At 42.2% G+C, this 144179-nt stretch overlaps 2 protein-coding genes and 1 long non-coding RNA gene across 4 annotated transcripts in view; 2 read left to right on the forward strand and 1 right to left on the reverse strand.

The window, feature by feature from the left end:
- Positions 1–18199: 18199 nt before the first annotated feature.
- On the forward strand, positions 18200–89224 carry RAB3B (RAB3B, member RAS oncogene family). Its single transcript, XM_061411984.1, has 5 exons — positions 18200–18418; positions 30658–30885; positions 64953–65071; positions 67899–68023; positions 85677–89224. The coding sequence occupies exons 2-5, from the start codon at positions 30658–30660 to the stop codon at positions 85862–85864; spliced, it is 660 nt and encodes a 219-aa protein (XP_061267968.1). The 5' UTR covers positions 18200–18418; the 3' UTR covers positions 85865–89224.
- A 16608-nt stretch (positions 89225–105832) lies between these two features.
- LOC133244603 (uncharacterized) lies at positions 105833–121500 on the reverse strand. The gene is made up of 2 exons (XR_009735451.1): positions 121399–121500; positions 105833–106108 (listed from the first exon to the last, which is right to left on the reverse strand). It is a non-coding gene; the product is annotated as an uncharacterized LOC133244603 (long non-coding RNA).
- A 69-nt stretch (positions 121501–121569) lies between these two features.
- NRDC (nardilysin convertase) overlaps positions 121570–144179 on the forward strand; it is a 99337-nt gene continuing 76727 nt past the window's right edge. Inside the window, exons 1-2 of one of the 2 annotated variants that reach the window (XM_061411987.1) lie at positions 121570–122255; positions 142512–142833. In XM_061411987.1, the coding sequence (XP_061267971.1) occupies positions 121915–122255; positions 142512–142833 (663 nt within the window). In that variant the 5' untranslated portion in view covers positions 121570–121914. The remainder of the gene's footprint in view (positions 122256–142511; positions 142834–144179) is intronic. The other variant, XM_061411986.1, reaches the window with a different exon arrangement.

The following is a 144179-nucleotide window of genomic DNA, read 5'->3' on the forward strand; positions in this document are numbered from 1 at the left end:
AACTTCAGGATTTCTTTTTCCTCTTCTCCTGGATGGCATTAAGTCTCAGAGAATTACATGATGTCATGACCTCAGATATGAGACACTGCCCAGGCTTGTATCTTCTGAGGTATAATGTGCGGCTACCTGATCTTGGTACATCTTTCCATGAAGGCATCTGCTGGGATGTCTATTTTATCAGCCTCCACTATTCAGTCCATACACTTGGCCCCTTTATCTTGCCAGTAGGGCCTTCTAGGTGGTCCTTCCAGCTCCTCAGCACCACTTCTATTCCCTTCATTGGGTAGCTCTCCTGTGCCATCCTAGGCCATGAGCATCAGGGCCACTGATCACAGTTATACAACCTCTCCAAGGATAACATATTCAAAAGCAGAGACATTACTTTGCCAACAAAGGTTCATCTAGTCAAGGCTATAGTTTTTCCTGTTGTCATGTATGGATGTGAGAGTTGGACTGTGAAGAAGGCTGAGTGCCGAAGAATTGATGCTTTTGAACTGTGGTGTTGGAGAAGACTCTTGAGAGTCCCTTGGACTGCAAAGAGATCCAACCAGTCCATTCTGAAGGAGATCAGCCCTGGGATTTCTTTGGAAGGAATGATGCTGAAGCTGAAACTCCAGTACTTTGGCCACCTCATGCGAAGAGTTGATTCATTGGAAAAGACTCTGATGTTGGGAGGGATTGGGGGCAGGAGGAGAAGGGGACGACAGAGGATGAGATGGCTGGATGGCATCACTGACTCGATGGACGTGAGTCTGAGTGAACTCCGGGAGTTGGTGATGGACAGGGAGGCCTGGCTTGCTGCGATTCATGGGATCGCAAAGAGTCGGACACGACTGAATGACTGAACTGAACTGAGCAACTAAACTGAACTGAATCTGAAATTCCCTTCCACCAAGTTTCTGCTTTGGTACCACCATCTGTACCACTTGCTAACCGCTCTACTTGCCATCATGCTGTCTCACTCAGTATTTTCTGAGCAGTGAACACACTTTACAATGATGCTTGCATGTGAGATATGAAGATGGAACTGCTGGGGAAGAGTTGCAGGGTGTGAGGCCTCCATTTTGCTGGTGTGACTTTGCAGGTGTGACGTGGCCCAAGAGTCAACTATCTGGCAGCAGCTTCCTGATCTCAGGCTGTATTAATAGCTATCACAGTGTGTTCCAGGAGGACAATGGCTTCCTTAATTCCAGATGATGGCTAAGATTACGTGATGGCCACGATGGTGTGATTCCAGAACCAGAACCTTGGAGAGCAGATTCCTGATTCTCTACCTTCCAGATTGATGTCAAGTTTCATTTCCCATGTCAGGACAGATAAGGATTTTCTTGGAGTCCTTCCTTGGGGACCAGGCTAATGTGTGTTCCTCTGATGATTTCAGTACCTAATTCCCTGTATTAAATGCTTTCTGATTAAAATAGCTAGCATGGTTCCTATTATCTACAACAGGACCTTGCTTATTATAGTGGTAAACTTCCTAATTAAGATATTGTATATACAGGGAACTTCCCTTGTGGTCCAGTAGCTAAGACTCTGCATTCCCAATGCGAGAGCCTGAGGTTGATCCCTGGTCAGGAAACTAGACCCCACGTGTGACAACTAAGAGTTCACATGCTGCAGCTAAAGATCCCACTTGATGCAAGTGAGACCCAGCGCGGCCAAATATGTACATACATGCATGCATACATACACACGTATTTTAGAAAAGATGTCATATCTAAATCGTATTCCAAAAATGTCACTTAGAAGTTCTACATTTGTAATTGGATGTAGTAAATGATGAGACTTTGGGTTGTACTGCTTTTGGTGAGTGGGTAATTATATTTTGAGTTGCATTATATTGAGGTTTTTTTAAGTTTAGATATGACTAGGTGGGGGGATATGACTAGGTTTTTTTAAGTTTAGATATGACTAGGTGGGAAATAATATAGTTCAGGTTGGGCAAATAAATTAGTATATTATATAGATATTTAAAAATTATTTTTAGCTATTGCATTAAATTATCTTTCTTAGGTTCTAAAAATCCTTTACCTTTTAAGTTTTGGAGGGAGGTGGGACCCTCTTTCCATTTTAGAAGTTGGAAATACCAGATAATTGCTTTCCCAGCCCCCTTTGCAGCTAGTCTATAGGCAAATGACCCCAGCTCACCCAATGTGGCACACTTTCATGCAGCACAAGATAACACCATTTGCAGGAAGACTGAGTTCTTGGGGCAGTGGTGGTTATAGTGCCCACAGAGGTGTCCAGTGTTGGAGGCTAGTGGTGTCAGCAGTACAAACTTAGTGCTTGGTGGTGAAGCAATTGTGTCTTCCCCAGCAAGTCTTCAGTACCAAGCCTGGTACTCCAGCATCCCCGGGTAGTTTGTGATCTAGTCAGTGTTGCTTAACAAATTCTTTTTTTTTCTTACATAAACCAGAGTATAAGATTCTGTGGCTAGCCACTGTAGGAGTCAATAACTGTTGCTTAACCAGGTTATAGCAGCATTTCCCAAAGTATATTCCATGCAACACTAGTGCCCCTAGAAAGACTTTCCATGATTAAATAAGTTTGGATAACAATTTATCTCTTGGAATGATTTATAACTCAAATTAATATTTTAGAAATTCTGAGAGGTCTCACAGGATATTCTTACTTGCTACTAGATGGAATGTGAAACCAACACATGAAGGGGATGAAATACTGAAAAAATTGAAGTGAAACATGGTTGGAGCAATGGATTAAGTCAACCTTGAATCCCCCTTTGTGCACTTCAAGATGTATGAGCTGATATTCCAATAAGTTAAGTCAATTGAAGTTTGGTTTTCCATTTTCATGAAAATCCATGAAAAACCATCATCTATTACCTTGGCCTTTTGTTTATTTGACCTCCTTATCGTCAATAACCTCCACTCTATTTCAGCCACCCACCCACTCCAATGGTCTCATCGTGTTATCACTCAAAACTCTTTTACCTTTGAAACCCTGAATTCAGAAATATTCTCTGATTACAATCAACTGTTTATCCTTTCAACCTAACTGATCAGTATCTTCCATTACACTTTAACCTTATCCAGATCTTCTACTATAACTCCCTCAACTTTTTGCTGGTAAATCTACACACCTTCCCTGCATCTGTCTCATCCTTTTATCCTACCCTTTTATTCCAGTGAAAGAGATATTTTCTACTTCTGTCCTGTGCTCAGTTGCTCAGTAGTGTCCGACTCTTTACAACCCCATGGACTAAAGTGCAAAAGACTCCTCTGCCCATGGAATTTTCCAAGCAAGAACACTGGAGTGGGTGGGGTGCCACTGCCTACTTCAGGGGATCCTCCCAATACAGGGATTGAACCTGGGTCTCTTGCTTCTCCTGCATTGGTAGGTGGATTCTTTACCACTAGCGCCACCTGGGAAGCCCAATTTCTACTTTTCAGAGGCTAATTGAGTTCTGGAGTCATCCCCTCCCTGTCTTCAGACTTTTTTTATTTTCCTGTAAATGTTCCCTTTTATCTCTTATATAATTAATCACTCTATCTCTACTGGGTTATTCCTGTGCAAAAATAAATAAGCATTGGCATTTCTTATCTAAAAACAAACCATCTGTGGACTTATGTGCTATTTGCCTGATCCACTTCCCAGGGGGTGCTAGTGGTAAAGAACCCACCTGACAGTGTAGGAGACATAAGAGATCTGGGTTCCATCCTTGGGTCGGGAAGATCCCCTAGAGAAAGAAATGGCAACCCACTCCAGTATTCTTGCTTGGAGAATCCCACGGACAAAAGGAGCCTGACGGGCTACAGTCCATAGTGTTGCAAAGAGTCAGACATGACTGAAGAGACTTAGCACACACATGGTCAAGCTTTCCTCACCTCATTCTCTCTTTAACACTCTACGTGTTACACTTTGGCTTTGGCAACTCCACCTAAATGATTCCTGCTAAGATAACGGTAGGAGATATGAGATTGGAAGTGAATGAGGAAAGTTTGTCTGATAAAGTCATTTTTGAAAGCTCTTTCTCATTCAGACTTGCATGGATGATCCAATCCCTCCTCCATGTATTTGATATCATGTGCCAATAAACATTGTGATATGCTGCTGGCCAAACTATATATTTTTGTACATTGCTTCAGGACTCCAAGAGAACCACAACTACTGAAAAACAGGAAATGGATCCTGGTGAACAGTGAACTTTCATTGTTCCTTATCAAATAAGTCAATAGCATCACCCTATTATTTTACATGCTAGAAACCTGAGAAGGAAATGGCAAGCCACTCCAGTATTCTTGCCTGAAGAATCTCATGGACAGAGGAGCCTGGCGGGCTACAGTCCATGCAGGTCACAAGAGTCTGACATGACTTAGGGACTGAGCACACATGCAGCCTGAGACCCATCCTTGACATCTCCTTCTATCTTACTCCTTAATCATCAATTATTGTTCATTTGTTTTCCTAGATATTTTTTAAATCCTTGTTATAGGCTGAATCATAGCTACTTCCAAATTAATATGTTGAAGCCCTAACCCCCAACCTCTGAATGTGACTGTATTTGGAGATACGACCTTTAGAGAAGTAATTAAGTTAAAATGAGGTCATATGGGTAGGTGCTAATCCAATAGGACTGATATTCTCAGAGGAAGAGATTAGGACATAGACACACACAGGGAAGAGCAAGTGAGGACCAAGAAGAAGACGGTTCTCTGTAAGTTAAGCAGAGAGGCCTTAAGAAATCAATCCTGACTTCTAGCCTTCAGAACTGTGAGAAAACAAATCTGTTGTTAACCCACATAGTCTGTGGTACTGGATTATGGCAGCCCAAGCTGACTAACACACTCTTCTTCATCTCTATCATCACCACCATTGTCTAGACCACGAGCATTTGTCACCTAGACTTTTACAGTGTACTATCCATCAGGTAGGGCTTTTATCCATCTTGTTAATTGCTGTATCCTCAAGGTGTAGTATCGGAGAAGGCAATGGCACCCCACTCCAGTACTCTTGCCTGGGAAATCCCATGGGCGGAGGAGCCTGGTAGACTATAGTCCATGGGGTCACTAAGAGTCGGACACAACTGAATGACTTTACTTTCACTTTTCACTTTCATGCATTGGGGAATGAAATGGCAACCCACTCCAGTGTTCTTGCCTGGAGAATCCCAGGGACAGAGGAGCCTGGTGGTCTGCCGTCTATGGGGTCGCACAGAGTCAGACACGACTAATGCAACTTAGCAGCAGCAGCATCGGCAAGGCGTAGTATAGAATCTGGCATGTGGTAGGCATTCAATAAATATTAATGAGATGGCTAAATAAATGAATAGCTATTTAGGTGATTTCCTTGCATCCATCCTTGCCCCTCTCTCCAGATGTTCTCCACAGGGACTGCTCTCTTTGTAACAGAGTCTGATTGTTTCATTTTTCATGCTTGATACTCTTTGCTGACTCTCCTCCATTAGTTCCAGGACAAAGTCCAAAATCAATAATGTTGTTTAAAAGAGTGGTATAATTTGGCTCCCAAGTCTCTCTCCAGCTGCACTGCATGTCATTCTCTCATTCTATTACAAATTCCAGCCACATTGGTTTTCTTTCCATTTTTCCAAGTTACTCAATGGTCTTTACACATGCTTTTCCCTTTATTTGGAGTGTCCTTCCCCATATATTTGCCCAACTCATTCTTCAGAAATCCCACCTAAATGTTGCTTTGTGAAATATTCCATGATCATAGCACCAGTACAGCTCTTTCTTTTATATCTCCCATCACTTTCCCTTCAAAACAATGATCACAATGGTAATTACTGATGTGATTAGTTGGGAATGTTTGCCTTCCTTACCAGAGTGTAAGTTTTGTGAGACTGGGGACTGTATCTGACTTGCTTATTATTGTATTTCTAGTGCTCAGTATCTTTGTTTTATTTTTATTTGGCTGCACTGGGTTTTAGTTGTGGCGCACAGGATCTGGGCTTCCCAGGAGGTGCTAGTGCTAAAGAACCCCTGCCAAAGCAGGTAGACCTAAGAGTCATGGATTCGATCCCTGGGTCGGGAAGATCCCCTGGAGGAGGGCATGGCAGCCTACTCCAGTATCCTTGCCTAGAGAATCTCATTGACAGAGGAGTCTGGCAGACTACAGTCCATAGGGTTGCAAAGAGTCGGAAAGGACTGAAGTGATTTAGCACGCACGCACAGGATCTAGTCCCCTGACCAGGGATCGAACCCTGGGTCCCTGCACTGGGAGCATGGAGTTTTAACCACTGTACCACTAAGGAAGTCCCAGTGCTCAGAACCTTTAGCTATGCCTGTGCATGTGTGCTCAGTAGCTAAGTGGTGTCTGACTCTTCTGCAACTCCCATGGGCTGCAGCCTGCCCGGCTCCTTAATCCATGAGTATACCGTAAATGAATACTTGTATTAAAGCATGGGCCCAATTTCCTAGGGCTGAACATTTTACTTTAGCTATCATGTACCAACTGCAATCCTAAGGTCCAGAAGTAGTACAAAGGTGGGAGTGATTAAATTCCCTCCAAGTAAGAATGAGATAGATACAAGGATGAGTAGGGAGGAGTCTTCTTTATAAAGGAGGAGTATTCAGGAAGGCACTTTGTAGAAACAAAGGCCTATGCAAAATGCTGAGTTGTAAAGTAGGTTCTAGGAGTTGTAAGTCATTCTGTATATCCAGAGAACAAGGATCAAGGGGGTTGGTGGTGGGAGATAAACGCAGAGAGAAAAGGACTTGGTTGAATTTGTTAATGAGGTTGCATTTATCCTATCATGCAATAAACATCACTGATTTTTTCAGTTCTTTCCTTTGTTTAGGTCTATCCATGGAAGAAGCTAGGCCTGGAGAATTGTGAGCATTACTTTGCTAGCATGTGAAATGAGTGCAATTGTGTGGTAGTTTGAACATTCTTTAGCATTGCCCTACTTTCGGACTGGAATGAAAACTGATCTTTTCCAGTCCTGTGGCCACTGATGAGTTTTCCAAAGTTGCTGGCACATTGAGTGCAGCATTTTAAAGCATCGTCTTTTAGGGTTTGAAATAGCTCAGCTGGAATTCTATCACCTCCACTAGCTTTGTTCATAGTGATGCTTCCTAAGGTCCACTTGACTTCGTACTCCAGGATGTCTGGCTCTAGGTGAGTGATCAAACCATCATGGTTATCTGGGTCATTAAGATCTTTTTTGTATAGTTCTGTGTATTCTTGCCACCTCTTTTTAATATCTTCTGCTTCTGTTAGGTCCATACTGCTTCTGTCCTTTATTGTGCCCATCTTTGCATGAAATGTTCCCTTGGAATCTCTAATTTTCTTGAAGAGATCTCTAGTCTTTCCCATTCTATTGTTTTCCTCTATTTCCTTCCATTGTACACTGAGGAAGGCTTTCTTATCGCTCCTTATTATTCTTTGGAACTCTGCATTCAGATGAGTATATCTTTCCTTAAGTGCTTAAGTTTCCTTAAGTTAAGTGCTTACCCCTTCCTTTCAGCCCCTATATTCAGGCTGGACTGAAGACTGATCAGTCCAGAGAGAATGCATTTCCCTTTTAAAGCACAAGGGGGAATATGAGACTGAACTTTTGCAAATGGTCACAAGGCAGCCTGAGCAGTATCCTTCAGCAAGCCCTCTGAGAAAGAGGACATAGATATTTTCCCAAGATTAGAGAGGCAACCTGACACTTTATAGCTTCTAAGAAAGCGGCAACTGTTCTTAAGTTCCCTAGACATGTATTTGATGAGAGAAGTCATTGGCAAGCATGATATACCTAGTTGTAAGAGTTGTCAGATCCCTAAAAGTATCTGATGTTACTGAATATCCTATTGAGCATCCCCTAAATTACATACACTATCATTTTTTGATTGAACTCTTTTAAGGAAATCATTCTGACCCCCATTTTACAGATCAGCAACCTGTATGATCAACAGTACTTCAATCACATATTAGCAAATGGTGAAAGTTGGATTTGAACTACAGTCCATGGTGTTGCAAAAGAGTCAGACATGACTTAGCAACTAAACAATATTAACAACAAACTCCCTGATTCCAAAGTGTATGTCCTTTTGATTATCCCACACTGGTCATCTTAGAAAGCCTTTGAGTTCATTTTAATTAAATCCCCCTATTTAACAGAAATGGTTCAGAAAGAGGACTGGTCAGTTGTGAGTAATAACTGATGAGACTGAGGGGGATTTTGTCCCTAGTTTGGGCTTGTGGACACAAGAACCACCAGCCACTGACCATAACTGAGCTAATGCCATTGCCATGTAAACACTCTGCAAGAGGGGGAGGCTTTGGTGAGACCAGTTAGTCATGGTCTCACACTCAGAGAATCTTCTGTCCTCTCTGCCCCTTAAGTGCCTCATCCTTAAAACAGGCTGACTCCTCTTCTATCAGGTCTCAACTCAAATGTCACTTCCTTAGAGAGACTTTCTTTCTACAATAGCCCCTCCTCTAGTCACTTTTGGGCTTTCTTGGTGGCTCAGCAATAGAGAATTCGCCTGCCAATACAGGAGATGCAGGTTCAATCCCTGGGTCAGGAATATCCCTTGGAGAAGGAAATGGCAACCCAGTTCAGTATTCTTGCCTAGGAAATCCCATGAGCAGAGGAGCTGAGCAAGCTACAGTCCATGGGGTCACAAGAATCGGGCCTGACTCAGAGACTAAACCACCCCCAGCCAGTCATTTTCTATCCCATCACCTTGTTGGACTATTTCCTTAAATGTGCTCATCACTAACTGAATTATGTTAGATTTTATTTCCTTATTTACTGTTTGTCTGTCCTTCTAGGATTCATAACCTTCATATGAGCAAGGGTTCTCTCTGTTTAGTTCACATTTGTGTACTCTGTGCCAGAAACACTAAGTGTTAGCACATACAAACAAATCTTTATAGAAAGAATGAATGAATGACATAATGATGAAGGACTAGTTGCAGAGGATGAACGATATGAACAGGCAGATGTCAGTAAAGAAGAGGATTTTCATGACAACAAGAGTTGTCCAAAGACAAAGCAATCTGCCTTGGAGGAGATTGTCTCCGCATCCTTGGAAGCGAGCATCCCAAGGCTACAGAGGGAGTGCCCATGTTGGATGGTGGGGGAGGGATGATCTGAGGTTCATTTAGCTTCCCAGTAAAATCTTAATTAAATTTTGAGCCAAAACCCTGGTAGCAGGATGCTGTCTAGTCATTGTCTGTGTCAAATTATGGACTAAGTATTCTCTAACAGCTAGGGAAAAAGAGGCCCAGAGGGCAGGGGAGGCAGAGATGAGGGAGTTGATAGTGCTAGATTCTGCTTCTGGGCTTCATGGGAAAGGCCTGACTGAGATGCTGATTGTTGTTATTCAGTCCCTAAGTCACGTCCGACTCTTTGTGACCCCATGGACTGCAGCACATCAGGCTTCCCTGTCCTTCACTATTTCCTAGAGTTTGCTCAAACTCATGTTCATTGAGTCGGTGATGCCATCCAACCATCTGATCCTCTGGTTGGCATGCTTACAGCTAAATAAAATTAATGAAGACGTTTATGAATAATCATTTCCAGTTCAGTTGCTGCTCTTACCACTGGGCTCTTGTTCCCCTTCTTCTGGGCCCCACTTCATATGTCTGTCACTTCTCTTCCATTCTCATAGGGAATAGCACCACCCAAGTCACAGAACTCCCCTAGTTGCCTCCATATCTTTTTCCCCCATCTATATCCAAGTAGTTGCCAGATCTTATCTTTTTCATCCTTTTATGTCCCACTGCATCTCCCAGCTCAAGCTCATTCTCTTTCTCTCTTTTTTTGGTCACACTGCATGGCCTGTAGGATCTTAGCTCCCCAGCCATGAATGGAGTCTGTGCCGCCTGCAGTGGAAGCGTGGAGTCTTAACCACTGGATTGTCAGGGAAGTCCACTCATAATTTCTTTTGACATCACTGTACCAGCTTTCTCTCTGGTCTCTTTGTCCTCTGTATCTTGGAACCTCTGATCCATTTCCACTGTATAAACTGAGTTCTTTCTAAAAACCATCACAGTATTATAAAGTAATTATCCTCCAAGCTGAGTTCTTTCGAAAGTATAAAGTGGACCAAGTGTTCCCTCTGGAGAAAGCAATGTAACAGCTCCACATTGCCCTGATCTTTGAGTCCATCATCCTCAGTGTGGCTCCCCAGGCCCTGGCTGACCTCTGGCTCTGACTTACCCTCCTACCTCATTCATCACAAGTACTTTGCTCATCCTGTCTGTGATTCCAGAGACTTACAATCCCTGAAGTTCCCTGAAGCCTTTGTATAATTGCATACCTTTGGGGTTTGGCTCATGCTAGCCCTTCTGCCTCGTTTCTTTCTCCTTGAGTTTAACTCCTACTTATCCATGAAGATTCAGCTTAAGTCTCAACGCTGCATCCCAGCATGGCGCCTAACACTTAGGCTCCTCCCCATTGATGTGTTTCACAGTGAGAAAATAGCCACGTCTTGCCAAATGTGGCTGATTTTAATCTCGGCTTTCCCTATTTTCAGTAGCTAAGAAACCATCGGCTACTTAGTTCTTCCTCTCATCCAGGATGGCATGAATCAATCCCCGCTTCATAGGTTTACTGTGAAAGTTGAATGAGATGGTAGATGTGAGAAATCTTTTGTGAATATCTATATGCCTATCTATTCAGCAATTATAAGAATGATCTAGGAGATCATGTTGGGTTGCAGTTTGGCCTATGCTTTTGTGAACTCAGATCAGTGGGTCTTAAAACCTGCTATCTTGGATGGACCCTGAGCATCTTGGATCAGGGACTATTTGCTGTGTGGGTGAGGGAGTGAATGAATGAGTGAATTCAAGGTAGTGGGAGAAACTGAGACAAATTCAAGGCAATGTTATGGAACAGGTCACACTCTGGGAACTAAAAGTAATTTAATGTTGCTGGAGCTTCGGGCGAGATGGGGGAGTGTCCACTAATGAGACCAGAGGGTCATAGGGACCAGACCACAAGAGGCCATATGTGCATATTAAACAGATTTAATCTGGGTTAGGAAGAGTCCTCTGCTGCAGTGTTGGAGTGTGGTTACATGAGAAGTTTGGAGGCTACTGTGGGTCTAAGACAGTGAGAAGGCTGTGGCCATGCAGCGGCAAGGAAGGGATGGAATGGAGCACTCTCAGGAAGTAGTACAGGTGGGTTTTGGTGAAGGACTGGTACGATGGGCAAGAGAGAGGGGTGGTGGGTGGGGCTGGGTTCTGACTGTTCACATGCTGAATGTTGTGTGTGTGTGTGTGTGTGTGTGTGTGTGTGTGTGTGTGTATGATTCCACCCATGGGGACAGCAGTGTGCCCTGGTGATGCACATTTTCATTTATTTTACAAATGAAAAAGCTGAGGCACAGAGAAGAAAGAAGGGCTGATTAGTGCAAGAAGTGGTGTTTGAAATACTTAACCATTTTTTCTCATTATCCAAATCTGTTCCCATCCCTGTGGTAGATTGGTTAAAGGCCACAGATTCCTCCCATCTCTCTATTCATGCCTCTTTGTAAAGTGACTTTGCTCTTCTCAGTCAAAGCCCTTTGAATCTGGGCCAGGCTTGTGACTTGATTTGGCCAATAGAATGCAGCATATGGGATGTTTTGCAGTTGCTGAGGCTAGGCCTCAATAGATTGTGTCTTCTGCCTTGCTGTCTTGGAACACCGCCCCGAGACCACCATGTGAACTGGTCTGGCCTGCCAGTGGATTAGAAGCCTCCTGGGAAAAAACTATGGCACTCAGCCCTTGGCCAGCACCAACTGCCAGACCTAGGGGTGACCTTCCAGCTGAATGCTGTTCAAAAATGATCTGAGATATTAATAAAATCTGAAAATGAACCCATCCAGCCACCCACAGAATTGTGAGAAATAATAAATTATTGCTGTTTAACCCACTGAACTTTGGGGAGTGATTGTCATGCAGAAAAGCATAACTTGAAGGAACTTCTCCATTCCCATTACCAGTGACTGGCTCCACTGTCTACCTGGTTGTTTCTGCAGAGTCCCTTTCCCCAACATCTTACATTTAATCTGCCACCAGGTCCTAAATACACACTGGATCCCTCTACCTCCCACTTTCCCCATGCCTTGACATGAGTTCTGGTCCTCTTCATCTCTCATCTGGATTATTACAGCAATCTCTAACTGGGTTCCCTCTCTCCTTTCTCCCTGCTCCCTACCCTTCCCACTCCACCTATCACACCCACCACAGTCAGAGCTATCTTTCTTTTCTTTCTTTTTTTCTAATGTAATTTGCAGCCTGTGCGAGTATGTGTATGTGTTCAGTCATGTCTGACTCTTTGAGACCCCATGGACTATTGCCTGCCAGGCTCTTCTGCCCATGGGATTCTCCAGGTAAGCATAGTGGAGTGGGTTGCCATTTCCTCCTCTAGGGGATCTTCCTGACCCAGGGATTAAACCTGCATCTCTTACTTTGGTAGGCAGATTCTTTACCCCTGAGCAACCCACAAAGCCCCAGAGCTGTCTTTTGTGCATGCATATATAACCAGGTTACTCCATTGCTTCAAACCTTTTGCTTGTAAAGTAAATTCCCAATAATGTGATTTCCAAGGCCTTAGACCAGCCAGCCTCTGTTTCTCTTTCCATCCCTGTCTTCCACCACTCCTCTCATGAGCCTTATGTTTCTAGAGCTGCTTTAGACATTCTGGTGACTTCCAGGCACCTGCACCAGTTTCTCTGTTATATGAGGCAACCCGCTGAAGAGGTCAGAGAAAAACACTCGACTTGCCAACAGATCTACATTCCTAGGCTGACTATGAGGGACTCACACTGGGATACAGATCTGAACCTTGTAAAGATTTGAACATTCCAAGTGACATCCACACTTAAGCAATTACCTTTTTCTGTTCAGTTCAGCCGCTCAGTCGTGTCCAAATCTTTGCAACCCCATGAACCGCAGCACACCAGGCCTCCCTGTCCATCACCAACTCCCAGAGTCTACCCAAACCCATGTCCATTGAGTCGGTGATGCCATCCAACCATCTCATCCTCTGTCATCCCCTTCTCCTCCTGCCCTCAATCATTCCCAGTATCAGAGTCTTTTCAAATGAGTCAGCTTTTCACATCAGGTGGCCAAAGTATTGGAGTTTCAGCCTCAACATCAGTCCTTCCAATGAACACCCAGGACTAATCTCCTTTAGGATGGACTGGTTGGATCTCCTTGCAGTCCAAGGGACTCCCAAGAGTCTTCTCCAACACCACAGTTCAAAAGCATCAATTCTTCGGCACTCAGCTTTCTTTATAGTCCAACTCTCACATCCATACATGACTACTGGAAAAACCATAGCCTTGACTAGATGGACCTTTGTTGACAAAGTAATGTCTCTGCTTTTTAATGTGCTGTCTAGGTTGGTCGTAACTTTCCTTCCAAGGAGTAAGCGTCTTTTAATTTCATGGCTGCAGTCACCATCTGCAGTGATTTTGGAGCCCAGAAAAATAAAGTCAGCCACTGTTTCCACTGTTTCCCCATCTATTTGCCATAAAGTGATGGGACCGGATGCCATGATCTTAGTTTTCTGAATGTTGAGCTTTAAGCCAACTTTTTCACTCTCCTCTTTCACTTTCATCAAGAGGCTCTTTAGTTCTTCTTACCTTTCTGCCATAAGGGTGGTGTCATCTGCATATCTGAGGTTATTGGTATTTCTCCCGGCAATCTTGATTCCAGCTTGTGCTTCCTCCAGCCCAGTGTTTCTTATGATGTACTCTGCATATAAGTTAATAAGCAGAGAGACAATATACAGGCTTGACGTACTCCTTTTTCTATTTGGAACCAGTCTGTTGTTCCATGTCCAGTTTGAACTGTTGCTTCATGACCTGCATACAGGTTTCTCAAGTGGCAGGTCAGGTAGTCTGGAATTTCCATCTCTTTCAGAATTTTCCACAGTTTATTGTGATCCACACAGTCAAAAGCTTTGGCATAATCAATAAAACAGAAATAGATGTTTTTCTGGAATGCTTTTGCTTTTTCGATGACCCATTGGATGTTGGCAATTTGATCACTGGTTCCTCTGCCTTTTCTAAATCCAACTTGAACATCTGGAAGTTCACTACCTTCTTGCCTTTTCTTTTTTCCTTTCTTTCTTTTTGAAATTGAAGTATAGTTGATGTAAAATGTGGGTAAGTGATTGATTCTCATTCAATAAAAAGCATCACTTTATATGTCATGTGCAAACTAGGAGCTAGAGAAGGCTGACTACTCGGACAACTACAGAAGATACAAGGAAATTTTGTTCGTAGGACTTTAACCCCAGTGGTGTTCACCAAGCAACCATGATTCTGTAATCTAGTAGGAATAGCTCTTGACTTGGAGTCAGACAGACCTGATTCAAATCTGGTTCTTCCATTTACATTTGTGTGACCCTGGAAAGTCATTTCAGTTTTCTGACTTCTATTTCCTCATTTATAGAAAGAGGATGGCAATCCATACCTTGCATGATTGCACTGAAGACTAAATGAGACAAAGATATGAGTTAATCCAGTATATTTTAAGGTCTTAATGATTATGATTGTTAGCCAGTCTGTTCCCAGGTCAAAGGTAGAATTTGTCTTTCTTCTTATTCTTACTTGGCATTTAGACAGCCCAATATATGATTTGTTCTGTATTCTCTCTGGTAATCACCTGCTAATCAATAGAGAGGCACAAATGATGCAGCCCAAATGTCAGATATGACCTTCTTGCCCCTTTAAGATCTAAATGCAATGAGTCTGAACCTCAGTTTTTGCATTTTATTGCCCTTGTCAGTTGGAAGACATCCTGAAGTTTTCTGCAAATTCCACAAAGACTTAATGCTCCCATAGTCTCTGCGTCTACTCTCCTTTTTCAACTCAGAAAAACAAAGCCCATTGCTCAATTTTCCTATTCACTCATTCATACAACTCTTCTCTCTCAGGAAGCATTCCTGAGTGTAATGGCCTTTACTGAAGTGTTGAGAGTCACAGAAGATGATTACATTATATGTGTGACAAACAACTTCTCCCACTTAATGCATTCCAGTGCTTAAACACCCTCTGTTTACCTACCATGGGAAGGTTACTTCTGACCCTTTATCCATGCAGCACCTACCCTTACACTGATTTTCTTACTCATTTTTTTCCTTTCCCCTTCCCAGCTCTCTTTATTACTTCCCCCACCATTTTGCTAAGTAAATTCCAAATTCCTTTCCTTTTTTGCACTGAGCAAGTGAGTGTCTCCTTTCTCCTCTCACACTTACATATCCACACTTCTCAAGGCCCTAAACAGGACAAAAGGACCTCTCTACGTTAGAGTTTATCCTTCTTGGAAGGCAGTTGTTAAAAAAGAGTGTTTTTGGTTCTGTTACAACCACAATGTTTCCTACTTATTGAGGGCTTACTATGTGCCTGGCACTCAGTCAAGTGCTTTCCAGTAGCTATCCCATTTTCTTATTTGATCTTCACAACATTATTACTATTTCTACAAATAACAATGAGGTGCATGTGTCAGAAAAATCAGATAATATACCTAAGGTCACACAGCAAGTAACTGTGTAGAACAAGGATTAAAAACTACATCTGTCTGGGAAGAAAGAGAAAGTGATGAGAAGACCTGAGGCGATGTAAACCAATACCATCTGCTCTTCTATTGTCTCCCAACCCCAAAAGGGTGGGTTTTTTGTGTTATCTCATTATTCCTGTGAAGAATGAATAGTTATTATCATGACACCCATTTTGAAAATGAGAAAACTCAAGTAAGACAGTGAAGGAGCAGGCAGCATAGGATATTTGATTTTAAGATCACAGAGGCATTAGTTCTGGGTAATCACCCAGAAGAAATTCAAGGTATGACCATGGGAGGGAAAGTGAAGAGGAGACCAAGGACTGAAGAATCAGGCAACCACATGGCTACCAAAGGCACCAGGAGGGTGGCAGGACAGGGCTAATGCGAATGACCATGAGCCAGAGATTGGAATCTTCAATGCAGTGGAGCAATTGGGGGTCAGTGATGTCCTTAATAAGAGGGACGGGAAGCGGTGTGTCTGGAGACCAAAGGAGAAGCAATTTTGGTACAAGGGTGGAAGTGGCAATGCTAACCCCACCTCTTGGTTCTGTGATGTGTGGAGAGTAGAGAAGTGAGAAGTTTTCCTGCAGAAGGTGGCAGGAGAAGTCCTGGAGGACTGTCAAGCATTAATAAAGGCAAAGAAGTAACCTGAGTATGCTCTGACGAAGCAGAGGGTGTAGGAAAGTTTGTTGGCGAAAGAACAGGATTCTAGAGGGCACATTGGGAAGGGCTGTCAGGACGTGGATGGTGGGAAGGTGAGTGAAAGGGAGGGAGTGGAAAAGCTCAGAAGAGCTCAAAGATGAGTGAGAAGTCAGACAACCAGAGGGGCTGTCTTTTGGGTGGCTCCTTGGGCCAGAGAGACAAATTGTAGATAAAGTCATAATGGAATGTAGGGAAAAAATGTTTTGATATCTGACTCTGTTGTCTAAGATTTTTTTCTTAAATTGATATATAGTTAATTTATAACTTAGTGTTAGTTTCAAGTGTACAGCAAAGTGATTCAGTTACATAAACATATAAATCACTTTGCTGACAAAGGTCTGATTAGTCAAAGCTATGGTTTCCAGTAGTCCTGTACAGATGTGAGAGTTGGACCATAAAGATGGCCAGGTGCCAAAGGATCAGTGCTTTCGAACTGTGGTGCTGGAGAAGACTCTTGGGAGTCCCTTGGACAGTAAGGAGATCAAACAAGTCAGACCTAAAGGAAATCAATCCTGAATATTCATTGGAAGGACTGATGCTGAAGCTGAAACTCCAACACTTTGGCCACCTGATGTGTAGAACTGATTAACTGGAAAAGACCCTGTTGCTGGGAAAGATGGAGGGCACCAGGAGAAGGGGACAACAGAGGATGAGATGGTTGGATGACATCACCAACTCAATAGACATGAGTGTGAGCAAGCCTCGGGAGATAGTGAAGACAGGGAAGCCTGGCAAGCTGCTGTTAATGGGATCGCAGAAAGTTGGACATGACTGAGTGAGTGAACAACAATAGACCTCTAAGATTTGAGAAGGGGGATGACTATGGGGAGGGATTATAATTCTAAACCAAACGTGGCAGCTGGTTCCTGTGACTTCAGGAAGATTGAAATGAAGTCGAAGGATGGGATGCTATTTACTTGTTATACCTGCCGTCTCTGGCAGAGCTGGGACTTTCTAATGACAAGGAAAGAACATTTTCTCACTCCAGGCTACTGCTGGTAATGGAGAGCCATTGGAAATGTTTTGTTTGTTTCATCAGGGTGGAAGTAACATGGTGACATTTAGAACAATCACTCAAACTGCTGATGTAGATGGTAGATTAAGAATGGAGGCAGGGAGACCCACTGGGAGGCCGTTGCTTTAGTTCAAGCAAGAAGTGATGAGGTCTGAACCAGGGTGAGAGCTGTGGAGATGGAGAGGAAGGGAAGGGATAGGATACCTTGAAGTGAAGTGAAGTGAAAGTCGATCAGGAGTGTCCGATTCTTTGTGACCCCAGGGACTGTAGCCTGCCAGGCTCCTCTGTCCATGGGATTTTCCAGGCAAGAATACTGGAGTAGGTTGCCATTCCCTTCTCCATAGGATACCTTGCTGCTGCTGCTAAGTCGCTTCAGTCGTGTCCAACTCTGTGCGACCCCATAGACGTCAGCCCACCAGGCTCTCCTGTCCCTGGGATTCTCCAGGCAAGAACACTGGAGTGGGTTGCCATTTCCTTCTCCAATGCATGAAAGTGAAAGTGAAGTCGCTCAGTCGTGTCCGACTCTTAGCGACCCCATGGACTGCAGCCCACTAGGCTCCTCCGTCCATGGGATTTTCCAGGCAAGAGTACTGGAGTTGGGTGCCATTGCCTTCTCCTTATGGAGGCGTTATTACCAGGCTGATGGGATGTAGGGTGTGAAGGAGTGCATAGGGTATACAACAATGCCCAGGTTTCTGGCTTTGCTTCCACGTAAACAGCCATCCAGATCTTGCCTCTCTCCGTGGGCTTCTTTGAGTACGAAGTGATAAATACACAGGCAAGAGCTTCAGAAATGGCAGAGCTACAAACCCATCATCATCTACTTTATCATCAAAGCCCTTTGATTACCCTACTAAGTTCAGTCTATGGAACGAGGCGTGAGAATTAAGATAAATCACGATAGTCAAGCAGGTATTGGGGATCTTCGGGTCCCCAAGAAACCTCGTATTCCCTACACCTGCCGGGAGCCGAGGGCCCCGAGATAGCGGGCTCTGCCCCTGGGCGGGGCATGGGTGGGGCCTGGAAGCGGCCGTAACCCAGCCCAGCTGCAGCCCGAGCCTCTGCCCGAAGTCGCCGCGGAGGGGACCGGACCCGCCCCGCCCCGCCCCGCCCCCCACCTCCCTGCTCCGCGAACCCGCTGCGCCTTCTGCCTCCCGCCGCCAGGTCCAGCGGTTCCGCCGCGCTGCCAGGGAGCGAGCCGCTCGTCCTCACCCGGAGTCCCAGGTAAGGGGCGCGGCCCGGCAGCCCGCCTGGGGCGGATCTGGGACCGATCCCCGGAGCGGGGCGCGGGGCACAGTGAGCGGGCATTGAGAAGGAGCACAGGGCAGCGGAAGGGGCACCTAGAAGGGGCCAGGGGAGGCCACTAAGGAAGGGTACCGCGGCAGTGAAGGGGCACGTAGCGCGGGGAGGGGCCCTGGGGAGCATCTACCCGGGCTTTGAGGGCCGCGAGGGGAGCCCCAGAGGCAGGGGCAGCGGGATCGGAGGAACAAGAAAGAGGGCGCCGGGGCTGGGGAGAAGGCTGAGCGGCAACTGGAGCGCAGCGAAGGCTGGTTGAGGGGGAAACTGGGGGGAGGGGGATGGAGGCGGGGGAGATGTAAGAAGGGAGCTGAGAGGGGCCGTGCGGGCAGAGGGTACCGAGCAGCCGAGGGGCTGGGAAAGGGGTGTTGAAGCGAAGAGATTAAGGAGAGCGAGGGAGGGGAGGTGTGGAAGTGAAGAGCTAAGGGGAGGGGACTGGGTGGTGGGGGTCGTTTTGAGATGGAGGAGTGAGACGAGGAGGGGAAGGCGAGCTGGGCGGGAGAGGGGTGCTGGGCGGGGAGAGGGTAATCTGAGTGTGGTGTGGAGCGGAGCCCAGCTGGGTATGGGCAAGGTGGGTAATTGGAGTGGGGGCTTGGAGGTGGGAAGCTAGGAAGAATGAGAAGGTGGGAGACAAGGCTAGGTCTATCCAGGCTGCAGAGAAAGCGGGTGGGGAGCTGATGAAGGGAGAGTCCTGGCCTTGGATATGGGCTGTGGGAGCCTGAGTTCTGGCTAGAGGTGGGCTGTGGAGAGGCACTGCAGTTTAGCAGGGGGTTGGGGGAACTGTCCTGGAACTTGGAGAGTTTAGGGTGGTGGATGGGCTGGGTCATGGTGCAGAGAAAGCCAGGTGTGGGTTGTGGTGTGAGAGTGGGAAGATGATGGGGGCCCAGAGTGGAGTCCAACAGCATCCGGATGCTAGTCCTGTCTTAGCTCCTCACAAGCTGAGGAGGTGGTGCAAGCACTGGAGCCTATTACACTGCTACCTGGAATCAGAGACAAGAAGAGAATCATTGACAGGGAAATTCATCTACAGGCGGACTCTTGTTCTAGAGTCCAAGTGTAGGAAGAGATTTTTAGGGAGGGCAAGGTGGCAGCCTCCGGCAGCTAGTAGAGGTGAGGAGGGGAGTGAGAGAGGGACAGGGACATCCATCTCAACTGCATGGAATCCAGATGGAAAAGGGTACGGGATAGTAAAAAGAGCTGGATGTGTTTGTGTGCACAGGTGTGTGCCCACCTGTTCTACTCATATAAACGGAGGAAGACAATGGAAGTCTGGGAAAAGCCGCCTATGGTATAAGGAAGCCCTGGTGCTGTGTTGTTGTTGTTTAGTTGCTCACTTGGGTCGGATTCTTTGTGACCCTGTGAACTGCAGCCTGCCAAGTTCCTCTGTCCATGAGATTTCCCATGCAAGAATACTGGAGTGGGTTGCCATTTCCTCCTCCAGGGGATCTTCCCAACCCAGGGATGGAACCCATGTCTCTGCATTGGCAGGTGGATTCTTTACCACTGAGCCACCGGGGAAGCCCCTGGTGCTTGTTTGCGGGAGCAAAGACATTCTGCTGGAGGATGGTGGGTCAGGGAAGACTTTGAGGTCATGAAGGATTTAGCTAGCAGGAGGAAAGTATGTTCCAATCAGAGGAAACAGTATGGAAGAAGGCAAAAATCAAAAATGATCTCCAACCCAAGAAATAAATCTCCAATTTCTTATGGATTATGATGTGAAGGGAGGCACCAGTAACCTGTAGAGGATGTTTGAAAAGGTTTTCCCTTTAAGCTGGAATTCCTATGGTTTCTCTTCATCTCCCCAGAGCACAGCGGAGATGGCACACAGTAGGTGCTCAATGAATGTTGACTGAATGAATAACTGAGCTGTGATTTTGCTCTTGCCTCTATTTCCTCACCTACTCCCAAGAATTGTTGTGAGAATCAAATATAATTTGGGTGAAAGAGCTTCACAAACTGTAAAGTACTGTATAGAAGAGAGAGGGCACTGACGTTATTATGCAGGTTTGCCTACATTATCGGAGAAGGCAATGGCACCCCATTCCAGTACTCTTGCCAGGAAAATCCCATGGATGGAGGAGCCTGGTAGGCTGCAGTCCATGGGGTCATGAAGAGTCGGACACGACTGAGTGACTTCAATTTCACTTTTCACTTTCATGCATTGGAGAAGGAAATGGCAACCCACTCCAGCGTTCTTGCCTGGAGAATCCCAGGGACAGGGGAGCCCGGTGGGCTGCCGTCTATGGGGTCGCACAGAGTCGGACACAACTGAAGTGACTTAGCAGCAGTAGCGGCAGCCTACATTATGATAGTGGTCATATCAACCGCTCTTTCCAGCCTGGAGAAGGAAGTGAACATTTATCAAACATCTATTGTATGCAAGGCGGAATACAATGAAAACGCTTGGTAGAGTGCCTAGCATTTAGGTGCTCACTAAATGATAGCTATTACAATATTGTTTCTGTGGCTCTAAGAGATGAAGGGAAACAATGAGGAGGTGGGCTGGGCTGGGCTGGCGGTGGGGAATGGTTTCAAGAAAGGTTGAATCAGATAAGTGAGTGGAGTATGGCTTTAGGGAGGAGATTGTGTATAGCAGGGTGATGTTCAATTGTCTAACTCCCAGTAGGAAGACAGAATTACATTTACTGAGCACCCGCTATGTGTCAAATGGCAGCATATCTGTATGCCTTACCAACATTGTGAGTGAACTGAAAGTATTAGTTGCTCAGTCGTGTTGGACTCTTTGCAACCTATGGACTGTAGCCTGCCAGGCTCCTCTGTCCATGGAATTCTCCAGGAAAGAGTACTGAACTGGGTAGCCATTCCCTTCTCCAGGAGATCTTCCCAACCCAGGGATTGAACCTGGGTCTCCCCCATTGCAGGCAGATTCTTTGCCGTCTGAGCCACCAAGATTGACTGTAATCCTCCCAACAATGGTTATTTTACAAATGAGGAAACTGTCTTACTCATGCAAAGTTTCTTGCCAAGGTCTCATAGCTAATAAATGCTGGGCCTGGAAACTGAATCTAACCTGTTTGTTTGGAATCCCAAGCAATTTCCACTACCCAGGATGACTTGGTAGAAGAAAACATGAAGCATACAGACAAAAAATTTTTTGGAAAGGAGTTATAAAGCACTGTCATATACTAGTTTTAATTCTTCCGGTAGTTTGCCCAGAAGTCATTTTATTAACTCATTTTATAGATAAGGAAACTGAGACCCAGGGTGTGATCTGCCTGAGGTTACACAATTGCTTAGAGAGCCAGGGCTCAGTCCAGGTGTCTCTGACTTAATCCTGTGCTCTTTCCATCAAAGGGAATTTCCTTTGTGTACCTCTCCATTATATGTATTCAGTTGATCTCTTGCTGCATTTTAGGGCTGTCTCCTCTCCTTCCCCCTTTCATGGCTGAAGTTGGCCTCTTCCTTAGTTGATCAGACTCCAAGTGTTATTTTTCACACCAGTTCTCCTAGGAGCCATTTCCTTCTTCCCCCCAGCCTGGAACCAGAGATGACTTCCTGGATGGTCCCTGGGCCTTCATCTGTATTGCTTGTCACGAAGAGCAAGAGCTCTATCATTTATGTGACTGTCACAAAAGAGAGGGAAGATCTGATTGATGCTTATCTGACAAATGCAGTCTGCATTGACCTGTCTGCTCAGATCTGCCTCTGGCAGCTGCCTGCTGGGGTGGTTTTTACCTCTCTTTTGAATGTCTGTGTAGCCCCTGCCTTCCTTTTGAAAAGATCTCCTTGGGGGCTCCCATCTGAATCTATCTTCCAATTGAACTCAGCTCTCTGCCTCTCCCTGTTCTCACACCATCTTCTGGGAAAGCTGCACTGAGTGCGCATGAGCAGAGGTTGACAGTAGAGTATGGCAAATGCTAGGAAAGAGATCTCAGGTGCTGGGGATGTTCTTCTTTTCTTTTTAAATTATGTCTGTTTATTTTTAATTGATTGATGATGGCTTTACAAGACTGGTTTTGATTTCTGCCACACTGGGGATGCTTTTCTATTCACCCTAAAATTGTTGTGGGCTTTCCCAGTGGCTCAGTGATAAAGAATCCGCCTGCAATGCAGGAGTCACAGGAGACACAGGTTCAATCCATGGGTCAGGAAGATCCCCTGGAGGAGGGCATGGCAACCCATTCCAGTATTCTTGCCAGGAAAAAAACCTCATGGACAGAGGAGCCTGGCAGGCTACAGTTCATGAGGTCACAAAGAGTCGGACACAACTGAGCATGTATGCACTAAAATTGATGTGGTTTTTATTTTCTTTAAGCCCAGTCCAATCTGAAAGTCATCAGATGACAGAAGTTCTAGTAATGATGCTCCAACTGACTTGCTGGGTGACCTTTGACAAATCAGTTCTCTTTGTGGAGCCTTGATTATTTTTTCCCCTGAAAATGAGGGGAGTGTGTCAGACCAGGAACTGAAACTGTTTTTTTACTCTTGGCTCACACCTATGGCAGACATAGCTTAATAAAGGCAAGCACTTTACCTACTAATTCTATACAAGGCCAGTATAGTTTTTTCCGTACACTGTACGTATGAAGCACCCTTATACACGTTTTCTTATTGAAAAACATAGCAGCCTTCTGCAGTAGGTAATGTGATCACATCATAGATGAGGACACTGAAGCTCAGAGTTTAGGTTACTTGTCCAATTTCATACACTGAGTTACTGCAAAAGCTTGGGACCAAGATCCAGACTTTTTTGTTATGATAAAGCTGCCACTCTAAAATCTCTTCTAATTCCAGAAATCTAAGAGTGCAAGCAGCTGCACTTGCAAAAAATGAAGACCAATAATACAACATTTACATCAAAGTTTGGCACACGGCAAATGCTCAATAAACGTTTACAGAAAAGAGTAACATGCCCAAGGATTTAATCTAGGTTCAGTGTTGACAGGGTGTAAGGATAAATAAAACTCAGATGAATCCAGAAGGAGGGATAGACAGTTAATTGTCAAATAAGCTCAAATTATGGAGCCCAGATCAGGGAGGGGGCACTTGACTACAGAAGTGAATTAAAGAAACCAGTGAATTAATATTTATTGAGTACCTCCCATAGGTCAAGAAACCACACCAGCTTATTTACATATGATAAATGTTCACTCTGTTGGTACCATCACTTAGTGAAGTAGGTGGTATTTTCTTGGTTTCAAGGTAAAAATACTGTGGCTTAGAAAGCTGATATAACTCACCCAAGAATTCAGCCAAGGAATAGAGCAGGGATTTTTACTTTTCCCTTATTACAGCATAAAGTGAAGTTGCTCAGTCGTGTCTGACTCTTTGTGACCCCATGGACTGTAGCCTACCAGGTTCCTTCATCCATGGGATTTTCCAGGCAAGAATACTGGAGTGGGTTGCCATTTCCATCTCCAGGAGATCTTCCCGACCCAGGGATTGAACCAAGGTCTCCCACATTGTAGGCAGGCACTTTACCATCTGAGCCACCAGGGAAGTCCTTATTATAGCATGGTACTAAGTTAATCTCAGCTGTTAGCTATGAGTCCTGGGCAGATCCTCGTAACTTCTGGCTCTTAGTTCCTTTCTTGCTCCAATGGGAATAGTAATCACTGCCCTTCCAATTGAATCTTCCAGGTCTATTTATAGGGTAAAATAAGATCAAGGAAATGGGTAAGGATTAAATCTGTGTTTTAGTAAAGTTATTTTTTGACCAGGAGATCTCTCTCTTCTCACTTCTGGAGATCTCTCCTAAGGAAATAAATTGTTGTGTTGTTCAGTTGCTAAGTCATGTCTGACTCTCTGCTGCCTCGTGGACTGCAGCACACCAGGCTCCTCTGTCCCCTACTATCTCCCAGAGTTTGCTTAAATTCATGTCTGTTGAGTTGGTGGTACTATCTAACCATTTCATCCTCTGTCATCCCCTTCTGCTTTTGCCTTAAATCTTTCCCAGCATCAGAATCTTTTCCGGTGAGTCAGCTCTTCCCATTAGGAGGCCAAAGTATCAGAGCTTCAGCTTCAGCATCAGTCCTTCCAGTGAATATTCAGGCTTGATTTCCTTTAGGATCGACTGGCTTGATCTCCTTGCTGTCCAAGTGACTCTCAAGAGTCTTTTCCAGCACAACAGTTCAAAAGCATCAATTCTTTGGTGCTAAGCCTTCTTTTGGAGAAGGCAATGGCACCCTACTCCAGTACTTTTGCCTAGAAAATCCCATGGACAGAGGAGCCTGGTAGGCTGCAGTCCATGGGGTCACTAAGAGTCGGACACAACTGAGCGACTTCACTTCACTTTTCACTTTCATGCATTGGAGAAGGAAATGGCAACCCACTCCAGTGTTCTTGCCTGGAGAATCCCAGGGACGAGAAGCCTGGTGGGCTGCCGTCTATGGGGTCGCACAGAGTCAGACACGACTGAAGCAACTTAGCAGCAGCAGTAGCAGCAGCAAGCCTTCTTTATGGTCTAATTCTCACATCTGTACATGACTAATGAAAAAATCATAACTTTGACTATACAGACCTTTGTTGATAAAGTGATGTCTCTGCTTTTTAATATACTATCTAGTTTTATTGTAGCTTTCTTTCCAAGGAGCAAGCATCTCTTAATTTCATCCTGTAATCACTGTCTGCAGTGATTTTGGAGTCCAAAAAAATAAAATCTGTCACTGCTTCTACTTTTCCCCCTTCCATTTGCCATGAAGTGTTGGAACTGGATAGTTTTTTGAATGTTGAGTTTTAAGACAGCTTTTTCACTTTCTTCTTTCACCCGCATCAAAAGGCTCTTTAGTTCCTTTTCACTTTCTGCCATTAGAGTGGTATCATGTGCATATATGAGGTTGTTGCTGTTTCTCCTGGCAATCTTGATTCTAGCTTGTGATTCATCCAACCCAGCATTTTGCATGACGTACTCTGTATATAAGTTAAATAAGCAGGGTAACAATATATAGCCTTACTGTACTCCTTTCTCAATTTTGAACAAGTCAGTATTTCCATGTCTGGTTTGAACTGTTTCTTGACCCACACACAAGTTTCTCAGGAGGCAGATAAGGTGGTCTGGTATTCCCATCTCTAAGAATTTTCCATAGTTTGTTGTGATCCACACAGTCAAAGGCTTTAGCACAGTCTTAATGAAGCAGAAGTAGATGTTTTTCTGGAATTCCTGTGCTTTCTCCATGATGCAACGAATGTTGGGAATTTGATCTCTGGTTCCTCTGCCTCTTTGAAACCCAACTTGTACATCTGGAAGTTCTCCATGCATGTAGTGCTGAAGCCTATCTTGAAGGATTTTGAGCATAACCTTGCTAGCATGTGAAATGAGAGTAATTATATGGTAGTTTAAACATTCTTTGGCATTGCCTTTCTTTGGGGTTGGAATGAAAACTGACTTTTTCCAGTACTGGGGCCACTGCTGAGTTTTCCAAATTTGCTGACATATTGAGTACAGCACTGTAACAGCATCATCATTTAGGACTTTAAAAAGCTCAGCTTGAATTCCAGTACCTCCACTAACTTTGTTCATAGTAATGCTTCTTAAGACACACTTCACTTCACATTTCAGGATATCTGGATCTAAGTGAGTGATAACCACACCATCATGGTTATCTGGGTCATTAAGACCTTTCTTGTATAGTTCTTCCGTGTACTCTTGCCACCTCTTCTTGTAACAGTGACCAAAACCATCTCAAAGAAAAAGAAATGCAAATAGGCACAGTGGTTGTCTGAAGATGCTTTACTAATAGCTGAGGAAAGAAGAGAAGTGGAAGGCAAAGGAGAAAAGGAAAGATATGCCCAACTGAGTGCAGAGTTCCAGAGTATAACTTTTCAATAAACATTGCTGAGAAATAAGAGGAGAATGATACAATGGGAAATACTAGAGATCTCCTCAAGAAAATTCAAGATATCAAGGGAACATTTCATGCAAGGATGGGCATAATAAAGAAGTAAATAGGAAAGAGAACAAATATTTATGTAAAGAAATGGTCACTCTAACTTAATTTATAATAATCGAGAACAGAAAAATAAATATACAACTTTAAAGAATTGGTCATGTGATACAACCATAGGGCTAAATAAGGTGTAGTCAATTGAAATGATATTTACAAGAATTTTTAAAGTCTCAGTAAGATGTTTATGATATAATGTTAAGTGAAAAGGAGTAGGATACAAAACTAAAGATCTCAGCTACTAAAATACACATGGAAGATATAGACTCGAGAGTATGGTATGCTGTCATTTATATATATATATATATAAAGTATGAATAGACTTCTATGCTTATATATGCAAAGACTATCTTTGAAGGATACATAAATTGTTAACATGTTTGCCTCTGGGGAGAGGAACTAGAGATTGGGAATCAGGGGTGGAAGCAAGACTTACTTTTCACTGTAAACCTTTAGGTTCCATATTACTTACTTTTTATGCTGAAAGTTAAGAAAATAATGCAAATGACAAATGGTGATAAAATAATAGTAATTTTACTATATGATAACTTGCAAATTGTAAAGTTTGAATTACTTTTAGTGTAATATAAATGTTTTCAATATATATTATTTATATATATATATAAAGAGTAATGCATACGCTGGTTTATTACAAAAGTGTAAAAGGATACGACTTAGGAACAGCCAGGTGGAAGAGATGCATAGGGCAGGGTATGGGGAAAGGGAGGTCTTGGAGCTTCCATGGCCTCTCCAGGTGTGCCACCCTTCCAACACATCAATGTCATCACCAGCCTGGAAGATGTCCACCCCATTTGGATAGGGTTGTTTACGAAGACTTCGTTCCTGCAGGCATGATTGATTAAGTCATTGGCCTTTAGTCATCAGCTTGATCTCCATCCCTTCTACCCTCGCCAGAGGTTAGCAGGTGATGCTGAAAGTTCCAATCTAACTGTGTGGTTGGTTCCTCTGGCAACAAGCCCCTACTCTGAGGTTGTCCTGGAGTCCCAGTCACCAGTCATCTCATTAGCATACAACAAGACACTTAATCACTTGCACTTCCAGAGATTCCAAAGGCTTTAGGAGCTCTGCCTGGAACCAGGTACCCAGACCAAATACGTATCTTTTATTATATCACAGTACTCAATAAATCAGAGAAGGTGATGGCACCCAACTCCAGTACTCTTGCCTGGAAAATCCTATGGATGAAGAAGCCTGGTGGGCTGCAGTCCATGGGGTCACTAAGAGTCGGACACAACTGAGCGACTTCACTTTCACTTTTCACTTTCATGCATTGGAGAAGGAAATGGCAACCCACTCCAATGTTCTTGCCTGGAGAATCCCAGGGACGGGGGAGCCTGGTGGGCTGCTGTCTCTGGGGTCACACAGAGTTGGACACGACTGAAGTGACTTAGCAGCAGCAGCAGCAGCACTCAATAAATGGTAACTGTTACATGGTTATTGTCACCACCATGTCCCTCATGGAAAATAACGAGTACTTAACAAGTATTTACTGATATTAAGGCCAGGTATACCACAATATATATACTGTTTAAGTTAAATAATAGGATATAATTTCAAAATAGATGATACTCTGGTGTGTGAAAAAATAAAGGAGGAAATGTACTTCAAATATTAACGATGGCAGTTTCTGAGTGGATGGGGTATCTAGTAATTTAAAATTTTTCTTTTTTATAGTCTTGTGTTTTTCCCTAACATTTAATAATGGATATATACTTTCAAAGGTGAAATTTTCTCTTGTAAACAAAGATGACCGGTAGCAGAGCGGAGGATGGTGTGAGGTCGTGATTGCTTCCCTTGTCTTGGATAGAAAAAAAGCATAATTCCTTTGACTTGCCAGTTCTAGAAATGAGCTCTGCATCTTGTGCAATGAAAAACTGAAAAGTTCGGGCTATGAGACAGTTGCTGCTAAGTCGCTTCAGTCCCTATCCGACTCTGCAACCCCATAGACGGCAGCCCACCAGGCTCCCCCGTCCCTGGGATTCTCCAGGCAAGAACACTGGAGTGGGTTGCCATTTCCTTCTCCAGTTGGATCAGGCCAATTGTTCCCCTCCAGTCTCACCTTTTTCTTTCGTGTAAATGCTATGTCTGAGTCTCCAAGTGTCCTGGGCATGTTCCACACCTGCCTAGTGAGCCTTGCCAAGGGGCAGACTGATACAGTGGTGGGCGTGTAGGTCCCAATAAAGCCTTGAGAGCTGGGAGAAAAAGAGAAGGAAGAGAAGAGGCCACTGAAGGTTTGTGGTGGCCTATTTAAGGAAGTATTATTAAGGGCTGCTAATAATCATACATATTCATCTGGCTTTTCTTCAAGAGAGCTTTTCACCTTCTGCATTTGTCAGCTTCTTATCTTTATAGCTCAACTGAGAGGCCCAGAGAGATAAATCCATCTCTCTTTCTTTTCTTTTGAGGAAAAGGCAGGAATTCCTAAAGAGGATGACACTCTGGACATCTTATGTCAGGGCTGTCCTTCCGCCCTCCTCTTGACTACACACCCCACCCTCCTGAGTACCCAGTGTTAAGCAGAAGGAGTGATGGCAGGTGAAGAAGTAGGGTCCCTGCAGAAAAAGAAATAAAAAAGCAAGTAAGACTATGGGACCAAGTGCTCGATTATGGATGGCTTTCAGACTCAAATCATTCTAGAAAAGGAGAGGATAGTGGCGGGACTGTGAGTGCTGAGGTCTCAGGGAAGGTCTGGCATGTAATAAATACTTGCCAGAGGAATGAATGAACAAATGAACAGGTAAATAAATGAAGGAACTAGGCTTTGAAGGATTTGGAATAATAATAACTTATATTCACACCTGTTGGGATTTACCAGCTTATGAAGATCTTACTCCTTGTTTTCTCATTTGAGTCCTGTAATAGCCCTGTGAGAAAAGCAGGGCAGAAATTGTTCTCCCCATTTTCCAGATTATGAGATTGGGCCCCAGAGTGGTGATGTGACTTTTATTAATTCAGTATACATTTACTGAGTGCTGATTACATACTAGGACTTGTGCTGAAACTAGAGAAATACATTAAGAAATGAAATACATTAGGTCCAAGATGCTTGGTCTAAAGGAGAAGCTGGAATAGTAAACAGTTCTGAAATGATACAAGTGCTATTGGAGCGCACTGGGAGCCTAGGGCCAGGAGTGCATCCTCTGCCCTGCCCAGGGGAGGTGAACCTTCACATGGATCTGCGAGGTTGAACAGGAGTTTATTTGAAGCAGAAGAGTATTGTGGGCAGAAAGAATACAGAGCTAAAGGGACAGAAGCAAGAAATAACAGCGTATTTGGAGTGGAGTATAATTTGGTATGGGCTTCCCTGGTGGCTCAGTGATAAAGAATCCACCTGCTAATGCAGGAAACACAGGTTTGATCTCTGGGTTGGGAAGATCCCCTGGAGAAGTAAATGACAATCCACTCCAGTATTCTTGCCTGGGAAATCCCATGGACAGAGGAGCCTGGTGGGCTACAGTCTGTGGGGTTGCAAAAGAGTTAGACATGATTTAGCAACTAAACCACCACAACAACAGCATAATTCTATAAAAAGTAGCACAGGTTGGTAGGGAGAAGCCTTAGGGGAAGGTAAAATTTAGAGAATTTATTCTTTGGTTGGTTGGTTCTTTGTCAAGTTGAAAAGTTTGGGCTTGATCTTTAGAACTATAGGGAGCCATAAATGTTTTTGAAACAGGAGAATGAGAGCCCTGTGTTGGCTTTTCCTGGAATGTTCAAACATTTGCTGTCTTGACCTTCCTCCCTCTAGCCACTCCAAAACTCAGCTTAGGAGCTGTCTCCTACAGGAACCTCTCCTTGACCACCATGTCTTCAGAAGGTTAGGTGCTTCTGATGAGCTTCCTCAGCCAAGGCTTCCCTCTGTCTTATCACTTATCCTCTGCTTTGTTACTTTGTGTTTGAGTTTTTACTCTAATCTGCGGCCACTCAGAGGTCAGACACCATGTCTGATTCATATTTGTATTCTTTGTGCCCAGCACAGTACTTGACTCAGAACAGTGTGCTCAGTAAATATTTGCTGAAGGAATATTTGGGAGGAGCTGGTTCCACCCCAATCCTGGGTTCCACCCCAATCCTGAGATAACATTTGGGGCAGGTTCAGTGCGGGGGTGATTCTGAGTAGTGTATTTCCTCAGTGATCCTGGGGTGGGGAGTGAGTGTGTGAATGGGTGTGTGACCATTAAAAGTTAGGTGACTCAGAGTGACACTGGAAATGTGTTCCTGAGTGACCACAGGTCTCTCCTGCAGATGGCTTCAGTGACCGATGGTAAAGCCGGAGTCAAAGATGCTTCTGACCAGAATTTTGACTACATGTTCAAACTGCTCATCATTGGCAACAGCAGTGTCGGCAAAACTTCCTTCCTCTTCCGCTATGCCGATGACACCTTCACCCCAGCCTTCGTCAGCACCGTGGGCATCGACTTTAAGGTGAAGACAGTCTACCGCCACGAGAAGCGAGTGAAGCTGCAGATTTGGGTGAGTCCTGGGCATCTTGGGCAGAAGTGTCCCGAGAGCTGACTCGCTTGCTAGTACAACGGCTGGGCAGTGGGGCCAGTTTAGAACTTTGCTGGGGTTTATGACGTTAGGCCCCAGTGCTATTGCATGTCTGGCCCCTGGACTGTCCCTTGCTGATTTTATACGTTTGCTCTCATCTGGGGACTCAGTTGCTTCTGCTGCTTAACTGTCCAAGAGGTTTTATCCTGGATTATACAGATAAGCGACCAAGAGACTGGGCTTTGGAGTTATAGGCCTGGATTCAGATTTAAGTTTTGCCAATTACTAGTCATGGAACCTGGACTAAGTTACTTAACCTCTCTAGGCCAGGCTTTCCTCTTCGGGGATTATAATGACATCTATATCATAGGGTTGGTGAGTGCTTAGCATAGTTCCTGGAACATAATAAATGTACAGTAAATGTTAGTTACTGTGTCCATAATCTATCACTGTGTAATCACCTTAAAACTTGATGGCTTAAAACAATAATTCATTAACACACAGTTCTATGGATTGAATATTTGGGAGTGGCTTGGTTTCTGGCTTGCAATCTATTATGAGGTTGCTGGCAGATGTTGGTTTGGGTTGCAGTCATCTGAAGGCTTGAGTGGACCTGGAAGATTCCTTTCCAAGGTGGCTTACTCATGTGTCTGGCACTGGGCTTTAGTAGGAGACCTTTGTTCCTTCCTACATGGCTCTCTTCATACAATGTCTTAATGACATGGAGCTAGCTTGTCCTAGGGGGAGAGATCCAAGAAACCAAATCGAAAGTGGTGATGTCTCTAATTAGAGTATGCTATTGGTCACTAATTCAGTGTAGAAGGAACCTATACAAAAGTATGAATCCTGGGAGGTGAGGATTATTGGGGACCATCTTGGAAACTGGCTACCACAGCTACTATTATTGGTATTTACCAGTGTACTAATAAAATATATACATATTTGAGATGATAATAGCAGCATGTACATCATATACTTTTTGATAATGAATTAGCATTGAGATTGGAAATTTAAAAAATCTGTGATTTAAAGTATTCAAAATGTATTATTTATTATCAGTCCACTCAACATTAATACATTGTACATATATGTTATTAGTATAATCCGTATAGTGCTTTTTGTTTTACAATTTTTCCCATGTATTAATAGTATCTCACAACCCCATGGGACAGATATTCAGAGCATAATTAATTTACTTTAAGTTGACCACACAGCTACAAAGTGAGATTCCAACGCAGATCTTCTGATTCTAAAGTATGAGTTTTTTTTCTCTACACTGTGTCCATTAAGTATTATAGAGCCCATGTTTCCACTTGTGGTCATATTAAGTATTAATTTATATACAGATAAAAGTTTATTTTGTTTATTTATTCTCTATTAAAAGCATCAAGGAATCATAAACCATTGGAAATGGGAGAAACTATGCAGGCCATTTAGTTCATTGGTTCTAGAAGTGTGGTGTCCAGATCAACAGCATCAGCACCATTAGGAATTTGTTAGAGATGCAGAATCTCAGGTCCCTCCTCACAGCCAGAAAATCAGGAACTCTGGGGTATAGCCGAATAATGTGCTATAACAAACCATCCGGGTGTTTTGAGGTAGGCTAAAATTGAAGAACCACTGATCTAGTTTAACTACCTCATGGTGAGGATCAATCAGCATTTATTAAGTGCCTATTATGTGCCGGTGCTTCCATTTGTGTAGCCTGACGTCCTCCCTGCAGCCGGTGCACAGAGGGGGCTGAAAGCACAGGATATTTGGGGCATGGCGAGCAATCCAGTGAAAATGGAGCAAGGCCGAGAAAGTGCCAGGAGGGGATGCCAAGAGAAATTTGCTGGAGAGGCTGTCGGGTGGCAGTTTGGGGGTTAGAGAGATCTTAATGCTGCTGCTGCTAAGTTGCTCCAGTTGTGTCTGACTCTGTGTGACCCCACAGACGGCAGCCCACCAGGCTCCCCCGTCCCTGGGATTCTCCAGGCAAGAACACTGGAGTGGGTTGTCATTTCCTTCTCCAATGCATGAAAGTGAAAAGTGAAAGTGAAGTCACACAGTCGTGTCTGACTCTTTTCGACCCCATGGACTGCAGCCTACCAGGCTCCTCCGTCCATGGGATTTTCCAGGCAAGAGTACTGGAGTGGGGTGCCATTGCTTCTCTGTAGAGAGACCTTAGACAACAAATAAAAGGTTCTTGACATGGGTCGGAGGCTACATGCCTGATTATTCCTTAGGGAGCTGAAGAAACTTACTGGAGTTTATTATCTTTGAATACAAAATCAGTGTATACTAATATTTGCTATATGGATTGACACAGATGTCTTCATTTGATCTCCACATTAGACGATCGTATATCCTACACTCAAATACTCTTCAGGTAGAAGGAGACAGTCTATATTCTACACTCAAACACTCATCAGGTGGAAGGAGACAAGTCTGTCCTTCTAAGGGATTGGCAGTGGTGGCTCCCTCACTCTTTTATTCATTTTCAGCCCATTATGAGCTTTTGCAGTTTTCCTGTGCCTCATTAAGTGGGTTTATTGATTGTACTATCTATTTTTAACGAAATGAACCCCCATGATATATATGTAGCTTTAAAAGAAACCCACAAAGAAGCTTCTGATTGAGGACTATACTAATTATAGTGAGCCTAAGTGAGCACTTTTCACTTTCATGCATTGGAGAGGGAAATGGCAACCCACTCCAGTGTTCTTGCCTGGAGAATCCCAGGGACAGGGAAGACTGGTGGGGTGCCATCTATGGGGTCGCACAGAGTCGGACACGACTGAAGCGACTTAGCAGCAGCAGCAGCAGCAAGTGAGCACAGAAAATGGCTAGACATGTTTCCCCAACACCTAGCACAAGTTCAATGTTAGCCACGTTTTGAGGTAAAATCAATGACAATCTAATATGATCTGACATAAGCACATTGCTTTTGCTAAAAAAAAATTAGCAAAGATTTTTTTGTGTGTGTATGTTTGTATGCATATGTACTTTCTGTAGCAGAAAATAAACATTTCTGTACTGTTCATAAATGCATTAAAATGTAAGCATTTGAATATTGCCTTTGTCATTGTAATGTATTTTAATATCTTTTGTGTATTGAAGCAGGCAGATATATAGGCTTTGGCAAGTCACTCCACTTCTATGAGTAGATAATAATCCTCAACTGTAAAGGTCTCACAGGTTTGTTGAGGGGAAGCTATACGTGATAACATAGTATTGTGCCTGGCACATACTAGAATACAGTAAAAGTTAGGTTCTGTCCTCTCTCTGCTCCTGCCGCTCATGCAGACAATGACTGACTTCCCTCCCAAGGTTTCCCACCTGTGGTTCCAGAAGTGCTGGAACGGCATCCAGGGATTCATTAGCACTGTATGAAGCGTTCAATTAAATTTCTCAAGCTCATTCAGTCTCTCCCAGGGGATTTCAAAAAGCCATTGTCAGGGTGGAAGGTGGAGAGGGAAGAAGAGGAGGTTAATATTGCTGAGCAGGACCATTCACAAAAGGAGTTTCTACCATCTCTGGGGGATCGTGAGGGTACTGGTGGTGCCTTGTTTCCCAGCGTCCCTTACCATATAAGTCCTTGAGAGCCTCTTCTGTGTCCGGAAAGGTTAATTATTGCGGACTAGAGAAGATAATCTGACTGAGGAGGTAAGGGTAGGGGAGAAATCTCATTAATAGAGAGTGAGAGCATGCACAGGTGTGGAGGGAGGAGGGAGAATTGGTAACTGCACAGCAACAGACCCGACTAGAGGCCACTTACTGCTCAGGTGCTAGTTGCCAAGCAACCCCTGGGGACCTGTGGGAAGAGAAGGGTGGAAGTTGGCCTTCCACTGCCTCCATGTAGAGCCCATTGTGAGGGCTATTGGGTCTGAGGGAAGGGAAGAATCTGGGGGTCTGTGACATGATGGAGCCAACCCAGGAATCCTGGGTTTTAGTCCTGGCTCTGCCCTGCAGTGTGGTCATTGTGTGATCTGGAGTAACTCTTCCCCTCCATGGGCCTGTGTCCCCAAAGATCAAAAGGAGAAAATAATCCTCTCTCTTCTTGCCTCATGGGATGTTGTGAAGTTCAAGGGAAGACATAGAAAGTAAAGTCCAAGGAGAATTGTGACGCTTTGAGTAGATTGGGATTATGGATATTGTCAGCCATGTGAATTCTCCCTGTATGTGCTTTGAATCATTCTTTGTGTCTTCACATCTTCCCTCTGACCCAAGGAGGTAGTTATCTCCTTAAAGAATGGGTGGTTGGGCTTTTCTGGTGGCTCAGTGATAAAGAATCCACCTGCCAGGGCAGGAAGATATGGGTTTGATCTCTGATCCGGGAAGATCTCACAAGCTACAGGGTAACTAAGCCTGTGCACCACCACTACTGAACCTATGCTCGAGAGCCTGCGAGCCGCAAATGCTGAAGCCCACACGCCCTACAGCCTCTGCTCTGCCACAAAAGAAGCCGCTGCAGTGAGGAGCCCATGCACCACAACTAGAGTAGCCCCTGTTCATCACAACAGCCCATGCAGCAATAAAGACCCAGCACAGCCAAAAAGAAATCAAATTATATGTATCTGTGCTTAGTTGCTCAGTCTTGTCTGACTCTTGGCGATCCCATGAACTTTAGCCGGCCAGGCTCCTCTGTCCATGGGATTCTCCAGGCAAGAATACTGAAGTGGCTTGCCATGCCCTCTGCCAGGGGATCTTCCCAACCCAGGGATCGAACCCAGGTCTCCTGCATTGCAGGCAGATTCTTTACTGTCTGAGCCACCAGGGATGTATATATATATACCCCACCAATATAGGTGGTTGAGCCCAGAGATGTCAAATTACTTGTGCAGAGCCAAACAGTAAACTCCATTCTTTTATTCATTCAGTAGACATTTATCTGGTACTCCCTCTGTGCTAGGCACTGTGCTAGCTGTGGGGAAATACTCTTTCTACTCTCTTGGAGTTTTCATTGAAGTAGGGGAGGTAGACACTAAGTATCATTGTTCAGTCGCTCAGTCCTGTCTGACTCTTTGCAACCCCGTGGATTTCAGCATGTCAGGCTTCTGTGTACATCACCAACTCCCGGAGCTTGCTCAAACTCATGTCCATAGAGTCGGTGATGCCATCCAACCATCTCATCCTTTATCGTCCCCTTCTCCTCCTACCTTCAATCTTTCCCAGCATCAGGGTCTTTTCCAGTGAGTCAACTCTGCATCAGGTGGCCAAAGTAGACTCTAAGTATATGAATGAAAAATATCTAATTTCATCTGTGATAAGGGCCATGAGGAAAAAAAAAAATCAACTTATTTCAAACTCCAGCACTGAGGTGCTGAGCTCAGGAATCACTAAACTGTGACTTGGGTCTCGTCCCCACCTTGCAACTGGGGCTCAGGCTCAATTCTACTCACAATTTAAAAGGCTCACTCCAGGCCTGGTCTCTGTCAGGGGATGCAATGGAAGGGTCCTCCACTGTGGAAGGCCAGGATGTCCTCTTTCTCACTCCCACTAGCGAGGCTTTTTTTTTTTTGGTGACCTTCTTGTCAGGAAGACTTAAAAATAGGTGTGTCTCTTGTGTCTGGGATTACTTGTTTAGAGACTGAGAAATGGACTGGCTGGCCCAGCATTTTTCTGTCGAGAGTTCAAGAATTCTGTGTCTTGTGAAGGATTTAAAGATCACTGTCCTCACTCCCGGGCTTGTCCTGGAATTGCTGTTCTCCACCCTCTTTTGCTTTCTCTGACCTCCCGCCTCTGAAATCCGCAGTCACTGTGGTGCTTGTGTATACCTCCGTTATTCAAGTTGTTTTGTTGTGTTGGTGGTGACTTTGGGGGAAGGGGCACTGCGCCACACAATCCCTTCCTCCGTCTTTTAGCCAGCTGTGTAAATTTTGTCAACCTCTGTCTCTCTCTCTGACTTCCTGCCTTTCTCTTATAATGACCCATATGATTACCTTGGGCTCACCTGAATGATTGAGATAATCTTTCCCATTTTAGAACCTTAATCACATTTTCTAAGTCCCTTTTCCCACGCAAGGTAATATATTCACAGGTTCTGGGGATTAAGACATGGATATCTTTCGGGGACCATTATTCTGACTACTACAGCATCTATTAATAACATGGAAAAGACATATTATAAATCCTCCCCTTTTTTCAGGGCTCTGACTCGGGTTCCCTCGTCTCTAATGAGAGCCCCCTCTGCTAACTCCCTGAAACAGGTCCTGTCTGTGGCTTAGGCTCAGACTTCCTGCTGAGAACGCCTGCCATCTTGTTTGGTGCCGACAAGCCTGTGAGCTCGGAGCTTATCACATCTCAGTCTCAGTTTAGACACGAGGAGGCTGAGATCCAGAGAGAGAGGACTTTACTAAGGGCCCATTGCAGGGTCCTTAATGCCACCTTCAGGAAGTTGAAATCTGGCCACCAGAACATAATGCAGACCCATAGAGAGACCGATGGGCAGCACAGAAGAGGCTGGAGGCTGAGTAGGAACATGAGGGCTGTGACAGGTCCCTGTGGCTTCAGGAATATGGAGACATTGCTGAGTACAACATTCCCTACTTAGCTCTTATGATATTCAGAATCGACTTTTCTAGGCAGCAAATTTCCTGGTGTGGCTGCAGAGACATGTTGACACTTTCATCTTCCCAAAGCCGGTAGGAACCAGCTGCTAGGGAAGTTTAATCTGATTTTTAAAATCACAACAAAGACTATGGGAGGTCAAATCAGAATTGCAAGCATAGTCTGCTTTTGTAATTTGCAAAAGAGTGAACCAGCAATCCTGATCAGCTCTTCTAGGGGCCTGCACATTTTGGGCCCACCACGGCCTTCCTGCCACCCAAATTGGCGTGGGAGGAAAAGAAGTAACCCATAAGCCATTTGCACATTCACTCACTCAATAAACATGTGTGCCTATTATGTGCCAGGCACTGTCATAACAGGGCAAATAAATAGCTACAATACAAAATAAATGATATAAAGGGATGAAGAAAGTGCTGCGGGAACACAGGAAAGGAGCTACTACCTCTGCCTGGGAAAGCTATTTTAGGCTTCACAAAAAGGGGCCATTTGTACTGGGTGTTGGCAATTGAGTTAAGAGGTTTTCAGGTTAGTGTTGGGGAAGATCTTTACAAGCGAAAGATGTGTGCAAAATCACGATTGCTTTCAAGGACCCATATTGTGTGTCTGGCTCTGGTAGGCTCTGCAGGGATTGGTGAGACAGTATCCCTCCTTCGAAGGAGAGGGTGGTGCTCGGGTGTGAAGAGAGGTATAACGTACACAAATAGCGATGATGCTGCAAATATTAATGATGCCTTGAGAGAGGTACAGAAAGTTTTGAGAGTTCAGAGAGGGAGTGCTCCTTCTAAACTTGAGAACATCAGAGAGGGCTCCATGGAAGAGGTGGCTTTATGGTAATGAAAGTTGGCTCTAGCATATAATAACATCCTCAGAGGCAGGGCTCTCCGTCTCTTTCATTCCCTCTGTGGTCCAGGCTAACCTCAGTTTTTGACTCTGCGGCTGCATGCTGAGATCCCTGCATTGATTTACTTGTTCAAGAAGCAGCCCAGCATGTGATCAGGGGCACAGCCTTTGGATGGAGCAACCTGTGCTCCAAAACCACTTCTGCTGCCGTCACCTAGTTCAAGTCCCATTATTTCCCTGTACTCCACTTTCCTCTTTCTAAAATACGGATAATTTTAGTAACAACTGCTTTGTGTTGTTGAGAGAATAATATGAGATAATGCTTAGCCTAGTGGCTGGTACATAGTAAATGATCCTTAGTTGGTAGCCTTGTTCTTATTAACTCTGTTACTCTCAAGGATTGATTTGTGGCAACTGAAAGTCTGAATGTGATCTGAGCTGATTCTGCATCCTTTTTAGGAGTTGAGGAACATCTACCTGAATGCTTTCTCTGACTCTCAAGCTGAGTGGTGGTGATGGCTGACTGCTTTGTCAGAGCCCTGCCCTAATGGCACATGCAGTTTAGTTGGGAAGAGAAAACAATTCAGAAGACCATTAAGCGCTAAAATGTGTGTTGCTGATAATTTTTCCTCAGGACTTTTCTTTATTTAATGAGCACAATACTATTTTGGTTTTCCTCCCCTAACCACACAGTTCCTTGTATAATTTTTAATTGTATAGCTGTAGGAAAGAAGTAGCCAAGACATTTGCTGCACAGGCTTGAACTTTTGGGTCAGCAGCTTTGTGTTACTGCCCTAACTCGGGGAGAAGTTATTTGTGTCTTACAGGGATATGTAGCTATATATTTTGTTTGTTTTTATTTGTTTTAGTCACTGAGTCATGTCTGACTGTTTGCAACCCCATGGACCTCCTGCCAGTCTTCTCTGTCTGTGGGGTTTTTCAGGCAAGAATACTGGAGTGGGTTGCCATTTCCTTCTCCAGGGGATCTTCCCAACCCAGGGATCAAACCTGCATTGGCGGCAGATTCTTTACCACTGAGCCGCTGCTATGTATTTTACAAATTGTGAAATACTGGGAATTAGTGATGTGGACAGCTTGATGTGGTCTTTAAACAACTCTCTGCAGTATTCTTTTCTGTTACCATAAATCGTATTTAAGTGCTTGCTCTCTTTTGCTTTTCAGTTGTATCAATACAATTGGTAACCCTCAACATTTTAATATTAATAAAATAAACTGTGGTGCTGAGTGTATGCAGTGGCATGCAGGAAAGGGAGAGTTCAGTACATAAAGTGGGTAAGAAAGACCTCTGGGAGGAAGGTGGGGGGCATTGCAGGGTACGGCAAGAGGAGAGGGTGTAATAGAGATAGTCCAAGCAAGAGGCGGCTCTCATAAGCTGAAATGAGGGCAGATATTAAGAGATAGGGTCAGTTGCCATGTGCTTTGTAGGATGTTCTTTCTGTGAGGTGACTGAAATCCTCCCACATCTCCCAGTCACAGCTCTTGCCTCTGCTCCGCCTCCCACTTGCTGTAGCCTTTCCAGCCACAACAAACTTCTATACGTTTGTTCGTTTATTTACTCATTCATTCATTCAGCAATATTTACATTGTGTGCACCAAGCATTGTTTCAGGTGCTACAGACACAGCAGTGAAAGTAAGAAATGGAATCCCCTTTCCCACATTCCCCTAGATTTAAGGAGGGAGACTGGCAATAAATAAATATGCAGTATGTCCTGTGATGGTAAGTACTCCAGAGGAATATGAAGCAGGTAAGGGGGATAGGCTAGGATAGGTGGGCTGTTTATAAATTTAATCAAGGTGGTCAGGGTGAACTTCACTGAACAGGGCACTTTTCAGTAAAATTCTAAAGGAGGTATAGGGTATTTGGAGGAAGAGGATCCCAGGCAGAAGGGAAGGCAAGTGCAGAAACCCCGAGGCAGGGGTATGCTTGGCACATTCCAGGGATAGTAGAAGGCCAGTGGGACTGAGCGGGAGAGTGGTCAGAGATGAAGCTGGAGTTAGTGGGAGGGCTAGATTGTGTTGGGCCTTGGAGGCCTTATAAGTCTTTGGGTTTTTTTTTTAACCCAAAAGATGTAATTGTTATACAAAAACCTGTACATATTTAATGTCTATAATTCGATGGGTTTGGACACATGCAAATACCTCTGAAACCATCAGCACAATCAAGATGGTAGACTTATTCAACTCCAAAGTTTCCTTGTGCACTCTTACCCCCTCCCTTTTTTTCAATAGTAAGAGCAGTTAACATAAGGTTTGCCCTCTTAAAAATTTTAAGTAAATACTACAGTTCTGCTCACTTACAGGTATTATGTTTTACAGCAGATCTCTAGAACTTGCACCTTGTATAACTGAAACATTATAGCAAATTCATCAAGTCCTCCTTTCCTCTCCCCTCAGCCCCTGGAAACCACTGTTGTATTTTCTGCTTTTATTTGACTATTTTAGATATCTCATATAAATAGAATTGTGCAGTAATGTTATTGGCTTATTTCACTTAGGATAATGTCTTCCAGATTCATCATCCCATGTTGTTACAAATGGCAAAATCCCCTTTTTTAAGGCTGAATAATATTCCACTACATGTTTATACCACTTTCTCTTCATCTGTCTAAATCAATGGAGATTTGGGTTGTTTCCATATCTTGGTTGATGTGAATAATGCTGCAGTAAACATGGGATTCAGATATTAGTTGCTCAGTTGTATCTGACTCTTTTCGACCCCATGGACTGTAGCCTGGCCCAGCTCCTCTGTCCATGCAATTCTCCAGGCAAGAATACTGGAGTGGGTAGCCATTCCCTTCTCCAGGGGGTCTTCCCAACTTAGGGATCAAACTGGGGTCTCCCGCATTGCAGGCAGGTTCTTTATTGTCTGAGCCACCAGAGAAGCTGAGAAGATTCTCGAGAGTCCCTTGGACAGTAAGGAGATCAAACCAGTCAGTCGTAGAGGAAATCAACACTGAATACTCGTTGGAAGGACTGATGCTGAAGCTGAAGCTCCAATACTTTGATCACCTGATGCAAACAGCTGACTCATTGGAAATGACCTTAATGCTGGGAAAGAATGAGGGCAGAAGGAGAAGAGGGAAACAGAGGATGAGATAGTTGAATAGTATCACTGATTCAATGGACATGAACTTGGGCAAACTCCAGGAGATAGTGAGGGACAGGGAGTCCTGGCATGCTGCAGTCCATGAGGTCGCAGAGAGTCAGACATGACTTAGCAACTGAACAACAACAAAAAACATGGAATTGCAGATATCTCTTTGAGGTTCTTATTTCAGTTCTTTTGGGTACATACCCAGAAGTAGAATTTCTGGATCATATGGTAGCTCTGTCAAAGGACTTGAATAGACATTTTTCCAAAGACACATACGAAAGGTCCAAAAAGTATATGAAAAAAAATGCTCAGCAGCACTAGGAAATGCAAATCAATACCAGGAAATATATTCTCATTCATGTTAGGGTGGCTAGTATAAAGTTAAAAAGATATTAAGTGTTGCCAAATACTAGGAGCCCTTGTACACAAGGAGCCCTTGTTGGAGCAGCAATGGAAAGCAATATGAAGTTTCCTCAGAAAAATCTTTGAAGACTTTGGGTTTTACTCTGGATGAGACGGGAGAATTTTGGGCAGTGGAATTATATGATCTGACTTATATTTTTTAAAATAAACTTTAGTTTTTGATAACTTTAGATTTATAGAAAATTTCAAGCGATAGAACAGAGTTCCCATATATCCTTTACCCAGTTTCCCTATACAACCATGGTGCATTTGCCAAAACTAAATTAAAATTGATACAGTATTAGTAGCTAAATAGACTTTAATTGAATTTCACTAGTTTTTCAACTAATGTTCTTTTACTACTTCGGGATCCAATCCATGCTGCACTTAATAACTTTTAAGAATTGAGATATAATTCTTATATCATAAAATTCACCTTTTTAAGTTTTACAGTTCAGTGATTTTTAGTATTCACAAAATTGTTCAACCATCACTACTAATTCCAGAATATTTAAGTGGCTTGCACTTTAATATTTAACAGGATTGCTCTGAGGCAGGGTATGTCTGTTTCAAGAATAAATTATAAACCAACAACAGGCAGAAGTGGGAAGATTGGTTAGGAGTTGTAATAATCCAGGCTGGGAATGACTGTGGTTTGAAGTAGAGGGGTAGGAGTAGTGGTAGTAAAAGTGGTCAGTGATGGTAGTCAGAGTGTGTACAGTTTGAAAATATTGTTGACAGGGTCTCTTGTTAAATTGGATGTGGGAGAGAAGGAAGGAGAGGAGTCAGGGATGATCCCAAGTGTTTGGACTGAGCAGCTGGAAGGTTAATGATGCCTCTAACTCAGATCTGGAAGACTTCGGGGACATCAGGATTTGGGGAGACAATTGGGTACTGAGTTTTGGTTATGTTAAATTTGAGATGCCTGTTAGATAACCAAGTGGAGATATAGAATAGGCTGTTGGATAAATGAATCTGCTGGTCAGGCCAGAGGCCCTGCCTGGAGATATAAATTAGCAAGTCATTAGCATAGAGAAGGTATTTAAAACCAAGAAGCCAAACAAGATAAAAAGGAAAGGTGTGAAGATAGAAGAATAGGAACATTCTAAGGAGTAAAGACCAGAGATATTCCAACATGAAGATGTTGGGAAGATAAGAATCACAAAGGATACTGAAAAAGAACAACTGAAAAGGGAAAATGTGGGGTCTTTGAAGCCAAACAGAGAATTTTTTGAGGGAGAAGAGAGAAGCTGTGTCCAGTGCTGCTGCTCAGTCTGTATGAGGACTGAGGATTGACCACTGGATCTAGCAGCAGGAATTTTATTGGTAACCTTGACGCTAGCTGTTTTGGTGGAGTAGTGGCGATGAGAGCCTGCTAAGAGTGAGAGAAGAGAAACTAGAGAGACCAGGCGTACATAACACTTCTAAGGATTTCGGGTAGCTGAAGATGAAGGGGAATGTTAGTCGGAAAATGTTTCTGATTTTTGTTTTCTAAGATGAGAGAAGTGGCATCATGTTCGTGTGCCGGTGGAACAATTCAATAGAGATCAACAAATCAAGCAACCAACAAAGAAAGAAAACAAAACTGACATCGTGGGAGGCAGAGGAGAGCTTTTAGGACAGTGTCCTTGAGTTGATGAGAGAGAATGGGATGACACACACAGCGAGTCCTTGCTAGGAGCACAGACTGTGCGTCCATATTAACATGGCAGAGCGGGAAGGAATGGGCACAGGTGCAGCCAGGGGCTGGGTTCCCAGGTGGCGCTAGTGGTAGAGTACCCACCTGCCGATACAGGAGACATAAAGTGATGCAGATTCGATCAGGATCCTCCCTAAGTCAGAAAGATCCCCTGGAGGAGGGTATGACAATTCACTCCAGATTGCCTGGAGAATCTCATGGACAGAGGAGCCTGGCAGGCTACAGACATAGCATCGCAGAGTCAGACACGACTGAAGTGACTTCACACACACACACACAGCTAGGGGCTACATGTGCTGGTGGGAATTCTCTTGGATACTTTTTTGGTGGAGTAGGAAGCAAGGTCGTCAGCTGAGAGTTTCAAGAACAGAGATTCTTGGCAGAGATTCAAGAACAGAGGAGAAAGTCGTCTCAGAAGGTGGGAGAGGGAATAGACTAGGGAAATGTAATTTGATTGCTGATTACCATTAGGGCTCCACTTGAAATTAGTGATCATAAATTTAAATTCATGAATTCAGAGCATAGTTGTGTGTTTTCTCCGACCATGTTATTTACCCTGTGGATGCAGTCATAGAAGAGGCAGAGAGCTGGCTCTAATGAAAGTGTTGTTTTGCTGAATGGGTATGACGAAGGAATAGAGGACCAGCGGAGTCTGAGGTGTGTGTGAGAAGCCAGAGTCATAACAGGCCCTAGAATTCAAGCTGGACAGAGAAGGAGGTGATGATGTAAAGGCAGTGAAAAGATGGTAGAGGTTGAAGACTTGCAGCTGGGAATCTAGAAGGAATGAGCTAGAAAGATCATAGCTATCTGAGAATAGGAGGTTGAAATTCCTATTGTTACCAACAAGGTGCAGGGCATAATTGTGAGTGGCTGAGGTAGGGATGGAGATCAGCATGACGGGAGAAGAGGAACTTGAGGGAAGATGTGGGAAGGCTCACTTCTGTGGCTATGAAATCACCAAGAATTATGGAGAGAGTAACATGAAGCAAGAACTGCTCACTGGTCAGCAGAGGGATGAGTGGGTGGCATAATCTCATAATGTGAGACCCAAAGCTGGAGGGCATATTGTTTTTTGAAGGAGGGAAAGAGAATGATCTGCAGGCAGGGGTGGAAAGCAATAACATGTGTCCTACTTTCTGGCCCAGAGATTCAGAGGTGGAGAGAGAGGAGCAGCCATCAATTTGGGAGAAGCCATGCCCTCAAGGAGAATCAGCTTTCAATCACAGCAGGAAGGTGAGGAAAACATCCAGACCAGAGGTGGAGGAAAATGAAATTTTTCTGATGACCAACTGTGGGTTTCAGAAGGCCCAGGGAAAGCCTTCAAGGGGGAGAGGAGAAAATAGGGTTAGAAAAGATGATATACACAGCTGTATGGGAATCAAAGCCCAGTAATTAGGAATGGCCTGGAAGACTGGGGCTTCTTGCCATGACTGACATGAATAGAGGAATAAAGGCTACAGACAGTGGTTGTGTGGGGGCCACAGGGGAGGGATATGGGTCTTGCTTCCTCTTGATCCCTGGTTTTAGAGGCCCGGAGGCTGGAGGATTTTGCTTTCTTACTCAGAAGGCCTCCCTCTCCATTTCACACATCAATAGTTATTGTGGCAATAAACAGCAACCACCATTTATGTAAAATATCTTCACCTGCAAAATGGGGCTAATAATACCTCTGGCAGAGTTGATGTGAGCTGACAATGGCACTGCCTAACGGCCAGCACTGTGCTCAGTGCTTTCAGCAACTCATGTTGTTCTCACAGCAATCCTGTGACTAGCTAGGTATTGTTATTATCCCTATTTTATAGATAAGTAAACTGAGGTCCAGATTTCCCCGGTGGCTCAGCAGTAAAGAATCCACCTGCAATGAAAGAGACACAGGTTCGATTCCTGGGTTGGGAAGATCCCCTGAAGAAGGAAATGGCAACTCATTCCAGTATTCCTGCATGGGAAATACCATGGATAGAGGAGCCTGACAGGCTATAGTCCATGGGGTCTTTAAGAGTCGGACATGACTTAGTAACTAAACAAGAACAACAAAACTGAGGTCCAGAGAAGTTAGGTAGCTTGCTTAAGTTCACTAAAATAGTAAGTGGTAGAGTCCAGATTATTTTTTTTAAGATTTTTATTTTGATGTGGAGCATTTTTAAAGTCTTTATTGACTTTGCTACAATATTGTTTCTGTTTTATGTTTTGGTTTTTTGGCCCCAAAGCATGTGGGATCTTAGCTCCCCCATCAGGGATCGAACCCACACCTCCTGCATTGGAAAGCGAAGTCCCAACCACTGGAACCAGGAAGTCTCTAGACTCCAGATTTTAATCCAGGTTTTTCTGACTTTAGGGGCTTCCCGGGTGGTGATAATGGTGAAGAACCTGCCTGCCAGTGTAGGATACGTAAGAGATCAGGGTTCGATCCCTGGATCGGGACGATCCCCTGGAGGCAGGCATGGCAATCCACTCCAGTATTCTTTCCTGGAGATCCCACAGACAGAGGAGCCTGGCAGGCTACAGTGCATAGGGTTGCACAGAGTTGGACATGACTGAAGCGACTTAGCACGCATGTACACTGGGCTTCAAAACCCATGTATGATGCCCTGTACCCCACCCTCCTTGTTATATCATTACATATGTAACAACTTGGGTGCTCAGAAAGCACTCGATAGATGGTGAAAATATTGTTGAGTTATAATTTATTGAGCAACAACTATAGATTGTACAGGTACTTTACATGCCTTTAAAAGAAAATCATCACAATGATGGAGCACAGAACAGATGACAAAACTACCAGACTCAGAAGTTAAGAGACTTGAACAAATATCATCAAAGTTAGTAAATGGCACAATAGGGGTTCAGAACTTGTGCTCTTTTTACAGCCAACTGCCTTCACCACTCTTCCTGTTGCCCTGTGATACCCCAAGAACTCACAGGTGGTTGAGAGTCAGTGTCATAGCTGAAAATTGGAGCTGCGTCTCCAAGGAAACACTCTCAGAAAGGGATGGGTTATCTGTTTCAAACTATCCCCCGTTAGCTTTCCAGCTTCTCTCCCTTTCTACCAGCCCTGTCTCTCTCCACCCTCTACAGCTTCACAGGTGATTCTAATGGGCATCACTGATAAACAGGTATGTAATTAAGTGGTTCAGCACTTAATGCAGTGCCCGGTGAGGAGCACATTCTGGCAGTATGAGAGGATGGGTGGGGGCTTCGTTAGTTGTGGTAGAGGTAGAGTGAAAACATGGCCCCAGCAGTGTGACAAATAACGATGTCTCTGAACCTGTTTCCTCAGCTGTAAAATGGGGATAACATTAACGGCTACTTTAGTAGCGCAGCAAACCAGAGAAAAAAAGGAAAGGACTTAGCATGGTGCCTGTAACATATTAGGTGGTCAGTAAATTTGCCCACAGTCACTCAGAGAATGGTGGAGCAGGATAAGTTCATGAGTGCTCTATTGTGCTGTACTGTGTGACTAGTCTTGGTTGCTGCCATTTTTAAGATTGGAGCCATGGTGTGTACAGGGTGGAGTTCATCAGCAGAGAAATCAGATGTGAGCTGTGGACCTTTTACTCCCGTTTTCAATGGGGGCTGGAGAGAGCAGCAGTGCTCTGCCCCTGAAGATGCCTGGATGCCTTCAAATGCAGGACATTCTCCTCGCTTCCTGGGGTCTTGCCTGATGGGTTGCTAAGGGCAGGGGGAGGTGTCAGGGAGGCCACTCAACTAAGGATTTATCATTCCTTCCTTCTGCAGGCTCCCCCTTCCCCCACATCATGGCCCAACACCACTGCCCCACACCTTGGGTTGCCAGGTGACAGCTGGAAACTCTTATCCTCTCTCTACGCCTGTGCTTCTCACCTTCCTCTGTGAAGTCTGTCGACTCTGTGTTAATGACGCAGAGACTTTGAGCTCAGGCCCAGGGGGTGATGGGGAGGGAGATGATGGGGGGGTCAAGTCCAAGGGGGTGTCTATGCTCCCTCTCTTGAGCACCCCAACCACTGCCCCCAGCTTAAAACTGAGGGTCCCCCTTTATTCTCAGTTCTGGTCCTACTCATCCAGTTGTTCATAAAAACTATCAGTTCTACCCTCCAAATTTCTCTTGTATGCATCCCCTCCTCAGTTCTGTCCCCTAAATATTAACCAGGGCAATCTGAGCCTGCCTGTCCCTCTGCCCCTTTCCTGTCTCAGATTCTTGTTCTCTTCTCCTTGGACTGTATCTGGAGCTGAATGGATCTCCCTGCCCTCAGCCTTGCTTCCTTCACATGCTCTCTGATCACTGTCACTGCACGGCTTTAAACCAGGGAGGGCTGCCCATCCATACCCAGGAAACTGCTTTGCCTGGCATTCCAGGCCCTTCCTTACCTTCCCAGGTCCATCTTCAGTCACTCAGCCTTCAGTCAGTCCACACTGCACCCTTGTGTTCTCCAAACTGCCGATCCAAACATAGGATGTGCTTTAAAAAAAAACCCAAAGTTTATTTTTTAGGATAGTTTTAGATTTGCAGAAAATCTGCAAACAGTATTGCAGAGAGTTCCCATTTACCCCATCCCCAGTTTCTCCTTTTACCTTATTACACTAGTATGGTACATTTGTGCTAATTAACCAATATTGATATCTTATTATGAACTGACATCCACAATTTATTCATATTTCCTTAATTTTTTATCTAATATCCCCTTTCTGTTCCAGGATCCCATCCAGGATGCCATATTACACTTAATTGTCATGTCTACTTAGGCGCCTCTTGGCTGTGAGAGTTAGGATACAAGTTTTTGCTACTTCCTTCCCCTTCTCCAGAGAAGGCAATGGCACCCCACTCCAGTACTCTTGCCTGGAAAATCCCATGGATGGAGGAGCCTGGTAGGCTGCAGTCCATGGGGTCGCTAAGAGTCGGACACGACTGAGCGACTTCACTTTCACTTTTCACTTTCATGCATTGGAGAGGGAAATGGCAACCCACTCCAGTATTCTTGCCTGGAGAATCCCAGGGACGGGGGAGCCTGACCTCTCCTCCCCATTTCCCACCAGCAAACTTCCATTTGACTTAAAGACTCAGTTCAAGTCTAAGTTTCTCTGGGTCTCTTTTCCTGACCCACCTCTCCCTGAGCCTGGGTTTAGGGCTCCTCCTTTAGTTCTCATACTTACCAGCTACATTGCATGTATCTAGAACTTGTCTGTCTTCCTCTCAGGTTGCAAGCTCCCTGAGGGCAAGGGCCAAGTCTGATACAGATCCACAGTTCCATCACACAGCACAGGGCCTGGCAAGGAGTAGGCATTCAGTAGAAGTTGTCAAAATGAAATTGAGTTCTCAGGTTGTACTTTGTACCTCTCAAAGTCAAGGCCAGCATTCTCTGTGCAGCTCACATGCCCAACCCTTCCCTTGGCCCTAGATTAAGTTTTACCTCCCCGCAGGGAACTTCCTCTGGACAGTTCTGCCCATCAGTGGCTGGGAGGCCTGGGCTTTCTCTCGGGTTGGCCTGTCCGGAATGGACATGCTGCTTTCTTACTTGCTGTCCTCTCGTTGCCCTCTGGACACTAGTCTGGTCAGATCATCTGGTATATCTGATCTCATTTGATTCTGAGAGGTCTTGTCATCCTCATTATATACATGAGGACACTGAGGCCCAGAGAAGTAAAGCATCTGTGCTTTATCAGAGGTCACATAGCTGGATTACGTGAGACTCGAACCCCAGCTTTCATGACTCACCTCCAAGCCAGGGCTCTTCCCACTGGACCACACGATTTCTGCATATAAATATTGAGACCTAACCACAGCAACAGTTAAGTGCTGCCATGAGCCATTCCAGGACACCCCAGCCTTTTCTGCAGGGATGGTACTAATAGGACTCCAGGTTGAACCCACAGTGCCATAAACTGGCTGAAGCTTTCAGTTTTCTCTGCTGGGACCTGGGGAGGAAGAGATAAGGGAAATAAGAAGAGAAAGAGTGATTGGAGAAAATCAGAGGTGATTCTAAGGTTGGACTTTATGTCCAGGCTCCCATGAGATGCCATTTTGTGGGGAGAGAAAATGTTCTCTCTGGCTACTGTCCTCCCCCACTGCTGTGTTGCTGTGTTAACTGATTGAGCCCAAGGCTGGCCTGGAAATTCACCACCAGCAGAGGCATAATTAGACCTTTAATTTCCTTCCAGGGAAGTTTGCTCAGGCAGTTAGCATCCCTGCTTTCTTGGATTCCTCGCTCTTCACACTTTCCTACAGCTCCAGCTCTCCGGGAATCCAAGGCCTGTCCTGCATATGACACCAGGGCAAGAACCACAGATTATAAGAGCAAACTGTCAATTAAATGATTGTGACTAATGTTTATTCAGAACTTTACAGCTGCCCAAGCACTATCACAACATTCATCTCATTTTATCTTCCCAACACCACCAAAGAAAGGATATTCGCTTTGCAGCTAACTAGTTGGCTCTGAGTTAGATCTGGTTCAAGGTCAGGTGCCAGAAAGTGGCAGAACTGGAATTTGAACTCAGGTGTCCTTAACCCCCAAATCTAGACTCTTAACCACCGCCCCTCACAGAACCCACTCATTAATACTTACTGTGTTTAATTAAATGAAGTATAAATGCTGAAGGACACTAAAATTAATGGGATGATGAGAATGAGGATTTGAAGTGGCTTCTTGGAGGAGGTGGTTCACCCACACTCCTGAGATGGAAACTAAAATGGTGCCAAGGTATATAATTAAATATATATACTTACTCCCAAAGGGATTTTTAAAAACTATTTTTATTTATTTATTTGGCCTTGTTGGGTCTTAGTTGAGGCATGTGGGATCTCCAGTCTTCATTGAAGCATGCAGATATTTGGGATCTTTAGTTGTGGCAGGCGAACTTTTAGTTGCAGCAAATGGGATCTAGTTCCCTGACGAGAGACCAAACCCAGTCCCCCTACACTGGGAGCATGAATTCTTAGCTACTGGACCACCAGGGAAGCCCCTCCCAAAGGGATTTAAATGGCAGAGAAAGATCAGACAGAATGAAGAACTTAGTCTTTCATCTTTTCTATGCTGCTCCAAATTACTTTCCAGCAATTCAGTTAATCCTATAAAACAAAAAGCAAAGCAAAAAAAAAAAAAAAGGGAAGAAGAACTAGAAGAGTTTGTAGTCTGGTGGAGGAGACAGTCACCTTGGCAATTCATACGTGATTTCATTAGAGAGAGGGCGGAGAAGGGCTTAGGAAGGCTGTGAGGTCAGATTGTCTGATTCAGATTTTTATCTAGCTATATGACCTAAGGCAAGTATTTAACCTCAGGAACTTCATCTGTAAAATGGTTGTGATAATAGAACCTCTCTTAAAACGTTGTAAGAATTAGCATAGTACCTGGCATACTCTTATTCTCAACAAATGGCAATCAGTCATCACTTCTGCCAGTGGGTATTGGAGAAAATGAATTGGGAAGGAAGCATTTGAACTGAATTCTGATTGGTAAGTGGTGACAAGTTCAGCAGGGCAGGGGATCAGGCTGTTCCAGTCAGAAGGACCAGCGTGAGAAAAGCAAGGAGACTTTGAAGAACACAATGTTTGGGACCTGGGGAACAGCCTAGGGTGGTTAGAACCTGAAGAGAAAGAATGTAAGAGATGGCATGAGCTTAAGGCTGTGAAACTGTTAGATTAAAAAAATCAGGAATAAGTGTAACATTTTAGTATTCTGGAAGTCACTCTAGCACAGGGGTTAAACTCCTACCTCCAATATTCGTTAGTTTGGGCAAGTACTAACACATGTTGTGCCTCAGTTTCTGTCCTACCTGCCTCAAAGAGCTGATTGTGAGGGTTGATGAATAATGCAAGAAAAAAAAATGCTTGTCACACTGCCTAACACTTAGTAGGTATTCAATTCATGCTAGCAATTATTATTACTCTTGCTATTGTTATTACTACTACTCTTGTTATTTACAGAGCTAGAAGGGGCCCTAAAAATCATCTAAAGATGGAAAACCCAAGGCCCAGAGTGTGGGGGGTGGGGTGGGGAAGATGGTATTCATAAACCCACAAAGCAAGTTAGTGGTAGAATTGAATCATACCCAGGCCTCCTGACTCCCAGCCTGCACCATGTGGTTCCCTTATTGTCAGGCTGCCTCTGACAGGTCCCTCCTCCCTCTTTACATGATTGTCTCCCCTCCCTTGTAAATAAATTTCAAGGCATTTGCTTTGTGGAGCTGAGTGTTTATTCTATTTTTAGAACACTGTGGCACCTGTATGCAAATGATCCTCAGGGGACTTGTCTGCTATGGTGACTCGAGCCAACTCCCAAGAGAAAGTAGCTATGGGACCAAAGGGAAAGCCCAGCCCAGGGCAGGATGGAGATCCTGGACTGTCTTTCTAAGTTAAGTCCCAGAAGTGCTAGGGAGTTCACTCTAGCCTATTAGCTGCCCTCTATATATTAACTCCCTATGTCTCTGTTTAGAAATGAGTTCATAAGTGGGTCCCTGGGCCAGGCTTTAGCCCAAGGTTTTGTTTTTGGCTAAAAAGGTTTTAGAATGTCATGTCAGAATGTACCATGGAACCCAGGCTTGTGGACATTTACATTTGTTTAGCTTTTGTTGGCTCAGGTTCTGGGAAAATACTTCTTACTATCAGGAAAATGGAAGTAATTGAGGATTTGGAGAGAGAAAGCCTTTATCAAGACAACCTGATGGTTTTACCCTGCCGAGCTGGAGAGAAATGGGACTCATGAGATGATGAGGAGGAGACAGCAAGGCCTCAAATTCATCTCCTATAAAAGTCAGTGTCCCGGTGTCCCCTGGCCCTTGGCATGAGCAGCAGTTTCCCCATCCTCAAAAGCCTCACCATTTAGCACACACTTAATGAATGTCCCCTACACAACAGGTTGGGTGCGTACCTGTTAAGTCACTTCAGTTGTGTCTGACTCTTGCAACCCTATGGACTGTAGCCCACCAGACTCCTCTGTCCATGGGATTCTCCAGGCAAGAATACTGGAGTGGGTTGCCATGCCCTCCTGTAGGCAATCTTCCCAACCCAGGGATAGAACCTTATATCTTAGATGTAAGATGTGTCTCTTCCATCTCCTACATTGGCAAGTGGGTTCTTTACCACTAGCGCCACCTAGCAGCCCCCTGTGTTGGGTGGGTACCACTAAATCCCTCAGTGGTTCCCTGTTCTCTTCTGGACGGTGTCCAAGTACCTGGCATTCAAGACCTCCACGATCTAGTTCCAGCCTCACTTCCTATCTTAAGTACTGTGTTTCAAAAATTGAAAACGCTATCAATTGTAAGGTATATCCTTATTTCAGAGATGTTAAAATGTGAAACAAAAAAGGGCATCTTAGAATCCATATAATATTGTACTTTACACTTCAGTGAAAATGGAACTGCTTATACTTTCCCCAGATGCCATGCTGTTTTGGGCCTTACTATTTTTTTTCTTTTTAGCTGTTTATAATGGAAAATTTCAAACATACACTCAAGTAGGAAGACTAAGGAGTACTTGAGTACCATCATCCATCTACAACAATGATCAACTTATGATTTGTCTTCCTTATTTTTTCCCATGTTTCCTTCTCCCTGGACTATTCATAATAATAGCAACTGCCAGTGTTCATTATGAGTTTAGTTTTTCTTAATTATAAAAGTAATATACACTCATTAAAAAACACTTAGAGATTATATACAAACATAAAGAAGAAAATTTTACTGACACTGTGGTTGGTTTCTTTTCTATGAATTTTCAACATAATTGAGATCATGATGTATATTCAATTTTCTATCTTGTCTTTTTTAATGTAAAGCTATGACATGAATACAGCTAAAGTTGTTAGAAAATCTTTTAAAATATGTTAATGACTTCATAGCATTTTACAAGGAAAATGTACCATATCTATTCATTAATTTATTCACTAACAGTATTTGTTGCATTTACCATATTTTGGTCACTCTGAACAGCGGCAAAACAATGAGGTACAAGTTCTGGCCTCTCGAAGTTTAGTTGTTCTCCATTGTTTGAACATTTAACTACTTTCCAACTTGGGGCTGTTATGGATCACATTGCAGTGATCAGTGATCATCTTTGTATATAAAACTCTTCCTCAGTTTCAGATTATATCCTTTGCATAGACTTCACTAGTGAGATTCCCATTATACTCTACCTTTGCCAGCATCGAATATTATCTTAGTTTAAGTTTAGCTAATTTAATAGCGTAAAATGGTATCTCATTATTTCAAATGGCATTTCTCTGATTACTTATTGAACAATCATCTATACATTTATTAACCATTTGTTTTCTTCAAATTGTCTGACAAGGGTCCTATTTTTATCACCAGCCATTTCTTAATATAAAATCTAACAATCATTTCCTTTTGCTCGCTGTTACCTGGGGATATATTAAGTATAATCTTGTTTCAAGCTTCTCTTTTTTCTCCTGGCCCTCTCCCACATCACTTCTTCTCCCATTTCTTCCTGTCTTGAAGGGGAGTTGGGTGAGTCACTGAAAGGATACAGCAGGTGGCAAATTAAGCAGATTCCCTAGGGAGACTCCTCAGACTGCTCTGAATAGTGCTGATGTCAATTGGGAGGCAAAAAGACTGAAGAGGAAATGGATTGGCAACTCTGATGCTAAATTTGTCCATGCAAAAGCACTGGGGTGTCAGGGATGATTGTTCTTTCAGCAGGCATCTTTAAAACACCTGCTATGTGCCCAGATCTGTCCTGGGTACTGATGAGGGCTTAGTAACTGGAGAAGACACAAATGAAGTAGGTCTTACTTAATAGTCAACTATGTACATGTCTAAGGCATTCAGACTAAATGGAGACGTCTGGCAGACAGTTGGAAATTTGCATCTGAAACTTGGAAGTAAAGGGCCCAGCGGATAAAGAGCCAGTTTAGGAGACAGGAGCAGGAGGAGGTGCAGGGGAAGCGCTGGTAAAGTAAGGTTTCATAGAAACTGAGGTAAGGAGGGGTTTTGAGAAGAGGAACAAGTATGGGGCATGTCATCTTTGTTATTTGAGGCAACAGAGAGATAATATTACCCAGCTTTCTCTCATTTATTCGTTCCTTTGTTCATTTAGTATTTTTGGAATACCTGCCAGGTGCCATGCCTTGCTCTAGGTTGTTGCTGAGGCTATAGAAATGAAAGGCACGGCCCTGAGTCCACAGCCTAGATGAGATGTAGATGGGAGTTGAAACAAATCCCTGATGTAGAATCTATGATCCATTCATTCAAGAATAGTTATTGAAGGGACTGCCCTGATGGTTCAGCAGTTACGAATCCACCTGCCAGTGCAGAAGACACCATTCAATTGCTGGTCCAGGAAGATCCCACACGCAGTGGAGCAACTAAGCCCATGCGCCACAACTACCGAGGCCGCCTCGTACTAGAGCTCCTGCTCCACAGCAGGAGAAATCTCCACAACGAGAAGCCTGTGTACGGCAGCTAGAGAGTAGTTCCCACTCACTGCAACTAGAGAAAGCCAGCCCAGCACTGCCAAAAATAAATAAATAAATAAATATTGAAAACCTAAGCTGTGCCAGGTTCACTGAGGAACAATGAAAGGAACCACTCTATCTTTAGTTTATCTGTGTGAAGTAAAATGTAGTGCCTGTATCTTAGTGGAAATCATTCGTATCTGTGAGAGGCTTTGCGGGTTTTGTGTGAGATCAATGCCAAAAATAAGAATGCAGGGTATTCACCTCTCTGGAGCTGGACTTCTCACCTGTAAAATGAGGGAGACCCTATAGGTATCATATGTATCATCCTATAACTTCTCAAAGGATTTGCCACATGTGAGGTAGTTTCCCTGCTAGACTGAGAATTCTGAGGGCAGAAATCATGTGGGTCTTATTCACTGGCACAGTGTAGGCTCAGTAAATGTTTGTGGAATTGATTACTCTCACATATGTAATCAATTCCACAAGGGCTTTCTAACTTGAAGGTTCTGTGTTCTGCTATCACTAAAATAAGGCTCAGGTATATTCTGTGACGGTCCAAAAAAATGAATTTTGATATTGGATCCCCAAGAATTTCCCAGAATAGGTGCCCTTTGACCTGGACCTCAAAGGTTAGATAGGAGTTGCGTGGGCAGGGAAGTGCTTTCCAATACCCAATCCTGGGTTCCAGTGACCTCTTTTCCTGCCCGCTGTCCTCAAGGATCACTACCTGTGACTGAACTCCTTAGACTCCAATCTTCTTATCTGTAAATCAGTAGTGACAGCAATTCATGGTGTGCTGAAAGAATACTGGAGGTGGAGTCAGAATATTTGCATTTGAGTCCCAGCCTAGTCAAAAATATAAGTAGCTGTAACATCTTAGGAAAGTTACTTTACCTCTGAGTCCCAATTTCGCTACATGCAAAATAAAGCAATCAAGACTGCTGCTGCTGCTGCTGCTGCTAAGTCACTTCAGTCGTGTCCGACTCTGTGCGACCCCATAGACAGCAGCCCACCAGGCTCCCCCATCCCTGAGATTCTCCAGGCAAGAACACTGGAGTGGGTTGCCATTTCCTTCTCCAATGCAGGAAAGTGAAAAGTGAAAGTGAAGTCGCTCAGTCGTGTCCAACTCTTCGAGACCCCATGGACTGCAGCCTACCAGGCTCCTCCATCCATGGGATTTTCTAGGCAAGAGTACTGGAGTGGGGTGAGCTCAAAGACTGATTTTCCTTCTGACTCTCAAAAGTTTGTATCACAAGGTCATTGTTAGAATCCAATGAGATGATGCAACAAAAATGCTTATAAACTGTAGGGTGCTCCGAGTGTGGTCTATACTACTGAGGACAGAGGGTATAACACCAAGCCAGCTTTAAGGGGACACTCTTTCCTTTCCTCAATCCCTTGCTTCTCCTTGGCTCCACTGAATGTCCCTGAAAAGCTCTCTCCTGCTTTCCTCCCATTTCTATGGGACACGATGCCTCAGCTCCCAGGTGCTACAGAATACAAAGGGCTTGGAGTTTGGCAGCTGCAGGTCAAGGTGTAGGATGAGGGGAGAACCAGCTCAGCTCTTATTACCTGTCTTCCTGGTGCTCATCATCCCCCCACCCCCACCCCGGCAACCTTGCCTGGAGGGAATGAGCTAAAGAGGGGCAGGGAGAAGTTTGACTGGCAAGCATGTATATAATAGGGCAGGAATCCAAGCAAGGACAGAGGCCCCAGATATAACCTCTTCCTAGTTGTGTGACTTCTTAAGTCTGTCACTGCTCTGGGTCTTCCTCTTTTGTCTAATAACTTGGAAAGGAATCAGAAAGAAGAGGGGACCCTTTTCTCACAGGTGATTTTCCTACCAATCCTGAGTTTCTAAATGAGTTTTCTGTCCTTAGCACAGAATCAGCCTTTGAGTTTCATTCACCAGCATTCTTATTAAGTGCCTACTATGTGCTGGGTGCTATAATTGAGGACCTGGGATTTAATTTAGCTAAATAAATATTGGGTCTCAGAGGAGACAGATGAATAACCCAGTAACTCTAATAAGCGTGATACATGCAGTGATCTAATGCCAAACTAAAGAGGATGGAGAAAGAAGTTACTTTGTCAGGGGAGAGGAGGTCAAGGACAGTTCAGAGGATGTGACCTTGAATAAAGTTGTGAATCATAAAGGAGAAAGGGGATTTCAGGCAAAGATCAGCGTATCAGATTAAGGTCCAGGGGTGTGAAGGAGCAGTGTTTGGAAAACCACAAGTAGTTAGGCAAATCTGAAACTCACTGGTTCAGTGGAGGAATGGGAGGGAAGGAACTGGAAGGGAAGCCTGAATCAATCCTGAAGAGTCTGCTTTCTACTGAGATGCTTGTAGCCTATGAGGTGGCCAGTGGGAAGTAAAGGGAGGGATTTAGACCAAAAGAGATGAGATTTAGGAGACGAGATTTAGAAAAGACCCATCTGACATTCATTGTGCTCTATCAGAAATGTTGCAGTCACTCCCAAAGTTCACCCTTTCAGTCCTTTTCAAATATTTATTGGAAATCTCCCTGCCCCCTGTGCCAGTGCTATGCCAGGCACTGAAGACCAAAGAATAAGCAAAACCAGACACCTTGTTCTTATGGCCCTTGCAGTTTGGCAGGGGAGACAGTCTTTAATCAAATAATTACACAAATAAATGCAAAATTATAGTGCTACAAAGGAGAAGTACGTGGTGCCAGCAGAGGATGTAATTGTAGCATTCGACATTGCCAGGATGGTCAGGGCAGCTTCTCTGCTGAGTTGAGTCGAGCTCCAGAGGAAGAGTGTTGCCTCAGGGAAAGGTGCTAGAAGGCTCTGTGGGAATGGCCTCTCCTGCTTTAAAGTCCCCATTCAATACATGTTTCTCTTTACAGTAAACAGACACTATAGAGTTTAAGCAGGTATGTATAATATTCAACCTTATATCCTCAGGATCTAACCAACACTTACCACATAATCAGTGCCCAGTGAAGATTCGGAAAAAAAAGAAAGGAAAAGAATGAAAATCCTTTAGGCACTTTAGATATTTGGAGATGGCAGTACCCTTCCTCAGAGCTTCTTTCTTGCTTCAGCTGCTCTTCCCATGACACTGTTTCAGGTTCCTGTCACTGTTCTTTCTGGTCATTCCATTTGATTGTGGCTCCTGTGACAGGTGATTTGAAACAGCAGGGATGGGGTCCAGTGCCAAGAACATTTGTCTCTTGGAGCCAGAAGACCTGGTTTTATTTAAGCCTCTTTTCATCATTCATCTCTACAAGTCTCAGGTTTGTTTTTTTTTAAATATGGAATGGATATATTGGTTCTTCTCTCATAGGATTTCTCTGGGAACCATCTGAGATAATAAGAAAAAAATACTTTGTAAACTCTAAGAGCTAAACAAACATAGGACTTAAATATTTGGAGGGCTGCCACATGAGTGAAAAATTAGATTTATTCTTTGGGTCTCCAGAGAACAGAATTAAATCAATGGATAGAAATTACCACATGCAGCTTTCAGTTCAACAGAAGGAAGCAATGTTGTAATACTCAGAACTGTCCATCAGTGGAGTGGCTGCCTTTTGAGGTGGTAGGCATCTAACACTGGGAACACTTAATGCAAGTATGCTATAGAAGGAATTCGTTTTTTAAGTGAGTGGGTGGATTGAGTAACTTCTAAGATTTACTTTTAATTTTAGAATTCAACAGTCTGATAGTTAAGACACGTGGAGGAGCTGGGAGAGGGCATATGTGGCCAAGAGAGTACATGAAGAGACATATGGAGCAGAAATGAGTATTGCATGTGTGGGTGACAATATGGAAATTTCAGAAATGATGGATCTGTGTTGGGTCAATGATTCAGTGGAAGATAAAGAAGATAACTAATATTGGTTGAACACCTGTGTGCCAGACACATGACTCCATTTAAGCTTTGTGGGTGATTTCCAGCCCTTTTCTATGGTGGCAGAGCGACGTTGGCCTTAGGGAAACTTAGAAATGGTTGGAGGTTCTCCTGTCTGGAAGTGGGCTGGGTCCTATCCTGAGGAGCGGAGAAGAATTCAGAATATACAGTCTGGTTGGGCTATAAGCTGTGTAGACAATACACAAACTTTTGTCAAAACACAGAATTTGAATCCTGACTCTACTTCCTTGTAGTTTGTGACTCTAGCAAGTTACTTAAACTCTGTGACCCTCAGTTAATTCATATATAAAATGGGGACTCAAACTTGTCCTGCTTCAGGCTGATGTAATAGTTAAGAGGAATAACCTACAGCAAAGGCCTTCTGGGAAGAGCACAGGCTTTGGAATAAGACCTAGGTTTGAATCTCAGTCTGCCATGAACTGGTTATAAGATCTTAGGCAAGTTATTTAAATTTTCCTTATCTGTAAGTACAGATAACAGTATTTCAAGGCTGTTTTGAAAATTAAGTAAAATAGGAAAAGTGCTTAGCATAGTGCCTGGCACTTAGCAGGTTTTATTTGGTTAGTACAAATAATAAGATCCCATATATGAAGCAATTTTTGTTTTGAAGCACTTATTGAAGTGCCTGGCACATAGTAGGTGTTCAGTTGATGTTATCTCCCTTCTCCCTGGCCCCCGTGTCTGTCAGGCCAGTGGCTTGCGTATCGTTGTGTCCAGTCTCTGGCATCGTGCTCTGCCCATATGAAGAGCTCAATGAATGTCTGCTTCGTAGAAGTGAATCAATTGCTCTTGATGACACGATCTCCTTCTTCAAGTAGACAGTGAGTCATGCCTCTTTTTTTTCCCCTCCTTCCTGTCTCCTCTTTGGTTCTATTTCTGACTCTCATCAGTGGGAGGGGAATCAATGTTCATCAAAGTGATTTTTAAAAATAAAAGAGAGAGGGAATTTCAGGAGCGATTCTCTGGGCTACTTTCCATTGAGCACAGGATAGTGAGAGCTGGACGGTTGTTTCCAACCTTGCTTTTCTTTAGGTGAAAAACAACATCGACAGTAATAAGCACAGCTACTATAAGCTTTATTACACACCTACTATGTGCCTGGCACTCTCCCAAGCTCTATGAATACATTATCTCTAATCCTCACACAACCACTTCAGGACTGGTATTATTATTTTGCAGACAAATACTATTTGATTTCACTTATAGGAGATACCTAGAATAGTCAAATTCATAGAGTCAGAAGGTACATTGGTAGATGCCAGGGGTCAGGGGCGGGGGTTTGGGGAGGGGGAATGGGGAATTCATGTTTAATGGGGACAGAGTTTCAGTTTAGGAAGATGAAAAATTCAGGGGAAGGGTGATGGTGAGAGTTGGCCAACAATGTGAATGTACTTAGTGCCACTGAACTATAGAGTTAAATATGGTTAGAATAGTATGTTTTATATTATGTGACTTTTACCACAATAAAAAAAAATTAAAGAAAAGGACTAATATTATTGTCACCACTTTATTAATGAGGAAATTAAGCCTTAGAAAAGTTAAATAATAATACAAGGGACAAATACTCCTATACTTGAGTACCTAGTATGAGCTAGACATTTAAAAAAATCTTACTTAAACACCCTACAAAGTAGGTATTATTATTTTCATTCAAATTGTGAAGAAACTGAGCTTCAGAGAGATGAAAAAACAAAGCCATCCAAAATCACACAGTTAATGATAGGAAAAACTATGAGTCAGACCAAAGCCTGCTCAACTCTTAATTCATCCATTCCCTTTCTGTCTGTCCATTTTCTGCTCTTTGAGGGAAGCTTCATATTGAGGGGCCTCCCAAGTGGCTCAGTGGTAAAGAACCAATCTGCCAATGCAGGAGATGCGGGTTTGATCCCTGGGTTGGGAAGATCTCCTGGAGAAGGAAATGACAAGCCACACCAGTATTCTTGCCTGGAAAATCCCATGGACAGAGGAGCCTGGTAGGCTACAGACCATGGGGTCGCAAAAGAGTTAGACACACTAAGCAACTAAACAATGACAAATCATATTTAGACCCTGAATGGATGCTGCCCTGAGCAGGTCTGAATGAGAGCAGGGTGGCCCATGGCATGAGACTTGTTCAGTCCTGCTGAGCAGACCCTGGGAAGCTGGCCCTGCTCCTAGGGCTGACTGTGGAAGTACAAAAACAATGCCTAAGTGGCACTCATGCTGTATAAGGAACTGTTCCAAACATTTTGGATATAATAACTTTCTTAATCTTTGTGGTAACTTTGTGAAATAGGTATTGTTATAGATGTTATAGGTCTGTTGTTACAGACTACTTTATAGATGAAGAAACTAAGGCCCCAAAAGGAAAATTGCCCCAGGAGAGAATTATCCAAAAGCGTGACTACTAGGACGCAGGAATCACTGTGAATTATTTTAGAGGCTGCCTACCATTGTCACAAAGTTAGTAAGTGCTAGAATAGGGGTTTACACCCAGAAGTCTAACTCGAAAGACCACGCTCTTAACCTCAAAACTATATGGCCTTTTTGTTTAGCAAGTGGTGATTGAATCCCTAATGTGTGCATAGTCCAAGGCACTGAGAGTGTAGAGGTAAAACTAATTCCTTGTCCAAGCTTATTTATTATTCTATACCAGGATTTCCAATTAACTGGGCATCAGTTGAGTAGCAGGATTCTTTGTCAAAGAGATGGAGCACAGGTCCAGATTCCAGGTACAGATGGGAGACTGGAAACTGTCACAAAGAAGTGGTATAATGCAGGTGGAGTGAGGAGAAATGAGACCTGCTGGCAGTGCTCAAAAATCCTGCTTGGGCCTTTAGATCCCTAGTCTGGACAGGTGGCTTAGTTCTAAACCCTATAGAACAAGATTTGGGGCCTGAGCCTGTACACTGGTAGAAAGAGTCTCATCTGTCTCGTTGGCTCTGAGGAGTTCAGGAAGTAGAGGTAAGAGCTGCTGCAGTGGTTCATAGGTACCCACGCACAGAGCTTTTGTGTAGATATAACAGGAGTATCTCTCTAATATTAGTGCCTAAGATTCCTGTGTTAGATGTTTACTCACTCACCCTCACTCATGCACACTCACTCATCTATCTCTTCCTTCATTTTTTAATTCATTTATCTACTCACCCATTCTACACTACTCATTCATTACACCCATCTACTCATTCATTCTACACTACTAATCCATGCTGCTGCTAAGTCGCTTCAGTCATGTCCGACTCTGTGCGACCCCATAGACGGCAGCCCACCAGGCCCCGCCGTCCCTGGGATTCTCCAGGCAAGAACACTGGAGTGGGTTGCCATTTCCTCCTCCAGTACTAATCCATGAGCTGGATACAATTCTATTTGCCAGAACTCTTAGGGAGAAGTACTGTATGTGGTCAGAAGCAATACTCTGATAAGCTGCTTGAAGTAAAGAGTAAGACACCCCCAAACCATGCTCAACAAACAGGAGATGGTGACTCAAATGCTCTTCAAGGATGGTGGATGTGTTAAATGCAGACTTTGTTTTGCTGAGTAATGTGCAAGTCTGGGTCAGAGCTGAATTGCACAGGACATGAAGAAGCTGAGCCCTGCCAGAAAAATAACTGATTTGTTTGCCAGTCACCCCTTAAATACTTGTTGAATCTATTTCTACTGCATCCCCACTGCTACCACTCTAGTTCAAATACTTCTTAGGTCTCACCTGAGCGAGTCGGACACGACTGAGCAACTGAACTGAACTGAACAGAGCCATTGCAAAGATCTCACCAACCAGCCTGCCTGCTTCCCATGTCTACTTCCTCCAGTTTGTTCTCCACATCACAGTCAAAGCGATCTTTCTAAAGTTCAGATAAAATCATGTTAATATCGTACCTCAAAATCTTTGATCCTAAAAAGATCAAATTCAAATTCTGTAGCATTGCCTTCAAAGCTCTTTCTAGTTTCATTGCCTACTCATTTCCCACAATTCCTTAAGTTCTTCTGGAGTAGTCATGGGAAAAAACTCTTCCTTACGCAAAAATACCTTTCCTTCACTTCTCTGCTTGGAAAATTCTTATTTAGGAAAATCCCTGTTGTCTTCCTTCTATTACCAAGTAACCGCATCTTTAGGTAATGCTGCCGGACTTGTAGAGATCCCATCTGTGGGAGTGGTTGTGCCATCTACCACATTTCCCATTCTCCTCCTGGGCGTTTTATAGGATTGTGCTTTCTTGGGTGTGGGCGTGTGACTTGCTTTGGTCAGTGAACAAGAAAAATGGAAGAGCCAAAACATGACTCAGATACTTTCTTTCCTTCTCATAGCTGCTCTGTCAGTCGTTATCCTGGAATGAAGCAGACAAAGAGCAGAGCACCCAGCCAACTCTTAATGGATATGTAAAAATAGTGAAAGATAAAACCTTATTATTGAAGCTGCTGAGATTTTGAGATTGCTTATTATTGAGTAACCCAGTCTATCCTAACTGGTGCACTATCTCTGCTTTGACATCTTTCATAACTACCCTAAATCACCATATTTCTACTTTATCTGAATTGTGTGACACATTTTCTTTATACCACTTATTTGATAGTGATGACATTGCTAATTATGAGTTTGGTGGTATGTCTTAGCCACCTCTATACTTTTGCTGAGCTTTCCTGAGGGCAAGGGTGATACTTGTTCCATTTCTGTATCACACAAATTATGATTCATAGCCAAGGTGACATACTGAAATAGGTGTAGGAATCAGACAGACAGACTTGTTTTGAATCCCGATTCTTACATTTGATGGACAATCTCTGTGAACCTCAGTTTTCTCAACTGTAAAGTGGGAGTAATAATATGTACCTTACAGGGTTTTTCTAAAGTTTGTGGATAATAGATGCAACATATGTACTAATATGGCATGTTATAATTCTTTTGTTCCCATTATTTGTTTTTAATATCATTACGGGTAGTGTTCAGTAAATGCCTGTGGATAAACGTTTCATTGACTGAGGTATAATGATATGTGCATCAGACTTGGAATCAGAATCCCTAGATTTAAGACATAGCTTTTTTTTTTTTTAACCAGCTTTGTGTCCTTGGAAAGTCACTTACCCTCTCTGTAGTTTTGCCTTCTCAACTATAAAATGTAAATACTGATCCTTACCTCTGAGAGACTTTTTATAAAATTTAAATGAGGTAATATATGAAGAAATCTTTTATATGTGCTCCAGGATCACACATCTAAAACTATAATGATACAGAAAAGACTGATTGGTCCCTGACACGAGGACTCTGTGGACATTGTGAAGCACCCCAGCTTATTCCATTAACGCTTTATTGTGGGGTTTGGCTTAGCTTGTTTGTGTTTGTCTTTGCAACTAGACTGTGAGCTGCTTGAGATAAAGAATTGTCTTAGTCATATATTTTTTTTTAGTGAAAATGTTTGTTTCTCCTTGTATAAATAATACATGTTTAGCATTAGAGACAATAAAAATACCTGAAGAAAATGAAAATCCTGATAATTCTTATCTTTCTTACAGAGATAGTCACTATTAACCTTCTGATGTGTTTCTTTCCAGTTTTCTTCTCTGCAAATATCGTTATGAAACTGACATTACATTGCACATACAAGCATTGTTCCATCTTATATAAATAAACACATAACCATTCTAAAGTTGGATATATGTTAATGATAGTTTTACACTGTTTAAATAGAGTTGTAACCAAAATTTTTGTGCATAAATATTGTTAGTCTGATTTTCTATTTTTGTAAAAAAGTTTTTAGAAGGAAAAATTTCCAGGCCAAAGGGTACAAATATTTTTAATACTCTTGGGACTTCCAAATTGATTTCCAGAAAGACTGAACCAAGTTCCATTCCCAGAAACAAGGTGTAAGGTTGTACGTCTTACTACATCCTTGTCTGTAACAGGAATTATAATTAAAAACAAAGAAAAATCTTTTAATATAATAATTATCTATTTACAGTTCTTTTGTGAAATGTTCTTTCCTCCTGCTCATTTTTCTACTGGGATTTTAATTATTTTCTTACTCATTTCTATGATGTTTCAAAAACCATTTTATTATAGTCACCAAATACAAGATAAATAATAGATGCTCCTTAAGTATACTTTGGATTATTAGTTAATTGTCCTAGGGACTTTTTAGAAACAAAAACAGACTTTCTGTGAGGCTGACTCCTTCCTTTTCCCACCTAGGACACAGCTGGGCAGGAGCGATACCGGACCATCACCACAGCCTATTACCGCGGAGCCATGGGCTTCATTCTGATGTATGACATCACCAATGAGGAATCTTTCAATGCTGTCCAAGACTGGTATGAGAGTCATTCATTCATCCATTCATCAGATTGTTCATGAAACTCTAGCATGTGCTAAGCCCTACACTATGTGTTAGGGAAAACCAGATGAATAAGACGTGGCTCCTGTCTTCACAACGTTCACAGATGAGCAGAGAGGATAGATCAGTGAGCAGGCACTGACAGTATCCTGGGACAGGTGCAGTGATGAGAGTCGTACCCAGGCCGTAGAAACCTAGCTTGGGGAGCTAGGGAATGTGTCCTGGAATTGCTGACATACATACTACAGTTTGAAGATGGACAAGAATTAGCCAGAGGGACAAATGGATAAGAATGTTGCAGAAAAAGAGTACAGATGTGCAAAGGCAAGAAGGTAGGTGAGAGGGTAAGAAGAACAGAGGTCATGAAGGATTTTATGTGCTGGGGTAGGGAATTTGGATTTTATTTGTATGTGAGGACATTTGAACTGGGAAACAACAGGTTCAGATTAGTGTTTTAGGAAAAATCATTCTGGACAGAGTACTAAATGAATCCACATATTGTTTTCCTATAAAGTGTATCCCTTGGCTGGGGTGTGGGGGTCAAGTTCATAACAGTTCAATATACAATAGAATCTGACACAATTCCCTAGAGGTATAGCCTCTGAGCAACTTATATCAGGGGCCCCCAACCCCCCAGGCCACATCCCCATCTCTTGCCTTACTGCCTGAACTAAACCCCCCTAACCCCGATCCTGGAAAAACTGCCTCCATCAAACCAGTCTCTGGTGCCAAAAAGGTTGGAGACTGCTGATTTACTTCTTTCTCCCTGGAAAATTACTCACAAGGAGAAGGGAGCATGAAGAGAAGGAGAGGTGAAGAGGGAAGGCCAGGACTGGGTGTCCCTATTCAGTGGAGAGGATAAGAATGTGGAAGATGGAGAATCTGTGCCTGGTTCTTATCCACAGTCAGAGAGGCAGAGCAGGCTGGGCACAGCTCAGCAGTGCTGGCCAGTGCCAAGCTTGTCTTCTGCTCTTTTTTGCCCAACAGCTACCCTTTGAAGACTTCGCTTCTGCCAAGGAACAGTTGCCATGACTATGTGAGGCGCCATTGGTTCCTTGGAGCCTTGAGCTGGGAGTGACCTTTCAGGCTGCCTACCCCCACTTCCCAGTTCTGAACAGCAGTCTAGGGTGCCACCCACATGCCTGTCACACATGTGTTCTCCTTCTCAGCCTCTTGGTCATCCCCTTCTTCCTCCTTTCTCCCTGTTTCCTTTTAACAACTCCTTTTCTCCGCCTTCCTTTTTTTCTCCTTTCCTCCCTCTTTTTTCTCTTCCTCTCTCATTATACCTTTTTCCTCCTGTTTTTTCCCCTTTCTTATTCTCTCCCTTCCCTCCAGTCATGACTTTTCCCTCCTCCTCCCTTCTACCTTCTCTCTATCTCCTTCCATCCTCACCTCCCATCATGAAGAGATTAGCTCTTTCTTTAAGTATCTCCACACTGCCCATTCCCTGCCAGCCTTGACCTCCTTCCCTTTCTCCATCAGTCCCTGTTCATCCTGCCTCAGGAACACAGTGACTTTAACACCTGGTGACGATTCCTCCAAGAATAACCTAAGTTGCTAATCTAGGAGCTGAGAGTGGATGGAGGTGGGAGGAGGGAGGAAGATGACAGAAGAGTGGCACAGAAGGCACAGGGAGTTGGCTTCAGGTCCCTGCCTTGAGGCTAAAGACTATCTGTCTTTTCCAAGCTCTGACCTTCAGTTTTGCCTCTGGGAAACTTGGTCCCAGCCTAGCACCCATCTGCCATCTAAACCTCAGTGCCCAGCACAGAACCTGGCTCTCTGTAGTTTCAGCACAAATGGTGGTTGAGTGAATTCCATCCATTGATGAAGTGGCTTTTCACCCTTAAAGAGAAGATGGGTAGTGAAATCAGCTTGAGGAGCAGGGTTGGTAGTTGGTCCAGTCTGCAGTTAAGGTTGAGTTAGATTGAATGTCAGTATCAGGATAGGATCAGAGTTTATTTAGATCTGCTTCAGGATTAACTATTTGCTGGCTTCTTCCTTCATCAGACATTCACTGACTTCTCTGTGCTCTATGCTCGGGGGGCTGGTACTGCAAAGATGGGGCTTCCCTGGTGGCTCAGTGCAGAAGAATCCGCCTGCCATTGCAGGAGACATGGGTTTGATCCCGGGTCTGGGAAGATCCCACATGCTGTGGAGCAACTAAGCTCATGCCCCATACTGAACCTGTGCTCTAGAGCCCGGGAGCTACAACTACTGAGCCCATGTGCTGCAACTCCTGAAGCCTGCACTCTCTAGAGCCTGTGCTCTGCAACAAGAGAAGTCACGACAACGAGACGCCTGTGCAGGGGACTGAAGAGTAGCCCCCACTCGCTGCAACTAGAGACAAGCTGGCATAGCAACAAACACCCAGTACAGCCAAGAATAAAAAATAAATACCTAAATAAAATTATATATACAAAAGAATAAACCCATCTCTGCCCTCAAGGAGAGACAGATAAATCCAGCAAATGTAATAACAGATGCCACAGTAAAGGTGTAGGGAAACCAAAGAGGGGGTAACTGTTCCTACCTGTGAGGTGTTGAGGTGTTTGGGACTGCTTCCCAAAAAATGTATGCTCTATATAAAGGTCTGGTTTTATTTCCTCTATTTAAAAGTTTATTTCTCATTATAGAAATAATGCATGCTCACTTTCAAAAACTTGTCGAGAAAAGGTTTTTTTATTGGCCTGAACATATGGCTTGTGGGATTGCAACCTTGTTGAAGGGGCTTCTGTGAGCTTCTTGGGGTCCTTTCTGGCCTAGGAGGGTGTCGGTAACACAGTCCTCTTCCTGTCTCTCTTTAGGGCTACTCAGATAAAGACCTACTCCTGGGACAATGCCCAGGTCATCCTGGTGGGGAACAAGTGTGATATGGAGGAAGAGAGGGTTGTTCCCACTGAGAAGGGCCGGCTCCTCGCAGAGCAGCTTGGTATGTGCATGACACGTGTGGGTGCATGTGTGCACTGGAGTGGGGCAAATGGAGGGAATAAGTGTGTGTTTGTATTTGGGACATTAAGGATGTGCTGTGACCCTGAATTATGTGCATATGTGCTCTGTGTGTGTTGTTTCATATTTAGGGCATATACATGTGGGCTTCATGCTAATGAATTCTAGGTAATGCATTATTTATGATACATGTATATTTTGTTACACTGGATGTATAAATAAAATTTAAATATATGAAATCTTTTTTTTAAACCAGTTCCTTCCACAAAGTATTTGAGGTATCTTATAACATTGTCATAGTATATCAACCAAAAAATGAGACAATTGGAGCAAAGGGAAAGAAGGCAAGGGTAGGAGAACATAAGAGAAGGCCAGGGGTGAGATAACTATATTTTGTAAGTTTTGGGGCATGTGCAAGAGCTGGACTGAAATAGTCACTTTGAGCTTCCTAGCAACCATTGCAAAGAGGGAAACATAATCAGTTACATGGTTCAGAGATGATCTTTAAGATAAAAACAAACCCATTATTCCAGAGAAGCACTGCTCTCCACTGACAACTGTAGACTGAGTGTGTGTATGCTCAATTGTATCTGACTCTTTGTGATCCCATGGACCGTAGCCTGCCAGGCTCCTCTGTCCATGGAATTTTCCAGGCAAGAATACTGGAGTGGGTTGCCTTTTCCTTCTCCAGGGGATCTTCCCAACCCAGGGATTGAACCACGTCTCTTGTGTCTCTTGCATTGGCAGGCAGATTCTTTACCACTGAACCACTTGGGAAGCCTGGCAACTGTAGAACAGACTCTATATGTTGAGTGTGATGATGTTCTTAATATTAAGCATCCTTTATAGCAACTACAACACTGTATATCGTAGGCTGTGTCTTACAGTTTCTGTCAGTGTAAACTGATGTTTTGTCACCAAAATACAATTCACAGCAAAGGTGACTGTATGAAGTCACGAGACAATGTAGATTAAACATGCTGCTCAATGATGCTCTTTTTGCAAGGTTAATGCACCTTGATCCTTGTGCTCCATTGACACCCAGGTGTCTCAGGTGTGTCTTAGTGGCCACACAGTGGGACACCTACCTACACCTGCTTAAAAGAGAAGCTTTTCTTTTCTTTTCCCTATTGGGGTTTAATATAGGATCACCTTAGATAAGTCTTCTTTTAGAAGAATACATGTACTGCTTAGCTTTTAGCCGTCTCCCTAAGTATTTCTCACAACCTCAGTGCTGTAAGTATTAAGGAGAAGGGAGTTTAAAGTTATATTCTCTGCCAGTTTTTGAAGTTCAGATATTTGGGCTGGTAGGTGGGTAAATTGTGTAATATACAAGTGTGAATTTGTGTTGTATATATTTGTATTATATATATTACAAGGACATGTATAGCGGAGCGTCGTATACTTCTTTCTTCCCTCTCCTATTCTCCAGTGTGGCCTGGAATAGAAATCAGCACACTGAAGGTGCTTAATAAATAGGGAGGGTGGGCCATTTGGCTCTTGATGGTTCTTACCCCATCACAGGTGTCCTCAGGGCCCATAGAATGTGTCTATACCCATTCCCATGGTTCACAGGACAGTAAGCACGTGGCGAAGCCCACACATGGGTGACCTCTGGCTATCTTATGCCTTCATCCTGCTGTCTGTGAGATGCCCTGCACTTTCCCTGGACCAACATTGCCATTTCTGTTTGAAAGGCTCTTTTTTATCTCCCATCTCCCACTCTTATCTAACTGTTGAACCCTCACTCAACTTTCAAAACACACCTCCCCCAGCTCTTTTCTTGGTTCCCCCACTTAGAGTACCCTATGCATGCAACAGTCACAGTACCCATCTCCCTTGGGTGCACTTGTTTCCTTATCTGTCTTGTTTATCTTTATTCCCATAGTGCCTGGCATATGGTCTGGCAGTGAGTAAACACTGTAAAAATATATTTTGATTAAAATTTTATGGAGTCAAGTATTTGGCTACTTCATTTTACTTCATTCTAATTATGACTTTCTGAGCTCCTACTCCATGCCAAGTACTGTGCTGCAAAATAGGCTATGTTCCCTGGTCTGAGACAGAAACTGTGATAAGCCAGGTGATCAGTGCTGTGATAGAAGGATGCGCCAGGGGCTGTGGACACAGAGGAGGCATCTATTCAGTTTGGGTCAGAGAACGTGAAGCCCATGCTGAGTCTTTTTTTTAATTAATATTGATTTGAGTACAGTTTGCTTTACAATGTTGTGCTATTTTCTACTGTACAGCAAAATGAATCTGCCATACATACACATATTGTCTCCTCCCTTTTGAATTTCCTTCCCATTCAGGTCACCACAGTACATTACAAGGGAGTTCCTTGTGCTATACAGTATGTCCTCATTAGTTATCCATTTTATGTGTCGTATCAAGAGATAACTCATTGAAAAAGACCCTGATGCTGTGAAATATTGAAGGCAAAAGGAGAAGAGGGCAGCAGATGGTTAGATGAATTTGAGCAAACTCCGGGAAATAGTGAAGAACGGGGAAGTGTGGCAGGCTGCAGTCCATGAGGTCGAAAAGAGTCAGACACGACTGAGCGACTGAACAACATCAATAGTGTATATGTGTCAATCCTTATCTCCCAGTTCTTCCTACTACCTTCCCTTCCCCCTTGGTATCCATGCATTTGTTCTCTACTTCTATGTCTCTATTTCTGCTTTGAAAGTCTTTAAAATATTTTTTAAATTTATTTTATTTTTGGCTGCACTGGGTCTTTGTTGCTGTGCTTGGGCTTTCTCTAGTTGCGATGCTGAGCTTCTCATTGTGATGGCTTCTCTTGCTGCTGAGCATGGGCTCTAGAGTGCTTGGGCTCAGTAGCTGTGGTGCACAGGCTTAGTTGCCCTGCAGCACGTGGAATATTCCTGAAGCATGGATTGAATCCCTGTCCCCTGCATTGGCTAGTGGATTCTTAACCACTGGACCACCAGGGAAGTCCCTGATTTGCAAGGAAAACAGAGCTGGAGGAGTCAGGCTCCCTGACTCCAAATTAGGCCTTGGAGATAATTAGGAGCAGTCAAGTGAGGAAGAAAGGCAAGGACAATCTAGGCAGGGGGAATAACACTGGCAAAGGCGAGGAACAGCCCTGTGTATTTAGGGAACCAAAATTCATTGGATTGTGTGAGTCTAGATTAGTGCTTCCCCAATTAAGAGATTCATGTCACTGGGTGTTCAAGATGATTTTCTGTATGTATTTTGGTGTATATTAGGAAAAAATATAATTAGCATCTCAAGCCCTTTAAGGTTAAACAAGACTGTTTTTAAAAGGTGAGTTAATTTTATATTAGGAAAAAATATAGCCAGCATACCAAGTCATTATGACTAATGTTTTTAAAAGGTGAGTTTGTTAAACATTTATTAGGTATTTACCATGTGCCAGGCCCTATTCTAAGTGTTTTAAAGTAATACTCATTTAATTTAAAAGTACCTAATTTAATTTAGGTACATTTCTTGTAGAGATGAGAAAACTGAGGCACAGAAAAGTTGAGTAACTTGTTTAAGATCACATAGCTAGTAACAGGTAGAGTCAGAATTCTGGCTCCAGAGCAGCACTTTTGACCACTTAACCTCACTATACAGCAAATATTATAATAATAGATAATATATATTGAGCCAGGCAGTCTATGAAATGCTTTGTGTTAATTATCTCTTTTAATTCTCAACATAACTCTTCAAGATAGGTCAAGTTCAGCCTAGGTTCATGAAGTTCTTGCTTAAGATTATGCATTTCTGACCTGACTTAGCAGCAGCAGAGCCAATAAAGGGGCTTCCCCGGTGGTTCAGCAACAAAGAATTCGCCTGCGATGCAGGAGACGCCAGTTTGATCCCTGGGTCAGGAAGATCTTCTGGAGGAGGAAATGGCAACCCACTCCAGTATTCTTGCCTGGGAAATCCCATGGACAGCAGAACCTGGCAGGCTACAATCAGTCCATGGGGTCACAAAGAATCGGATACAACTTAAGTGATTTAGTGCACACACGTACACACATACAGAGCCAATAAAGATCTATCTAATTTATGTAGAAAGACAGAAGTGAGATTAATTCTTAGTACAGAGTTTAGGAAGACACTTAAAGAGGGCATTAATGAATTGGTTAGATTTGTGTAGGTCAAGGTAACCCATCTCAGTCCTACTGAACTTCCTGAGCTTTTCTCTACTGCTTACCAGAACTCAGCTATTTACATGTCTGTTTCACACTACACCTCAGCAGTAGTCGGGGTTACATCTAATTGTTTTCATTATCCCAACCATCCAGCACAGGATACTCATTCACTCATACATTTATACATTGAAAAATAGTTATTGAGCATATACTCTGAGACAGGTTGTATCTTGGCACTTAGGTATGATTCTTACTATCATGGAACTAATGGGGAAAAGAGACATTAAACAAATAATCATACAAGTAAATATATAATTAAAAATTTGTAAATGGGTAAATTGTATGGTATGGAAATTATATCTCAATAATACTGTTTAAAACTGTGATATGTTCTGTATGACTTAGGACTCTCATTATGGCAAGTGATAAAATCTCAAATCAACCTAGCTTTAATTTTAAAAAAGAATGTATTAGCTTATGTAGCTGGGAAGTCCACTAGTCACAGGACTCAACTGGGTCTGTATTTCTCAGCTTTGCACATCCCTTCAGCCTCTTTCTGTAGCCAGACTCTGAATGGGGAATAAGATAAATGATGGCAGCTCCAGATTTATATCCTCCAACTTCTGCAAAAGAGGATTCTTGCTCCCAACCACCATATATCAGTCTCAGGGAAGACTATGATTGGACACCTGTGAGTCACATGCCTGTTTCAGTGGCTCGGGGAGGCAAGTATTATAACCTATAGTTCCACCACAGTTGTTTAAAGTAGCAGTTCCATAAAAGAAGGAATGGTGGACAGACAAAAGTAAGGTAGTGAAGTGAAAGTTGCTCAGTCGTGTCTGACTCTTTGCAACCCGGTAGACTGAATAGTCCTTGGAATTCTTCAGGCCAGAATACTGGAGTGGGTAGCCTTTCCCTTCTCCAGGGGATCTTCCCAATCCAGAGATCGAACCCAGGTCTCCCGCACTGCAGGTGGATTCTTTACCAGCTGAGCCACAAGGGAAGCCCAAGAATACTGGAGTGGGTAGCCTATCCCTTCTCCAAGGGATCTTTCCGACCCAAGAATCAACTGGGGTCTCCTGCATTGCAGGCAGATTCTTTACCAACTGAGCTATGGGCTTCCACTAAAAGTAAGGTAAGTCCACCACAAGTGATATGAAGAAAGTTAAAAAGAGAGACCTAATTTTAGACTGGAGAGTCAAAGTCTTCTGAGAAAGTAACACTTAAGCTGAGAACAAAAGGATCAGAAAAATATTAGTTAGGCAAAGAGTTGGGGGGCTGGGAGATTGGGAGAGGAGTGTTCCACACCAAGACCAGCCCTAATGTGGTTTCAGTTCAGTTCAGTCGCTCAGTCGTGTCCGACTCTTTGCGACCCCATGAATCGCAGCATGCCAGGCCTTCCTGTCCATCTCCAACTCCCGGAGTTCACCCAGACTCACGTCCATCAAATCAGTGATGCCATCCAGCCATCTCATCCTCTGTCATCCCCTTCTCCTCCTGCCCCCAATCCCTCCCAGCATCAGAGTCTTTTCCAATGAGTCAACTCTTCACATGAGGTGGCCAAAGTACTGGAGTTTCAGCTTTAGCATCATTCCTTCCAAAGAAATCCCAGGGCTGATCTCCTTCAGAATGGACTGGTTGGATCTCCTTGCAGTCCAAGGGACTCTCAAGAGTCTTCTCCAACACCACAGTTCAAAAGCATCAATTCTTCAGCGCTCAGCCTTCTTCACAGTCCAACTCTCACATCCGTACATGACCACAGGAAATAGCCTTGACTAGACGAACCTTTGTTGGCGAAGTATTGTCTCTGCTTTTGAATATGCTATCTAGGTTGGTCATAACTTTCCTTCCAAGGAGTAAGCGTCTTTTAATTTTTATTTTTGACTGTGCTGGGTCTTCATTGCTGCACGTGAGCTTTCTCTAGTTGCAATGAGAAGGGGGTAAATAACCCTTTGTTGCTGTTTATGGGCTTCTAATTGCAGTGGCTTCTCTTACAGTGGAACGCAGGCTCTAGAGAGCTGGCTCAGTAGTTGTGGAACATGGGCTTAGTTGCCCCAAGGCATGTGGGATCTTTCTGGGTTCGAACTAGTGTCCCCTGCATTGGCAGGTGGATTCTCTATTGATGGACCATAAGTCAGTTCAGTTCAGTCACTCAATTGTGTCCAGCTCTTTGCGACCCCATGGAGTACAGCATGCCAGGCCTCCCTGTCCAATTCCTGGAGTCTACTCAAACACATGTCCATCTCATCCTCTGTCGTCCATCCCCTTCTCCTCCTGCCTTCAATATTTCCCAGCATCAGGGTTCTTTTCAAATGAGTCAGTTCTTCGTATCAGGTGGTCAAAGTATTGGAGTTTCAGTTTCAGCATCAGTCCTTCCAATGAATATTCAGGACTGATTTCCTTTAGGATGGACTGGTTGGATCTCCTTGCTGTCCAAGAGACTCTCAAGAGTCTTCTCCAATAGCACAGTTCAAAAGCATCAATTCTTCACCGTTCAGCTTTCTTTATAGTCCAACTCTCACATCCATACATGACTACTGGAAAACCATAGCCTTGACTAGATGGACCTTTGTTGGCAAAGTAATGTCTCTGCTTTTGAATATGCTGTCTAGATTGGTCAAACTCTTCTTCCAAGGAGCAAGCATCTTTTAATTTCATGGCTGTAGTCACCATCTGCAATGATTTTGAAGCCCCCCCAAATAAAGTCTCTCACTGTTTCCATTGTTTCCCCCTCTATTTACCATGAAGTGATGGGACCAGATGCCATGGTCTTAGTTTTCTGAATGTTGAGTTTTAAGCCAACTTTTTCACTCTCTTCTTTCATGTTCATCAAGAGGCTTTTTAGTTCCTCTTCACTTTCTGCCATAAGGGTGGTGTCATCTGCATATCTAAGGTTATTGAGATTTCTCCCTGCAATCTTGATTCCAGCTTGTGTTTCTTCCAGTCCAGCGTTTCTCATGATGTACTCTGCATATAAGTTAAATAAGCAGGGTGACAATATACAGCCTTGACGAACTCCTTTTCCTATCTGGAACCAGTCTGTTGTTCCATGTCCAGTTCTAACTGTTGCTTCCTGACCTGCATACAGATTTCTCAGAAGGCAGGTCAGGTGGTATGGTATTTCCATCTCTTTCAGAATTTTCGAGAGTTTGTTGTGACCCACACAGTCAACAGCTTTGGCATAGTCAATAAAGCAGAAATAGATGTTTTTCTGGAACTCTCTTGCTTTTTTTAATGATCCAGCGGATGTAGGCAATTCGATCTCTGATTCCTCTGCCTTTTTTAAAACCAGCTTGAACATCTGGAAGTTCACAGTTCACATACTGTTGAAGCCTTGCTTGGAGAATTTTGAGCATTACTTTGCTAGCATGTAAGATGAGTGCAATTGTGTGGTAGTTTGAGCATTCTTTGGCATTGCCTTTCTTTGGGATTGGAATGAAAACTGACCTTTTCCAGTCCTGTGGCCACTGCTGAGTTTTCCAAATTTGCTGGCATATTGAGTGCAGCACTTTCACAGCATCATCTTTTAGGATTTGAAATAGCTCAACTGGAATTCCATTGCCTCCACTAGCTTTGTTCGTAGTAATGCTTCCTAAGGCCCACTTGACTTCACATTCCAGGTTATCTGGCTCTAGGTGAGATCACACCATTGGGATTATCTGGGTCATGAAGATCTTTTTTGTACAGTTCTTCTGTGTATTCTTGCCACCTTTTCTTAATATCTTCTGCTTCTGTTAGGTCCATACCATTTCTGTCCTTTATTGTGCCCATCTTTGCATGAAATGTTCCCTTGGTATCTCTAATTTTCTTGAAGAGATCTCCAGTCTTTCTCATTCTATTGTTTTCCTCTGTTTCTTTGCACTGATCACTGAGGAAGGCTTTCTTATATCTCCTTGCTGTTCTTTGGAACTCTGCCTTCAAATGGGTATATCTTTCCTTTTCTCCTTTGCTTTTCGCTTCTCTCCTTTTCACAGCTATTTGTAAGGCTTCCTCAGACAGCCATTTTGCTTTTTTGCATTTCTTTTCCATGGGGATGGTCTTGCACCCTGTCTCCTGTACAGTGTCACGAACCTCTGTCCATAGTTCATCATGCACTCTGTCTATCAGATCTAGTCCCTTAAATCTGTTTCTCATTTCCACTGTATAATTGTAAGAGATTTGATTTAGGTTATACTTGAATGGTCTAGTGGTTTTCCCTACCTTCTTCAATTTAAGTCTGAATTTGGCAATAAGGAGTTCATGATCTGAGCCACAGTCAGCTCCTGGTCTTGGTTTTGCTGACTGTATAAAGCTTCTCCATCTTTGGCTGCAAAGAATATAATGAATCTGATTTCAGTGTTGACCATCTGGTGATGTCCATGTGTAGAGTCTTCTCTTGTGTTGTAGAGTTAGGAGCAGTTAAAGTAAAAACCTAGGAATGTTCAGGCCTGCCCACTGTTTTTTTTTATCTTCTTTGTTCTCAGGAAAGGCAAATGAAAAACCCATTCTTCTTTTTTTCTTTTTCACTGCAACATCTGTTCAAAATGTGGTTTTGAAACATACGTATAAATACTCACTGTAGTGAAGCGTGGAGGGAAAAGTACTAGCCTACGTGTTTGGAGACTGAGGGTTTTATCCTGCTTCTGCCACTAGTTTACTGTGTGACCTTGAGCATCTTATTTCCTGTTTCTGGATCTCAGTTTGCCCTTTTGAAAAACAGTGGATTTGGATTAACTGAGTGGAAAGATCTGTTCAGCTCTATCCCTCTGATTCCATGATTTCAATTCACACAATTCCTGACTCATCACTCAGTGCCCACAGACCCTTGTACATGGCCCCTTTTTGGAGGAAATATTGATATGTATTAAATTTGAGTGATAGATGCATCAGGGTGTATTATGTTATTTTGTCTACCTTTATATTATATGCATCAAGATGGCCTCTTTCAGTTTTAGGTGCTCAATAAATGTTTTTTGGATTGGGATGAACTGAAACCTTGCGTCACTCAGCCTGGTTGCAGAGAAAGACCTACTTGATACTGAGAACAACTAACTTTGGTGTAATGACTGGTGATTCACAATGTGTTTTCACAGCAAGTCTCTTGTGACTCTTACCCTCACCCCTAGCCTGGGAGGCAGCATTGTATTCAACTCCATTACACTAAAGAAGCTGACCACTTATGTTTTCCTGCACACAATGAGCTGTGCCACACCTCCATGTCTTTTTTTTATTTTAACTTGAAGATTATGTAACTTTTCTAAGCCATACAGGTCATAGGTGGCAGGTCCAATACTCAAAACTTAGCCTTCAGAGTCAAAATCCTAATGCTCCCATTGTATCATCACCCAGTGGTGTTTTTGCAAAAGCCTGACATAGTTTCTCTTGGTATTTCCACCCTCAGTCATAATGTTGGTGAGAATTCTTTAGATTACGACAACATAATGGTATGTGGTAACAACCCAAGTCAGGAGCTTAGATAATAAAAGTTGATTTCCCACTCACATTATATGCCAGTTGCAAGTCAGCTGCAACTCTGTCCATGTCATGCAACTCTGAGATCCAATCTGGGAGGCCCACGCCACACAAAGACGTTCAAAGCTTCCACAGGCACTCAGAATTCCCACATTCATTGTCCAAAGCAAGTTACATGATGAAATCTGATGTTGATGGATGAAGGAAATACATTCCTCCCACAAGGAGGCACTGCAAGCCGCTTGGCAGTGGGTGGGAAAATAAAATCTTCTATAGGGAGGACATTGAACAGTCTGCCACCATCACTGAACATATGATGGACCCTGGTGACATAGAGGTGGATAGGTTTCCTGCCCTCAAGGTGCTCATTGATCAGGGAAACCAAATAGTAGAGAGATACACTCAACATCCTGTGCCAGTCCTTAGCTTGATTGCTGTCGTTCCTCACCCTTCTTCTCTGTCTCTCTCTCTTGAAACTGCCCAAAGGCTGTGTTTTCCAGGCTCCTTTGATAGTGGCTTCTGGCTTGGTTTAGCCAAGGAGAGACACAGGCAAGTAATTGGCATGTTGAAAAGGGGAAAAACCTACATGTGTGTCTCCCGTACCCTTTGCCTGGCTCCTCCAGGAGGGGCTGCTCTTCTTCTCCGACTCCTGCTCCCATGGTTTTAACTTCCTTTGGTCCCATTAATAGATCCCTCCCCTCAACCCCGCCCCAACAGTTGATAATATCTGGGTTTCTTCACTATTCTGTTTGGCCTCTTAGTTCTTCTGTCATCCATATAACCATTTCCCTCTGTTTAAATGTTGAAAATAGTTCATATTTTCCTGAGGGAATCTGACTGAAACAATCATGTCAGGTGCCATGGGGGTCTAGGGGAAAAATACATTGTATGTCCTGAGTTCCCAGTGGTGGAGATAGGGTGGGAAGAGAAAGGAAAGGCAATTTGGAATCAGGGATTCCACACATGAGTAATAAAGAGGATCAGGAGTAAGAGCTAGAAAGTAGTAGCATGAGTAACAGCACCAAATAAGAAAGTGTTGTTTCTGGAGCATGGTGTGAGTCAGGGAGATGAGGCTGAGGAAGTGGGCAGAGGCTGAGCCATGCAGAATCTTGGGTGTTAACCTAATAAGGTGAAGGGTGGATATTGGATTAATTAGACCTCTCTGAGCTCTAGTAACACAAATCTAGACAAACCTAAACAGTGTATAGAAAAGCAAAGACATCACTTTGCCAACAAATGTCTGTATAGTCAAAGCTATGGCCTTTCCAATAGTCACGTACGGATGTGAGAGTTGGACTGAACGCTGAGGAATTGATGTTTTCGAATTGTGGTTCTTGACAAGACTCTTCAAAGTCCTTTGGACACCAAGGAGATCAAGTCAGTCAATCCTAAAGGAAATCAACCCTGAATACTCTTTGGAAGGACTGATGCTGAAGCTGAAGCTCCAGTACTTTGGCCACCTGATGCGAAGAACTGACTCATTGGAAAAGACCCTGATGCTGGGAAGGATTGAAGGCAAAAGGAGGAGAAGGCAGCAGAGGATAAGATGTTTGCATAGCATCACCAATTCAATGGACATGAACTAGGGCAAACTCTGGGACATGGTGAGAGAAGGAGACCTGGCATGCTGCAGTCCAGTTCAGATCAGTCGCTCAGTCGTGTCTGATTCTTTGCGACCCCATGAATTGCAGCAGGCCTCCCTGTCCATCACCTACTCCTGGAGTTCACTCAAACTCATGTCCATCGAGTCGGTGATGCCATCCAGCCATCTCATCCTCTGTTGTCCCCTTGTCCTCCTGCCCCCAATCCCTTCCAGCAACAGAGTCTTTTCCAATGAGTCAACTCTTCACATGAGGTGGCCAAGGTACTGGAGTTTCAGCTTTAGCATCAGTCCTTCCAAAGAACACCCAGGACTGATCTCCTTTAGAATGGACTGGTTGGATCTCCTTGCAGTCCAAGGGACTCTCAAGAGTCTTCTCCAACACCACAGTTCAAAAGCATCAATTCTTCGGTGCTCAGCTTTCTTCACAGTCCAACTCTCACATCCATACATGACCACTGGAAAAACCATAGCCTTAACTAGATGGACCTTTGTTGGCAAAGTGATGTCTCTGCTTTTGAATATGCCATCTAGGTTGATCATAACTTTCCTTCCAAGGAGTAAGTGTCTTTTAATTTCATGGGTGCAATCACCATCTGCAGTGATTTTGGAGCCCCCCAAAATAAAGTCTGACACTGTTTCCACTGTTTCCCCATCTATTTCCCATGAAGCGATGGGACCAGATGCCATGATCTTAGTTTTCTGAATGTTGAGCTTTAAGCCAACTTTTTCACTCTCCTCTTTCCCTTTCATCAAGAGGCTTTTTAGTTCCTCTTCACTTTCTGCCATAAGGGTGGTGTCATCTGCATATCTGAGGTTATTGATATTTCTCCCAGCAATCTTGATTCCAGCTTGTGCTTCTTCCAGCCCAGCGTTTCTCATGATGTACTCTGCATATAAGTTAAATAAGCAGGGTGACAATATACAGCCTTGATGTACTCCTTTTCCTATTTGGAACCAGTCTGTTGTTCCATGTCCAGTTCTAACTGTTGCTTCTTGACCTGCCTGCAGTCCATGGGGTCACAAAGATTTGGACATGACTTAGCACACAAATCTAATTCAAAATAGCTCAAGTTATAAGGACAGTGACATAGCATAAGCAAAACGGAAGATAATTTTGTTGGAAATGAGATGGTTAAGAAATTAACAGCCAGGGTATTGGGGTGGATTGTGCACCTGAAAGCCTACGTTCGTGACAGTGAGTACATGCCTAGGTGGAAAGGAAGACGACGAGTCATTTGCCAAAGTCATCAGTGACTAGAGGGGCTTGAGTTGCAGATTAATATAATACAAGATGGAGATGAGGAGGTACCAGAGCTGGCTAGAGAAGGGATTTGAATGTAAAAGTAGGGGAGAAATGTTCTGTGGCAGTGTCACGATGAGGAGAGGTGAGTTTAGTTTATTGTGAGTTTCTGAAAAGAATTCTGAGGTCACATTCAGAAGCAGGCAATGTGGCCAGAGTCAGTGGAGCTTGTGGGGCTATGACAGATGCCTTTGGACAGGATGGATAAACAGGAGCATTTTGGGGGTGGGAATTTTCTCAGACTCAGTTAAGAATTGGGCCCTGTTAAAGGCAGCAGAAATTCCATTGTTCTGAAGCCAATTAGAGGGAGGAAAGGACTGGGGGCTAGTCTGATTAATTGGTTGTCATCTTCCTGAGCTCTGCAGATTCTCAGCTCCTGAGACTCCTCACTAATGAACCTGAGGAAAAGGTTACCATCTTGGCCTACTAATGAAGAGCCTTCCAGTAGTCTGACAGTAATTGGTTGGAGGTGCATTTGAGGTTGTTCTGATAGCAAAAGAGACCCACGAGCTGGCTAGGGTGATGTGCCGCTTACTTGAATCAGAGGTCTCCTACCTTGGGCACCTTTGAGAGGACAGTGATGACAGCTCTTTGGCATGACATACATACTCTCTGTGTTTGGTTGCTTATGGCCTCTTATCTCACCAATTTGAGCTTTCTGCTCTAATGATAAACTGCTCTGGGCATTCTGGGATAATAAAGGCTGTTTTCTGCCCCCTTATATGTGTTTATGCTGTTTCCTGGGCCTAGTGTTCTATATGTGTGTGTGTGCTCACACTTACACTCATACTATGTGTCTTTTTTTTTTTTTTTTAAGATTTATTTCTTTATTTTTGGCTGTGCTGGGTCTTCATTGCTGAACTGGGTCTGCTCTTCATTGTGGTGCGTGGCTTCTCATTGCCGTGGCTTCTCTTTTTGCAGAGCACAGGCTCTAGAACGCTGGCTCAGTAGTTGTGGCCCATGGGCTTAGCTGCTCTGAGGCATGTGGAATCTTCCCAGACCAGGGATAGAACCCATGTCCCCTGCATTGGCAGGAGGATTATTAACCACTGGACCACCAGGGAAGCACCCCCCCACCCCGCTACCACCACATAGCTTTATGTAGCTGATATATGCTTAGGAATCAGCTTTTCCAAGAAGCTTTCCTTGGGCCCCAGGCTTAGATAGGTGCCTCCTGTGCTCCTGACAGTGCCCTCGCTACCTGCCTTTCCAACACTGTCTATATGTCTATCTTCCACACTAGACTAGGAGCTCCTCAACAGTGGGAACTGCATTTGATTCACATCAGTGTCCCCAGTGCCCAGCACAGGATTTGTCCTGTTTGTTGAGATGAGTTCTCATGACCTTCACCATCCACAGCCCCCTAGCCACACCCTCCATGCTCATTCCTGTCCCCTTCATCCATCTGTCCATTCATTCAGTTAACACTTAGCAAGCCCGTACTCCTCTGGCTAGTGCTGGAGCTCGGATAAATGACGTGATCCCTGCTTGGGGAGCTCCTTGTCAGATGGACTTCCACTGTGCAGGGTAAGTTGTGCTGTGGCAGAAGAAGCACAGAGGATGAAGAAGCCATATCCAAGCTAAGGCTTAAAGCATAAGTTCATTAGCATAAGTTCAAAGCATAAGTTTTGTTCGGTTCTGACCTTTAAGTCTCCCCTCTCTTTTAACTTTTGGAACCTTATTCCCCATCTCCTCCCCTTCTGTTCTCTCCCTCAGATGCATTCCTGCACAACCTCTAGTTTGCTCTACCTGGGTTATAATGTGTTTGTCACTGTCCCAACCGAGAGTGAGACAAAGGGGGATAAGCAATAAGAGCCCTGGCTTATGCTCCGTCCCTGAGCCTCAGTTTTCCTATCTGTAAATTACAAATGATAACCCTTGCCTTGCCCCACTTCCATCACAAAGTTTTTTAAAATTTGTATTTGTGAATCATTAAGGACTATGCACACGTGAGGGACTGATACTCTGATTAGTGTGTCTTTTCTCCATAATTAGATTTGGTCTTCTTTTGTCCCTGGCACTCAGTGCAAGACATGGCACAAAGTCAATGTTCAGTAAAGACCTGGTTTGTCGATCAGCCCTAAATGATGAAGAAAAAAGAGGCTTTCCTCCAAAGGCCCTGGTGAATGATGGAGGGGCAGGGAAGCTAGGACTCAGATGGGCTAGGAAGATAAGAGAAAGGGAATTGCCATGGATTTCACATGCCAATCACTTCACATCCTTTTGTGCATTTAAACCTTATTCCCACTCTATGAGGCAGGTCATATTTACCTATTCCACAGATGAAGAAACAGAGGCTGGGAGAAATTAGGCAACTTGCCTGAGGTCACACAGCTGGTGGCTGACAGAGACTGTTCAAACCCAGGCTTTCTGACTCCTGGCTTTCTTACCCACTGCCCTCTTGTGCAGTGAGCATGTCCTCCCCTTGGTGCCAGTTCCTCAGAAGGGATCAGTGCCCGTGGCCTTGACCTGTGTCCCCATCTTCATCCACATTGATGATTTAAGCCTATTTACTTCTTTACCTATTTCCCCCTTTCCTAGGCAAGCAACATACACTGCCTGCTTCCCTAAACAGTATCACTTGTAACAAACCAGTCAAAGGCCAGAAAGTCAATTTTTATGATATCCATTAAGGACAGGCTACATGCTGAAGAGTCTCTAAACCGGCTGAGTTTCAACAGCCTGTGGATAACAAGCCAGCGGCCACTTCCTTCTTTATCTCGTCCACAATTAGCAGGCACTTCTACAGCTTGCCTTTCTCAGGTTGGGAAGTGGGCCCCAGAAGAGGCTGTCCACCAGAGGTGAGCTAGTGTAATTGTGAGTGCCTTCAGGCTGGATGGCCTGGGCAAGAGGACCCCTGTTTGTGCCTGGGGGCTTCAGCCCTCTCTGTGGACAATGAGATATTAGGGAGAAAGAGGGAGGAGGAAAAAGACCCCCCTCCTGTGTGTATGAGAAGATGATAAGAGGGAGAAAGCGGTGAAGTGGAGGTAAAAGGAGCAGATGAAAGAAGAGCAGAAAGAAGCTGTCATTGTAACAAGCAACTTTGTACAGCAATTTATCCATCGTCTGGCTTCATCCTCCCAACTGCTCTCAGCAGGAAGATGCTGTGATTATTCCTATTTGACAAATGAGGAGTCTGAGGCTCAGAGAGGTTAAGTGATTCAGAAAGATAAAGTGACTTGCCCAGATTTAGATACTGTGGTAGTCAGATAAAAGCAAAGGAGGCCAAAGAGACTTGTAAAGTAAGAAAAAGATATGAGCAGAAAAAAAGAAAAAAGGAAAGTGAAAGGGAGAAAGATGAAGAAATGAGGAGAGGCAGGGCTGTGTATGGACATGGAAGCCAGCCAAACCCAGATCTAAACCCAATTTCCACTAACACAGTCACGTGACCTTGTGTGAGTTATGTAATCTCTTGGAGCCTTCATCTTTCTTTTATAAATTGGAGATGATTATATTTATCTCACAGGCTATTATGAGGATTAAGACAATATTTGTAAAGCTCCTAGCATAGCATCTGGCATACAGTAGGTACTCAACAAATATTAAGGATCCCAAGGAATATGAGGAACAGAAGAGAAAAAGAAAGAGCTAAAATGGGTAAAAGCAAAGAGGGAAGTTTTTGAGGAGAAATAAAAGATGGACTTGGAAGGAAGGGAAAGAGGAAGGTGGATGGACAAAAGAGGAGGAAATAGGCTGGTGCAGGGACGAAACAGGTTCATGCGTCTAAGGACTGCCACCAACCTGGCTAAGACTCCTCAGTTGGGAAGGAGTTGGGAAGGACTCCTCAGTTGGCCGCTTTATCTGAATCAGGAGGACCTTTCTCTTGTCTCCTGGGACAACCAGGTTCTGTGCATTGTCACAGGAAGTATCTTTAAGGGTCTTAAGGTGCAAAAGACATAAGAAAGTCTCACGCTTCAGATGCAGTTTTTCCTGGGCCATTTGTAAGGATTCAGGGAAGAGAAAGCCCTCAGAGGGGAGATAAGCCAGCGTGTCTGTGGGTAGAAAGAGCAAATGAAGCTTTACTTATTTGGTGAAGATCTTGGGGTGCCTCCCAGAGTCTAGACTAGAGCTGGCCAGGCTGGGGTAAGCGGGGGACCAGGGGAAAGAGGAACAAAAGCACTGGTCAAAAAAGGACAAGCTTAGGCTTCTTATACTGATGACCTTGGGCAGGTCAGCTTTTTTCTTGGAGCCACAGAGTGAGTGTTAGTGAAATGGAGAAGGTCTGCCTGGACACTCCATCCCCAAGGGGTGACATGAGGATCAAATGAAGTAAGACATTCAATCAATGCTTTGGAAACGGAAGTGTTGTATATACATAGTCACGTAGTAACTCTCAAAAAACATCTAATTATTACTCTCACGCCGTCTCACCCCATCAGGTACAGAAGTGTACACTTTACCTGCATTCTCTTGTTTAATCCTTGAAATAAATCTATGAGATAGGTAAGATTATCCCAATTTACAAACCAGGGAATTGATTCATAAAGAAAATAATGACTTGCTGGGGATTACACAGCTGGTCCATGATAGAACCAGGATCAATCTGGCTCAGGATCCTGGGTCACTGAACCATCTCCTTCAAGAAGAAACCTCCTTGAAGCAGCAAGCCCTCCTTGCTTCAAAGCCTGAGCACTGGCTATATTAATACAGAGTGTTCTATCAAGGGGGCATGAAAGGGAAGGGAAAAATCCTTACTGCTATCTCTCTTCTATTTTTAAAAATTTTATTGGAGTATAGTTGCTTTACAATAATGTGTTAGTGTACACTGTACAGCAAAGTGAATCAGCTGTACCTATACATGTACAGCTTCCCTGTGGCTCAGACAGTAAAGAATCTGCCTGCAATGCAGGAGACCCAGGTTCAATCCCTGGGTCGGGAAGATCCCCTGGAGAAGAGAATGGCTACCCATTCCAGTAATCTTTCCTGGAGAATCTCAGGGATGGAAAAGCCCAGCGGGCTATAGTCCATGGGGTTGCAAAGAGTCAGACATGACTGAGTAACTAACACACACATACATGTAGCTCCTTTTTTGGATTTCCTTCCCATTTAGATCACCACAGAGCATTCAGTAGAGTTCTCTGTGCTATTCAGTAGCTATTCATTAGTGATCTATTTTATACATAATATATGTCAATCCCAATCTCTCTTCTATCTTCAGGGTTTGACTTCTTTGAAGCCAGTGCCAAGGAGAACATCAGCGTGAGGCAGGCCTTCGAGCGCCTGGTGGATGCCATTTGCGACAAGATGTCTGATACGCTGGACACAGACCCCTCCTTGCTGGGCACCTCCAAGAACACCCGTCTCTCAGACACCCCACCTCTGCTGCAGCAGAACTGCTCGTGCTAGGCAAGGCCCACCATCCCGATCTCCCTTCATTGTGGCCCTACTCCCACTCTGCTTCCCTGTTACACTCTGTCCACCCCAAGCTGAGCTGCTGCTGTTCCTTACCTGCAGTGGAGGTGGAAGCATGACCCTGGGGTTCTCTACAGGTGGCCCCACTCACATACACTCAGCACTAGACTAACTAGGTCACAATGTGGGCGGAGATTCATTTTACAAAAGTTGACTCCACTTTACGAAGGTGATTCACTACAGGGACTTGGAAAAGCAAGTCTCTTCTCTGCCTTTAAAATAAGATTCCCTCCCTTGACCAAAATTTGACACACCCATGCACACTTTTCAGGGCCTGGCTAACTGTGTAAAGTGAGACACACCTGCATAGCTAATCTTTTGCGGAAAAAAAAGAAAAAAAACCCCTCTCCTTACACAGCCAGCTTGTTTCATATCAGGCTCCCTGTGGGGCTTCCTCTCACCACTAGATAAGCCTTGTTTCTCAAAGCCCTCGTCTGTTACCACGGATGCCCAGAGGGCTTGGGCAGTTGCTGTGGTGACAGGCCAGAGCTAATCTCCAGAGAGCTCAGCCTCTCTAAATGATGCTGAAAGAGCAAAGGCTGAGTCAGGAAACACACTTAAAAGAAAAAGATTATCCCCTGCAAAATGTCAAAGGTTCCTGTTATATAGAAGAGCAAATGCATGTGCTCGAGGAAGACAAAAAGGCAAAATCAAGAAATAGGTCACAAATGTCTGATTTTGCTGCTTTCCAGTGGGTTCTTCACTGTGGGAACTCCATGACATTGGTCATTGGTTCTTAGGTTCCCAGAATCTAAAAAATTTACAGTTGGTGGGATCTCAAATTTTACCAAGTCTCACTAGTCAATTCCAATCTTCATATATCTGACAAGTGGCTGTCAAGCCTCACAGCCAAATCTCTTCTAAAGCATACTTCCTAGGGAGGGATGGGAGCTCAGTTTCCACACCATCTTTCGGTAGCTCTCATAATCAGAAAGTTTTCCTTGCTTTAAGCTGAAATCTGCCTCCTAGAAATTCTTCTTCCTCTTCCCACCCCATTTGTGGTATCTCTGTTGTCAGAGACTTCAGTCTCTGCTCCCCCTGCCATGTGACCCACTTAGGTGATTTGAGAGCAGATACCATGACCCCTGGAATCTGCCCTTTCTCCAAGTCAATAGTTCTCATCCCATCTGCTATTCTTCTTAGGGTTCTCTCCCCATCCTGCCCTTTCCTCCAACCCGTCTTTCTATCACTCTTGAGTACTCTGGCTGAGAAATCTGATTCAAAGCAGAATAAATCTAAGTGGGCACAACCCTGAAAAAAAATTGGGAAAAGTGAACTCAGAGGTCCCTCATTCTCCTGAGAGTGAAACTTTGGTTTCTACCCAAGAGCTAATGTGAAACTACTACTTCATTAAACACCTGAAGAAAACAAAACCAGAAGAGCCCTCTGGTACTGGAAACGAACCTAATGCATTAGCTCATGCTTCTAGCTTGTCTGGACACAAGGCACACATTTGGTTTGTTACTGCAACAATGACATGGAGCTAGCAATGATTCCTGAAAATCTTTCATCCAGCTCTGGCCTTAATCCCTGGTTTCCTTCTGTACTAACACGCTGCTTCAGAAGTCAGTGGAGGAGGCAGGAGAGTCTCTCCCAGATTTTCTCTCCATTCTGAACACAGCTTATTGTCCTAGGAAAGTGCATTAAATAACCCTTCAGGGTCAGCTCTGTGGAGAGGTTGCCTTCTGTGATGCAGTACAGAGGATAGTGTTTTGAACTTGGAATCAGGGGACTCAGGCTCTTCCCTGAAATCAGGAGACTTAAAAACTCTGTCCTGAGATTCTGGACCAGTTCCTCCCCATCACTGAGTCTTGATTTCCCACTTATAAAATGAGGGAAGCCATCTGGGAAATCTTTTCAGTCTCTTCTGGCACTAATAACTCTGAGATCCTAATTTTCACCTTCAATATTTCAGTTGATCTGCAAAATAAACCCAAGAGATAAGGATTATCACCCCAATATCACTGTAGCCAACACTGATATAAGTAAGCAAGTGATGCTTACTCAATACGAGGTGTTGCTCCAAGCACTGAATGTGTATTAACTCATTTATCTTTCCGACATCTTTGTGAGGGAGGCACTATAATCCATCTCGTTTAAAAACAAATTAAGGAACAGATAGGTTCTTTAGCTTGTCTAAGGTCACCTAATGAGTAAATGGTAGAGCTGGGGTTCAAACCCAGAAAGTAGGCTCCAAAGTCTGTGCTCCTCACCACATTCTATAGTACATTTTTATAGATGAACTGTGATCAGAAGAAGTTAAGAGACTTGGCCAAGATCATACAACTAGCAAGTGTTAGAGCCACAGTAGAATTCAGCCCCGAGGCCATCAGATTCCAAGTCCACTGAAGAAAAGACATATCTCTAATTTGTTAATAAATTGTTCAACTACTCAGACTAATCTGAGGTGACAGCTGTCTAACACTTCTGGAAAGGAGTCTCTGAGGAAGCCTAGGTCCCATGGGCCTGAGCAAAAACTGCTCAGTGTTTCTGAGGCTTAGGCGCTGGCATTCCTTGTATCTGCCTCTGTCAGGAAATTTTTATCAAGCTCTGAAGCAGTGCAGTGAGTAGCCTGCCTGCGTCAGCAGTGGGTCATTTTGGGAGGTGTAACTTGATACAATTCTCTGACCAAGGAAGAATGTGGTCCCTTCCCAGGGCAGTGTTTCTGGATGTGCTTTTTACACTGTAAATTCCTATACAGGTCAGGAATAATTATTATTTTTCTGGGCAGTCACACCCTTCTACCCCGGTCAGACCAAGCTCCTCATGACCCCTGGGTATGTTAGTACGTGTATCCAATAATCCTTTCTCTCCTACTGAGTATCCAGGCAAAAATTGAATTTTTCACCTGAAGATTGTCAAAATCCTGAAAACTCAGGAGCCAATTCAAGGGAACAAGTGTCTTCACAATAGACAGAATCAACAGTTAAATGTAATAATGGCAAACTCTTCTACCAGGCAACAGACAGATCTGCTTGTTAGATGGCAATTCCTCAACCCTGCTCTGTGACCTTGTTTCTGCAGAATGAAGGCAGCAGCTTCCAGCTGATTGTGGTGAATGTTCATCAATCATGGTAATAGTGCAGTTAGGTTCAAGCTGCATAATATGTGTTATGGCAACTTGTCCCCAGTTTTCATTTCGCTTAACATTCCAAATAAAAGGAGATTTAAAAAAACCTCTTGACCTCTAAAAATGCAAAAGTAGGCCCAAAGTGCAATACTGTATCGTAGCTATTTACAGGATCTGGTTTAAATGCATGTGTATCTGTAAATACAAAGTGATTGGTGACAATACTGTCTTCTCAGTCTGTAGCATTATTAACTTCTAGGCGCAGTAATGCAGTAGATTGCACCAAATGGTCACAGACTCATTAAATATTGTATTTGGAAGGGAGCTTAGAGGAAATGTCTAGGCTCCTCTTGCTACAAAAAGGAAGGGGAGGCCCAGGGAGGGGGAGGAAATTTCCTAAGGTCACTCTCAGTGGATTGTGATGGAGCCAGGATTAGGTCTTGGATCACCTCTAGGAAGAAATTCACTTCTGTACCTACTATAGGTCTGGCACTATTAAACACTGGAAAATATACATGAAAACAAATGGTCCCTGATTGCAGGTATCTATAGTCTAATGGGACGACAGAGGATGAGATGGCTGGACGGCATCACTGACTCGATGGACGTGAGTCTGAGTGAACTTCGGGAGTTGGTGATGGACAGGGAGGCCTGGCGTGCTGCGATTCATGGGGTCGCAAAGAGTCAGACACGACTGAGCGACTGATCTGATCTGATCTGATCTGATAGTCTAATGGAGGTGCTTTTTTTTGAAATATTATTATCCCCAATGACAGGCAAGGAAACATACCCTTGAGAAGGTTAACATGCCAAAGTCATTCATTTACTAATAGAACCCACCTCTGTCTGACTCTTGCTCTTTCAGTTTTCCTCTTCAGATTGTGTATTTGGGATATTGGTAGTAACAGATTTCCAAGGATTGTCAGAGTTTACAGCCTCACTTGGGGTATTTGTTTCACAATTGCTTTGTGACTGCAGCCTTATAATGTCCACAGAATGATATGAACATTCTCCAGACATTACTTTCCCAGTTATACCACCTGCTCTTGCCCCAAGCTCCTTGCTTATGTATCAAGTTTCTTACAGTGTCTTGAGTAATGTTTATTTGAATTCGTTTGCCAACCATTTGGTATAAGTAGAAGGAATTATAGTGGCAAGTGTCCTGATATTTCATTGATTTCAGATTCCCCATCCCAAACCTATACTTTACCTGCTACTGCTAAAGAATCAAGCAACAGCCTGTGACTGGGAGTGCCTGTGAGAGACATGTCCATTGGATACAAATACTGTTAAGTGATGTTTTTGAAGGCCTGGATCCCTTATATGAAGTAGGCACAACTGAAATATATTCTTTCAACAAATTAGTGTCTAGTATGTGCCAGGATACAATCACTGGTAAACTAGACACAATCCTTGCCTTCATTAAGCTTATAGTCTAACAGCGTGTTGTTTAGTCTAGACACTGTAAAATAATCACCAAAATATAATTACAAAGCACAGTGAAGGAAAGCTACATCATTCTATGAGAACACATAACTGTGAAACCTGAGTCACCTTTGTGGAGCTATTTCAGGGACCTCAGGAAGACCCCACTGCCCCTGGCTATCACTCTACAGTTCTCAATTAAGCTTTCATCTTTTAGTTTAAACCTTCGATGAAACCTGATTGAACACAAATCCTCCAAAAGGAGTAAGAAGGAATTCCCTGGAGGTCCTGTGGTTAGGACTCCAACTTCAGTCCCTGGTCAAAGAATTGAGATCCCACAAGCCACATGGTGTAGCCAAAAAAAAAAAGTGAGATAAAGAATATCTGTACTTGTGAAACATCTGTAGACCACCTGGTTCAGAGTTAACTGTCCTCTGAGACACATAACAAACCACTCCAAAATTTAGTAATTGAAAACAATAAACATTATTTCTCATCATTGGATAGAGATGGGTGGATGGCTCCTCTGGCCAAGGCTGGATGGTCTAGAGGGGCTTCATTCATGTGTCTGGAGTCCAGGCTGAGATGACTAAGGTGGTGGGATCTTCTCTCTCCATGTTTTCATTCTCCAGAAAGCAACCCAAAGTTGTTCACATGGTGGCAGAAGTTTTCCCAGCAGCATGAGAGGGCAAGCTCCAATGCAAAAGCATTTTTCAAGCCTCTGTTTGTATCATGTTTGCTCATGTCCAACTGACTAACAAGTCATACGGCCAAGCCTAATTTTAAGAGGTGGAAGAATAGATGCCATGTCTTGATAAAAGCTGCAGAAACTTATGGCCATTTTTCAGCCTACCAAAGGAAGCAACTCTAAGTCATCTGAAACTAAGTTGGATAAATTTTCCTGGGTCCTAAAACCTGGCTCTGAAGATAACCAAGGGAAATGACACAGTGGTTTACAACAGGCCTGTTTCTCATCATTTGTTTAGTTGTCCAAAGGGTATACTTTGGAGCAATCAACACATCTCATGGAGTTTAGATGCTTGTTTAACAGTTCATTTGGTTAGTTCTTAGCTCCCCACTGAGGGATGAGTCTGGCTTCTCATTCCATGGGATTCACTGTAATAATGATTGTGATTCTCATCTGAAGTTCCTGGCTGGAAGTCCAGCAGAAGGATTCAGTATATGCAAAAGAGATGACTAAAAGAACAGTTGAGCCCTCTGCTCTAGATGTACTTTCTTCCTTGAAGCCTCATTTACTCCTGAGGCTTTAGGTGCCACATCTTTGGTGATGACATGTATAAACAACTGCCTACTATACATCTCCTTGTCTCAAACTTACCATGTCAGGAACTCTTGATTCTGCTCCAAATTTATTTTAACTCTAGTTTTCACAGAAATCTTGGTATAATTCCTAATTCCTTGTTTTTCTTTTTCTTAGCATCGACATCTAATCCAACAAGTCCTGTGATTCTCCTTCTAAAGTCTATCTCAAGTCTTCCCACTTTTGGAAGTAAGGCTTCCCTGATAGCTCAGTTGGTCAAGAATCCACGTGCAATGCAGGAGACCCCAGTTCAATTTCTGGGTCGGGAAGATTCGCTGGAGAAAGCATAGGCTACCCACTCCCGTATTCTTGGGCATCCCTTGTAGCTCAGCTGGTAAAGAATCCACCTGCAATGTGGGAGACCTGGGTTCGATCCCTGGGTTGGGAAGATCCCCTGGAGAAGGGAAAGGCTACCCACTCCAGTATTCTGGCCTGGAGAATTCCATGGACTGTATAGATCATGGGGTCACAAAGAGTCGGATATGACTGAGCCATTTTCACTTTCATGGCCATGACGTTGGTCCAAGGTACCATTGTTTCTCCCATACCTAGGAGCTAACACAGAGCTTATAGCCACTTTCCCTACTCCATGCTTGCTCACTTACAGTCTACCCTCCACACAATAGCAATTTTTTAAAAATATAAATTAATCAGCATTCAGTAACACTGAAGTCTACTTCAATGCCAGACATGAAAAGAATCTAGAGACTTCCATTATGATTACTATTTTGTTGATTCTCGTTCTAGCCCTGAATCTGTTCACTTGCTGCAGGATCTCTGGTAAATCATTTCTCTTGATAGCCAGCTATCATGTCTCCCCTCATTTCTTCAGAAAACGGCAACCTCTTCTTTTGTTGTACTACTACTTCCTCATCCAAACCAGGTGATTCTTTCTGAAGTTCCTAGCTGGAAGCCCAGCAGATGGATTCAGTAGATGCAAAAGAGATGACTAAAAAACAGTTGAACCCTCTGCTCTAGATATACTTTCTTCCTTGAAGCCTCATCTACTCACTTGTGATTTGAGAATCACAAGTGAAGATTGTCAGTAAAGGGGGCATGTGATCAAGTGGGGCCAGTCAGAATCCTTCCTTAGGAATTTTTTTAACTGGAGCAATTTTCTTTCCTTTTGAATGGCAAATATACAGGGATGTGTGCTCTAAAACTGATGGTGTATCCTCACCCCAGATGTAGAATACCACTCTGTAGTAAAAGAAAACAATCTCCTCATGCAGAGAGAAGCATAGATATAGGTAAGAGAGTGTGTCTTGTGGTTTCCTTATTGATTCTGGCTTCTTGAGGCTTGACTGGTCACCACATTCTTTGATTCTGCTAGACACCTCACTAGTTTCAATAAAGTCCCTATTGAGCTTTGCTCATTGGAGTTATGTTATTATCACTTGCAACCAAACTACAGTCTTTCCTCTTTGGTTCTCAGTTTTCTTACTGCTCCAAATTTTTAAACACCAAGACAATCCCATAGAAATGGGATTTTCTGAATCCATTTCTTATACCTGATTTCTTATACCTGAATGCATGAGGAAGAGGGATTTTGCAAAGTAAAAAGCAGTTCTCCATGATGTCTCCTGATGATAGCACAGGTAAAGGTTCCTATGGTTAAGTCACTGATCCACACAGTGTCTGGCTTCCCAAGTACCCAGAAACTACACAAAACATCTAACACCACTGCTGCGAGTTCATATCTGTTCCTATTTCTGTGCCAACTTAGTGATAGCCACCGTCTTGAGAGAACACAGTTGAATGGACTGAGTTGTATGGGATGTGCCTTCACCTGCTTCTCTTCTTCCATCTTGAAGTGACCAAACAGCAAATATCCAAATAGGAAGTCTCTTGAAAAGAGACTTGATTAAAAGAGTTTCCTTTGCTTGATGTAAAATTGTGGAATAGAAATGCAAAATAAGTCAGTAAGTCTCTGAGGAATGTAATTAGAATTGCATCTCTTCTTGTGGTTCACCAATGGACTGGGATAAAGTTAACAGGTTGTGCAACCTTAGTTAAGTCACTCCCTATCTCTGAGCTTCAGGAGCTTACAGCAGATGGTTTCTTCAGGCGCTTTTGGCACTAATGCTCTATGATTTTATGCCCATTTTCTGTAAGAGCTGCAAGTGGCAAACAAGATTTTGGCAGGGAAATGTTCTCTATGAAAGCCTCTTCTCTACTTGGGTATAATTAAAACAGCCAAGGCTATGTGACCCCTCTCATCACACAACCAGGTTTGTGACTCTTGTTTTGGAGGCCGTCAGAAAGCATCTTAACAATTAAGTGCATCTGGATGGTCCCTGACTCCCTGTCCCAAGTCAGAGTTTCCTAAAGGGTCACAAGAGGAAGAGAAGAAACAAGAATCTCTGGGGAGACTTATTAAGAACGCAGCACAGACTCATGCATTTGAGAAGAAATACTAGGGCAGCCAATGTTTAAGAGCCATAAATGCATTCCAATTCAAGGAGGACTAATTTATAGAGCACTAAGTGGATGCCAGGCTCAGCTGGGTAAGATCTTTCTGAGGGCAGTCTCTATCATGCAGCTGGGATCCTGGAAACTAAAGGGTTGAGAGATTTGCATGTGCTGAATTATCTTCCAATCCCTCTAAACTTCAGACCACAGAATGAGGACCAAATATGCAGTGCAGTGAGTGGTCTAAGAAGACAGCTTGTAGTTCAACGGACCCAGGTTCAATTTGGTTCTTTATCATTAACTAGTTGTGTGACTTGGAGCAAATTACTCTCTCTCAGAGCCTCAATTATTTCATATGTAAATGGAAAAGTAATTCTCACCTCAAGAAATTGTTGAGAGGATTAAATGTGAGAATAGTATAAATAAAGTTTTTAGTGCAGGGCCTAACACACATAGTAAGTGCCAAATGTGTGGTGTTGGCAGTTGTGCTGCAGAAGGTCATCCCAGTCGGGCAGAGCAGGGCGAAAATCCAACCTAGGATCTTTGTAAGGGCTCTTGGAGCAGAGACAGGAAAGACCCTGTGTAAACACTATGAGCAACAGAGCAATGGGGGTGGGACAGGGCCTGTAAGGAGGAGATGGAGCCTGGACTTGGAAAGTGGATGGAGAAAGAATCTCATTGGGAATAAGGGAAGGGAATCCAAGAAAATGGCTTTGAACAGTTCTGTTGCATGACCTTGTTGGGCTGGCTGCCCCCAGACACCTGACAGAATGTAGAAACCAGCCTCCAGAAGTGAAGAATAAGCCAAAAATGAGATTTATAGTGTTCTGGAGCCTCTGTTAGAGATTTCCTCCAATGTACAGGAAACCAGGATCCTGGAGACCTGGGTTTGAGTCCTGCCTTTGAAATATACAAATAGTGTGACCTTTGGCAAATATGTGTGCGTGTGTGTGTGCTAAGTCACTTCAGTTATGTCCAACTCTTTACAATCTTCTGGACTGTAGCCTGCCAGGCTCCTCTGTCCATGGGATTCTTCAGGCAAGAATACTGGAGTGGGTAGCCATACCTTCCGCTAGAGGATCTTCCTGACCCAGGGGATCAAACCCACGTCTCTTACATCTCCTGCATTGGCAGGTGGGTTCTTCACCACTAGCACTGCCTGGAAGCCCTTGGACAAACGTGTTCATTGTAACATGAGATTAATAATTGTATCTACTTCACAAAATACCTGTGACAGTCAAATGAAAGTACATTTTAGGAATTGCAGAACATTGGGGGCATATAAGATGGAACCACTGGGAAGGGCTGGGGTAGGCAACAGATGGCATTCATCATAGAATGAAACTGAGCATACCCCTCCCAGAGCCATTTCCAAGGATCCCCTCCTCCCTCCACCTCCTTTCCCCTTCCCCCACATTAGGTCCCAGTAACCTAATCTCACGTGGAAATATCAGAGCCAGCATGCCCTACACCCAGAGGTTTGGTTGACTTCAGAGAAACTTCCAGAGGCTAAGAGCACTGAAAGGAATTAACCAGTGCATGTGGGACTGAATGAGCAGAGCAGTGAACTGAGACTGGGTGGGGACCCAGGAGGGGCAGACAGTGGAGTCCATATGCACTGTGATTAGAATAGCATAACAAAAATGACTAGTCACGTGTTTGGCACTTTACAGTTCCCAAAGCACTTTCTTATTGAAGCCCTAATGATCTTTGATACAACCCTGTAATGTGGGTTTTAGAATTTCCAGTACTCAGATGGGGAAAACTGAGGCCTGCATCTGAGAAGCAACCAAGCCAAGACTACATAGAGAAAGCAGCAAATGGCTTGGTTGATTTCAGAACCGGGTAGGGTCTACCCCCAGGAGTGGGTAGTCTTGGTCCTGAACTCTGTGTATTGTGGGCAGGGGGAGGGCAAGCTGAAGAAAAAACCTGAGCATCCGTTGTATCTACATCTGTCTTCTTCTCTGCTTGTGGGAAGGAAGGAAGCAAGGAACACACATTCCTCATGGCACCCACACCCTCAGTAAAATGAAACCCTGGAGCAGGGTTGAGCAGCAAAGGCTTTCCTCCCATCACAGGGGCAGATGCTCTCCCGAGTCACACAGCAAAATGTCACCTTACTCAGTTTGCACAACATCTTCAGTTCTCCCAATGACTCTTAATTTATTCAATCAGGGACCAAGCTATCTCATGCCAGCCTAGCAGATGTACTACAACAGGCTGAGAAGAATTCCTCCAGAGAAGCAAGTAGCAAAAATCGGAGTTGTTGCTCTCTTAAGACTGAGCAGAGAGAAGGATCATAACTCTCATGTCCCCACCCCTCCATCAGATTCTAGCTAAACAGATGTTTTCCTGCTTTTTTTTATTTTCTGCTTACTGACACCCCTTCTCAGTGACATATGAAATATGAAATGTCATGTAGTGTTGTGAGTTTGTACAAATATAAAGAAATACCAGGGCATACACAGTAACAAAAGGAAAGATCCCATTTGCAAATATCTGTGGTGTCTCCTTGTTCTGTATTGATACATCGTATTGATATAAATTGGCTTTTCTTAATATAGCTTTACCCTCGTCATGGTGGCAGTGTTAGGATGTGCATTAAAGTTCATCTGAAGTATGCATCATTTATGCATGACTCTTCCTTGAGTTTGTGCCAAGAGCTTTGGGGAAAGACTCCTGCCATCTGAGATCTTAGGAACTAGGGAGACAGTTCCAGCACCGATGCAATAAAAGCCACAAGACAACAGTTCATGAATGACTCAGAAAAGGGGGATATCAGGGCAGACTATAACAGGGAAGGCTTATTGGAGGAGGAAGGCTGTACTTATGAAGATCCTCTTGGTCCCAGTTCTGTGCTGGATGATGCAGAGGATGCAGAGAATTACAAGGATCAGTGTGTGTCTCCAAGGAGCATGGCTCAGTATTGATGCCCAACAGTGGGTTAGGATATACTGCTGGAGCACTGAGGAGCAAGAGAGCTGCTCAATACATGGCTGAGCTGGAGAGAGTGCTCAGCCCACAGGAAAATGAAAAAGTATAGACAGAAATGGCAGCTTCCCAAAAGGGCAGAACCTACTCCCCACTTACCAACTTCCCAAAAGTATAACATCGTTCTTCACTCATCCCCACCATGGTGTGATGGGAAGCCCTTTCCTTTTCTCTAGCCTGGTTAACTCTTATTCATCTGTAAGGACACAGGCACCAAGACCCTGGTGAGCCAGAGACGATGTGAAGCTTTGGAAACAGAGCAGAAGTGATGGAAGTGTTAGATACTGCATTAGTGAGGATTCTTTTGATTTTATGACACATACCCACATTTAATAACCACAAGGGGGAAAAAAGAGATCATGGTGGAAGGGGAATTTGTTAGCTCATGTTACTGCAAAGTCCAGGAGTGTATCTAGCTTCAGGCTCACCTAGAACCAGGTGATTGATTTATATTATCAGGATTCCATTTATCTCTCAGTTTTACTCTCCTCTGGGTTGGCTTCATTCTCAGGTTGCTTCAAGTTTATCTTACCATGTAGCCGTCTTTACAAAAAGAGAGTGAGGTTGCTTCAATAGCTTTCTTTTTAAAAAAACTGATTTACAATGTTGTGTTAATTTCCACTGTATAGCAAAGTGATTCAGTTATACATACATTTTTTTTTTACATTCTTTTCCACTATGGTTTATCACAGAATATTGAATATAGTTCTCTGTACTTACAGTAGGACCTTGTTTATCCATTCTCTGTTCACATCTTGTAATCCTAAACTCCCAGTTAGTTTCTTCTAACCCCTCCCTCCCACCCCTCCCCCTTGGCAACCACAAGTCTCTTCTCTCATGTCTGTTGAGTTTTTTTCTGTTTTGTAGATAGGTTCATTTGTGTCATATTTGAGACTCCCCATATAAGTGACATAATATGGTATTTGTCTTTCTCTTTCTGACTTACTTTGCTTAGAATAATCTTTAGGTCCATCTAGGTTGCTGGAAATGGCACTATTTCATTCTTTTTTATGGCTGAGTAGTTATTTCATTGTATACATACGTGACATCTTTATTCATTTATCTGTCGATGGATACTTCAATAGTTTTAGCAAAAGTCTTGGGTCATGTACCTGTTTTAGGATCAATTATTATACCAGGAGGCGAGCGTTCTGATTGGCTGAACCTGCACCTCGTGCCCATCTCTGCATTTGGAAAACGGAATTAGTCCTACTGAAACCAGATGAACTCCAAGTGGGAGAGGAGTGATGGCCCCTAAGGAAAATTTGGGTGCTGCTTTCAGATGAGAAGAGAATGGGTGCTGACCAGGCATAAATACCACCTATTCATAGGAGATACAGAATCAGATCATTTCACAAAAGACACATAAAGACTGGACATAGGAGAACAAGATTGAGTTCTACTCAGTCTTGAGTATGGAAATGGAAGAACAATGCAGGCAAGGATAGCAAGGGATGAGGGTTTGTGGAGACCCGAGGCAGCCAGCTGAGTGCAGAGCCAGCAGGATGAATATGATTGAAATGATTGAATAGGCTGTGTCCTGCAAAGAGGGCCTGTGTGAACTGAATGGCGGTTGAAATGCAGCCTGGGCTCCAGGTGCTGAGTTTTGTGTCCTAGTGTGGGGCTGCCTCTACCAGGAGGAAGGGTCCTTTGTATAATTCACCCAAAGGTGCTATCTGCTCACCAAACTGTGAGTAGAGGGGCAACATCCATCCCAAGGGAACACCTGCTTCCAATTTGCACAAAGATGCTGTAGTGGGTTGAACTGCATCCCCCTAAAAGATACATTTGAGATAGGCTGGGACCTGGGACCCTTTGCTGCACTGGTACAGTGCTTGCACCTGAACACACCTCTCCTCAAGCAACCAAATACAAAGAAATTATACGGGACTAAAAATAACTGTGTGCACGGTACAGTTAGAGCAAAATTATGGACAAAAGATATAAAGAGACCAAAAAATCCAAATGCCACTTTTGAAGAGCCTGGAGCAAAATCAGGGGGTCAGGAACAAAAGCAAGAGAACTGAGCACACCCGCTACACACACCACCACCTAAGGGGCAAGCAAAATACCTAAGCCACCCTTCCACCAGACCCCTGGACATACGTCTACCCTCATGTCCTGAAAGGAATAAGCTTGTGCTCACTCATGGAGTGGCAAGGTGCAAGCAAGGGAAACTGTTGTTTGTTCTTATTCCCTGCTGCTACAGCAGGGGCCCCAATAAAGCCTTGCCTGTATTTGTCTGGCCTCTGATCAATTCCTATTGATTGGGGAAGGCCAAGAACTTTGGTAGACATCATATTCAGTCCTAACTCCTGGTACCTACAAATGTGACCTTATTTGGATATAGGGTCTTGGCAGAAGTCATCAAGTTAAGATGAGGCCATACTATGGATAAGTGTAGCACTAAATCCAATGACTGGTGTCTTACAAGAAGAGGGAGATTTGGACGCAGAGACACAGAACAGACACAGGGAAGACTATGTGATGGTGGAGGTGGCAATTGGAGTGATGCAGCTACAGGCCAAGGAATGCAAAGGATTACTGGTAACCACCTGAAGCTAGGAAACAGGTACGAAACATTCCTCCTCAAAACCTTCAGAAGAAATCAATGCTGCCAACGCCCTGATTTTGGACTTCCTGCCTCAGAGCTGTAAGGGAATAAATTTCTTTTGTGTTTGTGGTACTTTGTTATGGCACCCGTAGGAGATTAACACAGGTACTATACGGGCTAGCAGCAGCCTCAAGAGTAATGTTCTCCTCTACCCTCATGTCCTGGTAGAAGATATAGAAAACTCAGGGGCTCAAGAGATCCCAGCAGAAGTAGTTGGGCCTCCTCATAAGTACTACTACCCAAGAGTGTACTGGAAGTGCCTGTTATGCCACCTTCACACAGCAAGTAAACAGTATTTTCAAACTGTAGTAGTTCAGAGAGGACTGCCAATAAAACAAGTGACAACCTTTTCTTGGTTTGAGATGAGTGGGGCACATGTTAGACTGGAGCCTCTGCATCTGCTGTTCTTTCTTTCTGTCTTCCAAGCTCACTTATGTGCCTCCTCTGAGAAACCATATCCCCGTTTTCCTTTGCCATAGAACTTACTGTGCCATATTGTAATTTTCTGAGTACTTGTGGGAATAGATTGTCCAATGACACTGAACCCAATTTTTTTTCCCTGTGAAATAAACCAGGCAAGAACTAGGCAAATGTGCAGGAATCTGGAGACCTACTTAAATGAAGGAAATGAGACTCCAATAGTTTCACTAACAAGATTCAGAGTTATTGAAATGTTTTACCTTGGTAAACCAGGGTAGCTATGAACACAGGTCAATGATGGGGAAGGGTGGGGAGTCCCTGAAATGTCATTCCTCAGAGAAGTGTACCCTGACTCTATCATACCCCTCAACTTGTTTTATTTTCATTATGAAAATAAATTTTCATTAATCATCATGAAATTATTTTATTTGTTTGATGCAAGTTTCAAGACAGTGGGGATCTTGCCTGTTTTGTTCACTGCTATACCCTCAGAGCCTTGGGCAAGTTACTTAACCTCTGTTTTACTTAAACCTCTCATTTGTAAATCATGCCAACCTCTTAGGGTTATTGTGAGGATTAAATGCATTAACATAAGAGCTTAGACCAATGCCTGGCACATAGTTGATAACTGATACTAGGTAGCATTTATATTGTGCTTACTATGTTCTAGGTACTAGTCTAAGCACTTTACATATACAATTGGCCCTCCATATATGTGGGTTCTGTATCCACAGATGCAATGAATAGCAGGTTGAAAACAGTCAGAAAAAAAAATCCAGAAAATTCCAAAGAGCAAAACTTTAATTTGTCACGTTTGACAACTATTTACATTGTATTAAGTATTGTAAGTAATCTAGAGATTATTTGATGTACACTGGAGGATGTGCACTGGCCATGTACAAATATTATGTCATTTTATATAAGGGACTTGAGCATCCACAGATCTTGGTATCCTCAGCAGTGTTAGAACTGATCCTTCATGGTTACTGAGGAGGACACTACATCAATTTAATCATCAAAACAATCTTATAAGATTCCCATCTTGTAGATAAGGAAAGAGAAGTTATTTAATTTATCTAAGACCACACAGCTGGTAAATGCAGAGCAGGCATTGAAACCTCAGAGTCCCAGTGCTTCACCATGACAGTGTGATGACTCCTAATATAAATCCTTTCAAATGAACAAAATCACCAAGAGAATGAAGAAAGATAGAACCACTGGACTAGTTCAAAAATCAAGACAAGTATTGAAAGAGAATGGTGGTTGGGAGTCTGTGAGGCAGTGATACTGAATTTTCAGCTATTTTATCTTTCTGTAGGGGTTTCCCTGGTCAATCTTGTACCTGGGGAAATGGCTGTGAGGGTTAACTTATAAAGTAGTAAGGAGTAATGCAATTCTTGACTGAGTGTAGCACTGGGATGGGATGCTGTCCTTCCTCACATCCTAAGATTCCCTGGTGAGGGATTCTCCCAGTGGCAAGAGCAGGGACCGGTGCTGGAGACCCAGCCATCTCATCCCATGAAACATACCCAAAGCAACTCACTCCAGCAGTGACAGAAGAGGAGAGGATCTCTCTTCTCTCGACTGCCCATGTTTCAGACCCCTCTCTGGCTTTGACAGCTGCACCAGTGCTTTATAGGACCCTCCTAGGGCATTCTTTAAGAAATAAACTGCTATGAGACCCAACCGTTTGCCTTTACCACCACTAGAAAGTGAGTTACGGAAGGCCAGGGAAGAGAGTTTACTTCTATCTCAAATCCCAAGTCCTTCACAGATTACAGCACTTTAAGGGTGCTCAGTGGCTATTTGCTGAATGAAGAGAATTGAATGCTCTTGATCAGCAGATGGGATGATGCCTAGACAAGGCAGCTGCTATCTTAGATTTTTAACTGAAAGGTGGCAATGGCGATGGCATTTTGGAAGGGTGTTGAGAGGATGAAGAGATCACAATCAAGCTAGTTCTGGAGGAAGCCATAAAAAAGAAATAATGGTTTGTACCGGTGGGCGTAAATTTAAAGCACTTCATGGCCAAAGGCCTTTTAAAAATCCTTCCCTCAAACCTCCGGAGTCTGCTTAAGTTGAAGAATCTTTTTTTCCCTGTTCTTCTTTAAGAATAAGCTGGCAGCAGTATCCAGCATCCACCACCAGGCACTTATAGGGAGCTGTTTTTCCCAGCTCCCAGTTCTTACAAAAACTGCCTAGATCACAGTTGTGCCTATGGAAACAGAAGTCTCTACCTTCCGTATTGGTGTCTTTCTGCCTTTCATAGTGTATATACAAAATACCTGGGAATCAGCTGGTAATTGTCTAAATTAAATACTTAGGTTGTCTGTGCATGACTCAATAAAGTGACTCTTTAAAACAGCAGCTAAAAATAAAAGTACCTGTTTTTTCATCTATGTTATTGTATATGTATATATTTTACTCATTATATAAGCAGATTTCTTCACATCATATGAAAAAATGATTCTAGAAATACTTCTGCTCCATACACATGCTTGCCCTCAGCTGATTGCTGCTGCTGCTGCTGCTAAGTCGCTTCAGTCGTGTCTGACTCTGTGCGACCCCATAGACGGCAGCCAACCAGGCTTCCCTGTCCCTGGGATTCTCCAGGCAAGAACACTGGAGTGGGTTGCCATTTCCTTCTCCAATGCATGCAAGTGAAAAGTGAAAGTCAAGTCGCTCAGTCGTGTCCGACTCTTCTCGACCCCATGGACTGCAGCCCACCAGCCTCCTCCGCCCATGGGATTTTCCAGGCAAGAGTACTGGAGTGGGGTGCCATTGCCTTCTCCGCCTCAGCTGATTAGATCTGCATAAATATCCCTTGGATGCTAGGATCAAGGTCATCTTCCTTAATCTGTTCCCCTTTGCAAAGGCAACCACCTTTGATGTAACAAGTGTCTTCATGCTATCTTAGAGCCTTCTTTCCCCCATTCTTCTCCCAACATTAAAATAACCACATTCTCAGTCCTGATGTATGCTAGGTGATAATAAATTATTCTCCCATTGAGATGATCTGAGAAGTAATGGATTAAAATATATTTTCTCCAGGGGAACTAATATCAAATAAGAGCCTTCAGGAACACTGAAGTCCTTAAGGGTAGATTCTCAAGCTCTGTGGCAGGTCAGCAGAATACACTGAGAATCCAGGAAAAGATTAATACATACACGGAAACAATTTGTGTTTTTTTTTTTTTGTCACAGAAAGCATTTACAGATCAGTTGGGAAAAGATGGACTATTCACTAACTGGTTATCTATATGGAAAAAAAAATCTGATCCCTAACTTATACTATATACAAATATCAGTACTAGCTAGATTTAAGACTTAAATCTCAAAGCATAATGTAAAACAATAGAACTTTCAGAAGACAAAATAGGAAAATATTTTTATGACTTCAGGATAGAGAAGGATTTTTTTAAATGGGAACTAAAAGTGCAAGCCATGAAGGAAAAAAAGTCTAACTTAACATAACCTTATTCTGAGTGAAAAAACAAATCTAAAGGGGAGAGGATATTGATAACATACGACTGACAAAAGAAAGAGAGAAAAACTCAACAGTAAAATGAGCAAAAGGAAAAATACCATTGTATTAAGGCCAAAAAGCATGTGAAAAGATGCTCAACTTTGTTAGAAACAAGAAGGTGAAAATTAAAATCACAAATCACTATTTCTCACTGACCAGACTGACAAAAATTAGAAACTCATAACCAGGTTATGGTGAAACTGTAGGGTGACAGGAACCCTCATTTAATGCTAGTTGGAGTTTAAATTAGTAGGACTTTGGAAAATAGTTTGGTATTATATATTTAACTTGCACACATTGCATGATCTAGCAACTGCATATGTATATGCATTCTTGTGCTTGCATAGCAAGAGATATACATAAGAATTCTAAAGCAGTACCATTTGTAAAAACAAAAAGCCAGAGACAGTCCAAATGTCTGTCAACTATAGAATGGATAAGTATATCATGGTAGATTCATACAATGGGCTATCATGCAGAATTGAATATGAATGAACTGTACCTGCGCACTTGGAACTCCCAGGTGACTCAGTTGTAAAAAATTTGCAGGCCAATGCAGGAGATGCAAGAGACATGGGTTCAACCCCTGGGTCAGGAAGATCCCCTGGAGGAGGAAATGGCAACCCACTCCAGTATTCTTGCCTGGAAAATTCCATAGCTAGAGGAGCCTGGCGGACTATAGTCCATGGGGTTGCAAAGAGTTGGACACAGTGACTGAGCACACACACATGTAGCTATACAACTGAACTATTTTAATGAATAAACAATAAAGGTAAGTAACAGAAGAATAACATACTAAATGGTTCCATTTATGTAAACTTAAACAGGCAAATCTAAGCAATATATTTTGCCCAGATAACTTCAGTTTGACCCTCCAGATTCACTTTCCACACTTCTATTTCCAGGAGGCTGCACTGAGTGGACCCAATCTATGGGCCCTTTATGACTTGTAGCTTCTGCTTAGATTTGGCTGATGGGAGGCACCAGCAGAAGATTGGAGAGGTAGAAGCAAGTGGGGTTGTGTTTATTCTCTGGTACCCTTGCTATGGGTTGCTATAGGGAAGCTGGATTCCCTCCAATGAAGGTCTCAGCTCCTATCAGGAGGCTCTCTCTGTCTGGCTTCCTGAAACCACCTCCACTACTCTTGCTTGAAGCCTATGGTGATAAAGAGCACTGTTACTAGCCTAAAGATAATATCCTGTTGTTGTATTCTTCTGTATCCTGCCTGCACCTTTGTAAATAATTCCTTTAATAAACTCTCCTCAAATTATACTAATTTGAGTGTGCCATCTGTTTCCTGCCAGGACCCTAACTGATACAATATTGTTTGGGGATACAGAGACACTGTGGTAAAATTTACAAGGAAAAGCAAGGGAATTATTAACATAAAATTCAATACAGTTATTACCTCTATGGGGGAGGGAAATATGATACAAAAGAGCCACATGTGGGACTCATGTACTGGTAACATTCTATTTCTTAAACTAGGCTGTTTGTAGATGTGTATTTGCTTTATGATTACTCTTTAATATAATTATTCTTTAATATGTTGTAGATAACCTTTTGTATGTGTGATATATCTTACAGTAAAAATTAAAATAAAATATAATAAACTCCCACTAGAATGAAAGATTGTGAGGACAGAGATTTTTCTTTTTTTTTTTTTTGCTAGAATGATGTTGACACTAGAAAGTACAAAAATATGTGTTTGAACAACTTAATGGATATCCAACTTTGGCCTAGGACCTCCCCATCCATGATAGGGAGTCAAGGAATTTTTTAAAACTCTGAATCCCACTGTACAAGCTAGGAAGAGCTTTCCTTGTTCTGTCTTCCTTTTTACATATTCCACAGACTCTGTCTCTTTCCCTCTCTTCTTGGTGACTACCAAAGATCTATAGAATGGATAAGTATATCATGGTAGATTCATACAACGGGCTGTCATGCAGAACTGAATATGAATGAACTGTACCTGCACACTTGGGACTCCCAGGTGACTCAGTAATTCTGTTTTGGGTTATTCTATTCCCTCTCCACACCATCCTTCTCTCAATCCAATTCCAGAATTAAATATACCCTCTCTTCATCTTTCTTTCTCCTTAGACCACAAATTCAAAGAGTCATTTTGTTTAAAGGATTTTATTACCAACCATTTTGGGGGAACAGAACAGGAATACAAAACAAGAAATATTTATATATAAAAGTCTTGGTTCCCTGGCTGTGACTTGAATTCCTTGTAGGAAGTCAGGTTAGGTTTTAGCCCTTTCTTTTTGACTATTCTTCCTGTGGGTTTGGTCATTACAACCCACTCTGGGTTGGTCCTTGGAGGAACAAACTTGGTGGAATGACAGTGAACAACTTGCTTCTCTGAGGACTTCCAGGGAGCATCATTTCTCATTCTAGGAGTTATTCATTTGAAAGTGAAAGTGTTAGTCGCTCAGTCCTATCTGACTCTCTGTGACCCCAAGGACTGTACCCTACCAGGCTCCTCTGTCCATGGAATTTTCCAGGCAAGAATACTGGAGTGGGTAGCTATTCCCTTCTCTGGGGTATCTTCTTGACTCAGGGACTGAACCTTGGTCTGTTGCATTGCAGGAAGATTCTTTACTATCTGATCCACCAGGGAAGCCTTATTTAACACGCCCTGATAGTGGGTAATGGGATAGCTAAGAACAGGCAGATCAGCGTAAGAAAAACAAAACTATAAATCAGCCTCTTTCAAATTTTTTCTCACAGAGTAGAATATTCATTGCCAAAAAATAAAAATTAAAAAAAAGAGAAGCACAGGGTGTCCTATAGTCAAGCAAGTTTGGGAAATGCTGCATGTTACATTGTCCTTTTCGAGAATCAGAATATATGTTACCAAATTAATGACCTTGAGAACCAGCTGTCTCTCTCTCTCTCTCCACACACACACACACACACACACACACACATTTAGTTGCTAACTTGTGTCTAGCTCTTTTGTGATCCCATGTACTGTAGCCTGCCAGACTCCTCTGTCCATGGCATTTCTCAGGCAAGAATATTGGAATGGGTTGCCATTTCCTTCTCCAGAGTATCTTCCTGATCCAGGGATTGAACCTTAATCTCCTGCATTGGCAGACAGTCTTTACCACTGAGCCACCAGGGAAGCCCTATATATATGTGTGTGTATGTGTATGTACAGGGTTCTATTTTTTTCACATCCCTGCCAACACTTGTTATTTTGTGTCTTTTATTTTTATAATAGCCATTTTAACAGTTGTGCAATGATTTGTGCGGTTTTGATTTGCATTTCCCTGATGATTGGTGATGCTGAGCACCGTTTCATGTACCTTTTTGCCATCTGTATGTCTTCTTTGGAATAATGTCTATACAGGACCTCTTTCCTTTTTAAAATGAGATTCTTTGCCTTTTTACTATTGAGTCATGAGTTCTTTGTGTATTTTGTATATTAACCCCTTATCAAATATATGATTTGCAAGTATTTCCTCCCATTCTGTAGGCTGCGTTTCATTTTATGAATTGTTTCCTTTGCTGTGCAGAAGCTTTTTAGTTTGATATAATTTCACTTGTTTATTTTTATTTTTGTTGCCTTTGCTTTTAGTGCCAAATTCTCCAAAAATCATGGTTAGACCAATCAATGTTAAGGAAATTACTCCTTATGTTTTCTTCTAGGAGTTTTGTGGTTTGGTGTCTAAGTTTAAGACTTTGATCCATTTTGAGTTGATTTTTGTGTAAGGTGTAAGATAAGAGCTTCATTCTTTTGCATATGGATGTCCAGTTTTCCCAACATTTATTGAAGAGATTGTCCTTTCCCTATTATATATTCTTGATACCTCTGCTCTAAGTTAATTGATCATATATGCATGGGTTTAATTCTGGCCTCTACTCTGTTTCATTGATCTGTGTGTTTTTATTCCAGTATCATACTGTTTTGATTACCATAGCTTTGCAATATAGTTTGAAATCAAGATGTGTGATGCCTCCAGCTTTGTTCTTTCTCAAGATTGTTTTGGCTATTTAGAATCTTTCGTTGTTCTAAATAGATATATAGTCTACAAGATCAAGCCTGAATGTATTGAAAATCAAGATTTCTTTTGTGAATTAAAGTGTAGGTGATTTACAATGTTGTATTAGTTTCAGGTGTACAGTGAAGTAATTCAGTTATATGTATATATACATATGCATGCATGCATGCTAAGTCACTTCAGTTGTGTCCAACTCTTTGTGACCCTGTGGGCTGCAGCCTGCCAGGCTCTTCTGTCCATGGGATTCTCCAGGCAAGAATACTGGAGTGGGTTGCCATGCCTTCCTCCAGGGTATCTTCCTGACCTAGAGATTAAACCCTTGTCTCTGATCTCCCCTGCACTGGCAGACGGGTTCTTTACCACTAGTGCCACCTGGGAAGCCCATATATACATATATATGTATATATTCTTTTCTAGATTCTTTCTCATTATAGGTTATTAGAAGATATTGAGTATACTTCCTTGTGCAATGCAGTAAGTCCCTATTGTTTATCTATTTTATACATAGTAGTATATATCTGTTAATCCTAAACTCCTAATTTATCATTCCCTTCTCCTTATGTAATCATAAATTTGTATTTTTTTTTTCAGATTTCACATATAAGTAATGTCATATGATATCTGTCTTTGACTTATTCCACTTAGTATGATAATCTCTAGGTCCATCCATGTTGCTGCAAATAGCATTATTTCATTCTTTTTTATGGCTGAGTAAAGTATATTTGTTTTCAGTTGCTAAGACATGCTCGACCCTTTGTGACCTCATGGACTGCAGCACGCCAGTATATACATATATATGCCACATCTCCTTTATCCATTCATCTGTCAATGGGTATTTAGGTTGCTTCCATGTCTTGGCTATTGTAAATAGTGTTGCTATGAACATGGAGGTGCAGATATCTTTTCAAGTTAGTGATTTTGTCTTTTCTGGATGTATGCCCAGGAATGGAATTGCTGAATCATATGATAGTTCCATTTTTAATTTTTTGAGGAATCTCCATACTGTCTTCCATAGTGACTGCACCAATTCCATAGTGACTACATTCTTATCAACGCTGTACTAGGGTTCTTTTCTCCACACCCTCTTGAGAGTTAAGTTTTTAACAAGCTTAAAAAAACAAACATTCAAAGTGATCCTTTGAGAACAACAGAAGCCTAATCTACATCCTTAGAATCTTGGGATGCTAAGTAGACTTCCAGGAGTCCTATTTGTATGGGTACCCAATGGGCTCCTTGGGAAAAATGATAAATATGCCTTTTGGAGCAAGGGGTGTAGACAAGAACTGCCTCTGTTCTCCGGACTGAAGAAGGTAAAGAAAATAAAGTGAATTAAAGATTTTCTCTCATAACTGTATAGTCTTCTCCAAGCAGAAGTGAAATTTACATTATTAAGGAATATCTATTGAAATCTCCTCTGTCCATCTGGCTCGTTTTGTAAAACAAAAACCAACCAGCCAAACAAAAACCCCTGAGCTCTCGCAATGGAGTAATATCAGCAGTGGCTTAAATGGAGACAGGATTTATTTTGTCAAGACTAAAACAGAGTGGGAAGGAGGCTCAAGAGGGAGGGAATATTATATATTTATAGCTGATTCATGTTGTTGTACAGCAGAAACCAACACAACGTTGTAAAGCAATTATACTTCAATTAAAAAAAATAGACTTCTCTGATTGTTTGGTGATTAAGAATCTTCCTGCCAATGCAGGAGAAACGAGTTTGATCCCTGATCTGAGAAGATTGCACATACCTTGGGGCAACTAAGCCCATGCGTCACATCTACTGAGCCCAGGAGCCCTAGAGCCCATGCTCCCTGCAACAAGAGAAGCCACCACAATCCGAAGCCCGTGCGCTGCAACCTGAGAGTAGTCCCAGCTCACTTCAACTACAGAAAGCCCACACACAGCAACGAAGACCCAACACAGCCAAAAATAAACAAACAGAACTCAAATAGAAAGGCTTTTCTTTCCCCCCACCTAAAATCCAAAATTCTTGTTCAAGAACAGGACATACATTCCCATGGCTCTAGCTCCACCTTGTGATTAATCAAGAAATCACCTACTTCCCATCAACTGGGGAGTTAAGTAGTCATCAGGATCTTTATAGTCAATACTTGCCAACAGTTCCTGATAACATATTAATTAATACTTTAGGCCAGGTCTGTGTACATGATATTCAAGAACTATGGCATTTAAACCTATGGCATTTAAACTATGGCATTTAAACAACACTATGAAAGATGTATTTTATAGATGGAAAACCATTGTTGAGAGTTACCAGAGTTTGTCATGTCCGACTCTTTTTGACCCTACGGATTGTGGCCTATTTACGGGCCACCTCAGTCCGTGGGATTCTCCAGGAAAGAAAACTTAAGAGGGTTGCTGTGCTCTCCTTCAGGGGATCTTCCCAACCCAGAGATCAAACCTGCGTCTTCTGCATTGCAGCAGATTCTTTATCCCTGAGCCACGAGGGAAGCCCCTTACCAGAGTTGAGCCCTTTTCAAAGATCATACACGCAGGGAATTAATTCCCTGGTGGTTCAATGGTTAGGACTCTGCTTCCACTGCAGGAGCCCTGGATCTTGCAAGCCACATGGCTTGGCCAGAAAAAAATCATACAGGTGGCAGTTAGGACTTAAACCAACCATTTCTAGGCTTTTCTTTTCAATCACAACTGTCTGCTTATAAACTAAGGCATACATACATCACATACATTTTTTTCCAACACACATGTAAACACATATCTTATTTAATCCTCTATTGCACGGATTTGCATTTTCAAGGCACTCCATAAGAAATGGATGATCCAAAGCAACAAATTAATGTTTAAATGACAGGCATTAGATTAGAGCATTAGGCCCTAGAATCAGGCTGATCTTGGTGATAAAATGGTATATTGGAAAAGCCAAGAGATTTGCTAGTTTGAATACCTGCTCTACCCCTTAATAGCTGTGTGGCCTTGGGCAAGTTACTTAAGGTCACTGGCCTCAGGTCCCTTAAGTGAATTAAGAACCAATGGACTCAAATAATGCTAATTTTTGTAAATCAAACTCTGGCTTACTTTTCATAGAAACTAATTTCTAAAAGTTAACGTATCAGTAAACAAAGAATCCTGTTGGAATGTGGTGATTGATTTTTAGTAGGTGGAAAAATTGGTCACATGATGAGTTGTTAAAATGCTCAGTGCCTCTTTGAGAAGTGAAACTTTAAGAACATACACATAATAGAATAGTCCCCCCACCCAAAAGATGTCCACATCTTAATCTCTGGAATCTAGGAACATGTTCAGACACACAGCAAAGGGGAACTAAGGTTGCAGAAGGTATTAAGATTGCTAAATCAACTGACCCTAAAATAGGGAGATTATCTTGGATTATCTGGGTGGGTCCAACTTAATCATAAGGGATTTTTAATAAATGGGAGAGTCAAAGGAAGATGTAATTGTAGAGGAAAGGCATTGAGAGATGCACTGTAGCTTGTTTTGAAGATGGAGAAAGAGGGACATGAGCAAAAAAATGTGAGCAGCTTCTGGAAGCTAGAAAGAGCAATGAAATAGATTCTCTTCTAGAACCTTTAGAAAGAAATGCAACTCTGCTGACTCTTTAATTTTAGCCCAGTGATACCTGGGTCAGGGTTTTGTCCTACAGAATTGTAAGATAATATATCTGTGTTGTGTTAGCCACTAAGTTTGTGGCAATTTGTTATAGGAGCAATAGAAAACATACAGTATCTATGACCATCAGTGTGTCCAGACTTCTTACCTGTTTCCTATGCTGGTGTGGAAAAGGCACTGGATTTGGAATCTAAAGACTAAGTATCTCAGTTCTGCTTTTAAATAGCTGTGTGACTTCCAGTAAATCACAGTTCCTCTCTAAGCATGTTTATCATGTCCTGGCGCCTACCTCACAGAGTTGTTATGTACAGGAAGTGAGATAATGGATGTGTAGGTGCTGTAAAAACTATAAAGCATTCTATATATGACAGGAATTATTATTTACAGTGCCTAATACATAGTTGATATGCAAGAAATACTTGCAAAGTGGGATGTGGAAACTTGATTGCCAGGTACTTGGGAGAACAAGAGATCATATCTGATACCTGCTCTTAAGTTTTGTTGTTGCTGTTTAGTCACTAAATTGTATCCCACTCTTTGCAACCCCATGGACTAGAGCCCACCAAGCTTCTCTGTCCCTGGGATTTTCCAGGGAAGAATACTGGAGTGGGTTGCCATTTCCTTTTCCAGGGAATCTTCCTGACCCAGGGATCAAACCCAAGTCTCCTGCATTGGCAGGTGGATTCTTTGCTGCTGAGCCACCAGGGAAGCCCTCTTAAGTTGATTACAACATATAATTATGGAGATAACATATTCAGAAGAAGATTTAAACCATAACTCAAAATTTACATAAGATAATAACACAAGAGAAGTCACAAGGTTACATATGATTAAGCAACAAAGAAGTGATACAAAACAAATATGTATCCTGAGTTCAACTATGGAATGGATGGTAAGTGTGGGATGAAAGACTCACAGAAGGATTGCAGCAGGAAGAAGGTCTTGAACAGGATCTTGGAGAGTGTGATCAGATGGAGAACAATTGCTACCATTATACCTACAAAGCACTGTTTTTCTACACACAATTCCTGGAATCATATTTTACATTTAGGACACTTGCATGCAGTTCCAGTGTTTCAAATGGTATTCTTTTTGATCTCCTTGGTAATGTTTTTTCCTTTTTTAAAAATTTCAAACTTACAGAAAACTTGTAAGAACGGTACAAAGGAGGCCTTCCCCACCCCTGAAACTTTTAGAATAAGTTATCCATATGATGCCTCACCACCCCCAAATTATCAATTATATAGGGCTTCCCTGGTGGCTCAGTGGTATATAACATTATGATAACATTATATCAATTATCATATATAACCTTGTGACTTCTCTTATGTTATTGTCTTATATAAACTTTGAGTTAGTTTAAATCTTCTTTTGAATATATTATCTCCATAATTATATGCCGTAAACAATTCAGAGCAGATATCACATATGATCTCCTGTTCTCCTCCAAGTATTTAGCATGTTTCCACATCCCATTTTGCAAATATTTCTTGCATATCAGTTATGTATTAGGCACTGCAAATAATAATAATTCTGTTTATATATAGAATGCTTTATAGTTTTTTACACCTATACATCCATTGTCAGGAAATTAACATCTATGCATTACTATTGTCTAATCCACAGATTCCATTCAAGTTTATCAAACTGTCCCAATAATGTCCTTAATAGTGATGCATTTAATTTTCAAATCTCATTAATCTTAAAGCAAAACAGTTCCTGAACCTTTGATTTTTGTAACCTTTCCCTTTTAAAGATCATGTAAATTATTTTACAGAATATTTCTCCCAATCTGTATTTATGATGTTTCTTTTTAATTAGATTCAGGTTTTACATTTTCAGCAGGGATAGCACAGAAGTATGCTGGTTTTTTCCCTCATTGCATACCACTCAGTTCAGTTCAGTCGCTCAGCTGTGTCAGATTCTTTCTGATCCCATGCACTGCAGCACGCCAAGCTTCCCTGTCCATCACCAACTCCCGGAGTTCACCCAAACTCATGTCCATTAAGTCAGTGATGCCATTCAATCATCTCATCCTCTGTTGTCCCCTTCTCCTCCCACTTTCAATCTTTCCCAGCATCAGGGTCTTTTCAAATGAGTCAGCTCTTCACATCAGGTGGCCAAAGTACTGGAGTTTCAGCTTCAACATCATTCCTTCCAATGAACACTCGGGACTGCTCTTTAGGATGGACTGGTTGGATCTCCTTGCTGTCCAAGGGACTCTCAAGAGTCTTCTCCAACATCACAGTTCAAAAGCAACAATTCTTTGGCACTCAGCTTTCTTTATAGTCCAGCTCTCACATCCATACATGACTACTGGAAAACCATAGCCTTGACTAGACAGATCTTTGTTGGCAAAGTAATGTCTCTGCTTTTTAATATGCTGTCTAGGTTGGTCACAACTTTTCTTCCAAGGAGTAAGCATCTTTTAGTTTCATGGCTGCATGAAAATCACTATCTGCAGTGATTTTGGAGCCCAAAAAATTAAAGTCTGCCACTGTTTCCTCATCTACTTGCTATGAAGTGATGGGACCAGATGCCATGATCTTAGTTTTCCGAATGTTGAGCTTTAAGCCAACTTTTTCACTCTCCTCTTTCACTTTCATCAAGAGGCTCTTTAGTTCTTCTTCACTTTCTGCCATAAGGGTGGTGTCATCTGCATATCTGAGGTTATTGATATTTTTCCCTGCAATCTTGATTCCAGCTTGTGCTTCATCTAGCCTAGTATTTCTCATGATGTACTCTGCATATAAGTTAAATAAGCTGGGTGACAATATACAGCCTTGACATACTCCTTTTCCTATTTGGAACCAGTCTGTTGTTCCATGTCCAGTTCTAACTGTTGCTTCCTGACCTGCATACAGATTTCTCAAGAGGCAAGTCAGGTGGTCTGGTAGTCCCATCTCTTTCAGAATTTTCCACAGTTTATTGTGATCCACACAGTCAAAGGCTTTGGCATAGTCAATAAAGCAGAAATAGATGTTTTTCTGGAACTCTCTTGCTTTTTCCATGATCCAGCAGACGTTGGCAATTGGATCTCTGGTTCCTCTGCCTTTTCTAAAACCAGCCTGAACATCTGGAAGTTCACAGTTCATGTATTGTTGAAGCCTGGCTTGGAGAATTTTGAGCATTACTTTACTAGCATGTGAGATGAGTGCAATTGTGTGGCAGTTTGAGCATTCTTTGGCACTGCCTTTCTTTGGGATTGGAATGAAAACTGACCTTTTCCAGTCCTGTGGCCACTGCTGAGTTTTCCAAATTTGCTGGCATACTGAGTGCAGCACTTTCACAACATCATCTTTTAGGATTTGAAATAGCTCAACTGGGCTTCCATCACCTCCACTAGCTTTGTTCATAGTAATGCTTCTTAAGGTCCACTTGACTTCACATTCCAGGCTGTTTAGCTCTCAGTGAGTGATCACACCATTATGATTATCTGGGTCATGAAAATCTTTTTTGTACAGTTCAATTTGTTCATTACTGATGCTGTGTTCACTGATTAAATGGTACTTGCCAGGCTTTCTCTTTGTGAAATTGTTCTTTTCTCCTTAACTACTAAGAGTTTTGCAGGGAGTTACTTTGAGACCATGCAAATTTCCCATTCTTCATCAAATTTTCACCAAGTTAGCACGCATAGATGTTTCTTGGTTGATTATTATTTTTACGATCATCAAATGATTTTATAATTCCATCATGAATGGAATTCCAACATTCATTATTGCAGAATGCCACTGAAACAAAGTTTTCTTTTCTCCCTATTTGTTTCTTCATATCAGTTCAGACGCATGCATTCCTATTCTATACAATGGACTATAATCATTCACCATCATTATTTATTTTGATTTTTTTCAAGTCGTCCTATTCTGCTCCTGTGGGGAGAATAAGAGCCTCTTCAAGCTAATCTCTGTGTTGTTTTCACAGGTCTTCATCATTCTCTGAATATTTCCTTATTTTTTGGCATACAAGATGTTTCAGATTCATCTTGTACCTTCCCTGCCCTAGAGCCTTGAAATCAGCCATTTCTCCAACAAGCCCTGGTTCCTTTCAGTGGAAAATTGCCTTTTAGTGGAGAGCAGCATTTAGAAACAAAGTTGGAGGTATTAGATATGCTCATTGCTTTTGGGGTGTCACTGCTCCCAGGCCCTCTCAGAGAACATGGCTTGAAAATATGTTATGCATATATATACTCACATATGCATGTATACATGAACATCTACCTCTATATTTACATCTATCAATTAAAAGTTGTCAGCTCACATGTGACACCCACAATTCTAGGCCAATACCACAGATTTCATTCTGATTCCTATCTTTTCATATCTGTAACTCCCTTCTCACACAGTGAGGAAACTGACTCCCATTATCTTCAGTATATTTACTAATCTGATAAATCACTCCTGTATGTAACCAATCTCCATTACTACCACTGCCCTCTCTCCTCACCCTCCTTATTCTGCTAGGACTCTGATACATTGCACCCTCAGCCCACGTATTCACCCTCTTCATATGGCTCATGCTCTAACACTTCTCTTCAGGCAGCTCTTGCATATCTGGGTGCAGGTTTCTATCTTGATTAGCCCCACTTATGCTAATAGTTATTATGCTAAGTGCATAATAACTTATGCTAATAATAATTAGACATAATTATTCAGAAAGGAAGGGAAGAAGACTGATGGAAAACCAGACACTTTCTTTTTTAAATTGAAGTATAATTGATTCATAAAGTTGTGTTAGTTTTAGGTTCACAGCAAAGTGATTCAGCTATATATGCATAGCTGAACTTGAGCAAACTCTGGGAGACAATGGAGGACAGGGAATTCTTTTGTGCTGCATTACAGAGTAGGACATGACTTAGTGAACTGAACAACAACAACACACACATATATACATATACATATATGTGTGTGTGTATGTGTGTGTGTATATATATACACACACACACACCACTGAGCCACCAAGGAAGCCCTGTATATGTTAATCTTAATGTAATCTGGGGGCTACATTCAATGAGGTTCAAAGAGTTAGACATGACTCAGTGACAAAACCACCACCGCTACCACCACCACCTCTCTTCTGAATCCCTAGGTCTCTTGAAACTTCAGTTTTCCCTCCTTTTTCCTGTATTGTTCATTTTTTAATTCAACAAGTATTTATTGAATATCCCCTATATATCAGATGCTATTGTTGATGTTGGGTATATGGGGGGAGAAAAGACAAAGTACCAATTCTCCAATGGACCTTATAAAATAGAGAACATACATAGACAATAAGCTAATGGGCAAATAATTTAATTTCAGATAATAAGTGTGTGTAAAATAAATTCAGATAATGTGTGTGTGTGTGGTGTAAGTCGCTCAGTAGTGTCTGACTCTTTGTGACCCCATGGGCTGTAGCCCACCAGGCTCCTCTGTATGAAATTCTCCAGGCAAATATACTGGAGTGGGTAACCATTCCCTTCTCCAAGGGATCTTCCGGAACCAGGGGTCAAACCCAGGTCTCCTGCATTGCAGGCACATTCTGACTGCCTGAGCCACCAGGGAAGCCCTTATTTTAGATAGAATGGTAAGAGAAGGCCTCTCTTAAGAGGTGACATTTGAGCTGACATAGTATGGTGAGAAGGAAACAGTGATGCAAAATGTAAAGGAAGAACAGTCCAAGCAAAGGAACAGACATAATGATCCTAAGGCAAGAAAAACCCTTGTATTTTGGAAGACATTAAGAAAGCCAATATGAATGGAGCAAAGGGCAGAATGGTAGAGGAGACTGTAAACACAGAGGAAGAACAGAAATCATGTATGAGTCTTATAGGCTATGACAAACAGCTAGATTTTATTCAAAGTGATAAGTCACTGATAGGTCTTAAAAAGGGGAGTAATATGATCTCATTTCTGATTCATATATTTTAAGTGTCATTTTATATCTTCACATTTTCCCTTACAGGCTGAATCTCAAAATCTGTCTCTTTAGATCAGAAATGAGGATCTCTTACAAATGAGGAGTATTTGTAACAGAAAAACTAGTGATAAATGGGCTTCCCAGTTGGCTCAGTGGGTAAAGAATCTACCTGCCATGCAAGAAATGTGGGTTAAATCCCTGGGTCAGGAAGATCCTTTGGAGGAGGGCAAGGCAACCCATTCCAGTATTCTTGCCCAGAGAATCCCATGGGTAGAAGAGCCTGGAGGGCTACAGTCCATAGGGATGCAAAGAGTTGGACACAACTGACATGTCTGAGCATGCACGCACACAACTTGTGGTAAAGAATCCACCTGTCAATGCAGGAGATGCAAGAGACAAGGGTTTCATCTCTGGCATGGGAACAGACCCTGGAGGAGAAAATGGCAACCCACTCTAGTATTCTTGCCTGGAAAATTCCATGCACAGAGAGCCTGGCAGCTACAGTCCATGGGATTACAGAGTCAGACATGACTGAAACACACACAGGAGCACGAGCAGTTCACATATGTTTTAGAGTTACTCTTAACTTATTTTGAAGTTTGAACACCAAATTATTCCTAGAAGTATGCTTACAGTACAGGAGAAAACTATTTTTATAGTCACACAAATTCCTTGGTATGTTTTGCATATATTTAGTCTCACAACAGAAGATTCTACAAGAATATGCCTACTTCCTGACCTAGATACAAGGCTACCAAACGTGGAGTGGGTAGGACATTAATAACTAAAGCTCTAAAGGCATAATTGCCTAGAGTGTGGGCCCAGGACTTAACTGTAAATATGTTTTTTACCTATTTCCTCTTTCTGTGCCTTTCCTCCCACATTTAGCAATGTCTTCATCCACCCCAGGTTTATGGTGATCTCAAGTTGGCCATGGGGTGATTCAAAGAGGGGGAAATCAGAACAAATCCATTCACAAAATGGTGCTTAAATTTCTCTCAAGGATATTACTGGCAGTTAGGAGTTGTAAAGACAATGCTGCATCATTAATAGGGAAATTTTAGACACTAAAGTAAAACAGATAACTCTGCACTCTTACTCAACTTAGAATCAACATTCCACATTTCCAATTTATCCTCTTGTAAGCTTCAAGAGAACAAGAAAACTTCTTGTTCATTACTATTCCCAGTGTTTGGTACATGTTAGAGCTCACTTTGTTGGCTAAATGAATAAATGAATGCCTAATTACAGACTGTTACTATATTTCAATAGTAATATAGTAATAGCCTGTTACTACACATATATAGTAATAGTCTGGTGACCTGCAAGATTCAGAGGTCTCTTTATAAAAGGAAAAACAGGTCACACTTTAGGATGTGGTCTTTGATTCTAGTCAGAAAATTCCAATTATTGTCTGAATTTGAAGCTTCCCTACTGTAATATATATACATATATACATATATATACATATATATATATATGTATATATATATATATATAGGGCAAGGAGTCCTTGGAGTAAAAGAACCTGAAGAAAAGAACCAGATACAGTTTTTTGACATTTGTTGTCCTTGTTCAGTCACCTCTGACTCTTTGCAACTTCATGAAACTGCAGCATGCCAGGCTTCCCTGTGAGAGTTGGACCATAAAGAAGGCTGAGCGCTAAAGAACTGATGCTTTAGAGTTGTGGTGCTGGAGAAGACTCCTGAGTCCCTTGGACAACAAGGAGATCACACCAGTCAATCCTAAAGGAAATCAACGCTGAATATTCATTGGAAGGATTGATGCTAAAGCTCCAATACTTTGGCTACCTGATGCAAAGAGCCTGCTTACTGGAAGATGCTGGGAAAGATTGAGGGCAGGAGGAGAAGGGGATGGCAGAGGATAAGATGGTTAGATAGCATCACCAACTCAATGGACATGAATTTGCACAAACTCCCAGAGATAAAGGACAGAGAAGCCTGGTGTGCTGCAAGTCCACCTGGTCTCAAAAAGTTGCACAAGACTTAGTGACTGAACAACTACCGCCAAGAGGCAAACCCAGTTTTGGGAATCATTACTTGTAATGTGTTACTGCTTTGGAGAATTTAAAAAACACAGTACCTCTAAAGAGACATGTCACTTCAGGTATTTATTCAACAACAAATATCACTGACTATTTTACTACAATGTGCTGGGAAGCTGTGCTAGGAATTGGTAATAAAGGGAAAGGAAAACACTGCTTTGAAGGAGGGCAATCTAGTGGAGTTACTTACTATAAAAATGATAGGTTCTTGAAAATAAACTGGAAATTCGAGCAATATTTTTCAATTAATTTATCTCATCTGCTGCCCTAGTTGTTTCATAATCTCCTACTCAAGTAGGATCTTTGCACTTCTCCTTCCAAACTTTTTATTTAACCTGCATTGTCATAGCTTTCACTTAAAAAAAAAATCGATTTTATGTTTCTCCCCCTTTGAATTCAAGCTCCAAGAAGGCAAAGATTTTTGTTTTGTTTATGACTGTATTCCCTGTGCCTGGAGTTGCGGACACCTAGAAAAATTTAGAGACTTACAACAATCGTCAATAAATCTCCTTGCTTCAAGTGTTTCTCCATTCATTCATATTTATTCCTTTGGTGTGCTAGGAATCCATATATCATAGTTAATATATTGTATGGCAGTTGCATTTTCCAGTATGTCTGTCTCAATTACATTTTGCCTACCAAAAGCTGTTGAAAGCAGAAAAACCTTTGGGAAAAAGGACTTGAGGGTAGAAGCCTGACACGAGATGGAGGCTCAGTAAAAGTTGGCTAATTTAACAACTTTGACTGTGTGGATCACAATAAACTGTGGAAAATTCTGAAAGAGATGTGAATACCAGACCACCTGACTTGCCTCTTGAGAAACCTGTATGCAGGTCAGGAAACAACAGTTGGAACTGGACATCGAACAACAGACTGGCTCCAAATAGAAAAAGGAGTACGTCAGGCTGTATATTGTCACCCTGCTTATTTAACTTATATGCAGAGTACATCATGAGGAACGGTGGGCTGGAGGAAGCACAAGCTGGAATCAAGATTGCCAGAAGAAATATCAATAACCTCAGATATGCAGATGACACCACCCTTATGGCAGAAAGGTAAGAAGAACTAAAGAGCCTCTTGATGAGTGAAAAAGTTGGCTTAAAGCTCAACATTCAGAAAACTAAGGTCATGGCATCCGGTCCCATCACTTCATGGGAAATAGATGGGGAAACAGTGGCTGACTTTATTTTTCCGGGCTCCAAAAATCACTGGAGATGGTGAGTGCAGCCATGAAATTAAAAGACGCTTACTCATTGGAAGGAAAGTTATGACCAACCTAGACAGCATGTCAAAAAGCAGAGACATTACTTTGCCAACAAAGGTCAAGGCTATAGTTTTTCCAGTGGTCATGTACGACTGTGAGAGTTGGACTATAAAGAAAGCTGAGCACAGAAGAATTGATGCTTTTGAACTGTGGTGTTGGAGAAGTCTCTTGAGAGTCCCTTGGACTGCAAGGAGATCCAACCAGTCCGTCCTAAAGGAAATCAGTCCTGAATACTCATTGGAAGGACTGATGTTGAAGCTGAAACTCCAATACTTTGACCACCTGATATGAAGAGCTGACTCATCTGAAAAGACCCTGATGCTGGAAAAGATTGAGGGCAGGAGGAGAAGGGGGCGACAGAGGATGAGATGGCTGGATGGCATCACCAACTCGATGGACATGGGTTTGGGTGGACTCCGGGAGTTGGTGATGGACAGGGGAGGCCTGGCGTGCTGCGGTTCATGGGGTCGCAGAGTCGGACAGGACTGAGCGACTGAACTGAACTGAACGCTGTGAACTCTCATCTGCGAGGGAGCTAAAAAATGTTTTCGCACAATAGAGTGAACACATCTACACCTGTCTTTTAAGCACTTTCTAGGCCTTGAAGGCGAGCAGCACTAATGTCTGGCAGGCTATAAAAAGGAGACTCAAAATGACTATTTCTATCGTTCAGCTCAGCTCCAGATGCCGCTGCCATCCGGCGGCAGAAAAATACTTCCGGAGTTCTGCTTTTAACGTGCTGAGTCACTGCCAAAGTCTCCACCCCAGGTTTGAGAAGCAGGATGCACAAAATATGACATAAATGGTGGGGGAAAGGCTGGGGGATTTTCTCCACTCGCTTACCAGTTTTCGCCTCAGGGGAATATTTTCCTCTGAGCCAAAGAGCCCACTCAGTTGCTACCTCAAACCCCCTCCACGTCATAAACGCTGCGCAGCAGTCCTGCGCCCTTCTCCCGTCGGCCAACGCGCCGCTCTCTCCGCCTCTTCTTCTCCGCCCCTCCTACCTCTGGTTTCGAAAAGCTCGCTGGGTGCTTTGAGAATCCGGCCCGGTCTCTGGCTCCTTTTTTTATTCCCTGTTCCTATTGGTTGGTTACTTGCGCGTGACTGCTCTCTTGCCTTATGATTGGCTAATATCAGTTGCGTCATCGACGGTCTGGAGGGTGGGGGGGATGAGGGAAGTTGGCTTGAGGGAGACCGGATTGGGGGAGGGGTTCAGGCCTGTCCACCTCAGCGGCTGCGGCAGCAACAGCGCCGGCGGCCACCGCCTCTGGAACGCGGAGGAGGAGGAGCGGCTGGAGGAGTAGGAGGAGGAGGTGGACCCTAGGGAACGGCATGCCCAGCGTTCCGTCTTGGTAGTGAATGCTGAGGAGAGTCGCGGTTGCTGCAGTCTGTGCCACCGGGAGGAAGTTGTGTGAGGCCGGGCGGGAGCTCGCGGCGCTTTCGAGAATAGAAGCGCGGGGTCGGTGTGAAGACTCGGCGGCTGCCAGACACTTTCCTACACTGACCATGCCTGGAAGGAACAAGGCGAAGTCCACCTGCAGCTGCCCTGACCTGCAGCCCAATGGACAAGATTTGGGCGAGAGCGGCCGGGTTGCCCGTCTGGGAGCCGATGAATCTGAGGAGGAGGGACGGAGGGGGCCTGTCAATAATGCCGGAGACCCTGAGATCATTAAGTCTCCCAGCGACCCCAAGCAATACCGGTAAGGGAGGAGGCGGGCGTCTCTGTTCCCGCTGTGGTCACTTCTTTTATCCTAATCTTCCGAAGGAGCATCAAGGGCACTATTTCCCACGCCAAAAACTTGCTTGGATGGAGGTGGCAAGGGTAGTTAGGGGCATCTATGTGGTGTCAGCTCTAAGAGGGGGAGATGTTGGGTTCCACCGGGAATCAGGAAGTTAGAATGGGGAGGGTTTATTCGAGTAGTTTTGACATTCTCTCAGGCAAGAATGGAGGTTTTTCTTTCCTTTTTTTTTTTAAAACTTCTTATTTTGTATTGGGGTATAGCGGATTAACAGTGTTGTAGTAGTTTCAAGTGAACAAACAAGGAATTCAGCCATACAAATGCATGTATCCGTTCTCCTCCAAAACGCTCACTTATCCAGGCTGCCACATAATGTTGAGCAGAGTTCCATGTGCTATCCAATATCTTGTTGGTTATCCATTTTAACTATAGCAGTATGTACCTGACTTTCCCAAATTCCCTTTTTCCACCAGTCAGCCATAAATTCGTTTTCTAAGCCTATGAGTTTCAGGTTTTTTAAGTTCATTTGTATTTTTTTTTTTTTTTAAGATTCCGTATATGAGGGATATCATATGGTATTTCTCCTTCTCTGACTTCACTCAGTATGACACTCTCTAGGTCCATTATTTCACTCTTTTTAATGGTTGAGTAATATTCCATTGTGTGTGTGTACTACGTCTTTTATCCATTCCTCTGTCCATGGACATTTAGGTTGCTTCTGTGTCTTGGCTGTTGTAAACGGTGTTGCAGTGAACACTGGAAGTGCAAGTATCTTTTCAGACCATGTTTTTCTCTGGATATATGCCCAGGAGTGGGATTGTAGGGTTATATGGTAGCTCTGTTTTTACTTTTTTCTTCCATCCTATTCAAGAATGGGGTTTTTCTGAGGAAGGCAGGCTGGATGGTCAGGGACACTTGGTATTATATTTGAGGAAAGGTTGAAGGAGCTGGGGATTTTAATTCTGAAGAGGATACGTAAGGGGCATAGTGTCACTATCCACAACTACTTGCTGCTGCTGCTGCTAAGTCGCTTCAGTCGTGTCTGACTCTGTGCGACCCCATAGATGGCTTGAGGTGCCTGTAATTGAAAGGGGTAAAACTAATGGCTGGAAGTTACTAAAGGATCATGTAGTTTCACTAAAAGAACTTAGGTATTAGAGTTGGCCTAAGATGAGGTAACTTATTTCCATGGGTTGTTTCTCATTGCTAAGAATGGTTGGGTGCCCTCTTCTAAGAATGTATTAGAGAGATCTTGAGTCTTATTTGGGTGAGTCAGAGAAGACTTGTAAGATTTCTCCCAATCCTGAATTTTCCAATTTTTGGTTTATACCATAATCCTCTAAACATCTGTAATAACAATCCCCACCTAAATATTTTCTTCACATGTAACTTATTCCATAGAATGCCATGACTATAATGTATTTTATTTATTTATTTATTTATTTTTTTAAAATTGTAATCAACTTTGTTTATTCCTCAATCTCATATCCACTTTTTTAATCTTGTTTTTCCATCCTTTCCTTCAGCCAGTAGATAGGAACACAAAATTTTGATTTGAAAGCAATTAGTTCCAAAGTTTTAATTTTAAAAATGTAACAACATCAAACACTGTGAATGTATTCACACTGAATTGTACACTTACCATGGTTGAAAGAGTACATATTCTGTTGTATATATTTCTACCACAATTTTTTAAAGGACAAAAGTTAACAGTATCGATCACAAGAGGTTGCTACCTTTAATCCTGACCCTGTGCATTAATACTTTTGTAGTATCCTTTTCTTTTTTACATGTATGGATATTGTGTATACTCCAATAACTGTAAAATGGCAGAGGTGATTTATAATTTCTATCTCCTCCTAATAATGCTGCTATTTAAAGAAATATAAACAGCAGTTCACAGAATGCGGCTGCCACTGAAATATCAGAGATATTGTTTTCTCTATAAAGAATTTATTTTTTATCATCAACTGATTTGGATAGTGGTTTAGAGTGTTTTCTGGGTATCCTTTCACCCCAAAACACTTTGTGATATTTTCAGTAGAGCACTGTGCGTGTGTGTGCATGCTCAGTGGCTATGTTGATGTCCGACTCTTTGAGACCCTGTGACCGTAGCCCGCCAGGCTTCTCTGTCCATGGGACTTCCCAGACAACAATACTGGAGTGGGTTGCCATTTTCTTCTACAAGGGATGTTCCCAACCCTGGGATCAAACCCAAGTCTCCTGCATTGCAGGCGTATTCTCTACCACTGAGCCACCTGGGAATCCCCAAACAGAGCATCATCCCTGCCTAAATAACATATGAGGTCTATTTTCAGCCCATCTAAGTGTAGCATATAACCACATTCCTTAAACAAAGGTCTTTGTTTTACCCTAAAAAAAATTTTTTTTTCTAATTTTATTTTATTTTTAAACTTTACATAATTGTATTAGTTTTGCCAAATATCAAAATGAATCTGCCACAGGTATACATGTGTTCCCCATCCCGAACCCTCCTCCCTCCTCCCTCCCCATACCATCCCTCTGGGCCGTCCCAGTGCACCAGCCCCAAGCATCCAGCATCGTGCATCAAACCTGGACTGGCAACTCGTTTCCTACATGATATTTTACATGTTTCATTGCCATTCTCCCAAATCTTCCCACCCTCTCCCTCTCCCACAGAGTCCATAAGACTGTTCTATACATCAGTGTCTCTTTTGCTGTCTCGTACACCGGGTTATTGTTACCATCTTTCTAAATTCCATATATATGCGTTAGTATACTGTATTTATGTTTTTCCTTCTGGCTTACTTCACTCTGTATAATAGGCTCCAGTTTCATCCACCTCATTAGAACTGATTCAAATGTATTCTTTTTAATGGCTGAGTAATACTCCATTGTGTATATGTACCACAGCTTTCTTACCCATTCATCTGCTGATGGACATCTAGGTTGCTTCCATGTCTTGGCTATTATAAACAGTGCTGCGATGAACATTGGGGTACACGTGTCTCTTTCCCTTCTGGTTTCCTCAGTGTGTATGCCCAGCAGTGGGGTTGCTGGATCATAAGGCAGTTCTATTTCCAGTTTTTTAAGGAATCTCCACACTGTTCTCCATAGTGGCTGTACTAGTTTGCGTTCCCACCAACAGTGTAAGAGGGTTCCCTTTTCTCCACACCCTCTCCAGCATTTATTATTTGTAGACTTTTGGATCGCAGCCATTCTGACTGGTGTGAAATGGTACCTCATAGTGGTTTTGATTTGCATTTCTCTGATAATGAGTGATGTTGAGCATCTTTTCATGTGTTTGTTAGCCATCTGTATGTCTTCTTTGGAGAAATGTCTATTTAGTTCTTTGGCCCATTTTTTGATTGGGTCGTTTATTTTTCTGGAGTTGAGCTGTAGGAGTTGCTTGTATATTTTTGAGATTAGTTGTTTGTCGGTTGCTTCATTTGCTATTATTTTCTCCCATTCTGAAGGCTGTCTTTTCACCTTGCTAATAGTTTCCTTTGATGTGCAGAAGCTTTTAAGGTTAATTAGGTCCCATTTGTTTATTTTTGCTTTTATTTCCAATATTCTGGGAGGTGGATCATAGAGGATCCTGCTGTGATGTATGTTGGAGAGTGTTTTGCCTATGTTCTCCTCTAGGAGTTTTATAGTTTCTGGTCTTACGTTTAGATCTTTAATCCATTTTGAGTTTATTTTTGTGTATGGTGTTAGAAAGTGGTCCAGTTTCATTCTTTTACAAGTGGTTGACCAGATTTCCCAGCACCACTTGTTAAAGAGATTGTCTTTAATCCATTGTATATTCTTGCATCCTTTGTCAAAGATAAGGTGTCCATATGTGTGTGGATTTATCTCTGGGCTTTCTATTTTATTCCATTGATCTATATTTCTGTCTTTGTGCCAGTACCATACTGTCTTGATAACTGTGGCTTTGTAGTAGAGCCTGAAGTCAGGTAGGTTGATTCCTCCAGTTCCATTCTTCTTTCTCAAGATCGCTTTGGCTATTCGAGGTTTTTTGTATTTCCATACAAATTGTGAAATTATTTGTTCTAGCTCTGTGAAGAATACTGTTGGTAGCTTGATAGGGATTGCGTTGAATCTATAAATTGCTTTGGGTAGTATACTCATTTTCACTATATTGATTCTTCCAATCCATGAACATGGTATATTTCTCCATCTATTAGTGTCCTCTTTGATTTCTTTCACCAGTGTTTTATAGTTTTCTATATATAGGTCTTTAGTTTCTTTAGGTAGATATATTCCTAAGTATTTTATTCTTTCCGTTGCAATGGTGAATGGAATTGTTTCCTTATGTTTTCTCATTATTAGTGTATAGGAATGCAAGGGATTTCTGTGTGTTGATTTTATATCCTGCAACTTTACTATAGTCATTGATTATTTCTAGTAATTTTCTGGTGGAATCTTTAGGGTTTTCTATGTAGAGGATCATGTCATCTGCAAATAGTGAGAGTTTTACTTCTTCTTTTCCAATTTGGATTCCTTTTATTTCTTTTTCTGCTCTGATTGCTGTGGCCAAAACTTCCAAAACTATGTTGAATAGTAATGGTGAAAGTGGGCACCCTTGTCTTGTTTCTGACTTTAGAGGAAATGCTTTCAATTTTTCACCATTGAGGATAATGTTTGCTGTGGGTTTGTCATATATAGCTTTTATTATGTTGAGGTATGTTCCTTCTATTCCTGCTTTCTGGAGAGTTTTTATCATAAATGGATGTTGAATTTTGTCAAAGGCTTTCTCTGCATCTATTGAGATAATCATATGGTTTTTATTTTTCAATTTGTTAATGTGGTGTATTACATTGATTGATTTGCGGATATTGAAGAACCCTTGCATCCCTGGGATAAAGCCCACTTGATCATGGTGTATGATCTTTTTAATGTGTTGTTGGATTCTGATTGCTAGAATTTTGTTAAGGATTTTTGCATCTATGTTCATCAGTGATATTGGCCTGTAGTTTTCTTTTTTTGTGGCATCTTTGTCAGGTTTTGGTATTAGGGTGATGGTGGCCTCATAGAATGAGTTTGGAAGTTTACCTTCCTCTGCAATTTTCTGGAAGAGTTTGAGCAGGATAGGTGTTAGCTCTTCTCTAAATTTTTGGTAGAATTCAGCTGTGAAGCCGTCTGGACCGGGGCTTTTGTTTGCTGGAAGATTTTTGATTACAGTTTCAATTTCCATGCTTGTGATGGGTCTGTTAAGATTTTCTATTTCTTCCTGGTCCAGTTTTGGAAAGTTGTACTTTTCTAAGAATTTGTCCATTTCTTCCACGTTGTCCATTTTATTGGCATATAATTGTTGATAGTAGTCTCTTATGATCCTTTGTATTTCTGTGTTGTCTGTTGTGATCTCTCCATTTTCGTTTCTAATTTTGTTGATTTGATTTTTCTCCCTTTGTTTCTTGATGAGTCTGGCTAATGGTTTGTCAATTTTATTTATCCTTTCAAAGAACCAGCTTTTGGTTTTGTTGATTTTTGCTATGGTCTCTTTTGTTTCTTTTGCATTTATTTCTGCTCTAATTTTTAAGATTTCTTTCCTTCTACTAACCCTGGGGTTCTTCTTTTCTTCCTTTTCTAGTTGCTTTAGGTGTAGAGTTAGGTTATTTATTTGACTTTTTTCTTGTTTCTTGAGGTGTACCTGTATTGCTATGAACTTTCCCCTTAGGACTGCTTTTACCGTGTCCCACAGGTTTTGGGATGTTGTGTTTTCATTTTCATTCGTTTCTATGCAAGTTTTGATTTCTTTTTTGATTTCTTCTGTGATTTGTTGGTTATTCAGCAGTGTGTTGTTCAGCCTCCATATGTTGGAATTTTTAATAGTTTTTCTCCTGTAATTGAGATCTAATCTTACTGCATTGTGGTCAGAAAAAATGCTTGGAATGATTTCTATTTTTTTGAACTTACCAAGGCTAGCTTTATGGCCCAGGATGTGATCTATCCTGGAGAAGGTTCCATGTGCGCTTGAGAAAAAGGTGAAATTCATTGTTTTGGGATGAAATGTCCTATAGGTATCAATTAGGTCTAACTGGTCTATTGTATCGTTTAAAGTTTGTGTTTCCTTGTTAATTTTCTGTTTAGTTGATCTATCCATAGGTGTAAGTGGGGTATTAAAGTCTCCCACTATTATTGTGTTATTGTTAATTTCTCCTTTTATAATGTATTTTAAAGAGAGATTATATTGTCCAACTTTATTTTAAAGGTTGAGGAAACTGAGATCCAGAGAGTTTGCTTCTTTCTTAAAATTACACACCTAAATAATTATAGAGTTGATATGAACACCCTGTCTATCTGACACCAAATCCAATGCACCATTTACTGGTTTTTATTAAGTTTTTATTCATATTAAGTTGGAAGCTGAAGCACTCTGATTTTTAATTTGTTTTATGCCCCTACATTGTTAGAGCCGGAAAGAACCTTAGAGATAATCTTTTTCACTCCCCATCACCCCCAGCGTATAGGTGACTGAAACTAAAGTAGAGAAAGAAGTGTTTTAAGCCCTAAATTGAAGATAGGCCTAATTTCTTCCTTCAGTCTAAGTCTAGAGATTAACAGAACACAGCTCTTTATACTGTTTTTCCCAGGCGATAGGTCTTTATTAATAGACCAGATTTTCCTTCCTTCTCATCAAAAATGTGGTTATATTAGAGCTAGTTGAAACTTTGAGAAAAGTTATTTAGTTTTTGCCATCCAGATTAAATAATAGCTTCAGGTTTTGTTTTTTTTTTTCTATATAAACTTACATAATATTAGGTAATGTTTATAGAAAGTACTCTGTGTGTCAGATATTGTTCTAATTGCTTTCAATATATTCATTTAATGACCTCATTTTTGGCAAATTCGTTTGAAAAATGCTAAAGTCTTACAGTGTGCTATGCATTGAGATATCTTTAAATCTCTTCTGAAACGTGGTTGAATATAACTTAATAAATGATATTTTATTCTGGGTCAGTCAGTCAGTTCAGTCGCTCAGTTGTGTCCAACTCTTTGTGACCCCATGAATCGCAGCACCCCAGGCCTCCCTGTCCATCACCAGCTCCCGGAGTTCACTCAGACTCACGTCCATCGAGTCAGTGATGCCATCCAGCCATCTCATCTTCTGTCGTCCCCTTCTCCTCCTGCCCCCAATCCCTCCCAGCATCAGTCTTTTCCAGTGAGTCAACTCTTCGCATGAGGTGGCCAAAGTACTGGAGTTTCAGCTTTAGCATCATTCTTTCCAAAGAAATCCCAGGGCTGATCTCCTTCAGAATGGACTGGTTGGATCTCCTTGCAGTCCAAGGGACTCTCAAGAGTCTTATTCTGGGTACTGGGTATATAAAGATGATTAAGACAGTCCCTGCCTTCAGGGAGTTTGCAGTATAGTAGAGGGACATAGACACATTAGAACGATATAATTAGAGCACCAGAGTTTTATAGAAACCATAATAGAAGCATGTGCTGGGTATAGCAAGGAATAAAGTGAGAAGTAAAACTCAACCTGGGGAGAAAGTTAGTAAAAGACTTCAAAGAGAAGATAATGCTTAAAAGGTATTCTTTGAGTAGTTGTGGCAGTTCTACATTTTTGTGGTCTTTTTTTTTTATTACATTTTTGTGGTCTTTTGTCAAATCATTGTCCTTCTTAGTGTCTCAGTTTTCTTATTTTAAAGTGAAGGGGGTTAAGACTAGCAATGTTTTCCAATAACAACTTCTTTCAAAAGAGCAGGTCCACGTTTATCTGTTCTATATACTAAAGTTTTCAGTTAGACTTTTAAAGGAAAGATTTTGTTACTTTAAAATAAAGTTGGGAAACCTAGATACTAGATGGTTTTTAAAGATTTACCCATCCCAAAGTTAAATTCTCTGAATTTTGTAACCAGAAGTAGACAGGAGGTATGTGCAGCAGAAGAGCTGAATTATCCTTCCAGGACCTGCTCAAATATTATCTCTGTGAAGCCTTTCCAGACGGAATTAATCCTGCCTTTCAGTGTATTTCACTGGGACTTTAAACATGATCCATTATAGTTCACATCCATCGTATAATAATTTATCTTTTGAATGTGTGATTAAGTACCAGATGTGGACTTGATTAGAATATTTTGTTGAAAATAACACCTTGAAATAATTGTTTACCAATCTGCATTAAGTAATCAGATCAGATCAGATCAGTCGCTCAGTCGTGTGCGACTCTTTGCGACCCCATGAATCGCAGCATGCCAGGCCTCCCTGTCCATCACCAACTCCCGGAGTTCACTCAGACTCACGTCCATTGAGTCAGTGATGCCATCCAGCCATCTCATCCTCTGTCGTCCCCTTCTCCTCCTGCCCCCAATCCCTCCCAGCATCAGAGTCTTTTCCAATGAGTCAACTCTTCGCATGGGGTGGCCAAAGTACTGGAGTTTCAGCTTTAGCATCATTCCTTCCAAAGAAATCCCAGGGCTGATCTCCTTCAGAATGGACTGGTTGGATCTCCTTGCAGTCCAAGGGACTCTCAAGAGTCTTCTCCAACACCACAGTTCAAAAGCATCAATTCTTCGGCGCTCAGCCTTCTTCACAGTCCAACTCTCACATCCAAATATGACCACAGGAAAAACCATAGCCTTGACTAGACGGACCTTTGTTGGCAAAGTAATGTTTCTGCTTTTGAATATGCTATCTAGGTTGGTCATAACTTTCCTTCCAAGGAGTAAGCGTCTTTTAATTTCATGGCTGCAGTCACCATCTGTAGTGATTTTGTATTTTTTTTTTTGTAGTGATTTTGGAGCCCAGAAAAATAAAGTCTGACGCTGTTTCACTATTTCCCCATCTATTTCCCATGAAGTGGTGGGACCGGATGCCATGATCTTCGTTTTCTGAATGTTGAGCTTTAAGCCAACTTTTTCACTTTCCACTTTCAATTTCATCAAGAGGCTTTTTAGTTCCTCTTCACTTTCTGCCATAAGGGTGGTGTCATCTGCATATCTGAGGTTATTGATATTTCTCCCTGCAATCTTGATTCCAGCTTGTGCTTCTTCTAGTCCAGCGTTTCTCATGATGTATTCTGCATATAAGTTAAATAAACAGGGTGACAATATACAGCCTTGATGAACTCCTTTTCCTATTTGGAACCAGTCTGTTGTTCCATGTCCAGTTCTAACTGTTGCTTCCTGACCTGCATACAAATTTCTCAAGAGGCAGATCAGGTGGTCTGGTATTCCCATCTCTTTCAGAATTTTCCACAGTTTATTGTGATCCACACAGTCAAAGGCTTTGGCATAGTCAATAAAGCAGAAATAGATGTTTGTCTGGAACTCTCTTGCTTTTTCCATGATCCAGCAAATGTTGGCAATTTGATCTCTGGTTTCTCTGCCTTTTCTAAAACCAGCTTGAACATCAGGAAGTTCACGGTTCACATAATAGCCTGTGGAATTGTACTTCTCTGTGTAATTTGTTTTAAGCTTTTTTGAAATGTTAATCATATCTCCAGGAAATTTCTTCTGCTTTTTTTTAAGTGATCTGTATAAATGCTTGATAAGTGTTGATTTCCTTCTCTTCTGGAAGGATTAGGGACTTTTGTTTTTCCTGTGAAGTAAGCACTGAGGTCTACCTAAGTGGTCCTCCAAGAAGTTGTAGGGGAAGAAGTGGGAAACATAAGGAAAGCCTTTAGTAGTAAAGGTTTGAAATAGTGTAGAGAATGATGTAGGTATACTTAAGAAATACTAAAGAGAGAAGTTATGAGTTCTTGAGCATGAAAATTGTGTAAGTAAAGCATTATTTTAAGATTAAGCAGCTGCTGCTGCTAAGTTGCTTCAGTGGTGTCCGACTCTGTGCGGTCGACCCCATAGACGGCAGCCCGCCAGGCTCCCCGTCCCTGGGATTCTCTAGGCAAGAACACTGGAGTGGGTTGCCATTTCCTTCTCCATAAGATTAAGCTAGTAGTAGCAATGGCGCCCCACTCCAGTACTCTTGCCTGGAGAATCCCATGGACGAAGGAGTCTGGTGGGCTGCAGTCCAGGGGGTCGCTAGGAGACGGACACAACTGAGCAACTTCACTTTCACTTTTCACTTTCGTGCATTGGAAAAGGAAATGGCAACCCACTCCAGTGTTCTTGCCTGGAGAATCCCAGGGATGGGGAGCCTGGTGGGCTGCCATCTATAGGGTTGCACGGAGTCAGACACGACTGACGTGACTTAGCAGCTGCAGCAGCAGCAGCAGCAGCAGCTTAATCAGTAGTAGCTAAGATCACAGGATGAGGCAAGACTGTTTTAAGAGGTAATTATAATTGTGTATTGACTGGTGTAGTGTTTCTCTAATTGATGTGTTCCCCTGTTCACTCTTTTTTGCTTTCCTCTTATTAACCCAGTGTTTGCTAGGCTGAAAGTTTAGAATCCAGAGTTCAAGTCTGTTTTGCTCACTCACAGCTTCTCAGATAGTATTTGTGGAATGTATAAATGCCCATATGCCAGACATTTTCACGGAACTCCTGGGAATAGTCTGCTGGAAACTTTTAAAATCAAATTTGTATCCTGGCCAATTTTTTAAAAAAAGAACTCAATTTTCAGAGGAAACAAGTATGAATAGGCAGGTTACAGAGAAAAAAATGTGTTGTACAAATAATAATAATAATATGAATAGTGATATTGTAGTATGCTTAGTTCATATAAAAGCTTGTGGCAGTTGGCATATAATAAGCATTCAGATATTAGCCATTATTCTTTTAATATGTTCACAGTTATTAAATGATATTTACAGCACTGTAATAGCAAAAAAATTGGCAATAACTTTATAGTCCATTCTTTGGCTAAAAATTGTTACACCATTCTACAGTGAAAACAGTATATAGCTATAAGAATAGATGGTTTTATATATAAATATGGAGAAATGTCCCATGGTTTACTGTTGAATGAAAAAAGCCAGTTGCAAACCAAAATATATTGTACAATTCCATTTTTAGAAAGAAAAATACCCCGGAAAACAACACTTCACATTATATATTTACCTAAAATATAATTTTCTGTGTTTAGATATGCACAGAAATGATATTAAGCAAGCTCATTTCTAGAGAAAAGTAGAGATTTGACTTGAGTTGTTTACTTTTTAGTAATTAAAAAAGATTGATCAATAGACAAAGTATTATTTGTTTCTTGAAGGAAATTTAGATAAGAAAAAATTTTAATTTCCTACAATTATTCCATCCAGCACTAACCACTGGCAATGTTTTTTATAACCTTATTTCTTTTTTGCTATGCAGTTGTAATTTATAGTTTTAAAATGGTATAATACTATATTTAACAAATGTGTGAACATTTTTTTGTTGTGCTTTTCAATGTTTTGTGTAGTTAGAAGTTCAAGGTATAGATATATCATAATTTAATCATTAGCATTTTATAGTTTAGATTGTCAGATTTTAACTTAGAAATCTGTTTATTCTCAACTGAATCCTTTGGTGTAGACTCAATCATAATGGATTTGATAGATATGTGGGATAACTCTTGGTGATCTGGCTTTTTTTCTGGGATATTCTTTAATCGGGAGAACTGGCAGACAAGAAGATGGTTTGTTCTGGGACTTCCACTCTGACATAGGTCTTATATTCATACTGGTTCCTAGAATGAAGTCAGTCATTAAGCCTATCCAACTCAAAGGAAACTGAGTAGATTATAATCCCTTTCTAGTGTGTGTGTATTTCTCTCTCTCTTTTTTTTTTTTTTTTGTGGCAGGGATGATGGGCTTAGTTATATGGTTGGACTGGAATTAATTTGCAGAAAGGTTGGAAATTGATTGTAGTTTGAAAAATTCACCTGGTACACTAGAGATGTGTTTATAGAAGTTTTATATTTTCATTACCACCACCACCGATGATCTTAATTCTCCTAATAATAACTGGTATTTGTTGGATTCTTACTAGGTACTAAAAAATTTATATAATATCTCATTTAATCTTTATAGTAACCCTATTCTAAAAATATGCTACTGAGCAAGTACTGAGCACTAACTAGACTATAAATGAATTGTATTCTCTCATTTGGTTCCTTCTAAGCAAAGCTGACTGTGGCTCAGATCATGAACTCCTTATTGCCAAATTCAGACTTAAATTGAAGAAAGTAAGGAAAACCATTAGACCATTCAGGTATGACCTAAATCAAATCCCTTATGATTATACAGTGGAAGTGAGAAATAGATTTAAGGGACTGGATGTGATAGAGTGCCTGATGAACTATGGACAGAGGTTTGTGACATTGTACAGGAGACAGGGATCAAGACCATCCCCATGGAAAAGAAATGCAAAAAAGCAAAATGGCTGTCTGAGGAGGCCTTATAAATAGGTGTGAAAAGAAGAGAAGCGAAAAGCAAGGGAGAAAAGGAAAGATATAAGCATCTGAATGCAGAGTTCCAAAGAATAGCAAGAAGAAATAAGAAAGCCTTCCTCAGTGATCAATGCAAAGAAATAGAGGAAAACAACAGAATGCGAAAGACTAGAGATCTCTTCAAGAAAATTAGAGATGCCAAGGGAACATTTCATGCAAAGATGGGCTCAATAAAGGACAGAAATGGTATGGACCTAACAGAAGCAGAAGATATTAAGAAGAGGTGGCAGGAATACACAGAAGAACTGTACAAAGAAGATCTTCACGACCCAGATAATCCCGATGGTGTGATCACTCACCTAGAGCCAGGCATCCTGGAATGTGAAGTGAAGTGGGCCTTAGGAAGCATCACTATGAACAAAGCTAGTGGAGATGATGGCATTCCAGTTGAGCTATTTCAAATCCTGAAAGATGATGCTGTGAAAGTGCTGCAACTCAATATGCCAGCAAATTTGGAAAACTCAGCAGTGGCCACAGGACTGGAAAAGGTCCGTTTTCATTCCAATCCCAAAGAAAGGCAATGCCAAAGAATGCTCAAACTACGACACAATTGCACTCATCTCACACGCTAGTAAAGTAATGCTCAAAATTCTCCAAGGTAGGCTTCAGCAATACGTGAACTGTGAACTCCCTGATGTTCAAGCTGGTTTTAGAAAAGGCAGAGGAACCAGAGATCAAATTGCCAACATCCGCTGGATCATGGAAAAAGCAAGAGAGTTCCAGAAAAGCATCTATTTCTGCTTTATTGACTATGCCAAAGCCTTTGACTGTGTGGATCACAATAAACTGTGGAAAATTCTGAAAGAGATGGGAATACCAGACCACCTGATCTGCCTCTTGAGAAACCTATATGCAGGTCAGGAAGCAACAGTTAGAACTGGACATGGAACAACAGACTGGTTCCAAATAGGAAAAGTACGTCAAGGCTGTATATTGTCACCCTGCTTATTTAACTTATATGCAGAGTTCATCGTGAGAAATGCTGGGTTGGAAGAAGCACAAGCTGGAATCAAGACTGCCGGGAGAAATCTCAATAACCTCAGATATGCAGATGACACCACCCTTATGGCAGAAAGTGAAGAGGAACTAAAAAGCCTCTTGATGAAAGTGAAAAAGGAGAGTGAAAAAGACCTACTTCAGTCTTTTAATTCTTTTTCTTTTTTTGATCATACTGCAGGATTTGGGGGATCTTAGTTCCCCAACCAGAAATCTAACCTGAGTCTGACAGTGAAGGCACCAATTCTTAACCACTGAACTGCTGGGGAAGTTCCTACTTCAGTCTTTATAGTCAGTACGGGAACCATGAGAGGGTGAAACCAAATTGAGGTAGACAGGTTGAATAAGTTAAAGGGAGAGAGGTTTTCTTAGACATCTTAGAAGAGCCTTACTCCTCCAAAAATTTATACACAGTCAACACACACACACATAAATAGAGACTACATGGTTTAGTTGGGAGGTAATGACAAGTTATATATTTCATGGTTATCTTCCCAAGTACCCTTTTTAACCTGTAATGATTTAGCACTATCTAGGTCTAGAAATAGCAATGTAAGACTAGAACCTGAGTGGCTAATTATTTTATCTGTGTATATGAAAATGAGGTCTTCAAAGTTATATAATATACTATGGTACAGCCAGGAGATAATTTATTTGCATGTTTTTCTCTATGTGGAAATTTGGATGATTTCCAACTTTTCTCTATCACGAATGTTGCTGCAGTGAACATTGTTACATATCTTTGTGCATGTGTGTGACTATTTCTGTGAGACATCTAGAAATGTAATCACTGGGGTAAAAGGTATACAGAGTTATCATTGTTAAGAAAATAGGTTTGCCATATACTACAAAAATACTATACCCACTGAGACTCATAAGCAAGCACGTGAGAATACCCTGTTTGTATATATTTTTAAACTTATTTTTATTTGTTTTTGTTTTATGCTCTTATTGATTTGAAGGAATTCATATCTTGTTACAGGCTTCCCTGGTGGCTCAGATGGTAAAGAATCTGCCTGCAATGCAGGAGACTTGGGTTCGATCCCTGGGTTGGAAAGATCCCCTGGAGAAGGGAATGGCAACTCACTCCAGTATTCTTGCCTGGGAAATCCCATGTACATAGGAGCCTGGTGGGCTACAGTGCATGGGGTCACAAAGGGTGTCTGACACGACTGAGGGACTGACACTTCTTTTGTATATTGTTATTCTCTTCTCTAAGTATACAGTTTTCTGTTAGATTTAGTTTATGATGTTTTGTTTTAGAAGAATTTTAAGTTAGAATATAGTGAAATCTCCCCCAAAACAATAATTTTGTATCTTATTTAGCATAAATTTTCTTCACCCCAATATTATAACAGTATTTTCTCATAATTACTTTTAAGACTTTTTTTCTTTTGCTCTATAAGCTATTGAATTTATATGTGTTAGGTGTAAGGTAGAAATGGCTATTTTATCTCCCTAAAGAATTACCTGTTGTTTCAAAATCATTTATTGAATCATAGTAAACAGTGTTACAATGATATTATAAGCAGTGCTCTGTTTCTAGAACCTGTTTTCTTAAATTGATCTGTCGGTATTCTTGTTCTAGTATACTCTTTAATTTTAATTGCTTTAAAAGATTATATTTCATAATTAGTAAGGCAGTTCCCGTCATGTTTTCCCTTTTGAAAAAGTTCTTGGCGTATTTTTTTTTTTTTTGTCCATATGAATTTTAGAATCATTATGCCAAGTTACCCAGGTAGTGCAGTGGTAAAAATCCATATGCAATGCAGGAGGTACAAGAGATGCAGGTTCAATCCCTGGGTTGGGGAGATGCCCTGGAATAGGGAGTGGCAACCTGTTTCTGTATTCTTGTCTGGAAAATTCCATGGACAGAAGAGCCTGTGGGGGGCTATAGCCCATGGGACTGCAAAGAGTCAGACACAACAGAGCATAGCGCAGTCTCGACAGCTAGTTACACACACACACACACACACACACACACACAAATACAAACTTATTGGGCTTTTAAAATTGGAATTGCCTTGAATTTATAGGCTAATTTGGGGGAATAATTTTTATCTTTGTAATACTTGGTGTTCCCATTCCAGCTGCATGGTATGACTAGTCAAGTCTGTTATCTTCTCATGTAAAGTTTTCTAGTTTTCTGTTGTTGGATGAGGAACAGATTGGCTTCTGGTGCCATGCTACTTGGGCTCAATCCCTGCTAAACTTAGGCAAATAAAAATCCTTTTTTTGTGTGCTTTAGTTTCCTCATCCCTAAATTGGGAATAACAACTCATTAGGGTTATTATGAAGATTAAATGGATTAAGATATATAAGTTATTACATAAAATGTGAGTGGTTATTGGATGTACTATAGTTTCTTTTGCTTTTGTGAATAGAATCTTTTACTTAAATCTCATTTTAATTGATTAGCTTTGGTCTATAGGAAATTTGTGATTTTTTTTTTTATGGTTCTTGATTTTGGATGCTTTGCTGAACACTTTTTTTACTCATTTTTTAAAAATTCTTTTGCATTCTGTAGTTAACCATATAGTTTTGCAGTGAATTGTTTTAGCTTTCAATATTTTGGCCTTATAGTTCTTTCTTGTTCATTTATATTGTGGATTTGTTTTCATTTGCTAGCACTTCTAATACAGTGTTGAATAAGTGATGATGAAGAGCATTTTGTCCATGACTGTCTTTAAATAGATTTGATGTTTGATTTATAGAAGTTAATTCTCTCTTGAATTTAACCCTTAGAAGTTAATTCAAGCTAAGGGTTGTATGTGTTTGTGTGTGTACTTAATTTGTTAAGGAGTGGGTTTTGGATTGTCATTATTTTTTATTATACAAACAATGTGTTTTATTATTACAAAAGATTGAAAAATATGTAGAAACTATAGTGTAAAGCATTAAAGTTCTTGTATCTTGTTCTAATTTTATTCTCTCTCCATATATATATATATGTATATATATTACTATTACATTTGGTTTGTGTCCTTTTAGTTCTTTTGCTACACCTTTATGTACATTTAGGGCTTTTACCGACTTCCTTGGTGGCTCAGATGGTAAAAGCGTCTGCCTACAATGTGGGAGACCCGGGTTCGATCCCTGAATTGGGACGATCCTCTGGAGAAGGCAATGGCAACCTACTCCAGTACTCTTGCCTGGAAAATCCCATGGACAGAGAAGCCTACAGTCCATGGGATTGCAAAGAGTCGAACACGACTGAGTGACTTCACTTTCGCTTTCATAGCTCAATTGGTAAAGAATCCGCCTGCAGTGCAGGAAACCCGGGTTTGATTCCTGGGTCGGGAAGATCCCCTGGAGAAAGGAAAGGCTACCCACTCTAGTATGCTTGGGCTTCCCTTGTGGCTCAGCTGGTGAAGATCTGCCTGCAGTGCCGGAGACGTGGGTTAGATCCCTGGGTTGGGAAGATCCCCTGGAGAAGGGAAAGGCTACCCACTCCAGTATTCTGGCCTGGAGAATTCCATGGACTGGATAGTCCATGGGGTCGCAAAAAGTTGGACATGACGGAGCGACTTTCACTCACTTCACTTATGTACATTTAATGTATATTTGTGTACATTTTTGTGTATGTGTGTACACATAGTTTTATTTATTTTATAGAACTACCTGATATTTTGTTTCACTTGGCACATTAAATACCTATTATATATCAGGCCCCCTTTGGGCATTGGCATTCTGCTCATTCAGCAAATGTTTCTTAAATGTTTCCTAAGTGCCAGGCAATGACTTAGGTGCTAGAAATATAGCTATGAAGAAAAAGAAAAGCCTGTCCTCAGAGCTAACTTTCTAAAGGTGCAGACAGAAAATTTAAAAATGAAACAAAACCAAAACCAGAAAAAAGGATGATAAATGATGTGAAAAAAAGTTAAAACAGTATAAAAGAGGATAGGGATTGTTGTTCAGTCGCTAAGTCCTGTGTGACTCTTTTTGACCCCATGAACTGCAGCTCGCCAGGTTTCCCTGTCCTTCACTATCTCCCTGAGTTTGCTCCAATTCATGTCCATTGTGTTGATGATGCCATCTAACCATCTCATTCACTGTCGCCCCCTTCTCTTACCTTGGATCTTCTCCAGCATTAGGATCTTTTCCAGTAAATCAGCTCTTTGTATCAGGTGACCAAAGTATTGAGCTTCAACTTCAGCATCAGTCCTTCCAATGAATATTCAGGGTTGATTGCCTTTAGGATGGACTGATTTGATCTTACAGTCCAAGGGACTCTTAAGAGTCTCTCTAACACCACAGTTTGAAAGCATCAATTTTTTGGCACTCAGACTTGTGGTCCACCTCTTGTATCTGTATATGGCTACTGGAAAAATCATCGTTTTGACTATGCAGACCTTTTTCAGCAAAGTGATTTCTCTGCCTTTTAATATGCTAAGTTTGTCATTGCTTTTCTTCCAAGGAGCAAGTTTCTTTTAATTTCGTAGTTGCAGTCACCATCCACAGTGATTTTGGAGTACAAGAAAATAAAATCTGTCACTGTTTCCACTTTTCCCACATCTGTTTGCTGTGAAGTGATGGGACTGGATGCCATGACCTTCGTTTTTTGAATGTTGAGCTTTAAGCCAGCTTTTTCACTCTTCTCTTTCACCCTTATCCAGAGGCTCTGTAGTTCCTCTTTGCTTTCTGCTGTCACAGTGGTGTCATCTGAATATCTGAGGTTGTTGATATTTCTCCCAGCAATCTTAATTCCAGCTTGTTAGTCATCCAACCCAGCATTTTGCATGGTATACTCTGCATATAAGTTAAGTAAACAAAGTGATAATATACAGCCTTGTTGTACTCCTTTCCCAGTTTTGAACTAGTCTGTTGTTCCCATGTAAGGTTCTAACTATTGCTTTTTGTCCTGCATCCGGATTTCTCAAGAGACAGGTGAAGTTATCTGGTATTCCATTTTCCAGTTTGTTATGATCCACACAGTCAAAGGCTTTAGTGTAGACAGTGAAGCAGATGTTTTCCTGGAATTCCCTTGCTTTTCCTATGATCCAGTGGATGTTGGCAGTTTGATCTCTGGTTCCTCTGCCCTTTCTAAATCCAGTTTGTACATCTGGAAGTTCTTGGTTCACATACTGTTGAAACCTAGCTTGAAGGATTTTGAGCATCACCTTGCTAGCATGTGAAATGCATGCAATGGTGCGATAGTTTGAACATTCTTTGGCATTGCCTTGCTTTGGGATTGGAATGAAAACTGACCCTTTCCAGTCCTGTGGCCACTGCTGAGTTTTCCACATTTGCTGGCATATTGAGTTCAGCTCTTTAAAAGCATCATCTTTTAGGATTTGAAATAGCTCAACTGGAATTCCATCACCTCCACTAGCTTTGTTTGTAGTGATGCTTCGTAAGTCCCACTTGACTTTGCACTCCAGGTTGTCTGGCTCTAGGTGAGTGATCACACCATTGTGGTTATCTGGGTCATGAAGATCTTTTTTCTATAGTTCTTCTGTGTATTCTTGCCACCTCCTCTTAATCTCTCCTGCTTCTGTTAGGTCCATACGTTTCTATTTTTATTGTGCCCATCTTTGCATGAAATATTCCCTTGGTATCTCTGATCTTCTTGAAGAGATAGATCTCTAATCTTTCCCATTCTGTTGTTTTCCTCTGTTTCTTTGCATTGATCACTGAGGAAGACTTTATCTCTTCTTGTTATTCTTTGGAACTCTGCATTCAGATGTTTTTTTTTTCTCCTTTGTCTTTAGGTTATCTTCTTTTCTCAGCTATTTGTAAGGCCTCCTCAGACAACCATTTTGCCTTTTTGCATTTCTGTTTCTTGGGGATGGTGTTCATCACTGCCTCCTGTACAATGCCACGAACCTCCATCCATAGTTCTTCAGGCCCTCTATCAGATCTAATCCCTTGAATCTGTTTGTCACTTCCACTGTATAATCATAAGGGATTTGATTTAGGTCATACCTGAATGGTCTAGTGGTTTTCCCTACTTTCTTCAATTTAAGTCTGAATCTGGCAATAAGGAGTTCATGATCTGAGCCGCAGTCAGCTCCTGGTCTTGTTTTTGCTGACTGTATAGAGCTTCTCCATCTTTGGCTGCAAGGAGTATAATCAATCTGATTTCGGTATTGACCATCTGGTGATGTCCATGTGTAGAGTCTTCTCTTGTGTTGTTGGAAGAGGGTGTTCTCTTGGCAAACTCTGATAGCCTTTGCCCTGCTTCATTTTGTGCCCCAAGGTCAAATTTGCCTGTTATTCCAGGTATCTCTTGACTTCCTACTTTTGCATTCCAGTCCCCTATGATGAAAAGGACATTGCTTTGGGGTGTTAATTCTAGAAGATCTTGTAGGTCTTCATAGAACTGTTCAACTTCAGCTTCTTCAGCATTACTGCTTGGGGCATAGACTTGGATTACTGTGATATTGAATGGTTTGCCTTGGAAACGAACAGAGATCATTCTATCATTTTTGAGATTGCACCCAAATACTGCATTTTGGACTCTTTGTTGACATGAGGGCTACTCCATTTCTTCTAAGAGATTCTTGCCCACAGTAGTAGATATAATGGTCATCTGAATTAAATTCACCCATTCCAGTCCATTTTAGTTCACTGATTCCTAAAATGTCGATCTTCACTCTTGCTGTCTCCTGTTTGACCACTTTCAATTTATCTTGATTCACGGACCTAACATTCCAGGTTCCTATGCAATATTGCACTTTACAGCATCGAACTTGACTTCCATCACTAGTCACATCCACAACTGGGCATTGTTTTCACTTTGGCTGTGTCTTGTCTTTCTTTCTGGAGTTATTTCTCCACTGTTCTCCAGTAGCATATTGGGCACCTACCAACCTGGGGAGTTCATCTTTCAGTGTCATAGTATAATGAAGAGCTGACTTGAATGTTTTGTGATTTTTTTTTTTTTCATTTTTTATTTTTTAGGTACATCAAATTACGAAATGGCTTGCAGGCACTTTTGATTTCAGACCTAAGTAATATGGAAGGTAAAATGGGTGATGCAACAGATGATGAAGAGGAAGAAGAGGAGGAAGAAGAAGATGATGATGATGATGACGACGATGACGATGATGATGATGAAGATTCTGGAGCAGAAATAGAAGATGATGATGAAGAAGGTTTTGATGATGAAGATGAATTTGAAGATGATGATGATGAACATGATGATGATCTTGACGCTGAGGATAATGAGTTGGAAGAATTAGAAGAGAGGGCAGAAGCTAGAAAGAAAACCACTGAAAAACAGGTGTGAGTCATGTCTGTTAACATCTTTTTCTAATTTGGGAATTCTTTGTAATAAGTTCCAAACTTATGTTTTGTCTCTTACTGGCAAATAGGAAGTATGTATCTGTTGATCTTCAGTAAGAGAATATTTATTCTATGTAAAGATTACATTTTAAAAAATATTTTCCTCTAGGGACTTCCTTGGTGGTTCAGTGGTTAGCAGTGGTTAAGACTCTGTTTCAAATGCTGGGAGCCTGGGTTTGATCCCTGGTCGGGGAATTAAGATCCCTCATGCTAGAATGTGTGGCCAAAAAATTTAGGGAAAAAAAGCTTATTTTTGCTGTATTGTAAAAGTGACAAATGCTCATTATAGAAGCTAATGGAAAATAAAAATATAAAAGTTGCCCATAACCATAACTCTCAGAGATAATCACTGGGTGTATTTGACAACATATTTTAAAAACAAATGCCTGGAGCTGTGAATCTGCAAAGTTCTTAGCGTGGGATAGAGGAATAAGAGAATGCGTTATCCTTGGAGAGACTGGAAAAAGCATAAGAGAAGAACAAGTGTAGTGTAGAATTCTTACATAGGCCTGTGTTTCTGAGAATCCTCATGGGTGATTTCTATGTAAGTAACTGAATGTGATTTGTATTTTTATGGGGAAGCATCAGTGGTCCAAATAATTAATAAGTAATTTGGAAGAATTGAAATAGAAATGGGGAGTTGAGCTTAGTTAGTGAAACATATTAATAACAGTAGGTGAATAGATAAGTACTGGTTGATAGAAATAATATTCCTCTCTGGATATTTTTTGAAGAATGCTTCCATTTTGAAGTAGAAAATACCAATATTGGAGTATAATATTCTGGAGCCATTATAGTGGAATTGACCAGCAAATGTTTGTTAAAGCTAGTATCTTAAATATTGGTAATATATTCAACATGGTATCATTCTCAAAAAATGAATTAAAGTTCAGATTATTAACACTAAAATCTAAAAGATCACATGTATAACACTATAAAATCAGCCCTCAAAATGTGACAGTTTGAAATGTAAGTAGTAGATATGTCTTAGATAAATTGATAGGTACTCTTCTGGAAAAAAAAAATTTTTTTAAAGAAGATTGTGCCTGTTGTTTCACTTAGGTGTTGAAGGGGTTGAGTCATGTTTAAAGAAACTATTCCCTCTTGCTATTCAGATTATAATTGATGCCTGTTTTGGCAGAGCAAGATAGGCCAAGTGATTTTAGCTTGGAAGGCTTTGGGGATAAAAACCAAAACACCAGGGAATAAATTATATATATGTAGATAGTCTGTTGTCTTTATAGTCTATACTAAAGTCTTTATAAATAAATTAGGAGTTAATCA

This window comes from Bos javanicus, chromosome 3 (genome assembly GCF_032452875.1).
Source record: "Bos javanicus breed banteng chromosome 3, ARS-OSU_banteng_1.0, whole genome shotgun sequence".
NCBI lineage: Eukaryota > Metazoa > Chordata > Mammalia > Artiodactyla > Bovidae > Bos > Bos javanicus.

Coding starts and splice junctions, on each gene's coding strand:
- RAB3B (XM_061411984.1), top strand. CDS start 30,658: ATGGCTTCAGTGACCGATGGTAAAGCCGGAGTCAAAGATGCTTCTGAC. Junction 30,886..64,952: donor GAGTGAAGCTGCAGATTTGG/GTGAGTCCTGGG, acceptor TTTCCCACCTAG/GACACAGCTGGGCAGGAGCG. Junction 68,024..85,676: donor GCTCCTCGCAGAGCAGCTTG/GTATGTGCATGA, acceptor TTCTATCTTCAG/GGTTTGACTTCTTTGAAGCC.